Source organism: Myotis myotis, unplaced genomic scaffold, assembly GCF_014108235.1.
Source record: "Myotis myotis isolate mMyoMyo1 unplaced genomic scaffold, mMyoMyo1.p scaffold_m19_p_15, whole genome shotgun sequence".
In the NCBI taxonomy this organism is placed as follows: domain Eukaryota; kingdom Metazoa; phylum Chordata; class Mammalia; order Chiroptera; family Vespertilionidae; genus Myotis; species Myotis myotis.
In genome coordinates, this window is record NW_023416319.1 from 21159509 (window position 1) to 21266469 (window position 106961).

Genomic DNA, 106961 nt, shown 5'->3' on the forward strand with positions numbered 1-106961 from the left:
CAAAACTAGTGCTTCTTGTTCTAGCATTGAAATATACCGGTTATAATAATATTTTTTAAAAAGTAAAAATAAATGATCTGTTTATATATTTTAAATAGTTTTTCTTGTTGATGTGTTATCTAAGATTGTGTTTAGAAATGCATTTGTACACCTAAGAGTACTTAATAACTTGATGATCATGGATTGCCTTGATTCTATTTGTATGTTTTCTTGCAGGTAGGTCTTGGCACAATACCATATGGACCTGGACAAAACTTGTTAAGATGGAAATTTTTATTATATTAATCAGTTCAAATATTGGACCAGTCTATGTAGTTTTCCAGTATTTTAGTCAAATAACTGGATGTGGGCTTCATAGATGTGGGATAATTAATGATCACTTTAAATTATTTCATACCAAATATAAAGTTGGATCTCAGATAGTTAATTTTTATGGAGCATTTACCATAGGCCAGTTTCTGTGTAGTCTGATACACACATTATCTCACTTAATATTTACAATAACATCAGTTAGGTTTATTAAACTCACTGTTTTACAGATGGAGAAACTGAGTCAAAGAGGGATTAAGTTCCTTTCCCATCGCCCCCAAACTAGAGCCATGTTCTAGAACCTTTCCTTTCATATAACTGAAAACTTTGGTAGAAGCAGCATGAGATGTAAATGATTCAAGATAAAATATAAGCTTCGTGGTAGTGCAAAAGTAGGAGCCATGCCTTTCTTTTTCATCTCTGAGTCCCAATACCCAGAACAATGCCCAGTATGTAGTATATGCTCAGTAAATAGTTGCTGAATAATTAAATCTTCACTTCAAATACAACATTTTTAAAAAATGTGTTTGACTGGAATTTGACCTGAAATATAATATTTTTTACATTCAGAAGTGCAGGAATAGGAGTTGTTTTTTCCCAACATCTTTTCGGCTCACTATTTTGATTGTCATCAAGAGTGGAGTATATTTTCTTCCTTGAAGAGGTATAGTAAAAATTTTAATGCTGGTATATAAACTTAACAAGGAATTGAACTGGCTTTATTTTTAAACTGCCCGAAGTATAGGAACACTGTTTCATATGTAGAGATTTTTATTTTAATGAAAGTTGAAAAGTGTTTGATATCTTTATTAAACTTTGAGTATTCTTGAGGTGATGAAGCATACCATCCTTCCAAACATATAAATAGTATTAAATGTGTTTTGAGTTATGAGTGATGAAAATAAACTATAATTTAAAGATGTTTTAAAAGTGTGTGAATGCACAGAATAATGTTCAAATTTTGGGGTGGACAAGTGTAAGATAATGTAACTAGAGAAATCTCAGTGATATTTATAGTATGTCTGATGAGGTTTGTACTTTAAGTTAGAACCAAGAAGGGGGGCATAGGAATTATGATAGAGTTTCAGACTGTTTCTGGGATAATCATTAAGTGTTTTTCTGTGGCTTGAAAAGCCAACAATGTGAGGTAATGTCAGACAACACAATGGTCTCTGCCCATTTCTAAACTAAGCACCAGAAAAGAGAATGAATTACTCTAAGACCTCTAAGTCCCATTTCTGTAGTTGAGGGTCAGCTTCAAATATTTGGTGGAGGCTGGGGGCACATAAGAAATCATGTTTCCGTTAGGAGGAAGGGGAAATGGATGCTAGAATAGACAAAAACAGAATCCACTACAATGCCTCTATTGTCTTGTAACAATCTTTGGATCAGAGCAGTGGACACCAAACGCAGGGGCAGATTATGGAGAAAATAATAAAAATATTATCATGTTTTACAAATGGACCACACATTTTAAAGCTTATGATCTAATAGGTTCATTAAAAAGTCCATTTTGTCAGATGGCATTTAAACAATATTTTACTAACTTCAATTCAAATAAAGAAGATTAAAGAAACCTGGGTAAATTGGCTGTTAATAGAAGAAATTTCAGCTGTTCAGAGTTGATGAAATAAATTAATTTTCCTCTGGGTAACATAGAAAAACATGAAAAATGGGAGTGAGGCTGGAGAGAATGAATAGTGGAGTTCCTGATAAATCAGGTGTAAAAACAATATAGGGGGAGACTATCACTGTAAATGAAATTATTGAATACCTCCAACCTCAAAAGAGATTAACACACTATTTAAAAACCAGTTGTCCATGAGAAGAGATTGAGATTTGGGGGTAGTTAATAAAGTCTATTTAATCTCTGTAGCAATGGTTCTCAAAATACGGACCTTCTACAACTTGAATCAAGTGTGCAGCTTACATGCAACCAGTGGCTGACACATTGCCTGATACATAAAAGGCACTAGAAAAATATTTGTTAAATGAAGTAAAATTAATGATCAAAAGACAGGTAAGTAATGAAGGCATTAATGAACCCAAATGCCATTTCTCATTAATTCCTAATATGATTTTTTTCATCATTCTCCAGGTAAATATCATCCATAATAGCACTAATATTTCTTCATGATAGTGGTACAGCATTGCTCCCTTCCCAGCCTATAAGATGCTAGTTGTTATTAATGCTAATAGATACTATTTATTGAGCATTTAAGGTATTAAGCACAAAGCTAAGTGCTTTTTCTGCATCAACACATTTAACCCTCGTAACAAGCTTGTATGATGGATATTGTTCCCCCTTTACAGAAAAGGAAATCAAAGCTCAAAGAGATTAAGTAATTTTTCCCCAAGTTAGATAGCTGATAAATAATGATGGGTTAGAACCCAGTTTTGATTCACTTTGTAAATTGAAGCCCGTGCTCTCAAAGGGTAAACTTCTTCCATCTTTGCAGCATTCTGCACATTTATTTGGCATCTTACAAGCTTTACACTTTCTCCTTTGAAATTATCTTTGACACCACTTTTGAGGTTCCTGCTCTGGCACTGTTTCTTATGGCCAGGGGTCTTCATAAACTCTTCTGTTTATGAAGTAGTAATTCTTCTTTTCTTTTTTTTCTTTTTGTTAATCCTCAACGAAGATATATTTTCATTGATTATTTTAGAGAGAGTGAAAGGGAGAAGAAGAGACAGAGAGAAACATCAATGTGTGAGAGAGAGAGAGTGAGATCCATTGGTTGTCTCCCGCACGTGCCCCAACCAGGGCTAGGGATTGAGCCTGCAACTGAGGCATGCACCCTTGACTGGAATCAAGCCTGAGACCCTTCAGTCAGTGGGCTGGCGCTCTAACCACTGAGCAACCGGCTAGGGCTAATTCTTCATTCTTTGTTGGCTTCTTTAGAAGACGGATCCCAGGACCTGAAACCCTCATTCAGTCGAATTCTAATCTGAATTCATTCCATTTATACCTGTATAGATCTCATTCTCTTCTGCAGTTGTGAGGATCTGCTGAGGGGCCTTACATTAAGTCCCTTTTCTCTTTCTCACAACTGATCAGAGTCCCAGCCTTTATCCTGGTAATTCAAAGAACCCAGATCAGACATATATTTCTCTATTTCCCATTATTCCAAGTACCTTTCTTTGAAGGTGTTTTCCTACTTGTCTAATTGTTTTAGGACTACAGTCATCATATTCTATTGCAATTTTTCTCAGAGATTTATCTTGGATATAGTTAAAACTGGTATCTTAAAAAAATTTAAATTCTAACTCAATGAGAGGCAAAATAAAGTGGATTTTACTCTGGAAAGGGTTGCAAATAGAGATCAGTCTGTTAACCTAAATCCTTTCTGGGCTGCCTTCACAATCCCTATCTCCAGGTGTTATTTCAGGCTTCCTGTGGGAGGAGCCTCAGAGAAGCTTTTCTGATGTTCCTCAGGCACTATCTGTTCCATCCGGCCATCCCCAAATAAGACCAGTCTGCCTCCATCTCTGCATACCTTCAGCAGCCAGGGCACAACCTTCCCCACTGTCCAAGTTTTACCCTAAAGGGGAATCAGATGCCGATTTTATTGAATTTTGTCCCTAAGTCTCAGATTGACTGAAATGTTGCTTTTACTTCCAAGCATCTAGTGTTTTTGTTTGTTTTTATGAGAAAGGATGTCCATTTTTATTTAGTTGAGGTTACTTAATTGCCAGCAATGAGATGATTTCCAATTGATTAGGTCCAGTTACCTTAGTAAATCAAGTTTTCCACAGGAACTTATATCAAACCAACTGACTTCATTTTAGTGCTGGTAAATGTGTACTTCTGCAGTCTTGGTCATTTTATATCCAACAGAAACATTTAAAGGAAATGTTAGCTAAGCTAGGTGAAGATTCAATGTGGGCAGCCTACAAAAGGGACTTTGTCTGAGACCTCTTCCTTTTAGGCTCAGAAAAAATCTGTCGAGCAGGCAATATTTTTATCTGTTTTCCTGTCCTAGGGAGATTTCCTATGGCTGCATGAAGTCACAGCCATACTCAGCATCGTGCCCTCCCCATTATTGAGTCTTGAAGAAGCAGGTCCCTTTTTTAAAAATTCAAATTTATTGCCCAGCAGGCATGGCTCAGTGGTTGAGTGTTGACCTATGAACCGGGAGGTCACAGTTCAATTCCTGGTCAGGGCACATACCGAGGTTGCGGACTTGATCCCCAGTATGGAGCATGCAGGAGGCAGCCAATCAATGATTCTCTCTCATCATTGCTGTTTTTATCACTCTCTCCCTCTCCCTTCCTCTCTGAAATCAATAAAAATATATTTTTTAAAAATTCAAATTTATTAAGTTATAATTTATATACAATAATATGTATACATTCAATAAATTTAGGCAAATATATACACACCTAGTGTAACCATCATCACAGTCAAGATATAAAAACCCTATAATGTTTCCTTGTGTCCCTTCCACTCAGCCCTCCCCACACTCAAGCCCCTAGCCCAGCTGTGGGCAAACTACGGCCCGCAGGCCGAATCAGGCCCGTTTGAAATGAATAAAACTAAAAAAAAAAAAAGACCTTACCCTTTTATGTAATGATGTTTACTTTGAATTTATATTAGTTCACACAAACACTCCATCCATGCTTTTGTTCCGGCCCTCCGGTCCAGTTTAAGAACCCGTTGTGGCCCTCGAGTCAAAAAGCTTGCCCACCCCTGCTGGGCCTAGCCCAAGAAACCATTGAGAATAACTCCCATGAGATGAGGATTTAACACCGTGGAATAAACTTGTCTTTCCTAGAATTTCAAACAAAGAATTATACAGTGTGTTCTCTTTTAGGTCTGGCTTCTTTCATTCAGCGTCATGTTTTTGAAATTCATGTTGTTTATATATCAGTGGTTTGTTCATTTTTACTGCTTAGTACTATTCCATTGTATGTATACACCATAGTTTGTCTATCCATTCACCTATGGAGGGACATTTGGGTTGTTTCCAGTTTTTTGGCTGCCTTTGTTCAGACATATGTTTTCATTTCTCTTGGGTAAATACTTCGGAATGGAATGACTTGGGTCATACAGTAAGTGGATACTTAACTTTATAAGAAACTGCCAAACTTTTCCCAGAGTGGTTGTACTATTTTACATTTCCACCAGCAATGTTTTAGAGTTCCTACTGCTCCATATTCTCACCAACACTATGTAGCCATTCTAGTAGGCAAGTAGTGGTATCTCATTGTGGTTTTAATGTACACTTCTTTGATGGCTACTGACGCCGAGGATCTTTGTATGTGCTTATTGGTCCTGCTTTTGTGAAGTGAATAAATATTTGTAAGCAACTGATATTTGCTAAGCAAATATCCCCTGGCCCACTTGAACTTCTAGAATGCCCAGCAGAGTTACACTATCCCTACCCAGTCACACATCCTACTTGCACCACATCCCTTCCCTTTTTCTAGGTCAGGGGTCAGTAACAGTTTTCTGTTAAAAGCCAGATAATATTTTGTTCTTCGTAGGCCATAGAAACTTTGTCACAACTAACTCGTCAACTCTGTCATTGTAAAAGCAGCCCTTGATAAGATATAAATTAATCACTGTGGTTGTTTCAATGAAACTTTATTTATGGACTCTGAAACTGTCACAAAAATAATATTCTTTAGATTTTTTTTCAACTGTTAAAAAAGGAAAAAAGTATTCTTAGCTGCAGGTCTAAGCTTGCCAAACTCCACTCTAGATGTTCACCAGATTTCCCCAAGCCCTTAGGGTACAGTGGAAATCTCAGCTCCACTATTTACCAGGTTGTATGGCCTTGGGCATATTTCTCTCCCTCCCTTTTAAAGGAGACTTTCAGGAAGTCTCAAACAATGCTTCCATTTACATTTTATTGGCTGAAACTTAGTCACATGATATACTTAATTGAAAGGGAGGCTGAGAAAGTCATTTATATGTGTGACCATGTGCCCAGTTGAAAACTTGGGCTCTGTTACTGAAGCAGAATGAAGGCAAGGGTGTTAGGGTAGTTAACGCAGTCTGGGCCATACACTTCCTATCCACCGCTCTATCCATATTCTCTGAGCTCTAGAATAGGCTCTGGAATTAAACGAGACACTAAGCTCAGTCACATCTGCCTGCTTGAGATGTGAGAGTTCATCATTTGCTATTTCTGGATTAGAAGATAGGATTAGATGACTTCTAATGTTTCAACATTAAGATTCTACAACTAGGACAACATTGAAAAACATAAACAATTTTATCCTTTCTTCTCTCTTCAGATTGCAGCCAATATAAAGATTGTCAAATTCATAGATGCACAATAGGTGACATATCTGGGCTTTACTCTCATCTCTGCCACTAAGTAGCTGTGTGACTTTAAACAATCAAAATCTTTGAGCTTCAGTTTTTATTTAAAACATGAAGTTAATACTTTCCCTTTATACTTCATGAACTTTCTCAAATGAAATTAAAACTATGAGGAGCTCTATGAACTCTAAATGCATATATTAATATAAGATCATGTCCCTTTTCATGAACTGTAGTTGGGAACATTTGGACTTCAAGGCACATCTCTCTTGTAACACCTCTTGTCTTCTGGTCATAACTTCCACTCTCCTTTATGCCTACTAGATGACCTTTAGAGAAAAAGGTACTGCAGAAATTATATGAATCTTTATGCAAGTGTTTGGTTCTTACATTATATCTTAGTTGCTTTCATGCAAGAGAAAATGTCTTGAAAAAACACTCCTGGGACAACAATCCAGATCTTTGGTTTCTGAGCAATACTGTTAGGCCTTATATCCAAATCCCCTTGCGCTGATAAAGAAATGCATAGGTACTCCAGATAGGAGCAAGTCTTCTGATACTCGGCCCAAATACAGTACAGTTATCGTAGGCACCTACCAGATGCTAGGGAGTGGAGCGCTATTTGGATCCCAAAAAGCAGCAGCTCTTGCCAAGCCTCACCCTTGAAAATTCCTACCACAATTCACACAGAGACCCACCCCTCTCCACTGCTCCACAGGTGATGACCAACCACTTAATGTTCTCTTAAGAGACTCAAGTCATCAATAGGAGAAAGGCTGGATGGTGTCCAGTCCTGCAGGCTTCATCAGGATTATCTTTAGTCTTTCTTTTGTTTTCATATTCAATGAGCACATCTGTAATCCCCATTAGGATTTCATCCCCACATAGTCTGCAAACAGAAAATTCCCAAATTATTAAGTATCCCTCCTGATAATAATTAGACTTATCTTCATAAAATGTGGCATCAACTTATCTTTTCTCAGTCTCCAATAAAAAAATCTTCAACAGTGTTTGCCTGCAAAATAAATCTAAAGTTAAACATTAAGGGCGTATATATACATATACATGCATCTATGTACATATATTCAATATATTATTTTTAAAAGTTTTAGTATGCTTTATATGTCATAACATATATTTTAAATACCTTCTGTACCATTATTGCTATTCCTGCACAAGATTAATAAGTCAACCAGCACACCATTATGTTACTTAATTTTGGATAACATAGCCAATAAAATGAAATAGAAAATGAAATAAGATGACAGCAGGAGGCCAAATTATCATTTTGCTATTAACATGATTGTATAAATGAAAACCCAAAGAAATCAACTGAATTTTATGAAAAGTAAAAAGAATTAAATAAATTCTGGATGGTTGTAAAGCTAAAAATTTTAAATGAGTAGATTTCTTTTAGTCTAAGTAATTTTAATTCATCTAAACTTTTACAAGTGCAAACATGCATTCATGTATTCTTACTGTAATTAAAAACATCTGGAAAAAGTATTGTAAATATAAATCATTCAAACAATAACTAGATAAAAAAATTAGTGGAAAAAGAAATTTCATTCACAATTGTGATAATTTTTCTAAAAGGTAAGATTTACATTAGTAAGCATAAGAAATGTGTAGGATCTACATGAATAAAACTTTAATATTGTACTAAGGATCATCACAGATTTCAGTGAATGGAAATGTATTCCTTATTCTTGGATAGGAAGATGCACCCCCAGTACTATGAGCAAAGATAAAAGAAAAATTTAACTGGTAAAAATATTTGCAACAGGTAAAAAAGGCTAATTCCTGATTACATTGAATGCTTTTTAAGGCAGAACAACCCAGAAATTGGCAAAGGACTCAACAGGAATTCCATAGAAGAATTATTATAAGTAATATCCAAAGATGCTCAACTGCATTCAGAATTTAAGAAAATGCTAATAAACACAAAAATGAGATATTTTTACCTGTTATATTTACAGAGATGAAAAAGTTTAGTAATAATACCCATTGTTGGGCAAGTGGTAAAATACATGTTTGTTAGAGTATTTTTAAATAATTTCAAAACACTGGAAAATGATTAAATTGCATTTATATAATTTAATACAAACAACTCACCTAAGGTATACTTTAATTTGGATATATTTAAATTTCATGTAAAAAGTTACTGATGTATTGTGACATACTAAAAGTAGAATATAAAAATACTAGGGGCCCAGTGCACAAATTCGTGCACCTTGAAAGGAACTGTGTGGACCATGAGGCTGCGGTGGGCACAGAGGCAGGTTTCGGCCCATCCTCTACACCCCCCGCTTGGCCCCTCCCACTGCGGCCCCCGGTCTCCTGTCTGCCTGCAGCCCCTGCTCCCACTGCTGCCACTCCCACGCGCTGACGGTGCTGGCCCCACTTACCCCCCCTGACAACGCAGAGCTATTGGGGCTGGCACTGTCAGCGGGTGCGAGCAGCAGCTGCTGCCCTGATCAACCCTCAGAGGCAGGGGGAGGTGGAGAAGCCCTCAGGGGTGATCAGGGCTGGCAGCTGCCACTCGCACCCACTGACGGCACTGAGAGATTAGGACTGGCGCCTCGCACCAGCAGCGGGTGTGAGCAGTGGCTCCAGCGCCTGCTGCGGGTGTGAGCGGGCCTGGCACTGACAGTGGGTGTGAGCAGCGGCTCTGGCAGCAGGTGCGAGTGGGCCTGTGGACAACAGCAGGTGCAAGAGGCAGCTGCTGGTCCCAATCGCCCCTCAGGAGCTGGGGGAGGTGGAGAAGCCCTGAGGGGTGATTGGGACCGGCAGCTGCCACTCATGCCCACTGATAGCACCAAGTGATCGGGACCAGCGCCGGGCACTGGCAGAGGGTGCAAGCAGTGGCTCTGGCCCTGTCAGCAGGTGTGGGCGCCAACAGCAGGTGCGAGCACCGGGTAGGACTGCAGCATGTGGGAACAAAGAATTTTCAGTAACCACCAGAGGCTTGTCTGATGACAGCAACTGGTGCCCTGCCTTGATCTGGCGCCTCCGCTCACCTGCTTCACTATCCCACCACAGCTGATGCCCACCATGTTCCACGCTCTGCCTCCTGCTGCCGCCGCCTGATATATTCCCTGCACGCCCCCTGGTGGTCAGCGCACATCATAGCGACCGGTTGTTCAGTTGTTCAGTTGTTCTGCTGTTCAGTCTATTTGCATATTAGGGTATTATATATATAGATATTCAGTATGCAGACCAGGTAAATAAAGGGTGTCCCAAATTTCATGCAAGAAGTAATTTTGATAAAAAACACAGGTTAATAATTAAAAATTGTAAATTTTTTATTGATTCATAAAGTATATAGTATAGGGTTATGTATGGAATAGCATATCGGGTAAATGACCTCCACAGCTTTGCTGGCACATACGCACTCTTTTGTTGAAATTTTTCATGACCGTTTTGCATAAATGTGGCTGAATTTTGATGAGGCTCATTTTTATCTTGATGGCTTGGTTAATGGACAAAATTGTCGCATTTGGGGTTCAGAAAATCCACGAGTGATTGTTGAGAAACAAATGCATCCACAACGTGTCACTGTTTGGTGTGGATTTTGGGCTGGAGGCATCATCGGACCATTCTTCTTCGAAAATGCGGCTGCTCAGGCAATAACAAAAGAGTGCGTATGTGTCAGCAAAGCCGTGGAGGCCATTTACCTGATATGCTAGTCCGTACATAACCCTATACTGTATACTTTATGAATCAATAAAAAAAATTACAATTTTTAATTATAAACCTGTGTTTTCTATCAAAATTACTTCTTGCATGAATTTTGGGATATATATATATATATATATATATATATATATATATGAATAAAAGATACGAAAAGGAAAGTATAAGTTGTGCCATTTTGTTTTACATGTTGACCAACAAGAAAAAAGAAAAGCAATGAACATTAAACCAAAAAGATAATTCATGTGATCCTGTAAGCATTGGTGTAATAGTAGCATACTCTCCAGTGATGGCAAACCTTTTGAGCTCGGCGTATCAGCATTTTGAAAAACCCTAACTTAACTCTGGTGCCGTGTCACGTATAGAATTTTTTTGATATTTGCAACCATAGTAAAACAAAGATTTATATTTTTGATATTTATTTTATGTATTTAGATGCCATTTAACAAAGAAAAATCAACCAAAAAAAAAGTGAGTTCGCGTGTCACCTCTGACACGCGTGTCATAGTTCGCTATCACTGCTCTATACTCTTTGATACATCTTGAATATGGTCCATATCAGTTTGTATAAAAAAATACTTCGTTCTTTTAAATGCCATTGTAATAATAAAATGAAGTCTTCTATTGATGAATATGTAAGTTGTTTATAATCTTTTGTTCTAATCAACAATGGTGAAATAATTTATGCCTACCTCATTTCATATGTATATAACTCTACCTGTAGGATACATTCCCAGAAGTGGAATTTCTGGGTCAAAATATTTTTGCATTTGTAATTTTGATACGTATTACCAAATTGTCCTTCATAGATTTGATTAATCCAAAATGCCCATAAGTAATGTAGGATGAAGCCTCCCTACAGTAACACTTATCAAACTTAAAAATGAGGTTAAACATTTTGTTTTCCAAGACATTTATTTGTTTGTTTGTTTCTGGGAACTGCCTATTTATATTATTCCCTCTTTATGTTAGGAAAATTAGCCCTTGCCTGGAGATTAGTTGCAACTACTTTACCCATGTTGTTTATTATCTTTTAACTTTGATTATGGTGATTTTTGCCATACAGGAAAAAAAACTTACATAAATGTTATTGCTTCTAGATTTCTTATACATACTTAGAAAACTTACTCCCTTTTCTAAGTTATGAATAATTATTATGAAGTCATGAAATAATTCTTCCATGATTTCTCTTTCAAAATTGAATTTTTTAAGATGGGGAGCCATTTTATTTTTCCAGGTGGCTTCCCAACTTAATTTATTGGGCAATGCATATTTTCCTCCATTGATTTGAGATACCATAATTATTGCATGTTAAATTCCACGTTTAGGTTTATTTTTGGAATCTATTCTGTATTACTGAATTATCTGTTAACTCATATGCCAATAGCATAGTGTTTTATTTATTGCAGGTTTATAATATTTTTAATATATCAGAGGTCAGTGTTTCCTGATCATTCTTGTTCATTTATTTTTCTTTTTTGCTCATTTATTTTTAAAAATTATCTTGATTGTAAATTTATAAATTAATTTAAGGAGAATCAATATATTTATGATGTTGATACCTCCTATCCAAGAATATGGTATGCCTTGCTCAAGTACTTTTTTGTGTAACTCAGAAGTATTTTAAAATTTTTGGTCACATTTATCTTGTACATTTCTTATATTTATTGCTAGGCATTTTATCTTCTTTTGGTGGCCATGATACCAGTAATTGAGCATATCTCTTATTAAATCTGATAGTTGTGTGTATATATAAAAGCTATTTTAATTATGTACCCAGCCACTTTACTGAATTAACTTATTGTCTGTAATAGTTTTTCAGTTGATTATCGTGGAGTTTCCAGGTTTACAATTATATCTGCAAATAGTGGTAATTTCACCTCTTCCTTTGCAACTTTTAAACTCTATTTTCTTTTGTCTAGCTGCATTGCATACATGTATTTTTTATCTTTTACTAACTTCTGCTTTTATCTTATTCTTTTCCTTCAGTTTTTGTTTGGTTTACTTGCTCATTCTTAGACTTTTTTAATGCATGTCAATTTTCTTTTGAGCATTATTTTAGTTTTACCCTAAGTTTCTGATGTGTAGAATTTTCATTATAGTGATTCTACAGATACTCTGAAATTTGGGGTTGGATTTCTTATTTGATTGAAGGATTGTCTGGGGTTTTTTGAGTCCTATTCTATATATTTTATTAATTGTATTTTCATGAGAGTATGTTTTCTACAGTAATTCTAGTTTTGAGGATTGGTTGCAGTTTTCTTTATGGATTAATGCAGAGTCAAGTTATATGCATGTTCGCACTGGAGTTTAATATTACCGAGGCAAACTTAGGTACAGTTAGTTACTAGTATTAGTGCACTACTTACTTGTGCATAAGGAAAACCAGTAATGGATTACTTTCATCTAATGAAGGCAAAAATGGGAATACTTCTGCAGATTGGCAACAGATAATTGTTTCCTTTGGGTGAGCTGCAGGATTAGCTGGCAGCTAGCAGTGTGTTCTGATCTTATGCATTTAGATGGGTAAATCAACGAAAGCAATTCCAGTTGTCTGAGGACTTTCAGAAGACTGTGACAGTGTTGCTATTTATATGGGTGACAGGTTCTGTCTGTCATGTCCTTTGTTATCTTGTCCATTTTAGTTATGCCAGATCTGTACCATTTCCCTTCTAAGAATTTCTCAATATATGTCTATCAGATCTCCATAATGTTAAGATTTTCTATATCTTTACTTAATTTTTAAATTTTTGATCATCATAGACTAAGATGAATTAGTTTCTTACTACCCATGTTTTTCTTTTATTTTTCCTTATATCCTCTACAGTTTTTACTTAATATTGTGGCAAGGTTATTTGATCCACAGATGTTCATAAATGTTCATCTTTATCATAAACTAGAGGCCCAGTGCACGAATTTGTGAATGGGTGGGGTCTGGCCAGCCAGGCCCCAATAGGGGCAGATCAGGGCCAGGACTCTTGGGAGGAGGAGACGGTGGGAGGTTGGCCGGCTGGCCCACCCCAATCAGGGCCTGATCAGGGCTGGGCAGCTGCGGGGAGGGGTCGAGGGGGATTGGACAGCGGGCCCTGTCCCCAATTGGGGTGGGGGGGCTGATAGAGGCAGGGCTGGCCGTGGGGAGGGGCGATCAGGGGCAGGGCCGGCTTAGGGTAGGAGCCAAGGGAGGTTGGCCAGCCAGCCCCCGCCACCATCAGGTAGTTCGCTGACCACAGTGGGCATCATAGCGACTGGTTGTTCCAGTCATTACAGCATTCCAGTTGCTGGCTTTTTATGTATATAGATTGTAGCCTTTAACGTTACAATGTGCGCCCCTCCCCCTCCATTTTTCTAGTCTAGTTTAATACATTTGGGCCTGCATTCAGCCTTATCTGTTTTTAAGATGTTGCTTTTTGTTTGTTTGAGTAATATCTCTTTACTCATCCTTGTATCTTCAACTCTTGTAAATCATTTTTTTTGTTGGTCTTTTATATAGCACAGACTTGAGTTTTGCTTTGTGATTTAGTCTAAAATTCTTCTTCTCTTAATAGCTTGATTTTAGCCCATTTACATTTTTTGATGTAATGTTTGGTCTTAGTTCTGTCACAGTATTTTGCTAAACTTTCTGTATTTATACCTTTTAAAAATATTTTACTACTACATAGACTGCTTGCTTTGTTTGCTGTATTTCTTTTGATAATTAGAAAGGTTTAATTTTTATTCCAATAGTTACCTTGGTAATGTCCTGATTGTATAATACCCTCAATTCTCTATTTAGTCAGACTTTTAGTATCTGTAATTCCCTTCTATAAGTAATGATTGATAAGCTGGACTTCATTAAAATCAGAAACTTTGTTCTGCAAAAGACAATGTCAAGAGAATAAGACAAGCCACAAACTGGGAGAAAATATTTACAAAAGACACATTTAATAAAGGGCTGTTATCCAAAATATACAAAGAACTCTTAAAAATCAGGAAGAAAACAAACAACCTGATTTTTAAAATGAACTAAAGACCTTAACACACAACCCAACAAAGGTATACAGATAAAAAATAAGCATATGAAAAGTTGCTCCACATCAATTGTCATTTGGGAAATGCAAATTAAAATGACATACCACCACACATCTACTAGTATTTGGCCATAATTTGGAACACTGACAACACCAAAGGCTGGTGAGAATGTACTAGTAGAGCAATAGGAACTCTCAGTGTTTGTGGGAAGGCAAAATGATACTACCACTTCGTAAGATAGTTTGGCAGTTTTTATAAAATGAAACATACTCTAACCCTGTGATTCTTGGCATTTACCCAAAGGAGCTAAAACTTATGCCCACAGTAAAACCTGCACACAAGTGTTTACAGCAGCTTTATTCATAATCACTGAAACTTGGAGGCAACCAAGATGGCCTTCAGTAGATGACTGGATAAATAAACTGTGATCCATCCAGACAATGAAAAGAGCTATCACTCCATGAAAAGACATAAAGGAACCTTACTAGTAAATGCACATTACTAAGTGGAAAAAAAATCTGGAAAGCCTATATACTATATGATCCCAACTGTATGACATTCTAGAAAAGGCAAAATCATGGAGACTAAAAGATCAGTGTTTTGCCAAGGGTTGGGGAACAGTATGGGGAAGGATGAATTGGTAGGGTATAGAGGGTTTTTAGCAGTTAAAATACTTGTATGTAACCATGATGAATACCCAAAGAATGTATACCACCAAGACTGAACCATAATGTAAACTATGGGCTTCGGGTGATTATGATGAGTGAATGTAGCTGCATCATTTGTAGCAAATGTACCACCCTGTTGGGGGATGCTGAAAATGGAGGAGGCTGTGCATGTGGTGGGGCAGGAGGTACCTGAGAAATCTCTACCTTCCTCTCAATTTTGCTGTGAACCTAAAACTGCTCTAAACAAATAGTCTTAAAAATACACACAACAGTCGCAGTGGGGTAGGGTAGCAGCAAGTATCTTTCCCATAGGAAGGCAGTCTGGTCTTGATGGTTTCTTTCAAATAACTGTACTTGTCACATGTTTTTTTTAAGATATATTTTTATTGCTTTCAGAGAAGTGAGAGACAGAAACATTAATGAGAGAATCACTGATTGGTTGCCTCATGCAAGCCCCCTATTAGGGGCTGAGCCCACAACCCAGGAATGTGCCCTGACCCTCCTGTTTACTGAACCCTCCTGGTTCATAGGTCGATGCTCAAAACAATGAGCCACGCCTGCGTGGCTACCTTTTTTTTTTTTTTTTTTTTTAATCTAAGGGATTTTTTAAATGAGATACCACTACACATCTATTGGCCAAAATCTGGAACACTGACACCACCAAAGGCTGGTGAGGATGTAGAGCAACAGGAACTCTCAATGCTTGTGGGAAGGCAAAATGATACTACCACTTTGTAAGCTAGTGATCCTGAAATCAAGATAATATTAAACTGAGTTCTAGACTATACAATTCCAATTGTTTCAAGTGTGCTAGTCATATCAAGCTAAATATAAGCTGCTTATGGCTAGGGAGGTAAATCTTTTATCATGAACTTGAGAAGGACAGTTGTTGATGATTAAAAATAAGTCACATGGGATTCAGAATCACCTCAAAGTAAAGCTACCTGTCCTGATTTGGAATGCTTATTGCTCTGTCTCTTAAATTCAGCCTCAAAGATCATTGTGTACTGATTCTCATAAGGGCTGTGGCTAAACCCTGCCACTGTGCCAGAGCAACTGACAATACATAAGACTAATTTAAAAAATGCTTTCTAGGAGTGTGAATTCCTAACCCACACACATAAACCTGTTAAAATTTTACTCTTCAGAACAAATTATATCTAAGTTTTAAGTTGAATTAGTAGCAAATAATACTTAAAGTTAGGTGAACAGACCATTATCACTCACTGTTGACCCTGTTCCCTCTCACACTCTTGACTATTTTCTTTGAATTAGATTTCAATTTTCTGAAGCTTGCATTGTTTAATTAGACACTGCTAACATACAACTAACTAGAAGCTCAAAAGCCCCAAAACTGCATTCAATATACTTTTGTGAGCTTTGATGCTCAGTGTGGAAAACATAATGAATGGACAAATGCTTCCCACCACTACAGTTACATTCTACATCTAGATGCCTCTTAGCAAGTATCATCGTGATTTCAAGTCTGACTTATATGATGACATGGTTCAATGAAGATGCAAGTATACATCAAATTTACATTTAAAAAACAAAACACCAAAACCATTTTATTGAAAACTAGTTTTATTTTAAAATTAAGTGCATAGCACTCATCTAACTCCACTGGTGTAGACTTTAGCACCATACTCGCCATTTGCATTTTAATGTTATAACAGATACATTTGGTTTGCAGTCTGTATTTGAGTAGTGTTTATTCAGTGGACTTTGGTAAAGCCCTTTATACACATCATTAATCTCTTCACAGTACACATTTAATGATGGTCCAGTAATATATAAAAAAAAAGAAGACCTACTTTAAAGACTAGTCAATAAGTTAAACAAAACGAAACCCACATAACTCCCCCCACCCACACCTCCCAAAGCTAGCAGTTGTGACTTGAATTCATACTGAAATCTAATGTTTTAAAAATAGTTCTGGTTCTCCAACAACCCCATCCCACCCCACCCTGGGTATGCAGCAATAATAACCAATTATTTTATTCTACCCGCCCCCCCCCCCCAAAGTAATCCAGTGTTCTTTAGCTTTTTTAAATATAAACTGGGAGTGGGTTATTATAAGCTTTTTAAAAAGGCATATTCTATAACAAGAATGACATTTAAACCAATCAATAAAAGCATTTGACAATACATTAAATTACGATAGGCACCAGTTGTTGTTTCAAGTTGGGATCTCTATCCCAGTATCTTACATTCATAGTATTACTGAGGTAGTTAAAACACTGAAAATTGGACTCCAGGTTGCTGGGTTCTGAATGTGAATACTAAAGATATATTCTAATGAACCCACTTTCCCCAAAATAATTCAAGTTCTCTTAAGGTAAGAACTACCAAAATTCAATTAGCAGCCTTCTATAAAGAGGAAAAATGATGATACTTTCAGAAAACAATTTTCATGCTTGAAAACTGCCATGTAAGTGTTCTTACCTGAGTGGTTTTTAATTTTTTATTTTTATCTACCAGACTAATAAATCCACATCATGCCCTATGTACTCTAATTATAAAGGTTACCTCTGTTTTAAGGAAAGGACATTCTCTAAGAATTCACACTGGCAGAAGCCACCCACCCACACTTATCCACTGGAGCCATCTGGATCAGTTTTTGAGTCCCTTCGCTTCCTAACAGAAGCCATTTGGCTTGTTTACTGAGACTCTTGCTGCATACCCACATCTTTATGTTTGTCTTCAATGCATATTGTGGCGGTCGCCTACCTGCCATGCAGTTTCCCTTCTATTCAAGTGCTATCTTAAAAAAAAACAAACACAAAAAGACACACCTTACTAATTTTTAAATCAGAAAGCTTCCCTCCACCAAATCTCTCTTCTCCCACAGATAAGAGCACAATGTATATAGTTTCAGTTATTACAATGATTTTTCTTTTTATGTTTACTCCCTCCAAACTCATTACCCTCAAATTGCCCTTGCTGTAATGACTTATTATTGCTGTTTTCACTCATTACCAGTATAGTGAAAAGTCCCAGGGCAGTTTCTGGGGCCAATCTATTGAAAATGGCTACTGAAGTTTAGTAATCAACACTCTTGCCTGCTTATACTGACTAGCTGGACACAAAGGTTGCTTATAAAACCTGTCTTCCATGTAACAAAGTGCTGCTCTAGCACAACCTGAGAACTACCCTGGCCACATTCACTTAAAAAGAAACCTACAAAACTTTATTCTAGTACTGACATTTTACAGTTATGCCTTCCCTTGAAAAAACTTCTTTAGAGTAAAATCAAATCTGAGTATAAATCATTGCACTGAGAAATGCAAAATCTATATATGTATTATGAAGGATAGAAACCACCATTTCATTCATTCTAAGCTACAATTATGTTCTCATTTGAAAATACATCCTAGCAGGAGTATTTTAACCTGTTATAAAGGTAGCTCATACTAAAACATTCCCAAAACATGTTGCATTACAGTTAAGTGTTTCCAAGTAGTACAAATTCCCTGAGATAAATGTGTTTTAATTCTAAAGATTTGAGGTTGGTCACTTAGGGAAAAAAAACAATTTATGGCCATGATTTTAAGAGATCTACTTCATCCTTAATTTTAGTACATAAATCAGGTACCTATACTATCTTGTGATAGGAAGTTATATAGAATCATCTAAAAAATTTATTTTTACTGTACAGATCGGTATGGCAATTCATGAGTTTAAACTTAAGTCAAAAAACCACTTGTAGAACAAGAATATAACTCAAAACTGCAGAATAAAAAAAAAAGGACCTCTTCAAAAATTAATACTGTAACTTTCCTTCATAAAAAGACTGTTTGGCAAGTACACAGACAACTATTAATCTCTGACAATATAAGCCAACATTAGGCGCAGAGCCCACCACAGGTCAACGTTCAAAACAGCAAAATGGATAGAAACTGTCCAAATTTTGTTGTATTGAATATTTTTGAAATACTTGGACCCTCAGCAGGGGCTTAAAATTTTTGTCATGTAGCTATTTAACAGAATTTGACATACATACTGTTAAAGTGTGTGCTTAGTCCTCCTGGTATTCATGGTGCATTCAAAGGGATATTCAGTCTTCCTGGTGCTGCTATTTGAAGAGTTCTGATGCAATTTGAATCCCTTTAGAGAAGTTTACAAAAAGCTGGCCCACAGCTTCAAGTCACAAAACAGTCTGGATCAGGTGTTACCATTACCATCACACAAAATCACCTTTCAAAACATGGAGTAATGCAAGGGAAATGTTCATTTAGCTGATAACTCCGGTTATAAGAAACATTTAGACAGGGCTTAACTTCCACTGGTATTGCCAGTGACATCCCAACACCAGTCTGCACATGCCCAAGGCCCTGAACACTAGTCTGGAACCCAGCAGGACATGTCTGTAGTGTGTAAGATGAGGTGTGTGTGGTAGATACAATCTGCTGACAGCTTGGTTGCTCTGATACAGGATGGCGATACTGCAGTGAGGTCTGATGCGTCTGATGGAGATACTGAGGTTGTTGAAAGTGAACTGACCGAGAGGGCTGGGATGTTGTCTGGAACACACTTAGTTGTGCTGGCTGAGGTACTGCTTGTCCTCTTTGTTTGTTTGCTTCTTTCACATCATTATCATGAGCACTACAACATGGATTGAAAGGAAACTGCTAATGTTATTTGAGAAGAATTTGTAGAAAGTCATGCACCACCCCCAACTCCTCCACAGCTGACTCCACAGACAGCACCACTATACCTAGAAAGCTGTCACTGTAACCACAATTTCAACAACTGTGAGATCTCATTTATCCTTCTAAGAGCTCCTTCCCTTAGTACAAACCTAGGGAACCAGCTGCTGGTAGCTTTAAAGATTATGTCTAGCTTGGGAGATATATCTACAATAAGCACTTAATTGTAACCCCTACTTTGGTGACATCCTGGGGCTCAATGATTCAAAGATGTGGTAATGAAGAGCAAGGCAAGATTTGCCTGGACTGATCTCATAACCATGGGCTTGCACCAGAGCAGCTTCTTTCCTTATCATGTACTCAGAATCATACTAGCAATGGCATCAACCTGGATAACAGCAAAAAGGGGCTCCCTTTCCTCCAAGTATCACTCTTACAACAGCTTGTTCATGGCAGCAAAAGCTATCAGAGCAAATACCCTAAAAGCTCCATGCATTTGAAAAGTTGCTTTTAAGGCCCCTTATACATGAAGAAAAATATTTATGAGAAATTGCAAACAAAAGAACAGAGAGGCTTACATCAATAGCCGTTCAATGCACTGCACTAAGAAATCCCAGGAGTAAGCAGTAAGACGATGAAGTCTTGTAGGCCACGTTGGAGAAAGACGAAGTATAATCCTTGAAGAAGCCACACATGCAGCAGCTACTAAAGAAGGTGCATAATTTAGAAAGGCATAATCTGTGGAGACATCAAAAATGAACTTAAGCAACAGAATACACAAGTCACAAGCTCACAAGTCACTTACTGGCATCCATAATCACTCACCTTGCAAAGATACTTCTAGGAAGTAATCTGCATACTTGGCCATGTAGAGTTTAGTTTTTTCCAGGCAAATCATTGGCCAGCCATCATGAAGATCTGTTTCGTGTACTGCTTCAGAGAGATAATACTCGATGAAATGGGCAGCTGTTGGAAGGCAGAGGTTCCACTGAAAAGTTTCTAATAATAATAGTTCCATATGTAGCAAATTTTGTTTAGTCAATACTAGATTCATATTAGTCATACAACCCAGGCTGTTGAGCTGCTCTAGCTTAGGCACACTATCTTCTTTTTCTTCAAATTTACCTTATAAGAAAAAGGGGGAAAATAGAGAAAATATTAGGCAATGATCATTATAGGTCTAGTCAAGTAAATGGAATTTGCTGCCTTTTATTGCAAAGATTTAGATCCAAAGACATTCTTTCCCCTACCTTGTGCCAGAACTCTGTGGTTGTCATATTTGCATGTTTTCTCTCCCAGTGCCTCTGTCCCCCCACCTTCACCCTCCACTAAAAAAACTTGAACATGTAAACATTTTGATCTAAGTCCTATTGTGTAACGAAAAAAAGTCACGAGTGCCAATGGAAAAAATAATTCTCTGAAATCTCACCAGCTGATTTTTTTCAGGCAATTTCTTTGGGTAGTTGATGGAAGAGAATTCTTTTATTTGAACAGAAGAAAGTTTAAAGGACTTAATGTCATAGAGTTATCTCAAGTCAAAAGTAGCTAAGTTTCAAGTGTTGTTATCTCAGCATATTTTCAACACAATCTCAATACCAGAGATAAAAGGGGGGGGGGGGGCTGGATGAATACATAACACAAGCATTCTCAGTCCACAATTAAACACACACACACACACACACACACACACACACACACACAACAACAACAACAACAACAACAACCACCACTCTACCCCTCTTCTTCTGAATTCAAAACAAAAACTTAGTTAAGTCTTTTACAAAAAAGAAGGGGTTGGGGGACACTTTATATACACTTTTTTATCCCTTTACTCAAAGCAGAATAGGAGTAAAAACGATCTGATGACAAAACTTCATTATTTAAAGGCATTCACTTTTTTTTTTTTTTTCCAGGAAATACTGATCCTTATGTACAAAGTAAGGAATATAACTCCCTTTCCAGCCCCAGAATGATTTTTTTTTTTAATAGAATACATACCCTCTTACACTTTAATTTCCAAGCAAGTGTTTTAATATATATCATTCATTTTAGGTATTTCTAGAGCCCATGGCTGGAGAGAATTCAAACTATCGAGTACTGTTATGATTTTCCAGATGCACCAATAGATTAAAAGAGTTGTCTTCAAGTCTCTTTGTTCCATGGTGGTCCATAGGAGAAGAGAAATTACAACTAAAACCTTCTACCAACTAGTATTATGTTCTATTTTACGATAAGGTTTAAAACAGTCATATTATATTACAATTATAGATTTTTCACAATAGCTTTACACTTATACTTGTTCAAAATGATAGCTATTAGAATGTTACATATTACATAAAAATTTTTGTTCTACTATTATAACTTTTCCAATATATTTGGTTTCCTAGGAAACATTACAATTTTATTTTATCCATTTAAAAACATGTTTTTAAGAGCCAGAATGACTGCCAAAGCAGTAGAAACTAGATGAGTTTCCCTCCCACAAGAGATGGGTTTATACCACACATTGAAGTTGTTACAAAAAATGGTAGTGGCCAGGGTCACTCAGTCCACATGCTTAATGTATTGGAGCCAGAAGGGTTTGTTCAAGTCAGCCTGCCTTAGGGCTAGGGAAGAAGTACTGCTGACTACCTTGCTCTTTGCTTAGGGAGGGGGAACTAGGGTAGAAGCTTTTGTCTCCTATGGCAAGAGATTGTAAGATAACGTAAAGAAGAAAGCCTAAAGAAGCATTTAATTCCTCTTCTGCCCCAGAAAAACTGAACTTTAGATCTAACCTACTCAACTAAATATTGTTGCAGGTAGGAGTTAACAAAAAAATATTTTTACATAATTCAAACTTTTCATAAATTTAGATACTCCTTCCCAATTCAAATTACATAGAGGTGAATCTCACAAGTTTTCCCAATAGCATATACTGAGTACACCTCAAAGCACTAAAAATGGTCTTTATGACATAGTCATCTAGCATCATCACTGCATAGCGATATAGGAGAGGAACCCACTGTCCTCAGAATAACAGAGTGGAATTCGTCAGAGTAGAATGACCTATGAACTTAGTTCAGTACTTCTGGATGAATCACTAAGGCTTTCAAAGTGCCCTGCCATTTGTGCAGCAGCAACAACATTGGCAGCATACCTCAAAGGAATATTGTAAAAATTAATGAGTTTACTTATATCATGCTTGAAGTTCCTTTGAAGAAATTAATATACCATAATTTAGTGTTTAAGTCAAGGATCAAAAATGTTTCACATTATCCACTTGAAACTTTCAACATTGAAAACAACATTGTGTATGACCAAATTCACAGCTTAAGAAACTAAGATAGTGAGGTTGGCCAATTCATTTAAGTAAATTGAGCCAAACTGAAAACGGAAGCCGAAAGAAAAATATATGTTTAAATTCCCAAATCTGCACTGCTAGACCAAAGGACTGCACTGGGTTATATGGGGACAACAACTACCAGAATAGACAGACTTCTATATTATTAAACATCTATGGACTTTCTATATTTATAAAGTACTTGGCTATTACAAGTGTGAAAGCCTTTGTATCTTGATTCACAATGTTAAAAATAAACTGCATATGCATAAATAACCATACTTTGGATTTTAATTCAGGTTTAAGTGTTTTTTAACTTTTTAATTATATATAGGGATATAAATACTCAGATACAGGGGTATTAAAGGATTTCAAAGTGTGTGACAGCAACAATGAGTACCTGCATTCATAGCCATAGTTTTTGTTGTGCTGAATGTTACGTCCTTGGATATTTTAAATGTACGTATCCACAAAGCCCACAAAGCTCAGTTTCTTCAATTGAAAGGAAATACCAGAAGCCATGTGATTATATTGATAAAGGCCCCAAACAGGAAATAAGGGCACAGGAAATTCATGTCTGCTTCCCAGAAAATAAAGAATTAAAGGACAAAGAAACAAATATCAGGTTGTCTTTCCTTTATAGGAATTGTTCAAGTCAGCCCTGGATACGAGCATATTTTCAAAGCCAGCAGTGAATGGCAAGTATGTGGTAGTAGGGCAAGGATCTGATGTCACTGTAAGCTCTTCCAACCTATATTGTGTTCTTTTATTATGAAGTAGGGAAAAATGTCACCAATATATACTAAGAATTTTCACAAATTTCTAAGACTACAGAACAATGAATAAATAACAGGAAGAGATAATTCATAGGAAAAAAAGAGGCTCTATTCTCATTAAAAATTAAGATATAAATCAAATCAACTGTTAGATACAGTTTTTCACCTATCAGATAGTAAAAAGCTCTGTCAACCTAGTATTGATGAGCAAGAAGCAAGCACTTGTCACAAATTTTTACTACTAAAAGCCTATACTTTCACTTTTGGCTTCATCTCGTGTCCAAGATAACTTCTTAGTTAACCAAGATCTTGAGTAAATTATCAAAAGCCTCATGGCCGAGTCAATGCTCATCACAGAAGCCAAGGAAAGCCAGCATATACATGTCAAAGAGTTAAAATTTGAGAATTTCTTAGGATAAATCGGTCTTTTCTGGAATGAGCCAAAACCATTGGGATTATAAAACAGTTTATGGAAGAGTAATCAATGAGATACTAACATTTTTGTTTTTTTAGTTATCACCATAGGATATGCTTTTCTTGCTTTTTAGAGAGAGTAAGTGAGAGAGAAACATCAATGTGAGAGAGAAACATCGATTGGCCACCTCCTGTACAGACCCTGACCAGGGAATGAACCTGCAATTTAGGTATGTGCCCCAACTGGGAATTGAACCAGCAACCCTTTGGTGTATGGGACAATGCTTCAACCAAATGAACCATCTGGCCAGGACTGTGATGCTAACTTTTATGTTTCAATTTCCTACCTACTTAAAAAAAAAAAATTCCTACCTGTTTTTAAACATATTACCCCACTTGATTATCAAGACAACTTTATAAGTAACTATTTTCATTTTACAGAGAGATAATCTGAGACTCAAGGGTTGCTGAAATTCTGTTGATCAGTGAACCAGGAGGTTGCGATTTGATTCAAGGTCAGGGCACAAACCCAGGTTGTGGGCTCAATCCCCAGTGAGGGGTGTGTGGAAGGCAGCCAATTGATGATTCTCTTTCATCGTTCATGTTTCTATCTCTCTCTCTCCCTCTTTCTTCCTCTCTGAAATCAATAAAAATATATGTATATTTTCAAAGATTGCTGAAATTCATATTGCTGACAAGAGATTAAAACGCAGACAATCCATCACTATAATCCCTGGTCTACAACACTACACAACACACTCTAAACAGATAATCTGTAGGACCTTTCTTCCTACCTCTAATAGTACAAACACTCCGGTACCTAGATATGCATTAGTACCTAGGATTTATAAGCTATGCTCCATCTTTGACCAAACTACTGACTGCCTCCCAACCTATTTGATAACTAGAATCCAACTGTCATCTGTAAACTGTTCTTCACTTTTATACAACAGATTGCCATCCCAAAGCAGGGGAAGGGTAACATACAGAATTCAATCATCTATATATATAAAACCCTAATATGCAAATAGACCAAACAGTGGAACAACCGAACAACTGGTCACTATGGCATGCACTGACCACCAGGGGACATGTGCAGAACATGGTGGGCAGCAGGCGGCAGAGCGCGGAACATGGCGGACATCAGCTGTGGCGGGATGGTGGAGGTGAGTGGGGGCGCCAGACCAAGGCAGGGCGCCGGTTGCTGTCAACGGGTGGTTTCTGAAATTCTTTGCTCCTGCGCTCCGCGGTCCCGCTGGGTGCTCGCACCTGCTGCTGACGCTGGTCCCACTTGCACCCGCTGCCGGCGCTGGCCCCACTCACACTCACTGCCAGCACTCAACGCCGGCCCCAATGGCTCGGTGCCGTCAGCGGGTGTGAGAGGGGCCGGCACCATCAGTGTGTGGGAGCAGCAGCAGCGGGAACGGGGCTGCCTGCAGACAGGGGAAGGGGGTGGTAGTGGTGGGGGTAGCTGTGGTGGGAAGGGCTAGGTGGAGCACAGAGGATGGGCTGAGACCTGCCCCTGTGCCCACTGCAGCCTCGCAGCCTACAGCTCCTTTCAAGGTGCATGAATTCATGTACTGGGCCCCTAGTTATTTGAATAAAGTTTATGATAATTAAACTGGAGAGCTGCAATTAGTATCCAAATGTAAGAAGATAGAGTGTAAGAATGTAAGAAACACTAGAATGAACTCCACAAATATAAAGCATATCAGGTACTGAAAACAGGCTACTAGTTTATAAGCATCCTAAGCACTTCTGTTGTAAAGTTACAGACTGGAGTGAGAAGAGACTGCAGGTAGCTTCTAAGAGCCAGCTTCTTTGATTCTTTGTATAGAACTGACAGCTTGAACTCTTTTGAGCATTGCCTACTTGGGAGGGGATGAGACTCTGGGGGATACCTATCTCACTCTCCAGTGGAGAATAATAATATAAAACCAATTTTTCTCTCTTAGGGAAAGAAGGGTTAGGAGGTATTAATAGAATAAAGGAAGGAGGTAACCAACTCTTTCCGTAATAGGTGATAAACAATTCATATTTGAACCATAGCAAATATAAATCCTAAAGCCTAGCTCCTCGAAAATAAGCAAAAAGCAACTACATATTACCATGTAAATTGATATTAAATAAAATAAATTGATCATGACACTTTAAACTAACAGTAATAGACAATTTAAAAACAGGAACAATTTGAAAACTCCATTCCAACCAACCTAAGATGGTGCACAAATAAAATATCCTTTTCCCAAATTGTGAAAATTGCAGGAACTTGGAACCAATCCCAAGCATTGCATGGTGGCCAGAATTCTTACTAGATTATTCAACTAGTATTCTCAGTAAACTTTGGTACTAAAATGTTGTTTATGAATATCAACTTTCATAATCCCTAATTCATTAAGTAAAATTTAGTCACAAATATAAATTGGTCTATAAACTGACTATGCATCATACATAATTTCACAGTCCACCAAGAGGAGTCTCCCACTTGGCCCACACAGCACTTTAAGAACTACAGGCATAGAGAAGGCAGGGCTTGATAGTATTAAAGGATAGCAGGCAAAAATTTATTTTTCATTAATGATCCCAAATTTTAAAAATAACGTAACTTGCATATGTGATTTCCAGCGTGTCTCTACTATAAACTGAGCTCCTAATAATTATTACTAACATTAGTAGCATAACAAGAAACCATTCCATTTGTGGACTCTCACATATCTGATATGCCAAGTATGGGTTTTTCCAATTCTATGCAAACTATTAAACCACAAAAGGCTTCACAGCCAGTGATGAAACACATACAAAATTGTACACATGATTGCTTATGAAACCTTAAAGGTTAAATTAAAGATTAATTATAAATATACAAGCATTACTTCTCTGGCTTTCTGGTGAGGAGTAGCATGTAAATAGATTAAAGGATAAATGTAGATTTTTCAGGAAGTAGATAGTATTCTGGTAGAATTTAGCTCAAAGTACATGGGAATAGGGTTGGAAGATGGGACTTGAAAGGTGGCTGGGTTCAGATGAAAGGTTCAAAATATTACATTAACGAGTTTCTTCCTTAATCAACAGGCAGTGGGAAGTCTTCACTAGGGCTGTATTTATTTATATTCAACTTGGTCCACAAAGGATTTGAAATAACTTATAAAAAGACCTCCAAGGAGACTAAATAAGTAGTTAAGGTAATCAGCTCAAAGGAAGAATTAGGGTAGGTAAAGAAAGCATGAGAAAAAATTAGTACCAGAAATAATACCACAGAGGCCTGCATTTGCTTTTAAGTTTATTTGCAGTAAAAGCACAAAGATGTTTTAGAAAGAGCGCAGTATGGGAAATGCTCTTTAGAGAGCAGCCACAATAGACCCCAAACACTCAAGTTGGGGTTAAAGATAAAGGCAGCAGATATTTCTAAATACTATTTTGAAGTGGGGCTTAGATTTCTAGTATAATTATATAAGTAATATATAAACTACATAATGGATTCAACTCCCATATCTAGTACAATCTTCTCACATTACTAAAAGAAGAAAAACTCCATTTCAATTCCTTTACTCACCCTCTTTCTCTTCAGTTGGGGTACTAACAAACAATGAAATGAGTTATAGGAAGATGTTAAGAGAAAGAGGTACCAAAAAGCCCAATAGCACATTCTGCCTTGGGTAACAAGCATGGCTATATCAGATTCCACTTTGCCGCCTACCTACGACATAGTTGTGCCTATGACATAAGCAAAGATGTCCACATGTGTAGCAACTGCATGTGAACCTTCAGTTCTTTAAGCTACTCATTATACAATCAGAAGAATGTATTTTAACAATAGAAGAGTATGGTATCTTTTAGACAGTTTCTCAGTCTCAGCTCTATTGACATTTTGGGCCAGATGATTCTGTTTTGGGGTACTGCCCCACCTCTACCCAATGGATGTTAGTAGCATCTTTTCAGGTTGTGATGACAACCAAAACCATTTCCACACATTGCCAAGAATCCCTTGTGGGGCACAATTACTCTTGGATGAAAACTACTGCTTTAAGACAATGGTTCTCAAGTGGAAAGACACCAGAATCATCTTTGGAACTTTTCAAAAAGTTAAATACCTAGGCCTCATGATGTTGATTCTGGAGTGGCCTAGACATTTATTTCAGAATCTGCAGGATGTATGGCTTAGGCACATATGTTTTTAAAAGACTCCAGAGCCACATTTTAATGTCTAAGAATCATTGTCCCAAGGAGAACTTTCAACACCAAACTTTCTGATAGTCATAAACTGGAATAAATAGAATTTGGTGATATTTTACTGAGTTCTGATATTCACTGATATTTTACATAAATTTATTTCATTTTTATAAACAATAGAAATTTCCAATCATGTAGATCAGATTCATACTTACTTGCCAGAAGCAGACAGGAAAGTGCAACTAAATGAAGCTGCTGGATAGAGATGTCATACCGATCCATAAATAGGTCCAGCAAATAGACAGCAAGATGTCGGGCAGAAGGGCAGAGTGTGAAGCGATTGCTCACAATGGCAATCAAGTCAGCAAAATACCTTCTGAGACTTAGTTGAGGGGACTGGCCTTTATAGGAGGGTAACTTCAGCTCCTAAATCAAAAGGAACAACATTTAGTTAAAATAGCCGGTAGCAGAAATGTTCCCACAATGAAAAGATCACTTTCCCCCTAATATATTAGTGTTACAAGTGCCTAAAGCACACTTTTCTTGAATGAAACACAAAAATGAAAACCCCTGGCCCGCTGGGGCTGGACCCCGGCAAAATTTGAGTGGAAGAATAAGGAATGTCATTTAAAATTTAAACCAAACTTTTCTCCTTATCCTTAATCACCCCTGACATGACCAATTATAGGTGTTTCTTGGATTACAAAATAGATGTACTTAAGCAAAATTTTTAATAAGGGAACCCTATTTTCCCTACCAGCTGTTTTCAGAAAAACATCCTTACCCAAAACCTAACGATACCACACATACACATTCCCTCCAAGAAGCTCAGAGCTTTTGGTTAGAAGGTAACAGATAAATGGACATAATCCTAGTATGTATTATACTTGCAGGGATGTGGAAGGTAGTGACTAGTATTATTCATCCACTAGTCTCTTCTAATTATGTTTCCCTTTCAGCAGTTTTATGATCTCTCCTTTGCTATCATCCTCTCATACACCTAAAATTTTCCCCATTATCACTGTTCAATCTCAGAATTAAATGAACTTGTTTTTTAAAAATTAGAGAAATTCTATTCTATTAAAGTATTTCTAGAACACAGAGAAAGATGATAAGGTTCTAAGTTTATTTTATGAGACTAGAGGCCCGGTGCATGACATGCACGGGCGGAGGGGGGAGGAGAGGGATCCCTCAGCCAAGCCTGCCCCCTCTCACAGTTTGGGAGTCCTCAGGGGATGTCCTACTGACAGCTTAGGCCCTCTCCCTATGGGGAGCAGGCCTAAGCAGCCATCTGGCCTCCCTCTGCAGGAGAAAACCAGCCAATCAGGGAAAGGCACCACCCCCATCACCCCTTCGCTGCTACTGCCTCTGGCCTCCCTATGTGGGAGGCGAGCCAGCAATCAGGGGAAGGTAAGGCCCCCATCACACCTCTGCTGCTGCCACTGCTGGCTGCAAGGCTGCCTGAGCCTTGGCCCTCGCAGCCACTGTGGCTTGCGCAAGCCTTGGCCTGGCCCTCGTTGCCTAAGCCTCGGGCCCTCGCAGCAGCAGCCATCATCTGCAGCTTGCCTGACCCTAGGCCAGCCCTGGGCAGCGGCAGCCGCCATCCGCTCCCCCGATGCACCTCCTGGTTAAGTCCCCGCCCACCCGCGTGCACCTCACAGCTCATGCAGCCCCGCTCAACCGCACGTGCGCACACTGTGCACGCAGTCTCCTGGTGATGGGCTGTTACAGCATGAGCATCATGGTGGGACGGTGTGATGGTATGACAACCACATAGGCTTTTATTGGTATAGATGAGCATAATACCAATACTAAACCTAACAGGTATCATTATAGAAATAACATGGATATGACCCCGAAAGCACAGGAAAAAAAGATAAATTATACTTTATCAAAATTAAAAACTTTTGTGCATTAAAGGACACTATCAACAAAGTGAAAAGGCAACCCACAGAATGGGAGAAAATATTTGCAAATCATATATCTGATACGGGGTTAATATCCAGATTATATAAATAACTCCTTTTATACGTACAACTCAATTCAACAACAAAAAACAAACAACTCAATTAAAAAGTGAGCAAAGGACCTAAATAAACATTTCTCCAAAGATGATGTACAAATGGCCAATAGGCACATATAAAGATGCTCAACATGTGTCTCTCTCACATCGATGTTTCCCTCTCTGTTTCTCCCTTTCCCTTCCACTCTAAAAATCAATGGAGGGGGGACTCTTTCCCCCGCCCCACGTGGGAGTCTGTGCTGTGAAATTCTTTCCCCTTTCCCACGTGGGAGCCTGTACCTGTTCTTCAATAAATTTCCACCTTTGCTTAAAGAAATAAATAAAATAAAAATCAACAGGAAAAATATCCTCGAGTAAGGATTAACAAAAATAAGTAAAAATGCTCAATGTCACAAATACTTAGGAAAATGCATATAAAAACCAGTATGAGATACCACTCAAACCCATCAGAATTGCTATTGTAAAACAAAAAACCAAAAAATCCACAAAAACCAGAAAATAAACATTGGCAAGAATGTGGAGAAATTAGAACCCTGGAGTATAGTGGGAATCAAAACTGTGTAGCCACTGTAAATAACAGTATTACAATTCCCCCCCAAAATTTAATGTAGAATTACCATATGATCCAGCAATTCCACTTTTAGGTATATACCAAAAAAATTTTAAAGTAGGGACTCAGATACTTGTACATTCATTTTCACAGCAACATTATTCACAATAGCCAAAAGGTGGAAACAAACAACCCAAGTGTTCAACAACTAAGGAATGAATAAACAAAATGTGGGCCCTGGCTGGGTAGCTCAGTTAGAGCATCATCCCGATGCACCAACGTTGTGGTTTGGATCCCTGGTCAGGGCACATATAAGAATCAATCAACGAATGCATAAATAAGTGGAACAACAAATCGATGTTTTCTCTCTCTCCCTTCATCTCTCTCTTAAAACAGAATAAACAAAATAAAAACAAAAATTAGGTATATACATACAATGGATTAATTCAGACTTAAAAAGAAATGAAATTCTAATATATGGTACAGTACAGATGAACCTTCAAGACAGCATACTAAGTGAAATAAGCCAGACAAAAAAGGACAAAGATTGTATAATTCCACTTGTATGTGGTACCTAGAATGTTCACGGTCATACAGGCAGAAGGTAGAATTATGGTTACTAGGTACTGGAGGACAAGAAAATGGGGAGTTATTGTTTAATGGGTATTTCAGTTTGGGAAGATGAAAAAGTTCTGAAGATGGATGGTGGTTATGGTAGCCATATGTATCTAATGTCACTAAACTGTTCACATAAAAATGGTTTAAATGGTAAATTTTGTTATACACATTTCACAACAATAAGCAAACACCCTAGCTGGATTTGAGCATCATCTCAATGCACCAAGTCTGTAGGCTCAATCTCAAGTCAGGGCACATACAAGAAGCAACCAATAGTGCATAAAAAGGTGGAATAGCATGATGAGTACATAAAAAGGTGAAATAGCAAGTTAATATTTCTTTTTCTCTCTTTCCCTTCCTCTTTCTAATATAAATAAAAAACACATACACAAAAATGGAAAAAATAAAATAAAGAAAAAACCCCCGCAAAAATGGAAGTTACATTATCTAACTTAATAAGATATAAAAATTTAGATAAATTATTCAATGTGTGCTTGCTTCAGCAGCAGCACATACACTAAAATTGAAATGATATAGAAAAGATTAGCATGGAATAATACAGAGAAGATTAACAAGGATGACATGCAAATACATGAAGCATCCCATATTTTTGTGTAATATATAGTGACAAAAGAAGATTTGACTTTGGGTGGTGGGCACACAATGCAATATACAAATGATGTGTCATAGAACTGCACATTTGAAACATATATAATCTTATTTAAAAATGTCACCCCAATAAATTTAATTAAAAATAGAAAATAAAACAATTCTCAAAGGTAATTTAGTAGTATATGCAAAGAATGTATGATTAATTGTAGCACATCCCAGGAATGCAAGGTTGGTTTGACATTAGAAAATATCTATATGTATAAAAGGCTTATATGCTAAGTGTCCCTCCGCCCATCTGACCAGTTGCTATAACGCGCACTGACCACCAGGGGGAAGATGCTCAACGCAGGAGCTGCTGAGCTGCAGTGACTTGGCAGCGGCGGTTCTCAGGTGACGCACCCCAAAACCAGAGAAGAGGGAGCCTCATTCCTTGCGGGGCCGCACGATTCCACCTTCGTCCATGGTTTATGTTGTTGCTGGGGCACTGTTGGCCCCAAATCTGGTTTATTGCATACTTGTGTTTGCAATCCACACTCTGTATGACAGCAACTTTGCAGGGTGCCCTCTTGCACTCCGGGACCCTTTGAGGGATGTTGGAGAGCCAGGTTTGGCCTGATCCCGGCAGGCCAGGCCGAGGGACCCCACCTGCCAGAGAGAACCCGCTCACTCCGCAGACACCCCCGAGCCACAATACCACCCCAGGTGTGGCCAGCTGGGAAGGGACCACGGGAGGTTGGCTCCAGGGCATGTCTGGCCTATCTCACCCAGTCACACCCCACTGGCCACCGTCTAATTAATTTCCTTTCAATGTGCACGAATCCGTGCACCAGGTCATTAGTATTAATATAAATCATAATAAGAATTCACACATAAATATGCACAATCACCTTGATAGATACCAAAACAGCATCTGGACAAAAGTAACCCTGGGAGAAATAACAGATGCATATTTCTTTGATGAAGGAAGGGAGATAAAAAAATCTCAAATATAAAAGCCAGCAACTCACTTGGATGTGAAATAATAAAAGGATTAGCATTCTAGTGTCAACTACTGCAATATTATTAAACACTAGAGGCCTGGTGCACAGATTTGTGCACCAGTGGGGTCCCTCGCACCAGTGCACAATCAGGGCCAGGGAGAAACTGCGGGAGGGCTCCAGGGTGTGTGCAGCCCATCTCGCCCAGTCCCGATAGGCCAGACCCCAGCAGCAAGCTAACCTACCAGTAGGAGCGTCTGCCCCTGGTGGTCAGTGCACGTCATAGCTACTGTTGAACGGTCGCTTAGGCTTTTATATATATAAATTATTCTGTGAATACTAACCAATCCAAACAGAAAGAGGGAAGAACAGATTTAATTATTGGAAAGGAAAAATCAAAGTTACTCTCAGAAACAATGTTGTTATTGTTTTAGATGATAGAATTTATATTCAGAAAGAAACAAGAAAAATCAACAGGAAAAATAAGGAGCAACAGGAAGAATTCAGTACGATGGCTATTTATAAAATTAATAGAAAACAACCAATAGCTTTCTGTATGCTAAGAGCTGTTTAAAAAATAGAAGTTTCCACATACAGTAACTATAAAAATTAAAACACCTATAAATAAATCTATATATGCCAGTACTATATGAGTATAACATTAAAATTCTGAAGGAGTATGTAACACTTGCATACATGGAAAGACATTCCTTTTTCTTGGATAGAGGACCTATTTTATAACAATGGCATTTCAAATCAAAGAAGAATAGATTAATTTAATAAATATTTCTGATAGTATAAAGAGCTAATTTATTATTTAGAGAACTCAAATGAGTAAGAAAAGGCAACAAATATGAATAGAGAATTTATAGAAAAAATAAAATAGGGTCAAAACATAAAAAGATGCCTCATTTCATTCAAAATTTTAAAATTATAGTTTTTCACTTGCCACATTACATTTTATTAATTTTTGCTTATGATATCAAAAGTGGAAATAGGAACTCCCAGTTATTGGTAAGGTTGAAAATATAACATTTTGGAGGATAAGTAGGTAATATAAACTTTTTAAAATGCAGACTGCAGATACTTAGCAACACTAGGCTTAGGAATTTACTCTCTATATAAGGCAGTCCTTTGTAGCACCATTTTTAATAGCAAGATAGTGGAATAAAAAGCTTTATGTCCAACAACCTGGCTGGATCCCCAGAGAATTTTGCTAAGTGAATAGAGCCAATTCCAAAAGGTCACATACTATCTCATTCCATTTATATAACTAACATTCCTGACATGACAAAATTATAGAAATGAAGAAGAGATTAGTGGTTGCCAGGGGTTAAGGGGAGGGGGAAATGTGGGTGGAAGGGGAAATGGTGTGGCTATAAAAGGGTAACACAAGAAAATGTCATGGTGATAGAAAATATTCTGTATCTTGATTATATAAACGTCAATATCCTGGCTGTAATAACTGTACTATAGTTTTACAAGATGTTATCACTGGAGGAACTGGGTAAAGGATATAGGGGATCTCTCTGTACTATTTCTTACAACTGTATGTGAACCTATAATTATCTCAAAATAAAAGTGTAATTAGAAAAAAGCTTGCCGTCCATTGACAGGAAACTGGCTACATAAACTATGGGACATCGATTCAATGCAGACATTAAACTAAAAGGCAGTAGACCTGTATGTGTTGATATGGAAAATTTTTTAATTTAATTTTATTTTTTTATTGATTTCAGAGAGGAGGGGAGAGGGACAGAGAGATAGAAACATCAATGATGAGAGAGAATCATTGATCGGCTGCCTCCTACATGCCCCCTACTGGAGGTTGAGCCAGCAACCCAGGCATGTGCCCTTAACGGGAATTGAACCCGGGACCCTTCAGTCCACAGGCTGACGTTCTATCCACTGAGCCAAACTGGCTAGGGCAGATATGTAAAAATTTGATACATTGAGGTTAGGTGGGAAGAAGGTATAGAACAGTGATTATATATTTGATCTGTTCTATCAACAACAAAAATAATTTGCAAATATACTAATTTACTGGGTATCTTTTCAAGAAAAAACAAAACACGATAATGGTGGTAACCTTAGATCAGGAAATAGTGAGGATTGGGGTATACTCATTTTACTCCTTCTTATACTATCCCCCAATTTTTTTGACCATATGCATATATTTTATTATATAAATTTTTTAAAAATTTAGTAGTAGTTGCCTGGGACACAGGCTAATGGGCCATTTTATTACCATAGAATTGTACATCTGGAACCCACAGAACTCCATGAACTAATGTCTTCCCAATAAATTCAACACAAATTAAATTAAAAAAAATGAAATAGGGGATATTACTACAGATTTTGAAGACATAAAGAAAAATAAAGGACTATTACAAAGAACTCTATACTAATAAATTCAACAACTTTGATGAAACAAACCAATGGGCCATTTTATGTTTTTAATTTTTGTATAAAAAGATTTACAAGATGGTTTAGGCTGACTTGCCTCTTTGAAGATAAAAATAAAAAATTTAATTTTTCCAAATCAAGGGATTTCTTATGTACCCTTGAGGCTTTTCTTTTCTCCTTTACTATTTCTGTAGATCTTTACAATGGTGTAAATGAGTTACAGTTTCAAACTTCACCTATCTTTGCTGCATTACATGACACTTATTGAGCATTATCCATGTAGCAGACACTGTGCTAACCCCATGGATACAAGCTGGAAAATGGTCTTAAGCCTCTCTCTAGTAGGTGAACCAAAATACAAAGATTAGAATATGATATAGTAATCACAGGGTATTAAAGGAACACTGAGGTGAAAGATGTAATCCTGCTCACGGGGTGGGTTGTTGGGGAAAAAACAAAGCCCGAATAGGTTTCCTGCAAAAGAGGTCTGAACAAGGTCTTAAAGACTCACTGGGAAACAGCTGGAAAATACTGGCGGACTTTATCTTTAACTATGTTAAAACAAAGGGTCATCAATTGGAAATTTTAAACAATGTGTTCAATATATTCTCTTTTTATGATTTTAAATGGTAAAGTACAAGTGCTCACCAGATAGCTGTCAGATTTAGTTGTCTTTTTCCAGGTACTGCAGTTGTACAAGCATGAGAAAATAACCTAGGCTTCTCTCAGCTTACAAGTTTTTTCTGTGTATTCCTGATCCCCTAGAATTGAACACTCTTGTTTCCATCTGCTTCTCAGGATCCCATGGGTTCACCTGTCATCTCCATCTCCAGTCCTCATCAGCTCACCATCCCAAGTACCACCCCCTTCCAAGAATGGGATAACTGTCCAGCCAAGATGGAAATAAAGGCATAGAAGAAATACTCACAAGTGTAAATATAATTCTGGGGATGGTTTCTTACAAAACTAGCATTGCTTCCATCTGCCATAAAGGATCCTAAAAATACTCCCCGAAGCATCCTAAGACACTAGTATGCATAGCAAAACAATGAGAAGGAAAAGAAAATGACACAGGGTATAAGAGGACAGCTACCGTGTAGGGGGACGGGGTAATTACACGGAGGAAGGTAATTATATTTTACAAAAAACAGTATAGTTGGCATTTTTACTCCTTCTTACTAGATATAATGCTAGTCACATCAATTATTCTTCTACAAACTTAGCGTGTAAACACCTTTCATGTCTAAATGGCAACTGCCCAAAGGAAGACCTAAATTCCAATACTCTGAATTATATGAAACTCCATAAAGGCAGGAATCATGTCTGTTTCATTCACTGTTACCACTCTACCACCTGGCATAGCACCTTGAACATTGTAGGCTCTCAAATATTGTAAATAAATAAGCATATGATTATCCAACTAAATCATTTAAGTAACAGCCTGGAATTAACATGCATTTGTTCAATAAGAAAAGTTCATTTTAACTTTTCTTGACTTTAGTGTATTATAAACAGTGGTCTCTCCAGTTCCTCATGTTCAAGTTTTACTGATAAGTTCTTTATAAAAGAGTAGCCACTGTGTGAAATCATAACATTTGGCTTAAAAAATGCTTCAAGATAAAAATAAAGCTAATCCAGGGCACCATGACACAAGTGGCTCCAGATAACTTTCCATGGCATTCCTGCACTATCTTGTCCTTTGATAGTTCAGAGGCAACCTTAGTTCACTTATGTCTAATTCCTTAGATCCTCCCCAGAGCCTAATACACAAAAGCATTCAACAAATTTACTGGGGCGGGGGGAGGAATCCACTTCCAATCTCAAACTGATAAAATCAATGCAGGTAACCACTCAGAATTAAAATTACACATAAAATACAAGAATCAGAACCTATGGGGGGAAAATGGAAATAACCAAGAAAAATATTTTAAGTTTCATGTCATTAAAAAAATATGTAATTAACGTCACCATATACCAGAGCGATAAAGAGCTAACACTTAGAAAAGAAAAACATTTAAAACTAAAACACAACATCTATCCCCCCGCTGCCCCCCCCCCCCCCCCACCAAAAAAGGATCAGGACAATTTTCAAAGTGGGAAACCTGCAATTCTCTTAACATTCCAGAGAACCATTCCCATGGTTGAGACTTTTCTGTGGTACGACCACTTACAGGACTAGGGTGTATATATTGTGTCTGAATTAATAAGTAGCATTTAGAAACCTCAATAATTAAAAAGGGTACAACTGCAACAATTTAAGTCAAAATTAGGTTTTCTAATTCTCCTTAATCTGATTTTAAAAGTCAAGATATAAATTCATTATCATTTCTGGATCTCCCAACCCAACAGTCAGCATCCTTTTTATTAGAGTCAGCTGTTTTGCTTCTTTCTAATTTTCTATACCGCATGAATGGCTCCTCTATTCATGATGAAACTGATGCAAATTAGAGATCATTTTGGACCTGGTCTCTCTTCTGGTTATCAAAGAGGCAAAGCTGACCATTAAACTGAGATGTGACATAAAGAGTAAAGTTGTTGCTTAAGAACAACAAAACACTTTGCATTGTGCCAGAAAAGTGTCTCTTTTCCCACCCATATCTATTAAGTATATTAGATCTACTTTCTGCCCTTGATATTTGCTGGAAACAGTAGGTAACTCCTTCTACCTTAAGGCTTTAAGGCTTTTTGTACAGCCCCAAATGTTGGGGTGGAAGGGTGGGGTAGAGAATAACAAGTCATCACTTTCTTAGTGCTCACTATATGCCAATCACTGCTCCAATACACGTAACAGTAGCAACTCGTTTAATCTTCACAAGCATCCCAGAAGGCTCATCCTATTATTATTCACTTTACAGATGGGAAAACTGGGAAACAGAAAATTAAGTAACTTGTCCGAAGTCTCACAGCAAGCTAGTGGAAAGGCTGGGGAATTATTTATGGACAAATGTGACAGGACACACAGCTGCATACAGCAACTACAGACCAAGGAAGGCTGCTCTGCCCCCTAAAATGATGTCTGCTGGCTTTTTTAAGTATAAGACGAAACCCCTGTTCCACCTGGCAACAACATCAGAATGTCTCTTCACACCTTCTCTCTCCCAACCTACACGCCCCCACTCCACCCCACACCCCTCACTGAAGCTGCAGGTTCTTCTGACATCCGGGGAAGCCGAGAAGTTCATTAACTTTGAGCCAATAGGCAAACTCCACACTCACTGGCAGGAGGCACCAAGCACCCAGGGGACAGGGCCGGGCACCCAGGTTACCTTGTACCGAAGGGCTTGGTGAATATCAGCAGCCAGCTGTCCCCGCCACCACTGCCCCTCCAGCTCCATGGGATCGGGCGGCGCGCCGGGGCCGGACGAGGCCACTTCAGTCTGCAAGACACAGCCCAGACGCGGTCACGGCCAGCTCCCTCCGGACGCCCCCCGCCCCTCCCGAGGGGTGTGACCTCCGGCCACCCGCAGCGGCTGTTCACCTTCACCGGACTCGCCCTCACACCGGCAGGTTCAACCCATCCCCGCCGCCGCTCGGAGGGCCGAGCTCCCTGGCCAGGAGGCACCGGCTGATTCCGGGGAAATGGGGCTAATGGGGACCCCGCGTTCCCACCGCGCAGACCCGGGTGCAAGCTGGAGGAGGACCGGCTTCGGGCCCCCCGTGTCCGGGGTTCGAGTTCTCCCTGAGGAGCCGAGCGACTTGACACCCGTCACAGCCCACGGAGGTGAAAACCTCCCGCGGAGAAACCCGGAGGCGAATGCCCGCCCAGCGCCGAGTCCCCGCGGCAGACGGCCGGGCGCTCGCTCCTCCCCGGAGCCTCCCCGCGGCCCGGCCCGGCCCGGCCCGCACCAGGCCGCCTCCTCCCCGTCCTGAGGGGCGCACGGTGTCGCGCGGCCCCCGAACGGCGAACAAAAGGCCGGGCCGGGCGGGTCTCGTGTCCGGCGCCCAGCCCGGGCCTGCCGGTCCCGCGGCGGCCTCCCTTACCCGGAACCGAGGCCCTCACAGCCCCAGCCCCGCCGGCAGGCGGGGGACGCCGGCCCCGCTCATGCTGCAGACAGTCGGCCGCCCAGCGCCGGCCTCAACTCGGACCCAGCGCCCGGGCGCTCGCGCCGCCCATTGTTAAAGGACCGGCAGGCGGCTCCGCGTACAAAGCCAGCGCGGGGGCACATGCGGCCGCCGCTGCCAATCTCGTCTCGCGATACAGCGGGGTCACCCCGAGCCGTCCAATCGGCGGCCGGCCGGGCCCAGGTGCCGCGCCGGGTGACGGCTCGCCCGCCGGCGTCGCGCCCCGCAGCATCCCTGGCCGGCCCGGCTCGGCCCCGCGCCCCGCACGGCCCAGGCCCCAAACCTCCGCTCGGAAGCCCGCCCGAGCGGTGGGCAGAGGGCGGAGGAGAGCACCGGGGAAAGGGCAGCGTCGATCCTCGGTCCGGGGGCCGCACGGTCATGCCACTCACCTGCAGAGAACCCTCCATGGCTCCCCACCCTGGCAGAGTGATGGCCGAGCCTCAGCGTGGCGTTTAAAACCGCTCACAGGCCCCCTGGTCGGGGTGGCTCCGTGGTGGGAGCGTGGCCCCGAGCTCCGAAGGGTCTCGGGTTGGTGTTCCTGGTCAAGGCCATGTATCTGGGTTCCAAGTTCAACCCCCCCCCCCCCCCCCCCCCCCGGTCGGGGCGCCTGCAGTGGGCACCCAATTGATGTCTCTCTCTCAGATGTTACTCTCGGTCTCTCACCTCCTCACCCACCTTTCCACTCTTTCCAAAATCAATGGAGAGACTATCCTCGGGTGAGGATTAGCCAAAAAACCACCACCAACAAACCCTTGCATCATGGATTCAGAAGGCCTCTTCTCACAGCAGTCCCTTACATCCTATGGCTGCTTAGTGGAATTATCCGTTCCTCCATATGTGCTCTGGTCATTTCGAAAGTCCCTCAAGCGTTTTCTCTTGTCAAACTCTGCTTTTAAATTCCATCTTAAAACCTACTCCTTCTAGAAACCTGAATAATCTCTTCCCCTTCCTTATTTCCTTTGCTTTAGAGACTCCTAAAAGCTTTGAAAGAAGATTACCTTTAGTAACCTAGTTGGTCAATCCCATAGTGGATGTCATTAACCACCTGTGGGCCTCTATCAGGAAACTACCCAAGTGTGGAAACACTCCAACGTCAATTAAGGAAATGCGGCCCGGCTGGCATGGCTCGGTGGTTGAGCGTGGAGTTATGAACCAGGAAGTCACCGTTAGATTCCCCGTCAGGGCACATGCCCAGGTTGCCGGCTTGGTCCCCAGTGTGGGGCATGCAGGAGGCAGCTGATCAATGATTCTCTCTCATTGTTGATGTTTCTATCTCTCCCTCTCTCTACCTCTCTGAAATCAAAAAAATATATATATATATTTTGTTTTTAAAAAAAATAAGGCAATGTGGGTCCTAAAACGTGATGAGCAGACATCTAATCAACTGTATTTTAACCGGCTTGGTGAAATATCACAACAGAAGTGGATAGTCAACCCCGGACAGTGATCCTCATCTTTATGAAAATGTAGTCAATCTCTTTTAATATTAAAAAAAAATAAACCATAGAACCCTACCCCTTTTAGTTAGAATCTTTTGTTCCAAAAGTCACACGATAAAGAACTACCATAAAGTGATGAATGTATGTTACGTGAACTTGACAATGACATCATACACTTGAAGGACAGCAGCAGATATGTGAGACCATGCTTACGTGCAGAAGAGCAGGGCTGCAGGAACCAATGGCAAGACAAGGGAAACTCAGAAGCAGAAGTTGGCGGAGCCCAGCCTAGCCCAGCATTGTCTAGGGAAAGGCTGCCCTGGCCTATCTCAGTTGCAGGATTTCCCTAGAGAGGAGATGGACACAGGCTGAAAGCTCCATGCTATTTATAATGGCATTTAAAGAGTACCCATCTCCTCAGGTTTCAATTCATGTGCACTATGCAACTTTATAACAATAATTTGGCTTCCCAATAACTTAAATGTCCAGGGTTTAAGAACCCTTTCAGGAAAATGGGTCACAGACTAATCATTGTGTCAATAGATAGGTTGTTTTTCATGGTTTCTATTTTGAAGATGTTATTCACTGGGAGATATTTGTTCAGAAATTTTCCTGTTTTTTGGATTTGCTTCAGATATTGCTCTGATCCTTATTTATTTTTAATATATTATTATTGATTTCAGAGAGGAAGGGAGAGGGAGAGAGAGAAACATCAATGATGGAGAGAGGCTCATTGATCAGCTGGCTCCTGCACGCCCAGGGATCAAGCCCAAAACTTGGGCATATGCCCTGACCGGGAATCAAACCATGACTCCCTGGTTCATAGGTCAATGCTCAACCACTGAGCCACTGCAGCTGGGCTGACTCTTATTTTATAAGAAACCTGAAACCTATTCTGTCTGGATTCCTCTATGTTCTTGGTGACTGGTTTTACAATATGTATTTTGGTGTGGGTCATTTTTCATTCATAATTCTAGGTACTCACTGGGGCCTTTTATTCTGAGACTTACATATTCTGTTCGGGAGATTATCTGGAATTTCATAATTTTCTCTCTCTCATTTTCATATTTCACACTCTCTGGAACTCATATGATTCATATCTTGGATGTCCTAAGCTGATCTAAGTTTCTTCTTTTTGTTTGCCTATTATTCCTTTCTTTGTCCTTTGTTCTCTTTTGGGGGAGATTTCCACAACTTTCAATACAAACACATTTTCTGGATTTTTAAAAATTGGATTAAAGTTTCTACTATTTTCCAACAGTTCTTTTATGGTCTCAGATTTTTTTTTATATAGCATTCTGTTCTAGTTACAGATATAATATTTCTGTTATTGTAAGGATATTAAAGTTTTCTTTTAAGTCAATTTTTCTTCTCTCTGCATTGTCTGTTTCATCATGGGTTTTTTTGTTATAATGTTTGATTCCTATATTAGAGGATTTCCTCAGATATGTGGTGATCCTTGGCTGTCAGTTCAAATTTACAAGTGGGGCATTAAAAAGATGATTGTAATCTCTGAGTACACGAATAGGGCTTATTGAATGACAGGATTCACTGTAAGAATCAAGGGATTCTCAGGAATCCCTAGGTTGGGAGCCCCCACCCCAAATCTTTTCTCTTTGATAGGTCATTTCCTCCAAGCAGAACCCTCTAATTTTCTGCCAAGGGAATAGGTAGGTGGTATAAGGTAATGTCCAGAGCCTACATGGAGAAGCCCCCATCATGAAGCTATCTATCTAGGGGTCCACCAAGAGTCACCTTATTAGCATAAACTCAGGTGTTGCTTGAAGAGACTTATTATGAATATCAGTAAATAACACCTCTCAAACCTATCACTCAGAACATTCCAAAGATTTTTAGAACCCTGATTCAGGAAGTGGGGACAATTCTCATGTCAGGAACTGGGGACAAAGATCAAATATATATTTATTATATCACAATATCACACCTCCCTAATGTCAGTGGCCCTCATTCAATAAGTTGAAGGCCTGAATGCAACAAAAAGGCTGATCCTTCTGTGAGTGAGAGGGAACTCCTCCTGCCTGATTGCTTTGAGATGGAACATAGGTCTTTTTGGATCTTTAGACTCAAACTAATATAATAGCACTTTGTGGATTTTAAAACTGCCAGCTTTCAGACTAGAAATTATACCATTGGCTGAGTCTCCAGGTTGTCAACTAAAGATCTTGGGACTTCTTAGCTTCCATAATCTCGTAGCCAGTTCTTTATAATAAAAATCTCTTTATACATATACAGTCACGTGCTGCATAATGGCATTTCAGTCAATGATGGACCACATATATTACAGTGGTCCCATAAGATTATAATGGAGCTGAAAAATTCCTATCATCTAGTGATGTCATAGCTGTCATAACTTCCTAGAGCAACTCATTATTCACATGTTTGAGTAAACAAACCTACTGCACTGTCAGTTGTATAAAAGTATAGCACAGACAATTATATACAGTACATAATACATGATATGATAATACACAACTACATTCTGGAGTGTCTGGTACATAAAAATGCTCTACAATTATTTTTGGAATGATTTAAAGAACTTTAAAATTATATGTTACATTTAAAATTTATTTTTTAAATGAAAAATGGTTCATTGCAATTACACAATTTTCAGGAAAAAATTGTTAAGAAACGTGCAGTACACAGGTTAAAAATGCATATAACACAGAAAAAGGCTTCTGTGCTTGTCTATGAACACTTTCTACCTTACTCTTAAGTGGCCTATCAATTCTAAAACCATAAACAACTAATAAAATAGCTATATAAACATTCTAAGTGCCACGGAAATGAACTGCATGAATGCAGCATTTCTTTGGGAACCTCGTCTTTCCATAGATACCATCTTGTGCTACCCAATCAAAGTGAGAGACTTGTTAATAACAAAACTTCATATACAATTTAAACACAACTGTCCAAATAAAAACAAAAATTTTAATCAGTTTTCTTGTGCATAGTTAGGTTTTAACATTGGAGAATAAGGCATTCTTTCACCCATACCCCTACTTTTTTTTTTTTATCAATCTCAAGTTTGGTCTAAGACTAATATCTCTGCCAATAAACAAGGTCTTTTCTAGCACCAGCCTATGCAGGTGTATTATGAAGAGGATATAAATTGAAGGATCCCTGAGGATGAGTTTGGGGGTCCCTGCTCTCTGCTTGTGGGAGTGTCCCAAGAAGCTTCGGTGCTCCTGCAATTCAAGAGGTGAATTTTCTTTCTCTTACCCTACCCTCATGTAAAACTATTCTCCTCAAACTTTGAAAATCTGTATCCTTTGATATTTTTAAACAAGTTGTTATAGAACATTTAAGTAATCTGTATAAATACCCTTTCTCAATGAAACACAGAACAATAAAAAACTACCAGAAAGTACAGTGCTTCCTACCACTCTTTCTCCGGGGCCGCCTAGGATCTCCCTGGGCTCCTTGGGGCCACCCCTGGAAAAAGAAAGCGGCAGGAAAAGTGCCAGATGCATAATGGGGAGCTGTTCACTGAGGAAAAAGCAGCCCTGAAATTTGGTACAACCACTTTCTCCCTTTTTCACAGAATCAGGAAAGCACATTAGTTTCCTGGGAATCCCTTACACATATACGGAGCTGAAAGGACTTCACGTCAGTAGCACCCCAAGTTGAGAAGCCCCCAGAAGCTGACATCAGCCCTCAACCCAACATAGCAGGTTTTCCTATTTTTCTTCACCAGTGAAATCATTCTTTATGAGAGACAATGACCTTGGGGTTTCTACTTGAATAACTTCTACTTGGAATTGCATCAGATCCAGCATCAAACACACCAGCCTCACTTTCATTATTATAACATTCTGTAAGGCAGACCACCCTTAACAGGTCATCAGAATTACCTGGGGAGGTTGTTTCAAATACTGTAGATTCTAGAGCCCACTCCCAGAAGCTCTGACTCAGTAGGCCTTGAGTGGGGTTTGGGAATTTGCATTTTCAACAGGGCTCTCCAGATGATTTTGATGGAGGTAATATGAGGCCCACAATTTGAGAAACACGGACTTTACAGAAAGAGGCCAGAATTGCTTCTTTCCTAGGATAAAATCCAAGGCCACCAAACTTCCGAAAGGGTCTTCTTTGAAGAGGTGTCTGGTGAAGAGGTCATCTAGACTCATCCTCAAGGACTCAGGGAGTGAGTTTCCATGGTGCCCAGATCTTTAAGTGAACCAAAAAGTGGGTACACACTTGGCTGGACTGGAGGAGAGGTAGCAAAATCCCAAAGTACCAGAAAAGTTCTGGCTGCTTCTGGTCTGAGAGCCCAAGGTACAACTTTTCCCTTTCCCTTCTTCCTTTTCACTGTCGACGAGTTAAAGAAGCCAAATAGACCCACACAGATAATATGTTGTTTGGGTATGGGTGAATGTATACGGCGAGAGCAAATTCTGTCTGGGGAAATTCCGAGGAGTGGATTCCAGTTTGATACATGGCATCAATCACTGTCTGTACATTAGTGTATGGCATCTGGATAGGAAATCCTGCAATCTGGACCAAAAGACAACAACATGTAAACCCACATTACAATCATGTAAGTGACTTTATGCAAAAAGATTACAGAAGCCTCAAAGAAACTGAGGTCATAAAATAATAGTAATTTTGTGGCTGCTTACTAATTTCCAGGTACAGTGCTAAATGCTTCATATACATATTTAATCCTCAAGCAACCCTATATGGTAGGTTCTATTGTAATCCCTACTTTACAGAGAGGACCAGAGCCAGGTTGTCTGCGGCCAGAGCCTGCACCCTTAGCATTCCACATACTTGCCCTCTTTCTAGAATAGCAAACTGCCACCAAGGAAATCACTTGGTCTTACAAATGAAGGATTTAAGTGAGCATTTTGGAAGAATCTATTTAACACTGATTCCATTTATATTTATCAACTGGTAACTGTGCGACAGCATTAAAGGGTAATGGAACACAGACCTATGTAAAATTATCTAAGACAAATCATAAACCTCCTTCAGGCCTCAGAGATTGTTTATGTCAGGAGGCTTTCCCTGATCCTCAAATCTGTTCACATGCTCTTTCCATATGGTTGCATAGTACACTGTCCTTCCTTAGCTTACATAATAAAATATGTTGCAATTACGTACATGTTTTCTGGTCAGTCTCTAGCTCATAGTCTCTGTGAATGTACAACCCCAGTACCTAGCACAATGCCTGGGCACATAGAATACAAATAATGGTTAACATATACAAACATTTGCTGGATGCTAGGATAAATATTACCTCACTTTATCCTCACCTTTGCAACCACAAATCAGATAATTATTTTTATCCCTGTCTATCTTGCCCAGTGGGGTAGAAAATGTAGAGAAGTTAGATAACTTGGTCAAAGCTAGTGAGTGGTTGAGACAGGATTTGAACCCTAGCTACAGGATTTAGTGCAGGTTAATGATTGTGTATTATTAAGTAGTCAGATAATTTTACAGAGGAACTCCATGTTTTAAACCCTGCCATATATTTAACTATATTTTCCTTATCAGTTTACTCTTTTTTTTTTTTTAAGCAAAACAAAACAACTTCTTCCCTATCCTTGAATAGTGACTGGAGATCCTTCCCTGGCAGCCTAAGTACTCAAATCCCAATGGATTCCTTCCTTTCTTCTCTCAGAGGAGCCATATTCTACCAGATGGCAGGGGGTAGAAATCTCACTCTTGGGAGGCTGGGCATTTTGAAAACCCAGTGGACCAGTTCATAGGGAGGAGGAGGTAAGAGGATTCCCAGAACTAGGGGTAGGGGAAGAAAAGGGAGGATTCTAATAATATATCAAGTGCCCACCATGCTTGGTTATGGACTTGATGAGTTTTAGATGGCTTTTTATCATCTAGGATGATGCCAAATGTGTTGGCGAATATATAAGAGAAGTCAGGAGAGAAGCTGAGGATGTGTGTATAAATTTGAGAGTAATTTGAATATAGAAGATATTAAAGCTTGCCTGGAGTCCTCTTGCCCAGAACCAAGGACAGGAAATCCATTCTATTATTACCATCTAGAGACCATTTTTTAGTTTCTCAGTTGCAGGTGGTTTTCTTTTGGGCATCTCTTTCCAAAGTTTGTGGTTTACATATCATACAACATAAGACTGATTCAAGGAAACGTCATGCAATGTGGCCATAGTAAGAGCTGTTCACTATATTTTACATTTCTTGGTCTATAAATAAATGCATTTTAATGACATAGCATCTATCATCTAGGATCAAGATAGGCATTTGAGAGATAGTTAAGATTACTATTACCTGGCAATTAACAACATAGATAAAACAAATGACATTAGTGTATTACATCATATACACACCCAATAAAATTGTAATAGTCTTTCAAATTCACTCTCTTCTTCAGAGGAAACAAATCTTTCAGTGCCAAGTTCTAACTTAGGAAGAATGTGTCGCAAAATAGAAGTACATTGTCGATTCCAACGTGTTGGCTGCTTAGGTCGCCATTCCATAATTTTACATTTTAGAGTCCTTTCAATCCTACAATGATTATATTTACGACAAATGTGAGAAGAGTTTTGTCACTTTAAACTTTTACTCAAGCATGAGGATGATACATTTTTTTTTATTTAGGAGGAAACCAGACCTCCATGGCTAGGAATATCTGCATCATTCACATTAATCAAGTCTGGAAGAAGCAGGCTCTTGCTTGGCTTGGGAAGGCAAGAAGCTTCCCGGGTTATCCAGCAGTAAGATGTCAAAAGCACATCTCTTTTCCAGTTACCTATGTGTAGGCTGCTACCTACCAGGTATGATTTGACTGATTAGTGGATTGACATTCTTATTCTCCAAGACCCTCCTTTGACATAAGACATTGGGTTTCCAAGAGACTGCCTTTACAAAAATTCAGATATCTGGTCTGGGTCAATGTTAGCAGGGATATGTTTATTAGATCAGTTAATTGAGTAAGCAGGGTTGGGAGGAAATGAATCACTGGATTGGTAAGTATGATGATCAGTTTCCCCAAAACAATGTACACTCCATAAAGGGTGGGGATTTTTGCCTGTATACCCCGCCCCCAAAACAATGCCTGGTGATGAACTGTTCCAGGAAGGGAGAGAGGTGGGGTACAGTGTGGGCTGATTGATGGGGCCCTCCTGGGAAGCCTGTCCTCTGTGTAGAACCAGTGTATGCTACAGAAGAAGCTGCTGGGAGTCTCCCTTGGCTGAGTCTTCAGTGTAACTAAGTAGTTTGGAGTTTATTGACTCATTAGTGGCTAGGCATCAGAATCACCTGTAGAACTTTATCAAAATGTTTCACCTCCAGATATGGATTCAATAGGTCTGGTCTGGGACCCTGACACCTGTATATTTAAATAGTTCAGGAAGCAATTCTGGTGAAAACCAGAAGTTGGAAACCATTTCCCAATTGCATTTCTTCTTTTTTTGTTAAGAATTAGAAAAGAAAAGAAAAAAAGAAAAAAGAATTAGAAAAGAAGGGGGGGATATGTGGTGGGCATTATGTGGTAGTAAAAGAAGAGAGTGTCAAAATGGTTTGTGTCATGTTCTGCTTTGATTAGTTGGCAGTGGCTAACATGCCAGCCTGCTATGTCAGCATGAGTCACTGGAGACAGTCAGATCTAGAAGCTTCTGACACAGCTGGAGTAGGAAAGGCCTGCTGCAAAGATTGTGGCCCTCTGGGCTTGACTGAACAACAACTTAGGGTGTGTGTGTGTGTGTGTGTTTCGGGAAGGGCGAGAGTCTAGGAGAGACGATATTGATGTTTCTACCACCCACTTTGGATATTTTACCAAGTTGTGGGCCATGTACCGTCATGTCCTTTCAAAAAGTATTAGCTAGGCAGTGGTTCTCAACCTTCTGGCCCTTTAAATACAGTTCCTCATGTTGTGATCCAACCATAAAATTATTTTCATTGCTACTTCATAACTGTAATGTTGCTACTGTTATGAATCGTAATGTAAATATCTGATATGCAGGATGGTCTTAGGCGACCCCTGTGAAAGGGTTGTTCGACCGCCAAAGGGGTCGCGACGCACAGGTTGAGAACTGCTGAGCTAGAGCATTATTACTATAGGCTCAACAGGTGTCTGTGTTGAGAACTTCTCAACAGTAGCCTATAATATTTATCAGAGGCAACCATTTTTAACTTTGCCTGTGATTTCAAGGAGTTGTAGAGGAGTTGACTCAATGGAAATAATTATTACAATCTCCATTTCATGCTTCTGTGGCTAAATCTAATAGGTATTTGGAGAGACTGGTTTAGAGTGTAACGGAGTGAAATGCTCAACTTCTCTGACTCCATCTTGTTTAAGCCTGCTGTGTTCTTGCATATAGACATGCTAATCATGAGAGGAATTCTGCTTGCAGCTTGAGTTTTTACAAAAACAGCCCCTTGCCAGAGGTGCCTCTCCAGTAGAGATAGGGGATATGTGTACAAAAATAATGATTGTTTATTAAACATTTGCAGGAGCCTCAAGACCGGATTCATCAGCTGGGGTCAATAGTCTGGGAACAAAGAGGTTTAGACATTTTTTAGTCTTCCTCAGACTCCTGCTGGTACCCAGATGTCTGCAGTTAGTTGTCAACCACCTCTTGCCCCTCCCTTTTCCCCTTTCCTTGACATAAAAGAAGCCTGAACTCTGTACTTTCTTAAAATGGATTTGAGAAACTACTAGGGCTCCCATCTTCTCGATCGGCACCTTCTCAATCAATAAACCTTTCTTTACTCCAAACTCTGACAATTTGAGTTTTGGCTTTTTGAAGTGTTCAGCCTTTGATCTATGGACCAGTAACAAGAAGACTATAAGGTGGCTAAATGAGCCCGGATGGTGTGGCTCAGTGGTTGAGCACCAACCTATGAAATAGGAAGTCACAGTTCGATTGCTGATCAAGGCACATGCTGGCTTGCAGGCTTGGTCCCCAGTGGGAGGCATGCAGGAGGCAGCCAAACATCTCATCATTGGTGTTACTATCACTCTCTCCCTCTCCCTTCCCTTCCTCTCTGAAATCAATAAAAATATATATTTTTTTAAAAGGTGGCTGAGGGAGTATTTTAAGGTCTTACTATTCAACATATGTTGTTAGTTTGGCTCAAATAAACTAATAAAAAAATTTTTTAAAAAGGTGGCTCAATGAGAGATTAGGGAGAAAACCTGGTAATCCCAATGTAATTTTACAGATCATACCTGTTCTTTAGATCATCTACCATGCTTTTATTAGTATCAGAATAAATGATTTCTTCAGGCTGAAATAAAGACAACTGAAAGTTAGAGAAGATTCTAGGGAGACCAATTTTCCATCACAGTCACATCTGTAGTGCTAACTGTAATGACAGGGAACCCAAACCTCTCTCATGTGGTGAAAAGCCAGAGTCATAGAGGCACAGAGGTAACATAGATCACAGTGTTTTCTTTGATTTTGTAACTACTTCACCAGAGCATAGGAGGGGAGATGGATTCACAAAATAGGTTTTTCATGGGTAAGACAAATCTGCTGCCCCCATTTATTCCAACAAGCATTTGGCATGATTATTACTGATAATCTTTGGCAGCTGCACAGGTATCTTCCAATTATTGACTGTGACCTTGGTGAAGTTACTTAAGCTGTCTGAGTTTCAGTCACCATATCTTTTTTTAAATTTTATTTAAAATCACTTTAAAATTTATTATTTATTAATTAAATTGATTGGGGTGATATGGTCAATATAAACATATAGATTTCATGTGTGGATTTCTATGTTACAAAATCTGTATATAGTACTGTGTGCTCACCACCCAAAGTCAAATCTTCTCCTGTCACCTCATATTAGGACCCCCTTCTTTAAAAGAGGGACAATAGAAAAACACATAGCGGGAGAACCAAGATGGCGGCATAGGTTAACGCCAGAGTTTGCTGCCTTGAACAACTACTTCAAAAGTGAAACTAAAAAACGGAACGGACATCAGCCAGAACCACAGGAACGCTGGCTGAGTGGAAGTCCTACAACTAGGAGGAAAGAGAAACGCATACGGATGCTCAGAGGAGGTGCAGTGCTGAAGTCAAATTCTGAGGTGCGGAGTGTGCGGAGCAGGCTGGCGGTGGAGGACGCGGTTGGCGTTTTCAATCGGGAGGGAGTCGCAGACTCTGAGCTCCAGATACAGGCGAGTCTTTAGGGACCCAGACTCAAACGGGAGAAGCGGGACTGTCTGGCTTCGGTCAGAGCGAGTGCAGCTTTCTCTCCGAGGTTTGCAGCGGGTGCTGGGACTCAGAGAGGCAGAGCCCCTGGGGACAGGACTGAGAGCCGCCATAACTGCTCTCTCGAGCCCACCCTGTTGATCCTGTGCGACCTGCCCCGCCCAAGCCCTGCACAGAGGCATTTGCCGGATAGCCTCAGGCAAAGGCTAGATTAGCACCTCCCTAGAGGACAGAAGTTCTCTCACTGCAGACACAGCTGATTCTCATAGCCACTTGGCCTGGAGCTCAAACCCTCCCTGGTATTAGCTACAACAATCAAGGTTTAACTATAAGACTGCGCACAAAGACCACTAGGGGGTGCACCAAGGAAGCATAACAAAATGCGGAGACAAAGAAACAGGACAAAATTGTCAATGGAAGATACAGAGTTCAGAACCACACTTTTAAGGTCTCTCAAGAACTGTTTAGAAGCCGCCGATAAACTTAATGAGATCTACAAGAAAACTAATGAGACCCTCGATGTTATATTGGGGAACCAACTAGAAATTAAGCATACACGGACTGAAATAACGAATATTATACAGACTCCCGACAGCAGACCAGAGGAGCGCAAGAATCAAGTCAATGATTTGAAATGCGAGGAAGCAAAAAACACCCAACCGGAAAAGCAAAATGAAAAAAGAATCCAAAAATGTGAGGATAGTGTAAGGAGCCTCTGGGACAGCTTCAAACATACCAACATCAGAATTATAGGGGTGCCAGAAGATGAGAGAGACCAAGATATTGAAAACCTATTTGAAGAAATAATGACAGAAAGCTTCCCCCACCTGGTGAAAGAAATGGACTTACAGGTCCAAGAAGCGCGGAGAACCCCAAACAAAAGGAATCCAAAGAGGACCACACCAAGACACATCATAATTAAAATGCCAAGAGCAAAAGACAAAGAGAGAATCTTAAAAACAGCAAGAGAAAGAAACTCAGTTACCTACAAGGGAATACCCATACGACTGTCAGCTGATTTCTCAACAGAAACTTTGCAGGCCAGAAGGGAGTGGCAAGAAATATTCAAAGTGATGAATACCAAGAACCTACAACCAAGATTACTTTATCCAGCAAAGCTATCATTCAGAATTGAAGGTCAGATAAAGAGCTTCACAGATAAGGAAAAGCTAAAGGAGTTCATCACCACCAAACCAGGATTATATGAAATGCTGAAAGGTATCCTTTAAGAAGAGGAAGAGGAAGAAAAAGGTAAAGATACAAATTATGAACAACAAATATGCATCTATCAACAAGTGAATCTAAGAATCAAGTGAATAAATAATCTGATGAACAGAATGAACTGGTGATTATAATAGAATCAGGGACATAGAAAGGGAATGGACTGACTATTCTTGGGGGGGAAAGGGGTGTGGGAGATTCGGGAAGAGACTGGACAAAAATCGTGCACCTATGGATGAGGACAGTGGGTGGGGAGTGAGGGCGGAGGGTGGGGCGGGAACTGGGAGGAGGGGAGTTATGGGGGGGAAAAAAGAGGAACAAATGTAATAATCTGAACAATAAAGATTTAATTAAAAAAAAAAAGAGGGACAATAATAGTTCCTACTTCTCTGGGGGTTTGTGAGAATTTTAAAATAAAGTAATACATGTAAAACCTGGCACACATTGCTCAATAAATATCAGATATTATTGTTATCAGTCCTTTAACATGGTTTATCATCTTTATTCTTTGTGTATTTGCTTCTTTCACCTGGCAAGAGCCAGGTTTTTGCGCGCGCGCGTGCACACACACACACACACACACACACACAGATACACAGTCCATTTCAATCTCCTGTTTCCAAACCTTTCCTCAGGCACCCCACCTATAGCAGAGAGCAATGCTCCATCATGTTTCCCCTGCCAGTAGGATTTGCAGGGAGGAGGGCAGGATTTCTCAAGTATACCCCACCCCCACCCTAAACCCAGCTCTCCCCTCCCTGCAGGGCTCCCATGGATTAGAGGAAAGTGCTGAATTCACAGTTTTTACTTTGGGTATTTCTGAGCTGAGACATGGAGGCAGATGGAGAGACAGGAACAGATGTTTCTCCCTCATGAGTGGAATGAAGGTTGTCATTTAAAAAGGGGGCAACACTTGTTAGGCCTCTAGGTCCTAGAAAATTTCAGGAGTGAACTGAGAAGGCTCAGTCTGTCAGGTGATGATCTGAATTAGAGATTCCGATTCTCTGCCCCCACCTCAGACCCACTGAATCACAAACTCTGAGGATAAGGCCCAGCAATTCGTGTTTCAACAAGCCCTCCAGGTGGCTCTGATGCCTGCCATGGTTGGAGAACCACTAGATGAGGAAATAGGGGAGGAACATGGCAGGAGATGGAAGAGACTGGAGAAAGTATGAAATCCAGCATCACCTTGCAGGGGCCACCAACTATTCCAGACAGGACAGGGGCCTGAATTCCCTGATTGCTGTCACCAACCACTGTCTGCCTCTCCAACCCATGTCCCTCTCCCCACCCCCTCCTCCCTCTTTCCCAACCCCCAATCCAGGCAATTTATGGATTAGTTAGGTCCCCTTCAGGCCTGAGAAAGAGGCCTGGGCTACATTGACTTGACAGATTTATGGGTGTTAATCCACTTTCTTTTTCTGGCAAAGACCCCTTTCTTTCAGTGAATTCATATCCTTTAAAACTTCAAGAAGACTTTCTTGTTAACTCATCTCTCAACCCCCACATTCTCATTATGCACACTCAAATTTGTGTTCTCTATTGGGATAATAAACATAGTGTGCACTATAGATAGGAGTATTGTGGTGTGTGTGTGGTAAGGCAGAAGATCAAGGGCAAGAAATCAGTAGAGATTTAGGCAACTATGAGTTTTACATTTATCGATTCAACTTGGCAAAAGGTTTAGATTCCTCCCTGAGGCAGAGTGGCTTTTAAAAACACAACTTTGATTATGGCAGCCCTTGCCTTGGTAATATTAGTTTCTGATTGCCCTGAGGATAAAGGCCCAAATCCCTACCAGGACTCCGCTCACCCCTGAGCTGCTCTCTGCTCACTCCCTGGCAGCAGCCAAGCTGGCCTTTCAGCTCCCTAACAGCGCCTAGCTACTGCACCTCTTCATGCCTGCTGTTCCTGCTCTCTGCGGGGACCATTCTCTTCCCTGATGGTTCTAGGCCAGCTCCTGCTCCCCCTTCCTCACTGTGCTGATCATCACTCCCCCCCCCACCCCCCCCCCACCCCCCGCAGGAAGCCCCTGCACCTCTCCTTCCCATCAGGCGCCCTGCTATATGCCTTCCAATGCACATTCGTTTCTGTGATAGCACTTATCACTCTGCACCGAAAGTGCTCGTTTCCTGCTGTTTCTTTCTCTAGAATACGAGTCCCTAGACTACTGAGACATTTCTCCCTGTGGTAGCCATACCTAACATAGCGCTGGTTCATAGCAGGCATTCAACAAATATTACCTGAATGAATAATGGAATGATAAATAGTAAACAAAAAAAAAACCTCATCTCTAAATATATCATTCTCTCCTAGAAGACAATAATGCCTCACTCACGGCATTGCAATGGGAAAAGCAAGATATGGCCTGTGGACACTGTAAATGTGGTTTTCTCAAGAGAGATAAGCACATTTCCCCCTCTTTAAAATAACTTTATAAACAGGAAATATATAAATATATGTATTTATACATATATAAAGCATATAAATATATGCTTGTAGCTGCATGGAGAATGTTTAGAAGGATGCACAATGGGAAAAAGATGTGGAAGGGGAGAGAAATTCGTCTCTCTTTTCTTTATTTGTTATTTAATCTTCACTCGAGAATATTTTTCCATTGATTTTTAGAGAGAGTGGAGGAGAGAGGCAAAGACAGAGAGAAATACTGATGTGAGAGAAACACATCAATAGGTTGCCTCCTGCACGCCCCCAACCAGGGCCTAGGGCAGTGATGGTGAACCTTTTGAGCTCGGCATGTCAGCATTTTGAAAAACCCTAACTTAACTCTGGTGCAGTGTCACATATAGAAATATTTTGATATTTGCAACCATAGTAAAACAAAGATTTATATTTTTGATATTTATTTTATATATTTAAATGCCATTTAACAAAGAAAAATCAACCAAAAAAATGAGTTTGCGTGTCACCTCTGACACGCGTGTCATAGGTTCACCATCACTGGCCTAGAGCCTAGGACAGGGAGGAGCCTACAACCAAGGTACGTGCCCTTGACTGGAATTGAACCCAGAGCCCTTCGGTGCATAGGCCAAGTTTTATCCACTGGGCCAAACCAGGTCGGCTGAAACTCATCACTTTGTATGCGTTGGTACTATTTGATCTTTTCCCCCAAACGACCACGAATTCTTTCTGGTATTGTAAACTGTCTCAAATATACAGACAAGCACAGAGACTAATGTAATCTACATCCACACAACATACCTACAACCTAGTTTTTTTTTGTTTGTTTGTTTGTTTGTTTTTAATTAAATCTTTATTGTTCAGATTATTACATTTGTTCCTCTTTTTTTTCCCCCCATAACTCCCCTCCTCCCAGTTCCCGCCCCACCCTCTGCCCTCACTCCCCACCCACTGTCCTCATCCATAGGTGCACGATTTTTGTCCAGTCTCTTCCCGAATCTCCCACACCCCTTTCCCCCCCAGGAATAGTCAGTCCATTCCCTTTCTATGTCCCTGATTCTATTATAATCACCAGTTCATTCTGTTCATCAGATTATTTATTCACTTGATTCTTAGATTCACTTGTTGATAGATGCATATTTGTTGTTCATAATTTGTATCTTTACCTTTTTCTTCCTCTTCCTCTTCTTAAAGGATACCTTTCAGCATTTCATATAATCCTGGTTTGGTGGTGATGAACTCCTTTAGCTTTTCCTTATCTGTGAAGCTCTTTATCTGACCTTCAATTCTGAATGATAGCTTTGCTGGATAAAGTAATCTTGGTTGTAGGTTCTTGGTATTCATCACTTTGAATATTTCTTGCCACTCCCTTCTGGCCTGCAAAGTTTCTGTTGAGAAATCAGCTGACAGTCGTATGGGTATTCCCTTGTAGGTAACTGAGTTTCTTTCTCTTGCTGTTTTTAAGATTCTCTCTTTATCTCTTGCTCTTGGCATTTTAATTATGATGTGTCTTGGTGTGGTCCTCTTTGGATTCCTTTTGTTTGGGGTTCTCCGCGCTTCTTGGACCTGTAAGTCCATTTCTTTCACCAGGTGGGGGAAGCTTTCTGTCATTATTTCTTCAAATAGGTTTTCAATATCTTGGTCTCTCTCATCTTCTGGCACCCCTATAATTCTGATGTTGGTACGCTTGAAGCTGTCCCAGAGGCTCCTTACACTATCCTCGCATTTTTGGATTCTTTTTTCATTTTGCTTTTCCGGTTGGGTGTTTTTTGCTTCCTCGCATTTCAAATCATTGACTTGATTCTTGCGCTCCTCTGGTCTGCTGTCGGGAGTCTGTATAATATTCGTTATTTCAGTCCGTGTATGCTTAATTTCTAGTTGGTTCCCCAATATAAGATCGAGGGTCTCATTAGTTTTCTTGTAGATCTCATTAAGTTTATCGGCGGCTTCTAAACAGTTCTTGAGAGACCTTAAAAGTGTGGTTCTGAACTCTATATCTTCCATTGACAATTTTGTCCTGTTTCTTTGTCTCCGCATTTTGTTATGCTTCCTTGGTGCACCCCCTAGTGGTCTTTGTTCGCAGTCTTATAGTTAAATCTTGATTGTTGTAGCTAATTCCAGGGAGGGTTTTCCCTACAACCTAGTTTTATATAATCTTTTGCATTCCCTCATGTTTGATTTAGATTTTTCAAAAAGAAGTAAAACAGTACAGCTAAACTTGAAGTACTCTGTGTACCTCTGATTTAACTCCTTTTTTATTTCCCCAAAAGGAACCTTTAAATTAAATTTGGTATTTATCTTCCTTATAAATGCTTTTATACTACTACTACATCTCTCTCTCTCTCTCTCTATATATATACACACACACACACACACACACACACACACACAAATAACATACAATTTTCAAACTTCAGGTAAATGGCTTTGTATTGTATGTGTCCTTTGACATCTTCTATATTTTGCTTCATATTACATCTTTAATATTCATTCATGATGTACATGGCTCTGAGTCAGTGGTTCTGGTTGCACACTGGAATCACCTGGGAGCTTTATATAATACTGATGTGCGGGTTCTACCCTCCCTCAGAGATCCTGATGCAGTGAATGTACGGTCAAGTTGGGAATTATTGTAAATTGGTTCATACATTCTTTTCCTGCTGTACAGAAGTTTTCATAGTATGAATACTTCACAACTCATATAGTGATTTTCTAGTTGATGAATTGTTTCCTTTTTTTTCCTATTTCAAGCAATTCTGTAATGAACACTGTTGTGTTTGTCTCCCTGGTAAGTTCCTACAGGGTATATACTTAGAAGCTGAACTGGAGCAATCAAGGGTTGAGCATCTTCAGCTTTACAGATATCACAATGCTTTCTAAACTGCTTGGGGTAATGTATGCTTGCACCACTTCTCTGCCTCTTTGCCAGCACTTGGTATGGTCACACTTAAAAATATTTTTGTCAAATTTATGCATGTTTTAAATTGTATTTCCCTGGTTATGGGCAAGGTAGAGAGAGCATTCAAGTTTCTGCTTCTATAAAATGTCTTCTGCCTATTGCTCTTTATCTCATCTCCCTCTCTCCCCCTGGGCTCATAACTCGTAGTTTTTGGATTTTTCACTTGCCTGCAGCCTGCCATACCATGACCCTCAACCCTCAAACAGCTGTAGAGATGGACTTTGGGATACTGAGTATAAAGGGATACTGGATATGTCACAGGTGTACTGGCTGACCCATCCGGTGATTGAGTCAGTTCCTGAACTTAGGTCTGTGCTTTGGTCTGCCTCCAAGACTCAGACAGTGAGTCTGCCACTTTCCTTCCCCTTTTTTTCAAGATGGATGGCAGGGAAAACTAGATTTTATTAATACTGCCAAATGAGTCAATAAACAATCAGCTATATAAACATAACAAGAGCTGTCACAACTAGTAAAGAATAGAACCAAGGGTAACTTTGATACTGGCACACCTGGAAAAATATGTTTACCTGTATGCTTTGTACTTGTGTCCCTTGCAAATTTTTTGGAAGCAGCTGTTTCCAGAAACTTTCCTTTGAATAGTCAAAATATACAGCCATTGGTGTACTATTTTGTTGAATATTAAACCAGACCTATTAAAACATTAACATAAAATCAGCACAGACCCCTGGGAGCCCAAAGCCCATGGCTGGTTAGGTGAAGCAAAATTTTACAGTCCTGCTACCCAATGAAGTGGCAGAAGCCAAGGGAGGTTCTGAGGTAGAAGTTAAAGACATGCCAGGCTTACATGAGCATTAGACTGCTCACTGGTTCTCAACAGTGAAACTACAGAATTATAGGGTGGGAGCTTTAGGGATAAAATATTTTCTTGGCCCCACAACCCAGGGATTCTAATTAAACTTTTATATATTTTCAAAGTTCTTCACATGATTCCAATGGATAGCCAGGGTGGAGGATCACTGATTTGACTCAAGGAGATAGCTCAAAGTAAGATTTCTCCCCATTACTTACATTTCCATCATCAAACAAACAGTCTACACTTTGTAAAGGACAAAATGGGTCAAATTGCCTATGACATTGACCAGTTAATGGATTCCAAAGCAAATATTCATCAGTTTCATGAGTTAATACATAAGCTACACGCCCCTGTATGAGGAAAAGAAGGTAAAGTCATTTGGTTGAGTAATTAACATACTTTATAATGTGAAAATTACTATGAAAGCATGTGACCTTGTTGATTTCTGAAAGCGTTTTCCAGGGCCTTTACAATTTTTTGGAAAGGAAAGAAGCCAGAGCTCCAAAAATCCTTAGGCCCAGGCTGGCATGAGGATGCAAATGACAGGACTTCTGAGCCAGTGCTGCCCTGTATGGTCCTGCAGGAGTTCCCTCACAGCGATTTCCCAACAGCTGGTCCGAAAGTATATGGGGGTTGGGACACTGTTGTCTAATTCACACGATGGTGCTATATGAACCAGCCCTGCTTTGAGCAGAATATACTTAGCAGACTAGGGGTGGGCACCAAGCAGAGTTAGGGAATAGAAACTGGCCTAAGGCTCTGAAAAAGCCAAGTGAAGTAAAAAAGCCATTAAATTAATTTTGAGAACAAGATCAGGAAACCATTTGAAGAATAAAAGTCGTTATGTTATGATATTTCTCTGCACATACCTTTTGAAGTGAAAATCTTTCTTAGCAAAGAATAAAAATTTCAGGTAATAATAATGACTATTTGCCATTTATTGAGTATTTGTGTGCATCAAATAATCTACTCAGCATTAACACTAATTTTCTTGTTTTGATTCACTCCAAATTCTGTGAGGTAGGGATGATTATTATACTATTTTTCAGATAAAAAATCAGAGGTTAAGGAGCTTGTCTAGGGGAACAGTACTGGTATTATTCCTGTTTTGGGAAGAGATAACTGAACCTCAGAAAGTAGCAAAGGATGAGATCTCACACTTAGTAAATGGCATTACTGGGTTTTAAAACCCTCTCTGACTAGCCCCCCAAACCCATACTCTTAACACTGCACTGTATAGCCTTGTTTCCCTGACTTCAAAGCTCTTGTTCTTTATGACTGTGTGCGTCTCCTTTACAGTGAAGAGGAAGCTTCACCTCAACCACAGAGCTGAAGGGTGCCACCCAGGATATTGACTCAGGTCTAAAAGCAATCGTTGGTTGAAATACTGTTTATTGTTTGTTGCCATCTAGCGGCACTTAGAGCAACAACAGGAACATATGGGGAAATAAACCATAGGCTTTTAGCTAACATAATCGTGACACAGAAATAAGCTGTCAAGGGAATATAGAGAAATATGTGATCATGAAAAAAAAAAACAAAACAAAACCAACAACCATAAAACAAGACTGGAAATTTTGACACTGATGAATATATTCAGCTTGAAGTAGAAACAGTTAGAATGAAGACAGCTTTCTGGAGGTATGAATGCAGTATATAATTAAGTTGTAAAAATTTCAGATATGAACATGAATTTCTGGCCCATTTGTACAAGTAAAAACTGAGCAATGGAGAATAGGGAGATGTATTTCTTAAGGGTCTTAAAATATAATATTAGAAACATCTGAAGACAATGGTGGTGATAGTGGTTAACAACCACTACAACTACTACTGTAACTATTGCTACATCACCACCACCGCCGCTACTGAGCACTCACCATGAGTAAGTGCTCTCCCAGTGCTACATATTTACTATGTGATTTAATATTTCTAGTAACCCCATGAAGTAGAACTATTATGAGAGAAGAAAAACAAAAGGAAGGCATCCTTTACACCAGGGGTCCTCAAACTACGGCCCTGCGGGCCACATGCAAATACAAATACTGTATTTGTTCCCGTTTGGTTTTTTTACTTCAAAATAAGATATGTGCAGTGTGCATAGGAATTTGTTCATAGTTTTTTTTTTAAACTATAGTCCGGCCCTCCAATGGTCTGGGGGACAGTGAACTGGCCCCCTGTTTAAAAAGTTTGAGGACCCCTGCTTTACACTGTAGAACTTTTGATGAACCAATGTTATCCTCTTAACTAAATAATTGCTTGCCCACAAAATTCCTTAATTAGCTTGTGAAAAGATGGAAACCTGAGGCTGTAGTCTTTTAAACTTGCAGCTTATAGCTGATTCTTTTTACTTACACTATTTAAATATTAACTCCAGCACTTACTTCTAAAATTGAGGTTCCCAGGAGGACCAAAGCTTTCTTTCCGAAATACAAAAAGAAATTGCAGAGAAGTATGGCATGCTCCTCCTTATTCCCAATAGCCAAACTGATGCAGCGCTAAGTAACAAGAACAAGAACAAAAGGTGAGGGAGAGAAAGCTGAGTAATGCAATTAATACTAGGACAACTGCAAAGCTGAAAGCTCCGGCACCATTTGCCTGATAAAACACTAGGGTCCTGGTCGGCAAACTGCGGCTTGCAAGCCACATGCGGCTCTTTGGCCCCTTGGGTGTGGCTCTTCCACAAAATACCACGTGCACGCACGTACAATGCGAGTGAAATTTCGTGGCCCATGCGCAGAAGTCGGTATTTTGTGGAAGAGCCACACTCAAGGGGCCAAAGAGTCGCATGTGGCTCGCGAGCCGCAGTTTGCCGACCACTGCTAGGGCATTAGGAGGAGAGAATGTTAACTTGGAACATAGGGGCAAGGAGCATTTGGTAGTATTTGCTTGAATAGTTATTTTTAGTTATATTAGAGGCTCTCTTTCAATGTTCTTCAGGACCATAATATCCCTGAACACATTCTGATTAGTTCAAAGAGTCTCAGAAGAGTCGAGTTAATGACAACTCTTTGAGTTCTACCAGGTTGGAATCACTGAATCACTAGGACCACATGCTTGTGTCTCCCTGGTTATCACCAAGCCAAAGACAGAGTAACCTACCTATGAAGTTAACCCTGTGCCCCCTAAATCAAATTCAGCTCAAATCTAGCACCTAAAACAGGGGTCCTCAAACTTTTAAAACAGGGGGCCAGTTCACTGTCCCTCAGACCGTTGGAGGGCCAGACTATAGTTTAAAAAAAAAACAACTATGAACAAATTCCTATGCACACTGCACATATCTTATTTTGAAGTAAAAACACAAATGTTGCCAAAACCGGTTTGGCTCAGTGGATAGAGCGTCGGCCTGCGGACTGAAAGGTCCCAGGTTCGATTCCGGTCAAGGGCATGTACCTGGGTTGCGGGCACATCCCCAGTGGGAGATGTGCAGGAGGCAGCTGATCGATGTTTCTCTCTCATCGATGTTTCTAACTCTCTATCTCTCTCCCTTCCTCTCTGTAAAAAATCAATAAAATATATTAAAAAAAAAAATCAAAGCATTAAAAAAAAAAAAAAAAAAACACAAATGTTTTCGGCGGGCCGCATGTGGCCTGAGGGCCGTAGTTTGAGGACCCCTGCCCTAAAACATTCTAGGTACGTTCTAGGACTATCAGTTCCAGATGGAAAGTGCCTTTCTCTTAGGCTCCCATTGTATTAATATTTTCCACTTAAAATATTTATGGAATGCTTGTGAAATTGAAAGCAGTGTATAAATGATAAATATAAAAATAAATAAGAATAAAGTCTTCTTGTTAATTCAAGGAGATTAACTTGGGATGTATATGTACAGAGTATGGGTGTTGGGTCAATCTAAAAGCAACTAAATATTATGTAAGATGGAATAGAAGAAGTGCTCTAACTAAGGTTGCCAGATTTTGAGGGGAAAATAGAAAGCCCAACTCTAAAGTTGAATTTCAGATAAACAAGTATTTTAGTATAAATACACCCCCAAAATTGCATGGTGCTTGTATTTTAGTTGGCGAGCAATCTAAAGAGAACTTTAATCCAGGTGCTAAGAAAGAGCATTGCTATACAAGCTCTTCATTCAGATGTGGGGAGACTGGGAAACCTGGGAAGTAGTGGCATTTGCCCTAGACATCAGGATCCATAGTGACAAGCCATATTTATCTCTGGAGACTGTCATAATATTGTACTCCAGAAATTTCAATTCAATCAATATATTCATGAGCTACCACTTGTAACACTGAGTAAGATTTTTGGTTTTTCAGAATTATTTCTATAAGTTGTTACTAAAACTGAAAATTATTTATTAAATTATCAAATGATTTCAAATTTCATAAGGCAAAATACTACATTATAATAAACAGGTTTCTTTAAGAGAAAAATAAATAAGGAATACTATAAATTTTAATTATAAAATGTCATTTGTTACCTCTGATGTCATCCATATATCAAAACCATCATTTTCATCCAGGTCAGGCATAAGAGGAATCAAAGATACAAAATGAGCAATGAGGTCCTAGAATAATATTAAATAACATTTACTGAGTGCATACTATATGCCCATCATAATGCTTTCTATGCATTATCATTACATTTAGTGTATTTTATGAAATAAATACTATTATTATTTTTGTTTTACAGAAGAGGCTAGGGTAACTTGCTCAGAGTCACACAGCTAACATTATATATGGGGTCTCTAGGAATAAGCCCAGATTGGCCTGACTCCAGAGTGTGCCTGTTAACCATTGCATTTCACTGTAATAAATTCTTACAATTTTAAACATGATACATTACATATATACTTTAGAATGTAACTGTTAAAACTGAAAAAATATGCTGAAGAATAGCATAAGTTTGATTTGCTTTCAGGTTCAAAATCAGAATTATTTTAATTAATATAAGCTGTTATGAACTGCTGTAGCAGGAAGATATTGGTATAGTCTGCTTTCTCAAGCAACAGAAATTATACTGTTAATTATTCCCCCACCCCGCCCGGACTAGAGAGACAAGGATTCAGGCTTTTAAAGTCGTAGAGGAGAAAAAGATACAAATAAATAATGAGTTAACAGAGAAAACTCACTAACATTTTCATTAATTTACAATAGCCACCATTTATGATCTATTATCACCTCCTATACCCTAATGGTTCATAGTCTGTGACAAGCAAAGGAGCTAGGATTTACATATTTTAAAAAATATACACAAATGCCCTAGCAGTGCTCTTTCTTTGGTTAGAGCGTTGGCCCCAAGGACTGAAGGGTTCTGGTTTGATTCCAGTCAAGTGCACATACCTGGGTTGCAGGCTCCATCCCCGGCCCTGGAAGGGGCACATGCAGGAGAGGCAACCAATCAATGTGTCTCTCTCACATCGATGTTTCTCTCTGTCTCTACCCCTCCCATCCTCCTAAAAATCCATGGAAAAAATATCCTTGAGTAAGGATTAACAAAAATAAATAAATAAAAGCACACACAAATATTGTCTTTGCAGTAAATCTAAGAGCACTCTTTGGACTTTGGGTGTCAGGAAACATAGGTAGGAAGAAACTCAGGATGGAAAAGCAGAGTGTAATAAAAGGCAACCTAAATTAGAAATTTTATTTTAGCTTACAGAGTCCAGCTAAGGGAGTTTTATACTAGTCAAATAAATATTCTGTGGAGAGCCAATTGACTCAATTCAACCAGAATAAACAAAAGGTGTGATTTTTCATACATGCCTTTTAATCAAAGCTTACTTTTTTCTTAAAGGGGAGACTTACACTTCTGACTTCTTAATTTCCTTTCTCAAAGTGGAAGAAGCTATATCCTCTTTCACATCTATAATGAATAAATCCTCATTTTATATAAAATTAAATGTTGAATATATTTCTCTTTTGTCAGCTGGTAAACAGATGGGCATAAGTCACAAGGGGGTGGGGTGGAAAGTGTTATGTTCACAGTTTATATAGAATAATATAGTTTTCTTCATTCCCACAAACAATGAGAAGCAATCCTTAGAAGAACACGATCCCTTTCGGTACATAACTTTTTATTTTGCCTCGAAGTCAAAGAAATATTTGTGTCATTTTTCCAAGTTTGATAGGAAAGTTGTGAAGCCAGTATGGTCACTTGAAGTGGTGTGGCAACAGTGCCCCTCTAGTCCAAGTGGGCAGAAATAAAGGGGGGCAGAGAAGTCTTCCATCTGGAGCTCAGGAGGACACATTGCAACATAGATGGGGTTTTTGTGTTGTTCTTTTTTTACATACATTTTTATTGATTTCAGAAAGAAAGGGAGAGGGAGAGAGAGGAACATCAATGATGTGAGAGAGTCATTAATTGGCTGCCTCCTACACTGCACACTGGGAATCGAGCCTGCACCCCGGACCTGTGCCCTGACCAGGAATTGACTCCTGGTTCATAGGTCGATGCTCAACCACTGAGCCATAATGGCTGGGCTGAAACTGTCTTTGAAGGCAAAACAATTTTAGTAACAAACTTATCCTAAAAATTAATATTAAAAAATAAACAAGTTTAAAAATATAAATTTGGAGTGATAAAAATGCCTAAAATTTACTCTGGAGATGGTTGCACAATTCTGGGAAGATACTAAAAATCATTGAATTGAACACTTTAGATGGGTTAATTATATGGTACGTGATTTATATCTTAATAAAATAAATATAACTAAAATAAATATAACTTACAAGTGTTGCATTGGAATCACGAAGAAATATATCCAGGAGTTGTTGAGGTGGATTTAATGCCTTGATATATCTTGTTACTAAGATTTGTATCCCGTCATGACTAAAAACAGTTGTTGTGATTCTTCGGTTGGGAAATAGTGCCTTACAGTTTTTTGCAAAAATGTGTGCTCTCTCCAAAACATCTACTTGATCTGAAAACTAAAATCAAGTTTAAAATATTTCAGTATTGTACCATACACATTGTTCCCACAGGGAAATATTAAGAACCAATATTTGTTTTTTTGCTAGCTTTGAAATTATTGTTATTGGTTTTCAAAATACTTTACACTTCTTTGATAGTATATATAAAAATAATTCAAAGTAAAACATACCTTGTCTAGTTCTGGATTACAGGTGACATATGATATTTGAGGTTCAATGGTAGCAAAAATATTTAAAAAGGTACATTCTTTTAGATTCTGCCCATTATGATCTTCTTTAGGAGATGTAGAAGTCTTACTCCAAGTATACCCCAGCAAAACTGGTGGAATGTTTACTTGGAATGTTCCATTAATCTGAAAGGATATATCAATATAATAGATTCTGCATGATGAAAATAAACACCAGTCAAATATACTATAGCCCAGCTCAGTCTTCTCCAGAGGAGGAAACAGGCTTGCATGGGTATGTGCTGGTTCTACTAATATGTACTTGTACAAGGATGATCAGGTTCTCCATGGCGATCTGTTCATGGACACCCTTGACATTCTGGGTCCCAGTCTAGTATGTACTATGCAAAGAGGGCAGGAGTAAGAAAGGGATGAAATGAGGAAGTTACTGTATCAGAGTATTAAAAACTCTAAAAAAATCTAATTCAGGCTCAGAGAAAATGCTAAAAGACAATGTTACATTTTTCATTGGGTCTAGAAAGAGAAAAAACCTATAGGTCCACAGGAGGAGGGTGTGTGTGTGTGTGTGTGTGTGTGTGTGTGTGTGTGTGTGTGTGTGTAGAGGAGCTAATTTACAATCATAATAACTAATAATTATAGTTAATAGTTATTGACTATGTGCAAGGCACTGTGCCAAGTGTTTGATATAGATGACATCATTCAATGAGATAGATATAGCTCTTCTCTTTATTTTGTAGATAAGGAAACTGAGGCCCAAAGAATTTACGTCACTTATGTAAGATCACAACACAACTGATGAGTAATAGAGCCAGGAATACAACTCAGGTTTGTCCACCTTTGAAGCTCACATTCTGAACCACCTGTCTATCCTGGAGTCTGACCTGAGACTGAGAAACATCTGCAGGGATTTATGAGTGTAGGAAGCCATGTTCCTCCCAATAACTTAAATCTCTGTTGCTCTTTATCTGCAGCATAAATTTGCAGCATGCTCCCTCATATTATGCAGACATTTCTACTCTCCTCCCTAACATCCATTCTCTTCTCCTTTCTTACCAACAGTTTCTAGGTGGCAACATGACAACTGGTCAAGTCGCATCAACAAAATAAAGAAGTCTGCCAGGATTTTCTGATGAAGTGTCTGTTTTACTAATACGGACACTGCCACTTCGTGCTTCACCCTGACTCTTGTCTGCATCATGAATATGAGGCTGGAGGTGCAGTGAACGATCTGCAGTTATAAGGATGCAAGCCACATGATAAGGACAGTGGAACAGAAACACAAAAGCAACTTGGATTCTTGAGCTGCTGCTCTGACACCTAGACTTCTTTTTGGGCGAAATAAATAGACCCGTTACATCAGCCACTGTTAGGTTTTCTGTGGCATAGGATCACACATAATTAATACACATAGAAATCCTTGAGTCAAATGCCCTTGTTTGCTTGACAAACTCATTTTTAGGACTCACTTCAAAAGTTATTTCCTCTGTAAATACTTCCCTGATCTTTCATTCTCCTCCTCATTCCCCTCTTACCCACCCGACCCCTCTGAACAACCCCTTCTTCCTGCTCCAAACTAGAAAGAGTAAGGTGCTCCCTACTGTCTCATTGTATCTATCTCATGCCCCTACCAAAGCCCTACAGCAGTATCAGGTTGTACTGAAATGTGAGTTTTCTTCTATAGACAGTGAACTCCACTAAGATAGAGAAATCATTTCTGAATCTTCTATATATGGCATAGCTCTGTAAGTAAGTAACAGAGCTCCAAACAGAGTCTAGGCTGGAATTTTTATATTTTGCTGGTCAGGTAGGCATATTCTTGCTACATAATCCAGCAGCAGGGCCCTCTGGGAATATAACAGACACACCTACCAAGCATCAGTCTCACCATTAATGATACACAATGCTGAGGAGCTGAAGCTCCTGGAACCCATGCTTACAAAGCAGCAGCACTGATCAGAACACTTGTGAATCTGGTCCTATAAAACTATTACATGCAAATATAAATGTTGCTTTAAGACCTAAGGCTAGCTGTCCCAGTCTTTATCAATACACTCTTTAAAGCTTTAAGAAATAAATTTGTGTCTTCTGTTCTAGAGACAGTTAAAACTTTCACACACCCCAACACCCCAATGGCTCTCAAATACAAGATCACTTTAACTGATCAAACAACCTGCCAATCACAGAATGTGATTCCCACTCCCCACCCCTCATCAATAAATGTTTCTATTGGCGAGAGGTAAAAACTTAGAAAATCAGCAAACTATCATTTTCTATTACCTCAGATTGTTGCAGAAGAGCAGAGAAAGGGAAGACAATGGATCCAAGCCAATTCTTTCTTACATATGAATGACCACTGCAGCTCCTGAAACAGTGATCCTGTTAAAATAAATAATATTTTATATCATGTGATGAATAATTCAAAAACTTGTAAGTATAAAAATTATTCTCTTTCTTTTAAAAATAAAACAAAGGATAAATAGAAAAGATCTTCTCACTTTTTGATTCTTTAAAAATTAAAGCAAAATAATGACCTGTTGTGGAGTTTATGACATATGTGTGGCTATTTACATTTTTAATGCAATATTTTTATTATAGTAGATATGCTCAGGGCAGCAAACTTAAACAAAAATTCACTAAAGAAAATAAAAAAATTGAGGGTGGTGACCTGCAGGAGGCAGCAATCCTGGTTGGCATTGGTGTGAACATCTTCATACTGAATGGGAGGCTGCAACTCCCTCATGTACGTGCTCTTTAATCTAGGGGACTGTTTTTAAACTTGAAGTTGAATTCAGAGATGAAGGGAGAGGGAGAGAGAGAAACATCAATGATGAGAGAGAATTATTGATTGGCTGACTCCTGCACATGCCCTACTGGGGATTGAGCCCGAAACCCAGGTATATGCCCTGACTGGGAATCAAACCATCACCTCCTGGTTCATAGGTCAGTGTTCAACCAATGAGCCACACTGGCTGGGCTGTCATATATTAATTGATCAAAAAGGCATGAGTTTATTTCTGGGCTCTCTATTCTGTTCCATTGATCTATACTGTATGTCTGTTCTTATGCCAGTACCATGCTGTTTTGATTACTATGGCCTTGTAGTGTAATTTGATATCAGGTAGCATGATTCCTCCAACTTCGTTCTTCTTTCTCAAGATTGCTGTAGCTATTCTGGGTCTTTTGTGGTTCCATATAAATTTTTGGACTATTAATTCTAGTTCTGTGAAATATGCCATTGGCATCTTGATAAGAATTGCATCAAGATCTGCTTCAACTTCTCTGAGCCTAATCCCCAATCCCTTCATGTAGAATTAATTGCTCCTTCAATAGTGTTGCCATATAATTTGCTAGACATTTATATTAAAGTATTTAATCAGAGCCCCAAGAGAGAAGGTATAATGGATATGCATCTTTATACTTTTAGTGTCAACTTCAGTAGGAAGGAAATTAACATTTATTTTAGAGCTTGCTATGGTACTAGGCACAGTGTTAGGAACTTTCTTATGTCTATGAGGAAGACATTCATAACTTTTAATGTCAGATTGAAGAGAACAGGGTTTTAGAAATCATTTGCTATTTTTTATAGGAGTATATTTTCTTTGATCAGACGGTGGAAAATATACAACCCATTTTTTGCTTATCTTTCTATCTTGGCTACCAGGAAGCTCACATTTTAATGTAATGTTCAACTGCAGAAATCTACTTCTCCCAAATTCTTGTTATATTTATCCCTTTTCCTTCTATATATGGTTTGTGATCTGTTATTTTTGAACTGTCTTGTCATATGTCTGATTTTATTCCAAGCTGCTCCAAATGCTTTTTAGAAAATGTTAGAAATAAATATTGCATCTAAAAGCAAATTTACAAATATGCTACTAGACTTCATTCAGTCAGAACTTAGAATTATTTCAGCATAATTATAATTGTTGTACTTTACCTCATGTTTTTCAAAAATCATTTCATCAAAAATGTTGATATATATATTATCTTTTATTTTAGATAAACTTGAGAAGCTATAATCTTGTCCTGGTGAGCTATAAATAAGAAAAACTTATTTAGATGCTTAATTTATTTTATAAGAGCATTATTCATAAAGGACTATTAAATCACCTGTGTTCTTTTCTGTTATAACATGTAAACTAAGAAAAAACTATGTGCTTTTAAGACATCTGCTATCTTTCATTAAAGCCAGTACATGCTTTGTTATTTATCTTTTTTATCTCTTAAGGTAACTGAGTGAAGAATAAAAATGTTGAAATGTCAAGCAGAAAGACTTCCTAGTAGAGGCATGCGTTGCAAACAAATTATCTGAAGTATGGTGCATTAAGATTTCCCAACTAGCCTTGGTGGGGTGGCTCAGTTGGAGCATTTGTCTCATACACCAAAAAGTTTGCAGGTTTGATCCCCAATTGGGGCACGTACAGGAGGCAACTGATCTTTCTTCCTCCCCCTCCCCCTCCCCCTCCCCCTCCCCCTCCCCCTCCCCCTCCTTCTCCTTCTTCTTTTCTCTCTCTCTCTCTCTCTCTCTCTCTCTCTCTCTCTCTCTCTCTCTCTCCCCCCCTCTCCCCCCCCCTTTCTCTCTTTCCTAAGCTTATTCTCTTTCCCATATTTATTTTCTCCAACCAGAAACTGGGATAGTGGGGTGCATTTAATTTTTCAAACTGTCTGCGGATGGCTTACTTGATTGGAGAAATTTTTGGAGGTAGCTGAAAGAATAATGTAGTATATCACAAGCACTGAACTTTCACTATCAGCTCCAGCCTGTACATCAAATCTCAATCAAACTTCTGACAGCTCAGAGAAGTTAAATAGCTTGCTCAAGCTAATGTCATCAGCAAGTGACAGAGCCCTCATCTGAACCCAATTAACTGCCTCAAAGGCCAGGATCTTTTCACTATACCAACTGCCACTGACATTATTTGTTGAAGCTTGTTGCTTAAGAAAACAGCTACTATTTCAAAGGATCTCCAATAGCTTGTATAACTTTCTGAGACCTACAGATACACTGACAACTGAAAAATGTTCATTGAGTTTAGAGAATAATTTTAAAGTTGAATGTTCCTTATATTTCTAAGTGATAAGCTGACTTCCTTACCCTGCTCCTTCAAGAGTTTCCTTTCATGTTGCAACATCTAAGACAGGGTAGAAAAGGCAATGCATACTTATTATACTACTAGAGGCCCAGTGCACGAAATTGGTGCATGGGTAGGGTCCCTAGGCGTGGCCGGAGATCAGAGCCGATCGGGGCATTCCTTCATTCCATACCACCCCCTGGTGGTCAGTGCACATCATAGCAAGTGGTCAAACTCCCAAAGGGGACAATTTGCATATTAGCCTTTTATTATATAAGATATTAGCAGAAGAGATGATAACTGTCATCCTCAAGACACTTTGGAGTGTGTCAACTTAGTATGTCCTTTAAATCACTCAAATCCTACACTATCTTGCATTTTGTATTCTATTCAAACTTTCCTCAAATTTCACAATTTCTCCTCCAAAGTAGATCTCACAAAGCTAATTACTATTTATTTATTATTACTATCTACCCCATTTGTACATGATTTTTATTCATTAAAATGTCATGTGGAGAAGAGAATGGAGTATCCAAGGCAATGAAAAATGGTAGTTGAATGACTTTGGCCTAGCTGAACCCTCTGATCTACCTTGTTGTGCTCTAAATGTGTTCTTGGCTTGTTTCATTGCTATAATTTCAAGAATGCAACTACTCTACAGCATTTACTTATAAGTTTATCTTATTGACTATTTCATGTTATCCTAAATCTATTTATTTAATACAGTATATTTCTTCTAACTCTAATGTCTAATACACAAATATTTCTACACATACAACCAAATTTTATCTTTACAAACTTTTAAACCAAAATATACTTTTATATACTAATTACTTAACATAATATTATACAATATAATATATTTATTTCCCTTTCAATTAATACTCCTTTTCACATTCAAACAGTAAGAAAGATCAGGTAAGCAGATATCAGACACAAGGCATAAATACCTAATTTATAGTGTTTACCTCTGGAGGGAGAGAAGGAAGATATAATTAGCATAGAGAAACCTTCAAAAATATTGGTAATATTTACTTTTTAAGATGGAAGGTAGATATACAGGTTTTCATTTTATCATTTTTCCTGAGAACTTATATTTATATATACATCATATATATTAATATCTATGTAAGAGATATTTCATTATTTAAAAGCCTAAAAAGCAAAGCTTATCTCAACCATTATTTTTAATAAATGGCTCAAAAATAATTATTTATTGTTCTTTTTTTAGGAGCTAAGAAAAAATGGACTCCAACTTACACAAAATCTACTTTAATTTCCTCATTCCAGCATGGATGAGATCCACTTGCAGTACTGGTCTGGTATACAGTGTGTTGAAAGGAAACTTCCACAAAAGGGTGTACAGTATCCTGAAATACATAATAAACACTGACTAGATTTTTGTAATATTTTATATAGTTGATAAAAGATAAAAAGCTAAGGAATTACTTGGTTGCTGGTTGAAAACTGGATGGCTTACTTATTCTAGTGTTTCAGATAACTATTATTCACTTACTAGTCATTTATTGGTCCTATTTAATATAGATACTTTTCTAAGATAAATAGCCAGTATGGCTCGGTGGTTAGAGTGTCAGCCCACACATGGAGGGTCTCAGGTTCCATTCCCAGTCAAGGACACATGCCTGGGTTGCAGGTTCAATCCCCATCCCCAGTCAGAGTGCGTGTAGAAGGCAACCAAACAATGTCTCTCTCCCACAATGGTCTCTCTCTCTCCCTTCCTTCCTCCCTCCTTCCCTTCCTTCTACTCTCTTAAAAAAAAAAATCAATGGAAAAAATTTCCTCGGGTGAGAATAAACAAAAAAAATAAATGGAACTTTGCTTTATAGATTTTATAGCTTACTAGAGGCCCGGTGCATGAAATTCATGCACTCAGGAGGGGAGGGTCCCTCAGCCTGACCTGCGCCCTCTTGTAGTCCGAGAGCCTTTGGGGGATGTCCGAGTGACAGTTAGGGAGTGGGCCTAAGCCATCAGTTGGACATCCTTAGTGCTGCCTCAGAGGTGGGAGAGGCTCCCGCCACCACCGCTGAACTTACCATCCGTGAGCCTGGCTTCTGGCTGAGTGGTGCTCCCCTTGCAGGAGCACACTGACCACCAGGGGGCAGCTCCTGCATTAAGCGTCTGCCCCCTGGTAGCCAGTGTGTGTCATAGCGACTGGTCCTTCCGCTGTCAAGCCAAAACCAGCTCTCTGACATCCCCCAAGGGTCCCATATTGTGAGAGGGTGCAGGCCAGGCTGAGAGATCTCACTGGTACATGATCAGGGCTGGGAAGATGCGGGAGGTTGGCCGACTGGGGAGGGACCGCGGGAGGGCCAGTCTGGCCTGTCTTGCTCAGTCCTGATCAGCCGGACCTCAGCAGCAAGTTAACCTACTGGTCAGAGCATCTGCCCCCTGATGGTCAGTGCATGTCATAGTGAGCAGTTGAGCGGCCTTAGCATATCATTAGCATATTATGCTTTGATTGGTTGAACAGCCAACTGGACGACTGGACACTTAGCATATTAGGCTTTTATTACATAAGATTAGGGGAAATAAACAGGTAAATAAATAATTGCAATGAAATGTGAGAAATAAAATAAAAATATATTCCAGATATAATAGTTACTCAGGAGAGGGCATGATTAAATTTCTGGGGGTGAGGACAGGAGCTTCACAGAGAAAACACTGCTTGAGCCTGAGCTTAGAAACATTAAGCAGTAATGTGGCCAATAATACTGAGCTGGGTGGAGGCCACTGCAGGCTAAGGAAAGGGCATGTAATAGGCTTTCTAGAACAGGTGGTAGTCTGATACTGCTGTTGGGTGGAAAGAGATGGGATTTGGCTGACTTGTAGGTAAGGGCCACATCATTACAGATTTTTGTAGGCATTCTAAGGAGCTTGTACTGTATTCTAAAGACCCTGAGAGCAGGGGAGCAAGGAATGAAAGGGTTAGAATTACATTTTATAAAGAGCACCTTCATTGTGTTATGGAAAGTAAACTGGAATCCCAACAGATTAGAGACAGAGAAACCAGTAGCAATTCAGGGCAAGCCATTGGAACTACACTTTATAAAAGTACTAAATACTTAACTCATACAAGATCTCTTCTGAGGCCACTGATTTGATTGTTTCTTTATGTCTGAGGCAAGATATGGATGATATCAGAGAAGTAGATATATCCAAGGGCCTTCTAGAAAAACAATAGAGAGATATCAGTTAGTTTTGGTGGGAGTAGCAGATTTTTGCCTATGCTTATGGACACATATAATCCAGTTACCTGGATTTGACAGTTTGCTTTGATATTCAGATCATAGGTGGTTAGAGCTAAATCCCTGATAATGACTGCTCTAAAGGAGCAGGTCCTAAATGCTGAAATATGGACTGGATCCAGTCTATGATAAAGTTTTCCTCAGCAAAAGGAGAAAAATAAGGCAAATGATACATCGAGATGATATCCTTCCTATTTTTGGTGTTGCAACAGTCTTTCTTTTATGAATTGATGATTATAGGAAATGGTGATGATGTTATGATGTGATTTTACAAGCAGCCTTTGAAATGTGCATTGTTTTGAGAATATCAATTCTATAAATAAATAAGGTTGAATATAAAAATAGGCAAAACATAAAAAGTTTTTAACTATAGATTAGTAGCTTGTTAATTTATACTTGTTGTTCATATGCAAAATTCATAGGATGGGGTAAACATGAGATAAGCAAGTAGAGTGTAGAGCAAGCATGTCAAACTCAGGGCTAACATGGGCCAAATAAACAAGGTTTAAGTTTACGTATGCTGCAAAAAAACAATAGCTTCAATTTTCATAGAAATGTAGGTTTATTTTGATAGAAATATGCTGAATACAAAGGGCTGAAATAAATGAGTAATCGTTAACATAAAATAATAGAACACTTTAATAAAAATTAATATTTTTTTCTTGAACATTAACTTACCAGACACTGAGTAACTGCACAAATTTATATTGGCTGGGCCGTAAAAATATTTGTTGTGGGCCGCATGCGGCCCACAAGTTTGACATGCTTGATGTAGAGCATATAAGTGTGAAATATTGATAGAGAGGTATACTTAATATTCCTGAGGTACCTGGGTACTAAATAGCTACATACGAACCACATACCAGATTAAATAGATAAGAGGCACTCAATATTCAGGGTACACTAAATATACATGAGTAATCAATATTCACGATGCCTTATTTTGGTATCGCTCAATTGTGATACCCACTCTGGCCCCACATATCCTCCACACCAGAAACACAAATAAAGCCCCTGAACACCTGCAGAGAAGATGGGTAAGACCTGATTTTTACAGAAGTCATCTAATATGACAAGTCTAAAACAGACTCTACTTTCTCCAGTGTTTTAATTCCAATACTGAGAGGGGCCAGTGGCAGAGAATAGTGTGGTTGGCAACAGTGGCTTCACAACTCTTCATAATAGGGAATAGAGATAAAAGGCAAGATATACTTCGGGCATCTCAAACTTGTAAAAACTCTTGTTAATACATGGCAATGACAATAAGCTTGCCTATCCAAATGAAGACAAACTTTCACTCAGTTTCTGTATATGGAGCATTAATAAAGTGCAAAGATATACTAATTGGACGGTGTGGAAATTTACATTTAATACAGATCTTTTGTAACCTTAAAAATTGGTGCATATGGCCTTACCTGTGAACTGTTGTTTTCCTGCTGGGAATATTATAAGCCCTCAGGATTCTGACAAGAATCTTAATATCTCCATCACAGATCGTCTGTGCTGCCACTTTTTTCCTTTCTTTCCTCTGAGGCTTTAACTTTCTTTGTCGTTCAACAAGCTTACAAATTGCATGTGTCAACTGGCTAAAGAGTAAACGTGATCAGCCACATATATACAAGATAACTTAGTTTTAAAAGATATCCATTTTTTAAAAATTAATTATTGTAAATAAAACCATTATTGTAAGCCATATTTTCTCCATTGTGGAGAGGAGACAGTTGTTTTAAACTCAAGGAAGAAATCATTTTCTGAGCATAGAGGAGATGTTATGTTCACTCTTATGTTAAGAGGGAATGTGATTGCTCCATGCCCTTTGGGTACATGACCCAACAAGAGACAAGGGCAGGATAGGTAATTCCATGAAACATGATATTCTTTCAGAATTTATTTTTATTATTTTTTTTAAGAATCATTCTCTTAAAAGTGGTTAGAAACTCAGCTTTTCTACATGAATCTGAAAGAGTAGTTACATATGCTGTCAGCCCTGGTAACAAATCCATGAAATTATAGCTCTATGGTCACACCCATTTCCCCCAAAGACTGAAAATAAGACACAATAGATTTCAGCATCCTAAACCAATGAACCCCTTATCGGTAATACCATGAACCTGCAAGTGGCCCCAGTGTGGTTTCCCAGAAGCATTTCTACTCCTGGTGCTGCCCCTGAGTTTCACAGATTGGACAGTATGAGATTGAATTGCTCCAGCCAAAGACCCCCCTGTGGATCACAGCGCTCTCGTAGGGCTGAGGACTCACAGTTTTGAAAGGGATAGGTTATAAGCTTAGTGTGTGGTGCCACCAGCAAGGACTTTTCACTAGCAGTCTCAGGACAGGAAAAATCTTAGGGCAAAATAGGTTTGAAACATAAGTATTTCTTTTCTTTCTTGAGCTAAAAACCATCAATAAGGAGAGCATTAAAAACTAAAATACTGCCCTGGCCGATTTGGCTCAGTGGATGGCGCATCGGCCTGCGGACTGAAGGGTTCTGGGTTCGATTCCAGTCAAGGGCACATGCCTGGGTTGCGGGCTTAATCCCCAATAGGGGGTGTGCAGAAGGCAGCCAATCAATGGTTCTCTCTTATCGTTGATGTTTTTATCTCTCTCTCCCTCTTCCTTCCTCTCTGAAATCAATAAAAGTATGTTTAAAAAAAAGCTATAACATTAAAAAAACTAAAATACTATACAATTGAAAATACATATCGTATCATTATGTCAAGAATGCCATATTAAAATGACCAAATATATTTTAAGTCACCATATTTCATTTCATGTTTTATAATTGCATCTTTTTTTAAAAATGTATTTTATTGATTTTTTACAGAGAGGAAGGGAGAGGGATAGAGAGTTAGAAACATCAATGAGAAAGAAACATCGATCAGCTGCCTCCTGCACACCCCCTACTGGGGATGTGCCCCCAACCAAGTTACATGCCCTTGACCAGAATCGAACCTGGGACACTTCAGTCCACAGGCCGAGGCTCTATCCACTGAGCCAAACCAGTTAGGGCATAACTGCATCTTTTGATATGTAGCTTATTAGTATAAATGTAGAGATCTTATTAGAGGATTTTGAAGGTATTAACTTAAAGCTTTAGATTTCTTACTTAATAATAATTTTTATATGTACCTTGTAGATACAATTTCTTCATAATCAGCTACAATATCTGATAAGTTAAATTTGCTAACTTTGACAATTCTTTTCATTACCATCTTTCTCATCTACAAAAAAAATTAGAATTTAAGAAATGCATAGTTTATAATTTAAGATAAACTATTTACAATACTACTGGTGCCACTATTTTTTCACCCCTTAATTTGTGCAAGCAATGAATGGGAAGGGGGAATAGATAAGTGAAAATATGGTCTGCTTGTTTCCATTATTAAAATCATTCCTACTCTCACATTCATGTCACACCAAAGCAAGTGTGTGTGTTTTTCTACTTTTTTGTCCTTCCATAACCCTTTCATGTCATCTTAAACTCTGTTCTTACCTCTTTTTACACCTATCCTAGCCCAATTTAAGCTCCTTCCTCCCTTTGTCCCCTGAACTGCTGTGATACTACCACATTACTAGTAAAAGTAAAGATTCTGGCAAAATGCTGGTGTATTTCTCAAAATGAACTTTCAGGGTCAAAAAGAGTGCAAAGTTGTTAATGTTCATGTTTAAGTAGAAAAAGTTAGGATATGCACTAATAATGAGTTTGCTGTCCATTGAAGTAACCTCTGCATCAACAATGTAGATCAACAGTGTACACTTACAGATGGTATGTAGCTAACTCTGAAAAGGAAGTGAACAGAACAGATAACCCGTCACTGATCAGAAAGAGGTGATGAGTAAGTAGATTTGTCTGTCTGACTCTCTGGGAAGCCCATAGTACCAAACATCCAGCAGACCAGTTTTCATGAGTAAATGCAAACATTATTATTATTTTGCAGTTGTTACCTTTTTCAGAAAATTGACAGAACTAATCCTTTGGGCGGTAATAGAATTCACATCTGAAAAGGACATATCCTTCTCTACCTGACTTTCATATTCCTAAACAGAGAATTAAGTTAGTTTCACTTCTTGGATGTCATAGTTCAGATATGACATGCTGCAATAAAATGTTAATTATTTATTTCAGTTCATGTGTAGGAGACATTGGCAACATTCTGGCATTAAAAGAGGAAAACATTTCTTTCAGATTCTCCCACTGATAATTAGCTAAAATCAGTTTCTATTTTGTTTGCTTCTAGGATGTGGTCCCTTCATCTTTTAAAAAAAGTAATGATTGAGAAAAATTTGCCAGTATGAAAATGTAAAGATGATTAATAAATATTCTATAAATGTGCTATGGTTATTACAATTGGTTCTTTCTACAGGAATTAGCTCTTACAATCCGCTATCTTAAGACTAGTGATGTACCAGTAAGTGTTTAACAACCAGTTATCTGGAAGTGTGTGTGTGGGGGAGCCCCAATTTGTAGCATGTGCTGATTTATGGTGTAAATATTTCCCCAGCAACCAAATTAAACAAATTTAAAGCAGCCAACATGAAGTCACTGAAGGTGGAGTTGGAAAAAGGTGCACATTAGGCTCTGACAGCTGGTGATGGCCGGCTCCCACACACTACCCCCACATGGCTAAGTCCCCACACCCCCATTTTAAAGTTCCTGAAATTGAGGTGCACTTTATAATCAATGTATACATTTAATGTGGTAGTGTTTCTTTCCCTTATATCCAAAAGTTTCTTTTAAATGTGTGTTACATTTTACGATAGCAAAAATACAGTATTTACATAAATCTAGAATACACCTAAAGGATTTCGGCTTTGAAATACTTTGTTTGAACAACTAAGTTGCAAAGTCAAGCTAAGGACTTTCTGGAATTAGGAGATCTGTACATTTTTAATGTTTAAAGAAAGGGGGGAGGTCTGTCTACTGATTATCAGTTAAAAAAAATTAAGACAGATTTAAAGCAGCAAAACATTAACTTATAAGTTATACTCAAATAGAACCCACATACCTGGAAGGCTGAGTCTGGAATCTCTCTGTCATAAAGGGGTATTTGCTGCAGAGGGAAAATACCTAATTGTCCTGCATTTCTAAGCTGCAATAGCCGGAAACGTTTACTCTTTTTCATTTCCTCTTCAGAAACAAAACTTGATTCTTCTTGCAACTGTTCAAGACGAAAATACTTTGGAATATCCTTCCCTTTATGTTTCATGTACTGTAAAACATAAATAAGAAAAGTCTTGACTTAATATATATTAATTTTTAATTAAAAATTTATTTCAACACATTTTAATGTATAAAAATGTCAAACCACTATATCGTAAACGGAAACTAATATTGTATACTAACTACATTTAAATTTAAAAAATTAAACAATGGAGAAAGGGAAGCCTCTTCAATAAATCTTGTTGGAATAATTGTAAAACCACATGCAAAAGAATGAAAACAGACTGCTTTCTGACGCCATACACAAAAATTAACTCAAATGGATTAAAGACTTGACTATAGGATCTGTGCTGAGTGAAATAAGGCAGACAGAGAAAGACAAATGCCAGCTGATTTCACTTTTATGTGGCATCTGAGAGAAAATCAATATTTCTGTATGCCTGTGATCAATTCAGCACATCAGTTGAGAGGCTCTGATCTAGGGACACTTAATTGCAATAATCTATTTAAGTGTTGCTTTATTCAATAAATGCAAATGGGAGTACAGGGTACATGCAAGGAAGAGTGTTAGTTGCCATAAGAGAGATAAATATTTATTTGCTGTAGTTCCAAAAGGAAGGATAAAACACAGTAATGACTACAGCATAAGGCAGAATGAAATTAGAACCATAACAGTTATAAAAAGAAAAAGAAAAAAAGTTAACAAGAGGGCAAGGAAAGAAAAGCATATGTTTAACTGAGGTTACCAAAGAAATGTTTATCAGATTTGGAGGATGGATAAGATAGCCTCTATGGGTGGCTTTCTAGGCAGAGGGAATAACATGAATAAAGGTGTGAAGAAAGCATTTTGGGGCACATCTATTCATATTTCTATGAACAATTCAGTTGGCTATAAGGAAGAGTAGGGGAAGTGAATATATAATGGAGTCTTTGAGGGAAGTAATGTGTCTGTAAGCCGTCTTTATATACCTAGCATCTAATAATACAGCTGGCACTCCAATAGACATGCAATAGATGCTAGTCTGAAGGTCAGCCTGTAGGATGTGCTATGGGCTGCTTAGTGGCAAAGTACCAACTATTGGGCCTCAAATAGTATTTCAGTGGCTGAATTTCTTATTGCCTTTATAATACTGTAAACTGGTTGTAAACTGTGTCTGTCCTGAGATTTACAATTACATGCCTCCAAATGCCTAGAAAAAATGTGCAGCAAACTATTTTTAAAATATATTTTTATTGATTTCAGAGAGGAAGAGAGAAGGAGAGGGAGACAGAAACATCAATGATGAGAATCATTGATCGGCTGCCTCCTGTAGGCCCCACACTGGGGATCGAGCCCACAACCCAGGCATGTGCCTTGACTGGGAATTGTACAGTGACCTCCTGGTTCATAGGTGGACTCCAAACCACCTTGCCATGCTGGCTGGGCACAAACTATTTTAAATAGTTTAAAAGTAAAGGACCCAGAGCTTAGAAAATAGAATATATTTCCAGAATTGATATTTGCTATAACTTACCATAATAAATTCCATTAAATCAGAATATTCTGGATTATTTGGGTCAATTCTGACTTCATTTGCCCATTCAAAAAGCTTCTGTGTATTAATGAGCCATGGAATTCCAGGATCGCCTCTTGCATCTACATTTCTTAACACACTAACATAGAGAAAAATATTTGTGAATGTGCATACAATATGCAGGTTATGTATTTGTTAGTATTTCCCCAGCATAGGGAATAGCGTTATAAATACTCATTTCAGGTATTTAAACATAATACCTACCCATCCCCTACATTTAAGGATAAAATAGGTTTACATGTGATATCTCTTCTGGGTCTTCTGAGAATATTCTAACTTGTGTCATAGAGTTTTGATAAGTGTCCACCCCCCTCCCTTCAGTTGAGAGGCTCTGATCTAGGGAACCCTTCTGATCATAACTCTTAGGCTCTGATCTAAGTTTAACCTTAAGAGACAGTAAACTTCTTGAGGGTAAAGTATCCACACTCTGTGTAGTAGCTAAAACATAGTAAATGCTACATAATAAATGGTGCATATTGGATGTATTCTGCAAACCCTGAGCGTAGTGACTTATTAAATATTTTCCTTCCATAGATGCACGGTATTGAGATGTAACCAAGATGTCTGCTTAAGAAAAATTAATAAAATCCATAGTATATAAGAATCTTCAGGTTACATTTTTACAATTGAAACATAATATAGAATATGAATTAACTGGGAAGTATTACCAAAGGAGTATCTTTATTTGGACCTCTTTTGGTGCTATACTCTGATTCTCACAAGTCATTCTTGCCTTCTGGAGAATTTATCCCAGGTTCCTAGAACGACAGCTCAGCACCAGCCCTTGAACTCCCGCACTGTAGAGGACAGTTCTGTAACTTCCCTCTCTGATGTCAGAGGCCCCAATGGTAAAGTTTTACTTTGAGTTAACGTCTTTAGAGAAGGCCCTGGACTTTGAAAACCTCTCTTACAATTCACTCCCTGTTGAAACCTGTCATATGCCCCCGTCATTCACAGAACTGCTTTAAATCTTTTGTAAACTTGAGTCCCCAAGTAACTGGAACTGCTAAGTGCAGCATCACAGAAGCAATAGAGAAGAGACTTAAAGAAGCAAAAGGATGAGGACAAGCCAATGAGTATCAGAAAGTCACTGGTAGCCTTCAGGAATCCGTGGATTGATTTAGGGAAGAAATGTATGAATAAAAAGTGAAGGCACTGTAGGCAGACCAGTATACCACCCAGGTGAGGGCTCAGTTAGATAAGAAAAACAGCCCCAAAGTGTTTTTTAAGGTTTAATCAGATGACTGGATTGTTCTTTGTTTAAAAAAACAAAGAAGGCTTCTTATATATAAAAGACTAATAGCATATAGAGATGGAAAAGTTGAAGATAATGTAAGAAAAGGATATAGATACATCAGCAGAATCCTAAAAGAAACAAAGGAAAGTTCCAAGATACCTGTATAAAAGATTGCCCCATTCATTAGCTTTAGAGTGAGGAGAACAAATATCTGACTCTAAGAATAAAAAGCAAAGAATATGTAAAATGAGATAAAGGTAGGAAATAGCTAGTCGATACTATACTAGGGAAATACTAAGAAATAAAAGAAAATAATGGTTCAAGGTATTAAAAGTTTATTCATTAGATAGTAAATCAATTAATTTTATTGTCTACTTTTTCCCCTAAAATGCCCTTCTCCAGGCCCTGAAGAAGATGACATCATTTATTTACCAAAACAAGGACATCCATCAAAATTGCATTTGCCTTCATAGTGATTTCTGTCTCATCCTCTGACTTGAAGAAGAGATATTTCCTCTTCTCTAGAACCATAGCTATAAATTTGTGTCTGGTTCAATATCTTCCTGACTCTGAAGGATCTCATACTTTTTCTAATATATTCTCTGGCTCTTTTCCCATGGATTTCATCACTTCTTTTAAGAAGATAAATATTGCCCCAGTTTTTAAGAAATCCATACCTTGATTCTTATTGTCTCTCTTATTTTCAGTCTTTTTCCCCCCAGCCTGTTAAACTTCTTGATGAATAATGTACACCCACTAGCTCAGTTTCCTCAAAATCAACTGGTGTTTTTTAAAATATATTTTTATTGATTTCAGAGAAGGGAGAGGGATAGAGAGATAGAAACATCAATGATGAGAGAGAATCATTTATCAGCTGCCTCCTGCACGCCCTCTATTGGGGACGAGGCCCACAACCCAGATATGTGCTCTGATTGGGAACAGAACCGTGACCTCCAGATTCATAGGTCAACACTCAAGCCTGAACCCGGCTCAACATCAATTGCTGAGTGCTACTAACATTTAGGTGTTGGTTTGGTTTTTTTCTCTAACACTTGTTCTTTACCACAAAAAGTACTTACAAACTCTTACTATAACTCTGGCCATATGCCACTGGTTTTATACATAGTGTTCTCATTATTTTAAAAGTCTCTAATTTCCATTTTGATCTCCTTTCAAATCCAAATTATTTATAGTGATGTTTTTAAATTTTTTTATTCTATTTTTAAAATACTTTTTAAAGAGCAGTTTCAGGCTCACAGCAAAAGTGACCAGAAAGCGCAGTTTTCATATGCCCCTTACCCCTCACACTTCACAGTCTCCCCACTATCAACATCCTGCACCAGAGTTATAATTTACTACATTCATTGCAAAAAGAGTGGCATTTGTTGCAATACATGAACCTATGTTGGCACATCATTATCACTCAAAGTACATAGTCTACATTCGGGTTTACTCCTGGTGCTGTACATTCCATGGGTTTTGACAAATATGTAATTATATGTACCCATAATTATGGTATCACACAGAGTAGTTTCAGTGCCCTAAAAATCCTGTGTGCTCTACCTAATCATCCCTCTCTCTTCATAACCCCTGGCAACTCCCAATATTTTTACTGTCTCCATAGTTCTGCCTTTTCCATAACATCATATAGCCAAGGTCTTTTAAAATATGTGTTTAGATGGAGAGGGGAAAGGCCATTGTTCTGGTATCATTACTCATTAATTTTTAAATGATGGAATCTATGTGGCCCTTTATATTTACCATTTTACTCAAACACAGCATAATATAAAAGGCAGCATTACCATCATTTTTATAAAATTTTACTGTACTTATTTCTAGTAATCCTATTTGTGGATATGACCTATAAGTTAATTCCAATTCTTTTAGAAAGTCCTGGGACATAGCATAAAATTTCTAGGATTTTTTTTCTAGCAAGTTGATAATACATAAATTATTATTTTATAATCCAGAATTACTGGGAAATATAAAGGCCCCAGAAATAAAATCCTTGGGAGTCTTGGCCTTTCTCATCCTACATGTGACTATAATCCTAAGGAAGGAAGAGATACACACTATTACATATAAAGACACTTATTATCATATAGGATAATTATCAATAAGATGTATAAATGTCTTATATATTTAGAAATATATTAACATTTTATATATTTATAAATATATGAAAAAAATAAATCAACATCTAAATAAACTAAATTCCTATTGCTGCTAGTTTTTTTCCTTTTATAGACACAGGTTTTGTGTGATGCTTTGCTGAGGAGTGGAATTATTTTTCAAGCATAAAGGTTTACTACCTGCAGTAAGCAGATCTTAATGACTGCGACATAGGTGTCAGAGGAATGCCATTTTCATCTAAGGCCCATGACAGGGAATAGCTTAGTTTTCCTGATGTGAAAAGACAAAGTTCTTCAGTTTCATTTCCCTCAAGAAGAAAAGGCACATCTGTTTATAAAGGGCATTAAAAACAAGTAAATTTTTTTAAAAGTGTGCAATTTGAACACATTGTAGATCCGCCCCTTCCCTCCCCCCACTTTTACTTGTGGAAATCCAGGAACACATAGGAAACTCTGTGCTGACCCCAGGCTCAAACCTGAGAGCTCCCCCTCATCACCCATCTAAGATGCCTCAAGGCAGATTGCTTCACACAGACTACAAAGAGAGGAAAATATTGATCTGGTTATATAGAGATGGACAGCGCTGGGCTGCTGGGGCCAGAGCAGAGACACAAACCCACAGGGGGGCCGGGTTTGATTCTCATCAAGGCCATGTACCTAGATTGCAGGCTCCTCCCTGACCGGGGCCCAGGTCAGGGCTCATGCATGAGGCAACCAATCTAAGTGTTCCTCTCACATTGATGTTTTTCTCTGTCTTTCCCTCTCTTTTCCACTGTCTCTAAAAATCAATGGGAAATATCCTCATGTGAGGATAAAAAAAAGAAAGAAAGAAATGTCATATCCTATGAAAGAGACATCTTGAAAATGCCTAAAGAAAGTTGTCATTTTTTCTTGGTGAAGGGACTGGAGTCCGTGTTGATAAAAACACCTTGGCAACTGTGGCAGTGGTGGCAGCAGCAGCCAGGTGATGGGGTGGCTTTTTCCCCTAATCAGCCCGGTTGCCTCCTGCAGAGGGAGGCCAGACTGCTGTCAGTAGGACATCCCCTGAGGGCTCCCAGACTGTGACAGGGGGAAGGTTTGGCTGAGGGACTCCCCCCCACCCCTACCCAGTGCACAAATTTTGTGCACCAGGCCTCTAGTTTTTAATAAACTTACTGCTTCCTACTTCTCCATACTCAGGCATGACCAGCTCATCAGAGCTAAACTCTACATATTCCAAAGCAGTTTTGCTTTTCAGCTCTGTGTTGTTAGGCAAAGGTACATATAGTTTTGCCAGCAAGTTTGTCCTTTTATTTATTTCATAAACCTAAATAGAAAAGAAATGATTGATAGCTCATTGAAAATACAAAAATTTTTAAACTAAACTAAGGACCCTTATAAACACTCATTTGTATTCTTTTTTTTAAATGCCAGAATATAAAATAGGTATTGTTCTATAGTATTTCACCTACTGATTGTGAGAAAAGTAGATAATTGTACATCCCTTAAAGTAGAATGCCTTTCACTAGTTTCAAGGAAAATAAATTTAATAAAAGGATTATAAATACAGTTCTGAGAATATAGGTACACATAACAGAATACCTGAATAACTTACTTTTGTGTAGCACTTTTAAAGTTCCTTACCTCATTTAAACCTGATGAAAATTATAGAAAACTGGTATTATTCTTCCCATTTCATTAGGAAATGGAGTCTCTATATAAAACTATATTTGTTTTTATTGTAAGTGATGGAAACTCAGGTTGACTTGCTTAGAAAAAAGGGAAATTCATTAACTCATGGAATCCAAGGACAGATTAAATGAGCTGTAGGGATAGGGGAGGGCAAAAAAGTCCCAGTAGATAGTTTCACAGATGCCCACTGGTACTAAACCCAGGTCTTTTGATTCTGATGCTGTGCTTTAACTACAATTCCATCACTGCCATAATTACAAACCTAAAGTTTTTTTCAATAGCAAAATCTTCATTTGACCTGTACTGTGTTTGGCAAACAGTGATTTGTACTCTAAGAAGAAGGAAATAGGGGGTAGGGTGGGGGTGGAATGCTCCTTGAAAGTTAAGAAAAAATGTGTCAACCAAAAAGGGGGTTGGTTAATCAAGAAAGCAGAGAAAAAGCAAAGTCCGAGGCAAATATTTTTTCTAGTTATCTGAAAACTGTCCCTTGTAAAAATTAACTTAAGCCAACACACTGGTCTCTTTGACAAAAGTGTCCCTAATGCTGAAAGGTTTGTAGGAGTTATTGCAAATGGACTTAAGTATTCAGGTCCGTGAAAGGAATTTCTTATTGTAAATCATTTTATTAGCCAACTAAAGAAAGACAGTGAACTGATAACTATATTCAAAGGATGAATTGGCACTCTGATTTGACAAATCAGCCTTGTAAATTTGTTTAGGGAACTGCCTTTTCAGGGGATTGTCAAATCCAGTTTCTGATACTGCAAGGCTGGAGGTCAGATCCTGGGTAGAAGTAAATGTGAAGGTAGAGAATTCCACCTGGTGAAGTCCCCAGGAGACGGCCTGCCCCCTCCCCACCCCCCACCCCCGATAGCAGCTATTAGCACCACTGAATGGCAGAGATGAAGTATCAAGAATGGGCATTTTAATGGAGGAACTGGAATGGTCAATCGTTCTGAAGTAGGAAACTGCAGGATACATGGTAAAAACACAAGTAATTCAGTTTGACTGAATGAAGAATCAGTAAAGAGGAATGGTAAGAAGTAAATCAGAAATGTAGATTAGAATCTCTTACACTAGGGCAGTGGTCAGCAAACTGCAGCTCGCAAGCCACATGCGGCTCTTTGGCCCCTTAAGTGTGGCTCTTCCACAAATACCACGTGCGGGCGCGCGTGTACAGTGCGATTGAAACTTCACGGCCCATGCGCAGAAGTTGGTATTTTGTGGAAGAGCTACACTCAAGGGGCCAAAGAGCCGCATGTGCCTCAAAAGCCGCAGTTTGCCGACCATTGCACTAGGGCATAAAAATTTATATTCAACTTCTGCAGCTGCTAATGATGTAATTTCTCTCTAGCTAGATTAGTTTCTTTCCCTGCATCTTAGTTTGTTATATGCTAAGTAATGAAAAATTCAAAAGTGCATTTATCTATATTTTTAACCTCAAGTGGTTGGATTATAATTTTTAAGATGACAGGTTCTTGATAGTACAGATAAACAAAATGAATACAACCTCTGGTCAGGGATAGCACAAAATGATCTAGGCATTGTGAAAATAACAGATTTAGATTTGTAATTATAATCCTCTCTCCAGTCCTCAAACTCCATCCCAACCTTACATACACAAATCTTTATTCCCTCAAAACCTTTCCTTTGGGTATAGATGCAAGTTCAACCCCTATATTGGCCATCAAAATTTCTTGTCTAGACTCCTTTATGGTCTCTAATTTTTCTCCATTGTACTATTTTCTTCTTCCTTTAATAGTGCAGGGTTCTCATGATGGTGTCTTTGGACAAAGATCAGGGGTCTATTGTGTGTATGATCTTTCATCAGATTTTTAAAAAGATCCCAAATCCAAAAATAGATGAAGAACAAATACAGCAAGAGACTGAAATCAAGTCAGGGCTGGAGCAATTTGGAGACATCCTTCAATACTATTGTAATAGTTATACCTCTCACTGTAGCTTCCAGCGGTCACCAACCTTTCGGACCTCAGGGACCACCAGTGGCCCGCGGACCACCAGTTGGCGACCATTGGACACAACCCTCTTCCAGCTCACTAGCAAATGAACAGTAATACTGCACACCAAGGGTTGGTAGAAATTTTAGCAGGAAAGAAGAGAAGTATTTAATTAATCAAATAATTTTGTGCTTATAGTATAAAAAACTAATGATAAATTACAAATATATTATTTATAAATATCTTCTTTAGCCATATAGATCAGTTATCTCTAAATGTAAAAGCAATAACTTATCACATATAACAATAGCTAACAAGAAATTTAAAATTATGTATGGGTAAAATAAGGTACAAAAGTAAATAACAATGACATACCTCCAAGCAAATTGTTTCAGGCCAATATATTAACTGGATATTGAAAATCTGCTGAAACATGACTTTAAAATCAAACTGCAGAGGAGATATTGAAGTGCAAGAAACCTGTTTATCATTGTATAATATTTTAATAAAATATTTAAGTTTCTGAATTTTGGCTCTCCTCTTTTGTTCATGCCTAAAAATTAAAGAAACCTTTAAAAGACCATTGAAAAGCAAAATGGACATAAAATGTTCATTTCAAAATGTACCTTAACTTAGCATGTTAAAATATGATTATTTTAGAGGGCAAATGGTATCTTTAAGCCCCAAAACGCTTGCCAAAATGTGGATAAAAGCCTCTGCTACCCAGTAAAATGTTTTTTCAAGAAAAATATTTACTCAAAAATAGAAAAAGAACTAAAATCAGGGTTCTGTAAATCATTCAGGTATTTATTTTACTAAATTTTAAGCACTTACCTATCATAAGATGATTTATGAGAAGAGGAAACTGAGGGACTTAGTAATAGGGTTTGGAAACTTAAATCAAGAACTCAAAAATATTGTCTAACTCTTAAAAGAGGTACACACACGCACACACACACACACACACACGTTTTCAATAACCTCAAAGAAGTGGCTCTAAGTCATGAGGCTTGCTGTGTTCTATTAAAGGCCTTTGAAAATCCCTTTAGGCTTTAGGTGGTACACCCTTTTTCTCCAGGTCATTTTTTCTCTGAACCCAAAGATTTGAGAGAGGTTAGTTCTCTGGGGCTTATGCGTACACTTATTAGGGAATAAATTGACGCCTTGAGTGAGATGAAAGTCCTAAAAAGAGTCTTCCATCCATTCATTTATTCCTTCGCTTAACTAACATTTACTGAAAACCGTTTTAGCTGCACGGGAACTGACTTGATGATGTTTAAGACTTGAGCCACTTTTTCAGAAAGGAGAAGACTGGTTGGAAGATAAGCCTTAGTTGAAATATAGAAATCCCCTGTTCTCCACCCTAATCATCGTCTGGGCCCAGGATCTCCCTGCCCTCAGATAAGCCCATCTTCTCCGTAACCTTCTCAGAGGGTTCAGAGACAAAAGATTACTTATTCTCCGTTAGCCTCTTCTAACCATCTTCCCAATTACCCTTAGAGAAATATCTTAGTTCAATTTGCCCTTCATGTTGCCCTTTGAATGTAATTTTAACAATGGGCTCATGAACTGATGATGACATTCATTAATTCAGTATTATATTTATCTTGAGGTAATCTTGTTTTTTTTCTTCACCTGTAAACTCTTTAATTCTTCTTTAATTCCTGTCCTTTCATCTCTATCCTTGATATCAGTACATCATACTTTTCTAGAGAGTCTTTTTTTTTTTTTTTTTTTTTTTTAGAGAGTCAATTCTTATTCAACTGGATATTTTAAATGGATAATGAAAGCAATGCCACACAACAGCAATTGCTTTGAGAAGATAGAAAGCACCTATTTCCTTTTGCCTTGACTTCCACTAAGTTTTAGCCTAGGCTTTCCAGCACAAATACCTTCCTCCTTCTCTTTCTCCTCTTTATTTCCATCTTCCATTTTATGGATACTGTTTTCTTGTCTTCATTTAGATGGTCCTTTTGTATGTGTGCCTTACATAATAAATTATCTCAGACCCCTTTGAGAAATAGGTATAGAACAAATCAGTACTTCACCACTGTACTTCTCTGGTCAGAAAGACAGTAGTGATTGTGTCTTTGTGTCTGCTACTTTTTATGTTCATTTTAAAATGCAACCATCATCCAGTTAATGTATATGAATATTTATTGGGCACCCACTGTCTTACAACACTGTGCTAAATTATGCACATTCACAATACTCAAGGACGATTTGGTTCAAAGTGTCCCATGAGACAGAAATGTTGAAAAGTTGGACCTAGTTCAGTGCTCTAATTTGACTTATCCTCTTTAAGGGAGATGAGAGCCACAGGCCTACAGATGGGAGAAATGACAATCTGTATGATACCTGTTTTTGCATGAAATGTCCCAGGAGTAGGGGGAAACATTGTAGCTCAAGGAAGAAGTCACAAGTGGGAAGGAAAGAAGTTTATGTCAAAATATAAAATTGCCCAGAGGGGCTTCCTGATATAGAATACATTTTATGAAAGCAAAGGGTACCTTAACAAGCTAGGGCTACTATATAATCTTATTATACGGTGGCTTTATATCCTACCTATCTATACATGAACAAAAATTACTACCATAGCAAAAACAAAAAACAGTCATCAAACCAAACTGTTTTATGTACCACCTCACTGATGAATTAGAGATGTGACCCTGGGCTACTTAACATTTTATAAGCATAAATTCCCCCATCTTTAAAATGAGGATAACACCATAGAACTATAGTAGCAATTAAATGTGCAAATGTATAAGATAAAGTAGCAAAGTGCCCGGTATATGGCACTCACTCAAGAAATCTAACATTATTATTAAAAATTAAACAATTAATAGACAATATAAAAGAAAAAAATAATCCTGTAAAAACGCTTACAGTGAACACTTGGATAAGTTTGTTAATTCTTCAGCAAAAGAAAGTTGTGGCATCAAAGTAATTGGCTTTATTCCTTCAATATCTGTTTCTTCAAGTGCTGAAGCTAAATATAAGAGGCTCTAGAAACCAAAAAAATAAATGTATAATTTACAATGTAAGTTCACTGTTTAGGACAATTATTCTTAATATTAAACTTATATTTCCTATATTTGTAACTTTGTTGGGTAACTGTTACAAATACAAAGATATCCTATTTTATCTATTAAATATTATAACTAGTTGAGTTAAATATCATTTTTCAATATAAATACCTCCTCATTTCCCCCACTGTTATATGCTTTTCCTTCAGTTTTCTTCTCAGTCTCAGACATTTCTGACATTTCTCCTTGATTTTGTTCATCAAATCTATTTATTTTTATCCTAGTTAATAATAAATAGAATTATTTAAAGCAAATATAATGAAAGTATTGGACAGTTATAATTGTGCTTGCACAACTCTATGAATATACTAAAAACCATTGACCTGCACACCTTAATCAATAAAGAAAAAAGAACTGCACACTTTAAATGGGTGAAATGTATGGTATGCAAACTATATCTCATTAAAACTGTTTTTTAAAAAATTTAAATTCTTTATTAGAACTGTTTTTAGAATATATGCTTTTGCCTTCTGAAATACAGTATAATGAATTCAGTGTGGATATTACCTGTATGGGCTGAGAGCAACTACCTGTGTTGACTGGCACTATGGAATTTGGGCAAGTTCCTAAAGTGCTCTGTGCCTTACTTTTCTCATTTGAAAATTGTGTTGTTATAAGGATTATATGAACTAATTCATGCAAAGTGCTGTTTGGTGCTCAAAGCATAACTAACAATAAATATTATTGTTTTCCTCTGATTTGGGGTAATCAATATGAACTTATTGTTCATAATTAACTTAGTGTTCTTTAATATAATGGCGGTCAAACTTTGTCACATTCAAATCACTGGGGAGCTTTTTTAAAGTTTTTTTTTTCTTTTTTTAAATAAACTGTTGAAAATGTTAGGAATTATAATAAAGGTGATCATGAAACATTTTCATTAAAAACCACTGCAGTTGGGGAAAAATCAACAAAGTAAAAACCATTTTTATTGCCTGAAATTACACTAATCTTTTACAGTTTGGGGGGAAAAAAAGATCCAGGAACAATGGGTTAGGAAGGAAACCAGTTATTTAACTGTGAGTTCACAGCTTCTGTGAGTAACAAGTATAGTTTTTAATTATAACTAACTCCTCCAATAGACATGTTTTTATAATTACATGTTTTACCCAGGAGGGTGATTGCTGAATCTATATTTAACTTTATAATAAAGTGCCAAATTGTTTTCAAAGTCACTGTACAATTTTTCATTCCCACCAGCAATCAATTAGAGTTACTATTACTCAGCATCTTTGAAAGCATGTGTTACTGTCTTTTCCTTTCCTCTCTTTTCTTTTCTTTGTTCTGATTTTTAGCCATTCTAATAGGTGTGTAGTATATTCCATTGTGGTTTCAATTCACATTACTCTACTGACCTGAAGTGATGTTGAGCATCTTCTCATGTGTTCATTTGCCATCCATATACCTTCTTTAGTTAAGTGTCTATTCAAATCTTTTGCCCCTTTTAATTAAATTGTAAGAATTGTTTATATATTCAAGATACAGGTCCTTTGTTGGCTACATCAAATAATTATCTAGCTTCTTTTCTCCCAATTACTGTGAATTGCCAGTTATTCATGTGCAGTTCCTCAGAAATGTTATAAGAACCAATAGAACAACCACTCACCTCTGAAACTGTAACTTTATCGGGGTGCTTATAAACCCTTGCTGTTGTCGAAGAGATTTTATCTGTTTCCAAGTACGTAATATACTTTGTAGGAGGGAGAAGTCCTTTTCCCTTTCTAAGTCATAGAGCTGTTTTGTATTACTACAACAATAATGGTAGATTAAAAAAATATTAGCAGATTAGAATTATTTAAGTCATTAAGATGGCCTGGAAGAATGTATTACACTAATTTTTCTGGACTCCCCTTGGCCACCTCATGTTTTTTTCATTTTACCCATATCTTGATATAGAAACTGAAATTCCATTTAGTGATTCATTCCTTTATGGCTTAAAGTTTTTCACTATTTTCTTTGTCATCCCCTTTACATTCTCCCTTTTATGAAGTTTAACACCTGTTTCTACAGGATCTCCTATTAGACTTTCTAATTAAGATGAGCTTGGCTTTATCTTCTGCCTTTGGCACTCCATGAAGGCATTTGAATGCCAGTCAGAATTACTAGTGTTTAACAGATACACTCCATGTAAAAGCTGACTTTACCCCTAATTTTTAGGATTTTTCCTTTTACCTAGTTTTTGGCTTTTGTAGATTCCTTACCTTTTTGCCATTTCAGCAATAAAAATAGTATTATCAGACATTTTTACTTATTTTCATTAGAAGGGACATTCAGGGAATCTAGTCTACCATACTGATAGAAAGAGAAGCCTATTGCCATTCTTTAATTCATCCACTAAATATTTATTGGGTGCTTACTGCATGCCAGGTACTGTGCTGGTTAAGGGGAGATACAAAGATAAAAACACAAGGTCAGAAAAGCTTATATGCATATAAATTAATCAATGCAACAAAATGTTATAGGTGTTATGATAGAAGTTCATACATGCTATAGTGTGAGCATAAATAAGAGAGGCAGGCAACAGGAGGGAAAGACTTCATAGAGTATGTAACATTCAATTCAAATCAATAAACTCATAATAAGTAAGTACTATGTGGTAGGAAATATTTAAGGTGCTGGTAACTAATATCCCAGCAGGGGAAAAGACAAAGCAAATTACAAATGTGATGAGTATCATGAAAGAGGAAATACATAAGTGCTACGTGAGTATAAAAAGAAAGAAAATTAATCTAATCAAATGGGCAAAGTAAGAGCCTCCCTGAGAAAGTAACATGATGTTGAAAAAAATGTGTATGTTGACTAAGTGTCAGGCAGAAAATGATGAAAGAACCTTTAGAAACTAGAGGCATTAAAACAAAGTTATGTAGACATCAGAGGGCACAGTCCATTTAGGGCACTGGACTATAAAGTTCCGAGATAAGAACCCCTAAAATGAGGCTGGAGAAGTCAGCAGTAGACAGATTATGGAGGGCCTTACAAATCATGCTAAAACCACTGAATTTTATCTTAAAGGTAATAGAAAAATCACTCTGATTTTAACATGGAGCATGGTTTAAAGAGAGGTATTTTAGGAGACTATTTGAGTAGTTAGGCTATGAAATAAGCACCTGAAGTAAAGCAGAATCAGTGGGAATGGTTACTGGCTGGGTGTGAGGGATGAGAGGAGAGGCAAGGAGACAGGTCACAAATGACTTGCAGATGTCTTTCTTGGTACCAGGTGATGGTGAGTACTAGCCATCTAGTATATAGTCATTAAAGGCTGAATTCATATGTGCCATTCTTATTTAATTGTATTTCATGCCCACAGTTTTCCCAACAGAAACATTGTTTTTCAAATGGCAACAAACTCCCCTTTGAAGCATTTCAACACCACTCTGAACATTTTTCTGAATGTAAATCTATCACACTGCTTTTTTTTTGCTTTAATAAAAGCAACGATCTCTTCAGTCACACACACACACACACACACACACACACACACACACACACACACAGTATTAGACTTCTGCCTATCCATCACCATGGGATCCCATCTAAAGCATACTTTTCTTTTTTCTATATTATAGTTTACTTGTGTTCATTATGCCAATGTTTGTTCTTTGCTCCCCGTTTTAGCTTATAAGTAACACTAGTTTATTGTTTTGTAAATACTGATGTCTTCTATTCATTTTCATTCATTCATCTAATACTTATTGAACACTCACTGTATGCCAGGTGCTGTGCAATATGTCAACCTTCTCAAGTAATATTGTTTGCATTTAACTAGGTTAATCTAGGAAAACAATTATTTTAAATCAACTCTTGCCTCTAGTGGTTAAGAGCTTGTAGAACTATGCCAGGTCAATGGACAGGGAGTCAAGAAAATTCTTTATCAAATCCCTCTCGGATTTAGACAACTGTATGTCTTTGTGCATAATGGAACTTTCTATTCAATAAGCACCTCCCAATAAGCTTTCCTGCTATTGGAGATTCCTTGACACATAATTATGTTTTCTCTTGAAATCATTTTTCCAATTATTTCATACTTTCCTAACTTCTCTTCCAACTTGTAGACCATATTTTTTTACAGGGGCCTTTAAATCTATAACCTCTTTGGGTATTGCCTTTAGACTGAATTAATAATATATCTTGCACATATGTATATTTAGAGTAACTCTCAAATAAATACAAACACTTGAGATTAATATAACCCAAGTACAAAGAAAAGTGTTAGTAAATATAGTTTTAATTGACGTGCTTGATGAATACACGAAGGGCCCCAAACCTACCTTATCTGCCAATAATAATCTTGTAAAGATTTTCCAGTCAGCTGGCTCATTTCCAAATCATCATTTAATAATTTGGTAGCATGTGTCAGCGCTTTAAGCTACAACAAAGAAAAGACCTTTTTGGGGGTACATTTCATTCATCTGTTACTATCATCCCAATTCACCTGCAGATCTAGGTTTGTGCAGTAGAAGCACAAATATATAAGTTTGGTGTATTACTGCCTTGTCTTCCAAAATATACTATATAATAAAGGGCTAATATGCAAACTATCCCCTTGGGAGTTTGACCGACCAGGAGTTCAACTGCTCGCTATGACATGCACTGACCACCAGAGGGCAGCGCAGAATGAAGGAAGGCCCCAGCCGGCAGCTGGTAGCTGGGGGAAGGAAGGCCCCGATCGGCAGCCAGGGCTAGGGACCCTACCCGAAATTTGTGCACGGGTCTCTAGTATTTCTAGTATTTGGGTAAAACTAAGAAGAACCTCAATATCTGTCTCAGATACAAACATTATACCTTAAACATTCTACATAATCAGTTCATCGATTAATATAGAGAAATACCAATCAATCAAGATGGCAGAATGAACACAGGAATCTACCTTCCTCCATTTAAAATCCATGGTTACACAGAAGATACGTGTTTAACTGTCTTTATCCATTTCCATTCCCATATCTATATAATAAAAGGCTAATATGCAAATTGTCCCCACAGGCATTCAACCGGGAGACCAGGAGTTCTATCACTTGCTATGACGTGCACTGACCACCAAGGGGTGGTGAGGAACATGGCAGGGCGCTGAAGGAGGAGAGGGCGGGGAGGCCGGGAGGCGGGGAACCTGATCAGCCCTGATTGCCAGCCAGGCCTAGGGACCCTACCTGTGCACAAATTTCATGCACCAGGCTTCTAATATAAGTATATTTGTAATTATATCTATATCTCGCAATAAAAAAATAAATGCAGCCAAAACCGGTTTGGCTCAGTGGATAGAGCGTCGGCCTGCGGACTGAAGGGTCCCAGGTTCGATTCCGGTCAAGGGCATGTACCTGGGTTGCAGGCATATCCCCAGTAGGAGATGTGCAGGAGGCAGCTGATCGATGTTTCTCTCTCATCGATGTTTCTAACTCTCTATCTCTCTCCCTTCCTCTCTGTAAAAAATCAATAAAATATATTTTTAAAAAAATAAAAAAAAATAAATGCGTAACATAGGAAGATAAGAAAAAAATAAAATCAATAGAACAAAATATACTGAAGGAAGTATAAAACAGAGAGAATTATCCACAGAAAATATCTATAGAGAAATAAAACTGAAGGAAACTATACCTAAGACATATGCAGGAGAAATGTTACAGTTAGAGACAGTTTAAGAAAATAAATTGAAGAAAAGTACAAAGCAATTAGGAAACTACTTTTGGCTCCTAAGAATTAAAAATAATAATAGTAATTATTATTATTATTATTATTATACTGAAACATACATAAATCATGATCCCAAAATGTTATTTTATAAAGGAGAGTCATACTACATGAAAAATAAATATATCCTTATATATGGTAATAGATAGTATTCTAATGAGATAAAATTGATATTGCTAGATCAGACTTTAAAGATTATACAATATTTTTGGAAAATTATCTATAAAGTAGAAATCCATAAATCAAATCACTTCTTTTCAATGACTTACATCTGAATTTCGGAGTTGATTCCTCCATTCACGAAAACAATAGCCATATTATACTTAAAATTAGAATATTCAATATTTGTTTTAAGAAATATTCTGACACTATTAATGCACAGTCTTCAACTATTAAGTGCTCCTACACAATTGCTACATAAAATTCAATTGAAGATATTCAGTTCTATGATTTTTGCTTTTGTATTTTACAGAGCAGATATACTAAAGTACAGTTCATTTACAACTTCTTGTAACGTCTTGGTGACTCCATCAGGCTTGAATGTTTAATTAAGTACCTTACTAAGTATTTTCCAAATGTACTCATTAGCTGAATGAGACCTATCAAAACATCTTTAAAGAGAAAACACTAGTAAACAAAATACTTATGTATCAGAAACTCAGCAGAGTTTAAATGAGAGGCACAAATTCAAAAAATAATCAGTGGATATTCTCTTGATTTCTCTTCAAACTTTATGGACCCTTTATGATGTCATTAGATATTTGGATTGATCATTCTTAAACTAAGACTCCTCACATTTGATATGAGATTTAAGATTGCTGATATTTTTATAAAAAATACTCTATAACAAGACTTAAAACAGCCATATGACTCTTTTAAATAGTAATCATTTCAAATACTCTTCTTAAGTCATAGAACCAAGAATACCAGTGATCAGTAAACGATTTATAAGCACTACATATCCTGCAACTCCTACAGTTTCTTTTTAGAAAAACTGAAATCAACCATTGTTCTTATTGGTTAAACTAGAAGCCCAGTGGGTGAAATCACATGGCCCTGCCCACCTGCGAGCGCCTCACTGTGCTTGCAGCCCCGCTCACCCTTGTGCACCTCACCCCCCAGAGTGCGCCCCGCCATGCTTGCAGCCCCACCCACCCGTGCCGGTCTTTAGTCATTACGGCGTCATGACCACTGGATTTTTATTATATCGACTAGAGGCCTGGTGCATGGATTTGTGCACCGGTGGGATCCCTCGGCCTGGCCTGCAGGGATCGGGCCAAAACCGGCTCTCCGACATCCCCCAAGGGGTCCCAGATTGTGAGAGGGTGGTTCTCGGGTGACACACCCCGGAATCGGGCTCCCTCCTCTCTGGTCCTGGTGCGTCACCTGAGAACCGCAGCTGCCAAGTCACCACAGCTCAGCAGCTCCTGCGTTGAGCATCTGCCCCCTGGTGGTCAGTGTGTGTCATAGCTACTGGTCTGGACCGTCTGCCCCCTGGTGGTCATTGCCCATCATAGCTACCGGTCTGATGGTCAAACAGATGGACGATCGCTTAGACTTTTATATATATAGATAATTAAAATGCTAAGGGAAAATGTCCTATGATAACTTACTCTGTACTAAGGTTTGTTTACTCTTTCAATATTAAATGTTCAGCCCAATAATGTGATAAAAGCCATTCTCACCTTCTCTAAAAGGAGCTGAGATAAATTCTGTTGCTGTCTGTCCTGAAAACACTCATAAAGTTGGAGCAGCCTAGCACATAATACTTGTTCTTGATTGAAGACAGGATGATGGCTAAATTGCAAACCCACAATGTTGAGATCTAATTGGTACATTTTCCCTTGACCTTCCATTTTGGTCCTAATAGAGCTTTCTAAATCAGATTTCACTGCCTTTAAAGAAAAATGTGTACACAAAGTTAATTTGGTTCTATTTCTTTTTAAATTACCTTTTTAAGAGTAACATTTTAATTGTAAGAAAATTAAGACACAGAAAATAAAAAAGCCAATAATTTGATCCTTTTTTCCTAAAGTTGATTATGGCCCTTGATTTCATACAGAGTGTCCCAAAAATATGTATACACACTTTGAATAATTATTAATTCCAATAGGTTAAAATACGAAAAGAAACATCAATTGGGCTATCAGCTGTAAAGTGTGTATAAATTTTGGGGGGAAACCCTATATATTTATAGTACAGCATTTTAATAATCTTGCTATAAGTTATTGTTTATAATACTGTTAGGTGCTGATAGAGGTTGAACTTTCAAGGTGTAAGCTCCCAAATAATTTCCTATAGGAACACTATGACAAATGGTGTTCAGAACTGCTGAGTCAATAGTTTTACTATGTGATGATATAATAGTCATCTGTGGGCCAGAGTTAAATGGTAAACCCTTATTAAAACACTGTTCCACCCTAGACAGTTTGGCTCCGTGGACAGAGAACCGGCCCACAGACTGAAGGGTCCTGGGTTCGATTCCAGTAACAAGCATGTACCTCAGTTGCAGGCTCAATCCCCGGCCCTGGTTGGGGCACGTGAGTGAGGCAACCAATCAATGTGTCTCTCTCAAATCAATGCTTTTCTCTCCCTCCCTCCCTTCCACTCTCTCTAAAAATCAACAGAAAAATATCACCAGGTGAAGATTAACAAAAAAAACCATTGTTGTCTGACACAACTTTCAGCACATTACCTGTTAAGGATGCTACAGAATGAATTTGAATACTCATTTTAGATGCTTGGTGAAGTGACATATACATTTACTCCCAACTCTAAGGGTCCACTGAATACTAAAATTGTGCTTGGATGAAAAAGTTACTTGTTCAGCCCAGTGGTTTCCAACATCAGAATCTGGATGTTTACAAAGGTTAATCTGGATGGGGGTTAACATTTCTCCAAAAATGGTATGTTTTGCATTTACCTACCATCCTTTTGCTCATTCATTCATTCATGTACTCACTTATTCAACAAGCTTCCACTGTTTCAAGGACCTCTCTCTCCAACAGCAATGGTCTCTGATAATTATGTTAAAATATCTGTGCTATAGCTTGAGCAAAATAAAAATAATCCTATCCTGCTATCTAGAGATAATTATTTACTTTGATATACTTTTCAGTCTTTTAATCTATGTACACATATACGTACTTGTCCGTTCATTAATAAATTCATTATCTATTTTTACAAAATTAGGATCAGATTTAATTTTTCATTCTTTTTTTCACTTCACATTTTATTTTGAGCATTTACCCATATCATTAAATATTCCTCAAAAATGTAATTTTAATGGATATTTGACATTTCATCATAGTTTTGCCATTATATTAGTAGACATTAATATATTTAAAGGGTGAATTAACACCGCAAAAATGTAAGTTATAATCAGCATTACAAGAATTCTAACCATAATTACAAGTAAACTGTAATTGGTTACCTTCCTGTATATGGTCTTTAGTGCTGGATTTAAAGATTCCTTGCTTATGTTTAGTCTGAATTTCCATGACTGGCTAATAGGTGAAGGTAATGACATTATTTCAGCACTTTCTTCAAACCAACACATTCCCTATCAAAAATATTTAAGAAACATAGTAATTAAATATTTCATCAAAAATAAATATCACATACTATCAGTGAGTGGTTTAACTTGTTAGCCGGTGCACTTGCCTCTTCTAGTTGAAGCAGGCGATTTTCCATTTTGTTGCAGGTCTTTTTATATATTTTTGGCTTTCTCTGTATATAGAATCCTTCGTCTTCTAAAATGCGTGGCATCATATCTTTTGGCAGTTTACGCTGGCTGACCACTTAATAACAAAACCTATATATTACTTAAAGTCCAACATGTTAAACTGGTATTGACCAAACAAGAAGCAAAGGGGAACTAAAGTCTAGCAGCAAGCTTAAATACACACACACACACACACACACACACACACGAGTTCTTTTAATCAATCCTCTTAAACTCAGAGAAGGCATGAAGAATATAGAAAATATTCTATAATTTAAGAACAATCCTCCTTTTTTTATCCTCACCTGAGGATATGCTTATTGATTTTTAGGGAGAGGGAGAGAGAGGAGGAAGCGGGGTGGGGCGGGGAGAGGGAAACAGAAACATCAATGTGAAACAGAACATCCATCTGTCACCTTTCGGATCAAACCCGCAACCTACATATGTGCCCTGACTGGAATCGAACCCGTAACCTTTTGGTATATGGGAGGATGCTCCAACCAAATGAGCTACACCAACTGGGGCTAGACCGGCACATTTTATCTATCCATCCAGCATAGAAAAAAGCTATCATCCTTTAGTATGATTCATTAATGACGTAAATATTTTATTGTAAAAGAACTTTACCTGAGGAACTACTTGGCACAAAAATATTTATCTGTTGTCTTTTGATTTGTTCTTGATCATCTTCATATTCAGCAGCTTTTACTTCAAGTAAATCTGGAAAAATTACTTCTTCCATATATTCTTTATCATGGCTTTCAGCAAAATCTTGTAAATTATCACCAAGTGATAAATGTTTAGGGTAACTATCATTTACTAATCGCTGTTGAATACCAAAAATAAAAATAAGTATACATGATTATCCTTCTGATCCATGCCACCCAGTTCAAGGTCAAGCTGAAACTGTTATAACGGAAATTCACTGAACATAGAGGAACTCATTGAAGGCTTAATCTTTTACAATATGATTTTTCTATAGCACTTCCTTGCAATTCTCAACGAAAAAATTAATGAAATAGAATTATAATTCAAGCCCCTCCTCTCTTTTGGAAAATAGTCTGAGATATTGGACTATGACACATCAATCACTGAGAATTCATAGTGTAGGGCAAAGGCCAGATACATCAGACCATGTGATCCTAAACCCCATTTTCTTCACTATTCAGAAAGCAGTAGTACTTAAAGTGATTGTGGAGCATCCCTGATGTTTTCTGGATGGCATTCAAGAAAAATAAAGAAAGAAAAGTAAAGATTCAACATAGAAGTCTATGGCAGAGTGATTATAGTAAAATTTGAAAACATTCTATGTATAAAAGTTACAATCTGAATATAGGTATTGGAAAATATATTACTAAATATAAAAATGCATACTTTTATATCATGATCGTAAATTTTAAGTCTCTTCACACACAAAAATCAATTCATTTTGAATGACTTTATTGTCTAATTTGATATCGACACATATTGAAAAAGGAGACAGAGTGTGTGTGAGTCATGCAAATAAAAACTCCCCAATTAAAAATGTATATTTAGGGGTAAATAATTAAGTAAAAGGAATTAATCACACAGCGTCTTTGAATAGAGGACCTTACTTGCTCTGATCACGTCTGACAAAATTAAGTAACATAGTTAAAGCATCACCTAGGTTCATATGAAGTAAACACCCCTCATACCCTGTCTCTTACCCCTGTCATGAGATCAAGAAAATATTTTATGCTCTGGCACATGTTGCTCAATGGTTACAGCATAGGCCCACAACCGAAGGGTCTCAGGTTTGATTCCCAGTCAAAGGCACATACCTCAGTTGCTGGTTTGCTCCCCATCCGGGGTCGGGGCTCATGAGGGAAGCAACCAGTGGGTGTGTCTCTCTCATATCAATGTCTCTGTCTCTCTCTCTCTCTCTCTTTTTCTGTTTCCCTTCCTCTCTCCTTCCCTCCTTTCTGCTCTCTCTGAAAAGCAATGGAAAAAATATTCTCAAGTGAGGATTTTTAAAAATGAAGGTATTTTATATCTAGAAATTTTTCTGGTATCTTTTTCAGAATTCAAACAAAGTATGGCACTGATCTCTAGAAGCAAGATTTGGGAGATCCTCACATAGGGGATCTCTTTGAAGATTCCAATCATAAGACAAAAAGGACTCTCTTTGTTCCAGCTGCAGCCCCATTATCAATCTTCCTTTATAGCATCCCAGATGTGGGCCAGGGCTTTCAACTTGCCTTCGGAGGTAAGGCCCACGTCGGGGATGCTGTAAAGGAAGACTGATAATGGTGTACAGTAGAAAGGCAAATGGGGTCCAAGAGGGACCCCAAAGGAGGGCCTGAGGGATTTGGAAATGACTAAGAGGTGTTAGTAGATAGAAAGAGTTCTGGGGAATAAGAGGTACTGGGGGAAGGGGCTCAAGGAAACTGTGGAGAGACTTGAAGGTGGAGAGGAATTAGAGAAAAATACAGAGGAACATGAGTAGGTAGGACGATCAATAAAAGTGACTGACAAATGAGGAGGCAATGGGGAAAGACTAGTGAGACTGGAGGAAAGGACAACCAGGGAATAATAGGAGGGGCTGAGGAGTTTGAAGGGAAGCGGGAGAAGTGACAGAAATTGGAAGACTCTAGGATTGGACTAGGAGGGATGGACATAGGGACTCTGTGGAGAGTAATAGAGATTATTGAGAACAATGTGGGCACTTGGAGAGAAAGACAGGAACAACAGAAGAAAGAGAAAACACGGGCTTTGCAGCTAACAGCCTATATTTCCCAGCTCTATTAATGCTTAACCCACCTTAGTTTCCTCACCTATAAAACAGAGCCGATAACAGTGCCTGCCTAACAGGGTTTCTATGAGGATTGAATGATACAATCCACATTAAAAATTTAGTATGTCATTGGGCATCCAGTAAGCACTTAATAAATTTTAGGAATTATTATGAACAACTCAATTCAGAGAGAACAAAATCACTCAATAATAAAAATTTCATCTCCCATCCAAGTATTTCATTCTTTGCCTTTAACAAGAGTTATTTTTCCTGAGAATGAGGGTGATGGAGGAAGGGAAACAAAGCCAACCTGCTCTGAAGACTGGCCCAAAGCTGAGCCTTCTCCACCGTTCAGAGTGAAAAACGAAAGTCCTGCCTCCAAAGAGACTTCAGTCTGTAGGTTAAACAACGGAAAAGCAGTACTCAGTGGTGAAATGAATACTTTTTCTGCTTATACGTGAAAGAGAGGTAATAAGGTAAGTAGTAATAAGTAGCAACTATTATCTTATTTGTGAGCAAGGAGCAGAAGGAGAGACAATATCAAGTTATATTTAACTTCAAGTCTGACTTATGAATTTTTGTTTTGTTTTTAAAGTTCTGGTAACTGCAATAAAAAACAGAATAGAGTGTAAATCCTCTCCATCTTCCCTATCTCTTCACTCTAGTCAAGAGTATTAAGAGCATCACCTTACACTTCTATCAAAATGCAGGATCAGGGCAAATGGTTTTCTCTCTCCCCATTTTTAGGTGCTTTCACATGTATGTGTGCTCACACACAAGTACTACTCCACCCAACTACAATGTCTTGTAGAGTGAGAGGTAGTTAAAAGTATTTAAAGTGACGTACTCATAGTTATAAACTTGGTGATAAAATAAGCTCTCCTTTTTCAATACTGCATATGTAAAGCCCTTATCACTTTCTTCTCACACACATATTAAAATGAACTGTTTTTAGGGAGGTTTGAGAGAGAAATTAATTCTATAATAAAAAGTAAAACTCAGTCCTTAGGAGTAAGATAATTTTAAAATACATAAAATACAAAAGCTTATTTTATATCCTATTTGTGTCTAGGTGCCTAAAATTGGATTACAGTATTGACTTAATACATCTAAATTTACTAAGAATCATTGAATCATATACTTAAAATGAGTGAATTTTTTGCTATATAAAGTATATCTCAATAAAGCTGTCTTTTAGGGTTAAAAAAAGTTATTCACCTTAGACCAGTGATTTATCTTATTATCAATGAGCAGATGAGTTGAAGATTTTTCACTTTGATTAATCTGAAACAACATAAATGATATAGAAAACTTAATCTTCACAGATAAACTTAAGTCTTTTGTTTAAAATGGATAAAAACCAAGACTTCTCAATGTTTTCCTTTTTAAAAGTATGTACACGTTTCCCCCTAAGATGTCATATATAGTTTCCATGACTAAATCACTTAACTTTTCTTGGATTTAGGTTTGAAAAGAACAAAACACATGGAAAAGAACTTGAAGTATTTGGATTTAAGGAACTATATTTAAGACTGAAATTTGGCTCTTTTTTAAAGAAGAAAAGTTAATTTGATACATATTGCATTTAAACATTAAATTTAAAACCAGGAAAGAAAAAAACAAGCATTACCTTAGCATTCTTTAGCTTTTCTCTTACTTTGCTTCTGAACATTTCTATTGTGTTTTTATTTTCTTCTTCTGCATCTAAACCTATCAAGAAGCCAACATAATATAGATCTCATGACACTTTTGAAAATAACTAAACAGCAATAGCAGCAAAAGTACTTATTAAATAGCTAAACTGCATGCATTTTTAAGGATCGTGATAATTATGAAGACTGGGACATTGCTGCATGAGGGCTTAGAACCTCAAATAGATGTCCCTTCCCCCCTTTCCATCTGGAGTAAATACTGTTATATATGCTCAGGACTGGATTTTGTTTCTCCTACCTGTGTGTTCTCAGCTATTGGCTACAATCCTTTGTTGTAGTTGGGCAGGGGTGAGGGGGGATACTTAGAAAAGCAAACCTTTATCTTTTTCCTTTTGGGAAAAAAATCTGTAAGAACAGTTATATTCTATATAGAATATACAAATATACTCTCAACAGAATATACAAATATCAAAAATAGGTTACTTCAATTTGATGAAACTGGAGAGGAAGGAATCTAAAAGGAAGAGATAAGTTTCTAGGTACCAATTAGTCAGTTTTGTAAAATTTGAGGAGCCCTACTTCCGAAAGCTTTGAGAATGAAACAGTCTTGTAGGGTATAAAGAGAACTCCGGCTGTTGTATGCACCCCAAACTATGTGTTATTTCCTACTCCTCCGCTAGATGATCCACCAGATGAACTGAGAAAGACAGGAGTTGAGCAGTCCTAGGTATAGCAGAAAGTGGAGGACCTTTTGGTCATTTTGCCTTGCATTTTTCTGTTTCTTCTCCCTGCTTCTGACTAAAGGCTGCATAGAGGATGGTGGAAATAAATGGTAAGAAAAAGCTAAATAACTATAGGTCATAAGAATCTTCATTCTTAACTGCATTATTTCCTGGTATAATTTAAAAATGACTATTTGGTTTGTTTATACTCTATTCCCAGAACTTAGAATGGCAGGGGACATATAATATGTGTTCAGTAATGGTGAATGAACTAGGATTCAACCCTTATTTATGTATTTTTCTCGAGATCTAGAACTTCCTGAAGCAAGTTCTACATCTAGCATCTTCATGGTGTAACAGTCTCAAACACTTGTAGATTCTCCATGTTTGCAGAGAGAGAGAAAATAAAATCTTAATAAAAAATTTCATCACATATATAGACTTTACTAATTATTTCCTTATGCCCATCTTGTATTATCTAGGAAGTTTAGTTTCTATTTGAACTCATCTCTTAATAAACTTGTATTCCCAGCTGAAACCCTATGATAGCATTAGTCATTTACATCTTTTTAAAATAAAAACCACAGCATCAGAATTATGGTATACTTATTGAGGACCTTTTTGAAGATGCTTGTCTACATTTTCTTCTACTGCAATATTATCTGTCTCTTCAGACATCTGCAAAAAAAGGGGGGTGAAAGTTACCTTGCATCTTTTTGTTTTGGCATTGAACACCTTTTCAAATGTTTATCATCCCTTTGAAAGTCATCTCCTTTAAAATGCCAATTCATAGCCTTTGCCTGTTTTCTTAAATTTCATCTTTTTATCAGTTGGTATGAGCTCTTTATATATGGTGGGCTTTTAATTAAGAAGTTGCTCTCTGTAACATCAAAAAGGACCTTTTCAAAAAAATTTTTTTATCCTCACCTGAGGATATGTATATTGATTTTAGAAAGGGAGCGAGAAGGGGGGTGGGGAGGGGAGAGAGAGAGAGAGAGAGAGAGAGAGAGAGAGAGAGAGAGAGAGAGAGAGAAACATCTATGTGAGAAGGAAACATCGATTGGAATCGAACCCGAAACTTTCTGCTGTATGGGACAATGCTCCAATCAACTGAGCCATCCAGCCAGGGTTCAAAAAGGATCTTTTAATAATAAAATCCAATGGTTAGTTCTTAGTGATCATATATTGCCTGCTTCATATACCTTTTAGGAGGTTCAAATGAGGTCAGACATATGAAAATACTTTGAAACTCAATGCTGTATCAGTGTTAGCTTTTATCTGATTACATGGCAGCATCTGATGTTGGGCACCTTTATTATCTGAAAACGTTGTATATCCTTGACTTCTACCCTCTTATCTCTCTGGCCACTTACTCCCAGTATCTTCAAAGGTCACACTTCTCCTCACAGCTTAAATGTGGGTTCATTCCAAGGCTTTAGAGAGTGCATGCATTCCCATGGCTTCCTAAATCTGTCTCCAACCTGGACTGTTTTGGAATACCATATTTCTAGCTGCCTATTAGTATTTGTAATTGAATGTCCTATCATTATCAATATGCTAAAATGAGAATATATTGCATTTACCATTTTTAAACCTCAATATTCTAAAATTAAACCATACTAGCAATGTTAAATCCTTATTTAGAATGATATGGATGAGTC

The 106961-nt window shown here is 38.2% G+C and overlaps 3 protein-coding genes and 1 pseudogene across 8 annotated transcripts; 1 reads left to right on the top strand and 3 right to left on the bottom strand.

Annotated features, from left to right (window-relative positions):
• Positions 1–4971: 4971 nt before the first annotated feature.
• On the bottom strand, positions 4972–39580 carry CCNJ (cyclin J). Of its 6 annotated transcripts, none has more exons than XR_004972176.1 (7): positions 39451–39580; positions 38736–38846; positions 28499–28709; positions 20430–20729; positions 20183–20342; positions 18959–19560; positions 4972–7598 (listed from the first exon to the last, which is right to left on the bottom strand). XR_004972176.1 is itself a non-coding variant. In XM_036336492.1 (6 exons), the coding sequence occupies exons 2-6, from the start codon at positions 38802–38804 to the stop codon at positions 19149–19151; spliced, it is 1116 nt and encodes a 371-aa protein (XP_036192385.1). In that variant the 5' UTR covers positions 38805–38846; positions 39451–39580; the 3' UTR covers positions 16522–19148. The 6 variants fall into 6 exon arrangements, 4 of the variants coding, with proteins under 4 accessions (XP_036192385.1, XP_036192384.1, XP_036192383.1 ...); XR_004972175.1 differs by lacking the exon at positions 4972–7598 and adding an exon at positions 16522–17719; XM_036336492.1 differs by lacking the exon at positions 4972–7598 and having other exon boundaries at positions 16522–19560; positions 20183–20306.
• Positions 31965–32086, top strand: LOC118670422 (annotated as a pseudogene).
• Positions 39581–43905: 4325 nt separating the features above from the next.
• CC2D2B (coiled-coil and C2 domain containing 2B) lies at positions 43906–71955 on the bottom strand. The gene is made up of 11 exons (XM_036336494.1): positions 71941–71955; positions 69546–69642; positions 67886–67984; positions 65220–65417; positions 62969–63055; positions 60921–61034; positions 58755–58889; positions 58253–58375; positions 50140–50198; positions 47297–47474; positions 43906–45482 (listed from the first exon to the last, which is right to left on the bottom strand). The coding sequence occupies exons 2-11, from the start codon at positions 69564–69566 to the stop codon at positions 45294–45296; spliced, it is 1203 nt and encodes a 400-aa protein (XP_036192387.1). The 5' UTR covers positions 69567–69642; positions 71941–71955; the 3' UTR covers positions 43906–45293.
• Positions 71956–73210: 1255 nt separating this feature from the next.
• Positions 73211–104360, bottom strand: LOC118670311 (protein CC2D2B-like). The gene is given in 17 exon segments (XM_036337377.1): positions 73211–73867; positions 75362–75532; positions 77892–77984; positions 78953–79156; positions 80622–80760; positions 84231–84378; positions 85206–85356; positions 88055–88232; positions 90566–90684; positions 90877–90985; positions 92372–92512; positions 95034–95131; positions 99881–100009; positions 100111–100247; positions 100799–100997; positions 103237–103320; positions 104145–104360. Coding segments are annotated over 16 exon segments (2169 nt in total). The 3' UTR covers positions 73211–73867; positions 75362–75508.
• Positions 104361–106961: the final 2601 nt, after the last annotated feature.

Excerpts from the sequence above, each read along its gene's own strand:
- CCNJ (XM_036336490.1), bottom strand. The coding sequence starts at position 38,804 with ATGGAGCTGGAGGGGCAGTGGTGGCGGGGACAGCTGGCTGCTGATATT. Across the intron at positions 20,343-20,429 it reads CCTAGAAGTATCTTTGCAAG|ATTATGCCTTTCTAAATTAT; the intron begins GTGAGTGATTAT and ends ATGTCTCCACAG. Across the intron at positions 19,561-20,182 it reads TGCATTGAACGGCTATTGAT|TGCTCATGATAATGATGTGA; the intron begins GTAAGCCTCTCT and ends TCCATGTTGTAG.
- CC2D2B (XM_036336494.1), bottom strand. The coding sequence starts at position 69,566 with ATGATTTTTGAAAAACATGAG. Across the intron at positions 65,418-67,885 it reads CTCTTCTGCAACAATCTGAG|TTTTCAGATCAAGTAGATGT; the intron begins GTAATAGAAAAT and ends ACTTGATTTTAG. Across the intron at positions 45,483-47,296 it reads GACTATTACAATTTTATTGG|ATTGCAGGATTTCCTATCCA; the intron begins GTGTGTATATGA and ends CTTTTGGTCCAG.